General features: G+C 43.5%; 2 protein-coding genes across 8 annotated transcripts, besides 11 other annotated features; both read right to left on the bottom strand.

The window, feature by feature from the left end:
- Window positions 1-9,117: 9,117 nt before the first annotated feature.
- GRK7 (G protein-coupled receptor kinase 7) lies at window positions 9,118-78,486 on the bottom strand. Of its 2 annotated transcripts, XM_047447449.1 has the most exons (7): window positions 78,130-78,486; window positions 62,732-63,041; window positions 53,790-53,890; window positions 49,574-50,298; window positions 47,659-48,096; window positions 20,551-20,825; window positions 9,119-11,756 (listed from the first exon to the last, which is right to left on the bottom strand). In XM_047447449.1, exons 4-7 carry the CDS (start codon window positions 50,183-50,185, stop codon window positions 11,420-11,422), a joined length of 1,662 nt encoding a protein of 553 aa, XP_047303405.1. In that variant the 5' UTR covers window positions 50,186-50,298; window positions 53,790-53,890; window positions 62,732-63,041; window positions 78,130-78,486; the 3' UTR covers window positions 9,119-11,419. The 2 variants fall into 2 exon arrangements, with proteins under 2 accessions (NP_631948.1, XP_047303405.1); NM_139209.3 differs by lacking the exon at window positions 78,130-78,486 and having other exon boundaries at window positions 9,118-11,756; window positions 62,732-65,062.
- Window positions 30,791-30,910: an enhancer, noted in NCBI's record as "active region_20638". NCBI's record gives its function as "activates an Ori minimal core promoter by ATAC-STARR-seq in GM12878 lymphoblastoid cells {active_cell/tissue: GM12878}" and the evidence as "EXISTENCE:reporter gene assay evidence [ECO:0000049][PMID:35858748]".
- Window positions 31,581-31,640: an enhancer, noted in NCBI's record as "active region_20637". NCBI's record gives its function as "activates an Ori minimal core promoter by ATAC-STARR-seq in GM12878 lymphoblastoid cells {active_cell/tissue: GM12878}" and the evidence as "EXISTENCE:reporter gene assay evidence [ECO:0000049][PMID:35858748]".
- Window positions 65,643-65,817: a silencer, noted in NCBI's record as "fragment chr3:141481495-141481669 (GRCh37/hg19 assembly coordinates)". NCBI's record gives its function as "represses an EF-1alpha promoter that drives an FKBP-Casp9 reporter gene in an ReSE screen in K562 erythroleukemia cells {active_cell/tissue: K562}" and the evidence as "EXISTENCE:reporter gene assay evidence [ECO:0000049][PMID:32094911]".
- A 2,423-nt stretch (window positions 78,487-80,909) lies between the features above and the next one.
- Window positions 80,910-90,172, bottom strand: RNF7 (ring finger protein 7). Of its 6 annotated transcripts, none has more exons than NR_037702.2 (4): window positions 89,954-90,172; window positions 85,563-85,826; window positions 84,914-84,961; window positions 80,910-83,311 (listed from the first exon to the last, which is right to left on the bottom strand). NR_037702.2 is itself a non-coding variant. In NM_014245.5 (3 exons), the coding sequence occupies exons 1-3, from the start codon at window positions 90,126-90,128 to the stop codon at window positions 83,193-83,195; spliced, it is 342 nt and encodes a 113-aa protein (NP_055060.1). In that variant the 5' UTR covers window positions 90,129-90,172; the 3' UTR covers window positions 80,910-83,192. The 6 variants fall into 6 exon arrangements, 3 of the variants coding, with proteins under 3 accessions (NP_055060.1, NP_899060.1, NP_001188299.1); NR_037703.2 differs by having other exon boundaries at window positions 89,961-90,172; NM_014245.5 differs by lacking the exon at window positions 85,563-85,826.
- Window positions 89,021-89,699: an enhancer, noted in NCBI's record as "NANOG-H3K27ac-H3K4me1 hESC enhancer chr3:141457613-141458291 (GRCh37/hg19 assembly coordinates)". NCBI's record gives its function as "activates a minimal SCP1, AML or CMV promoter by ChIP-STARR-seq in naive H9 embryonic stem cells {active_cell/tissue: H9 hESC(naive)}" and the evidence as "EXISTENCE:reporter gene assay evidence [ECO:0000049][PMID:30033119]".
- Window positions 89,700-89,879: a silencer, noted in NCBI's record as "silent region_14779". NCBI's record gives its function as "represses an Ori minimal core promoter by ATAC-STARR-seq in GM12878 lymphoblastoid cells {active_cell/tissue: GM12878}" and the evidence as "EXISTENCE:reporter gene assay evidence [ECO:0000049][PMID:35858748]".
- Window positions 89,700-90,379: an enhancer, noted in NCBI's record as "NANOG-H3K27ac-H3K4me1 hESC enhancer chr3:141456933-141457612 (GRCh37/hg19 assembly coordinates)". NCBI's record gives its function as "activates a minimal SCP1, AML or CMV promoter by ChIP-STARR-seq in naive H9 embryonic stem cells {active_cell/tissue: H9 hESC(naive)}" and the evidence as "EXISTENCE:reporter gene assay evidence [ECO:0000049][PMID:30033119]".
- Window positions 89,700-90,399: a biological region, named in NCBI's record as "NANOG-H3K27ac-H3K4me1 hESC enhancer GRCh37_chr3:141456933-141457612".
- Window positions 89,900-90,139: an enhancer, noted in NCBI's record as "active region_20636". NCBI's record gives its function as "activates an Ori minimal core promoter by ATAC-STARR-seq in GM12878 lymphoblastoid cells {active_cell/tissue: GM12878}" and the evidence as "EXISTENCE:reporter gene assay evidence [ECO:0000049][PMID:35858748]".
- Window positions 90,140-90,399: a silencer, noted in NCBI's record as "silent region_14778". NCBI's record gives its function as "represses an Ori minimal core promoter by ATAC-STARR-seq in GM12878 lymphoblastoid cells {active_cell/tissue: GM12878}" and the evidence as "EXISTENCE:reporter gene assay evidence [ECO:0000049][PMID:35858748]".
- Window positions 90,490-90,539: an enhancer, noted in NCBI's record as "active region_20635". NCBI's record gives its function as "activates an Ori minimal core promoter by ATAC-STARR-seq in GM12878 lymphoblastoid cells {active_cell/tissue: GM12878}" and the evidence as "EXISTENCE:reporter gene assay evidence [ECO:0000049][PMID:35858748]".
- Window positions 90,580-90,629: an enhancer, noted in NCBI's record as "active region_20634". NCBI's record gives its function as "activates an Ori minimal core promoter by ATAC-STARR-seq in GM12878 lymphoblastoid cells {active_cell/tissue: GM12878}" and the evidence as "EXISTENCE:reporter gene assay evidence [ECO:0000049][PMID:35858748]".

The raw sequence follows: 103,444 nt of genomic DNA, 5'->3' as shown, positions 1-103,444 counted from the left end.
TCCTTTATAAGAAAAGTTTGAGTTTGACACATACAGTGGGAAGACCATGAGAAGACACAGAGAGGACAGCCATCTACAAGCCAAAGAGTGAGGCCTTGGAGGAAATCAACCTAGACAGCACCTTGATCTCAGACTTCAAGCCTCTAGAACAGTGAAAAGATAAATTTCGGGTGTTTAAGCCACTCAGTGTGTGGCACTTTATTATGGTAACCCAAACACACTAAGACAGAGGTGAAGGGGTCATTTGCATGTCTATAGATGAGAATCATTTTAAGTTCCCATTAGTTACCTATAATTTATGGAGTCGTAGAATAGCTCCCTTAGAATCAGATAACCCACCCCCTGGCAGCCAAGTGCCCTGGTGCCCACCCCCGTCAAGCCCGAAAGATGGGGAGGTGGGGTGGCAGGAGTTTCTGTCCCCCATATTCCATACACGTCCCCCTCTCCTCCCTCCTAGTGAGCAGGGGCCTGCAAGGCATCACTCCCAGCCCCTCGCCCTCTTGGGCACCCTCAGCAAAGGGGCGGGTGGGGACACTCCAAGTGGGGCAGCTCTCCCTACACGTGCCCCAACCCCATGAGCCAGTTCAACCCTATCAGGGGCTGAGCAGGGGCATCCCCTCCTTTTTTCATAGTCTCCGTGGATGTCCTCGCCCTGTAGCCACAAGCCCCTTGCTGCTCTCCTTTAATGCCAAAGGGCCCCTGCCTAGGACACAGGCCCAACCTGTGTGGTGGGGTCCCCAGCAGCAAACACTGGAACGTCTTTTTTCTTTTGCTTTCTTCTTCCCCACCCCTTAATTTTAACTTTGTGGTAACTAAGTGTCCCTGAGTGCCAGCTGAATGTGCGGGCGGCAGTGCCGTTCCGGAGGCCTGGTCCATCTGCAGTTTTGAGGGGTGAGGGGACCAGCGTGGGGGTTAGTTAGCTTCCCTTCCCCACCTGCAACCAGGGACTGCCCGGGTAACTAGCTTTGATCCTGTCTGCTCCCTCCCTGATCCCTCCCCTGCTCATGTCCCTTCTCTATGAACTTAAATTGAAAACCGCTTCCCTCCATCTCTCCTCCCGCTCCCATGTGGAGGGGGAATGTGTGCTGGCCAGGGTGGAGGACTGAGCACCTGAGCCTGGGGCTGGCTCCCCCGGGGTCCCCGACTCAGCTGGTGGCTGTGGAGCTGAGTCCCCTCCCCATAACCCCTGGGAGGCCAGCACCCACCATCACTACCTGCACCTGCTGTGGTCCCACCTTCTGGAGGCCTGGGAACCTGGCTGCAGACTGGGAAGGCTGGAGAGGCAGACGGCAGCACCCACCAGCTCTCTTCCCACCCTGCCTCTTCCCCGGGAGCCATGCCCTACCTGTGTGGTGCTGGGTGGGCTGACTGTCAAGACATGTGTCATGTACATTTGTATCAGAAATAAAGAAGTGACCACACACACACACACACACATACACAATCAGCTAACCCAGTCAGTTTAATAATAAGAGTTAATTTATGACTAGAATCAGCAAACTGCTTGTGGTCAAATCTAGCCCTACTGCCTGTTTTTGTAAATAAAGTTTGTTTTCTTTTTTTGAGGCAGGGTTTCACTGTGTCGCCCAGGTTGGAATAGCTGAGACTATAGGCATGTGCCACCGTGCCCACACCTAGCTAAAGTTTGTATTTTTGGTAGAGACAGGGTTTCACCATGTTGCCCAGGCTGGTCTCTGAAACTCCTGGGCTCAAAGCATACACCCGCCTCAGCCTCCAAAAGTGTTGGGATTACAGGTGTGAGCCACTGTGCCCAGCCAATAAAGTTTTATTATAACACTTATATATGGCTGCTTTCACAAGACAAAGACAGAGTTAAGAAGATGCATCCGCAAAGTCTAAAATGTTTACTACCTGGTCTTTTTTTTTTTTTTTTTTTTGAGATGGAGTCTCGCTCTGTCGCCCAGGCTGGAGTGCAGTGGCGCGATCTCGGCTCACGGCAAGCTCCGCCTCCCGGGTTCAGCCCGTTCTCCTGCCTCAGCCTCCTGAGTAGCTGGGACTACAGGCGCCTGCCACCACGCCCGGCTAATTTTTTTTTTTTTTTTTTGGTATTTTTAGTAGAGACGGGGTTTCATTGTGTTAGCCAGGATGGTCTCGATCTCCTGACCTTGTGATCTGCCCGTCTCGGCCTCCCAAAGTGCTGGGATTACAGGCGTGAGCCACCGAGCCCAGCCACTATCTGGTCTTTTACAGAGAAAGTTGTAGAGCCTTCTCTAGACAATGCATGGTTTTCCATTGAAACACAAATGTTTCCCTACAATTGGAAGGTCATTCAAGGTCATCCAGCTCAGGGATTCCTAGATTTTAAGATCTTATGGGTAAAATTTCAAAATAAAATTTTGAGGATAGTTATAGGGTCTCTAGTGTTTACTTTTGTCAAATATAACTACCTCATGAAAGAACACATTTTAACTACTCATATTTTAAAGTGAATAGCATATGAAATAGCATATGAAATCTTGCTGCATTATTCTTTCTTTAATTTCTCTGAGTTTTGGTAAAAACTCCACCCCTGAACAGACAGTTAATGGTCTAGATTGTGGAACCATTGACCTGGCCCAATCTCAGGCACTAGCTGCTGGCTCTGTCCAGAAAGGCTGCTGGCTTGGGCCCAGAGTCACGGCCTTACTCCTGTACTCAAGCTGATGCCCTCTGGGGAGAAGGGGCGTGTTCTCTGGGGGGTGGTTATTGCCAGAGCCAGCTTGTGCATGTGTCACACACCCCCTCCAATGATGATGGGTCTTGCCTGGCTTTAAATAATATGTTTTTTCCTAATTAAAAAAAAAAATAAATGCTCAGTGCAGAAAACATGGGAAAAAAATGGAAAGTACAAAATTCATCTTCACTCAGAGAGATGTAAAGATTTACTGATACACAGGGGGATTAAAAACAGTTTGCAATCTAAAAATCCTAAAGAGACAAAACCTAGCATATGTCTCAGAACTATCATGGAGCCTGGCACATGGCAGACGCCAATATTTATTGACATAACAGGCCAGGCGTGGTGGCTCAGAATGCCTGTAATCCCAGCACTTTGGGAGGCTGAGGTGGGTGGATCACAAGGTCAAAAGTTTGAGACCAGTCTGACCAACATGGTGAAACCACATCTGTACTAAAAATACAAAAATTCCCTGGGCGTGGTGGTGGGCGCCAGTAATCCCAACTACTCAGGAGGCTGAGGCAGGAGAATTGCTTGAACCCGGGAGGTGGAGGTTGCAGCAAGCTGAGATCATGCCACTGCACTCCAGCCTGGGCGACAGAGTGAGACTCCGTCTCAAAAAAAAAAAAAAAAAAAAAAAGACAGAAAGAAAGAACAAATAAGTCTGAATAACTGCAATGATTTTTCCCAGATGACTCAAGAAAATTCAGGGTCTCTTTTATTTTTATTTTTATTTGTTTATTTTTTGAGACAGAGTCTTGCTGTATTGCCCAGGCTGGAGTGCAATGGCATGATCTTGGCTCACTGCAACCTCGCCTCCCAGATTCAAGTGATTCTCCTGCCTCAGTCTCCTGAGTAGTTGGAATTACAGGTGCCCACCACCATGTCTGGCTTTTTTTTTTTTTTTTTTTTTGTATTTTTAGTAGAGACGGGGTTTCACCTTGTTGGCCAGGCTGGTCTCGAACTCCGGAGCTCATGATCTACCTGCCTTGGCTTCCCAAAGTGCTATGGTTACAGGTGCAAACCACCATGCCAGCCAATTTATTTTTTAATAATCTAAATAGCTAATATGGTCAGTCTTCCAGGTAAAAAAATACTTGTGCTTATCTTTTTTCCTTATGTACTTTGTATCATTTTTTCCCTTTTAAGATTTATGGCTGGGCGCAGTGGCTCATGCCTGTAATCCCAGCACTTTGGGAGACCCCGGTGGGCAAATCACTTGAGGTCAGAAGTTTGAGACCAGCCTGGCCAACATGGTGAAACCCCATCTCTACTAAAAATACAAAAATTAGCTAGGCGTGGTGGTGCATGCCTGTAGTCCCAGCTACTCGGGAGCTGAGGCAGGAGAATCACTTGAATCCGGGAGGCAGAGGTTGCAGTGAGCTGAGATGGCACTATCGCACTCCAGCCTGGGTGACAGAGCAAGTCTCCGTCTCAAAAAAAAAAAAAAAATTTATAACTGCCAAGAAAAACAATTTAAGAAGCAAGGATTATTTGTGTTCATTAGTTTTCATCATATTTTACTGTCTGAACAATTTATTTAAATTGTCTTATTAAACTGCCCTAATGATACATGCAGTATAGTGATATTTAGAAATTGATCTAGTAGACTTCAATTAATTTATTTATTTACTTTTGAGACAAGGTCTTGCTCTGTTTACCCACGCTGGAGTGCCAGTGGTGTGATCATGGCTCACTGCAGCCTCCTGGGCTCAATCAATCCTCCTGCCTCAGCCTCCCAAGTAGTTGGGACTATAGGCATACGCCAGCACGCTTGGTTAATTTTTGTATTGTTTTCAGAGACAGGGTTTTGCCCAGGCTGATCTTGAGCTCCTGGGCTCAAGTGATCCTCTTGCCTTGGCCTTCCAAGGTGCTGGGATTACAGGCGTGCACCGCCAAACCTGGTCCGTCTGGTAGACTTTAATGATTTCAAAAGATATGCCTCGCAATTTCTAAGAAGCAAAAATTGTTGAATTATTTCACATTTATGCCTGATTACCTAAATGAGAAACATGTTAAAATTTATATTCAGGCCATGCATGGTGGCTCACGCCTGTAATCCCAGCATTTTGGGAGGCCAAGGCGGGTGGGTCATGGGAGGTCAGAAGTTCTAGACCAGCCTGGCCAACATGGTGAAACCCCATCTCTACTAAAAACACAAAAAATTAGCCAGTGTGGTGGCAGGCTCCTGTAATCTCAGCTACTTGGGAGGTTGAGGCAGGAGAATCACTTGAACTCGGGAGGTGGAGGTTGCAGTGAGCCGAGATTGCACCATTGCACTCCAGCCTGGGCAACAAGAGCAAAGCTCTGTCTCCAAAAAAAAAAAAAAAAAAAAAAAAAAAAAAAAAAAAATTATATTTAAAACAAAAAATTGAGGCTGGGTACAGTGTCTCACACCTGTAATCCCAGCACTTTGGGAGGCTGAGGCGAAAGGATCACTTGAGGCCAGGAGTTCAAAAGACCTGCCTGGGCAACATATCTACCAAAATTAAAAATAAAAATAAAAAATTGAGAACAATTTTCAACCCTTTGTGGCTTGCAAAGGTAAAATTAATAACTTCATACTATTTCCTATAAAAACATCATTCATATCTTCTGCCTTGCACAGCTGTTCTCAGCCCCTTCCCGCAGTTTATTAACTCCATCTCCTCCTTTGAGAAACAAACATTCAAAATAATCCCTGATAAACTGGAAGAATAAAAATGACTTCTCCCTGGTTCTTCTTTGTCTAAATATTTAACTCACATATATCTTTGTTTCCCCTGACATTTCATTATGTTTAATGAGATTTTCTATTAAAACATAAGGTCATTTTAACTTTTAAAAAATAAGCAAGCATCATGTCTTTTCTTTCTTTCTTTCTTTTTTTTTTTTTTTTTTTTTTAGATAGAGTCTCTCTCTTGTCACCCAGGCTGTAGTGCAGTGGTGCCATCTTGGCTCACTGCAACCTCTGCCTCCTGGGTTCAAGCAATTCTCTGCCTCAGCCTACCAAGTAGCTGGGATTACAGGCGCCCACCACCACACCCGGCTAATTTTTTTGTATTTTTAGTAGAGATGGGGTTTCACCATCTTGGCCAGGCTGGTCTTGAACTCCTGACCTTGTGATCCACCCGCCTTGGCCTCCCAAAGTGCTGGGATTACAGGCATGAGCCACCATGCCTGGCCCAGCATCTTGTCTTTTCAAAAATTACATCCTTCCTTTGATGAGGCAACTGGCTGCATCTGATTTAAATCTTTCCTTAACCCCCCAGCCCAACAACACCCTGCACCTATCCCTTGCATTTCTCCACCCCTCGAACATTTAACCTCCTGGGTCAGGCCTGCCCCTCACCTGCCCATGTCATGGTAAGCCTCCTGCACTCTGACTCGATCCAGATGGGAGCCCACATATGACAGAGAGGCCTAGGAGCAGCCTTGGACCCTAACTTCCCCACTCATTCTACTTAGATTTTTCTTTCACTGTGTATGAAAATTTTCCTTCTCAACTACTTCCAGGGACCCAGATCTCTTTCTTCTCTTACTTCCTCTAAAACTTTTCATTACGGCGTCCTGGTTCAGGCCTTAGTGGTTTTGTCCCCTGATCATTCCCTCTCAATCCACTGTTACTGGCCACAGTCTTCAACAGATTATGCCCCTCCTGTGTGCAAGTCATGCACTACTGGCTTCATATACCTGATTTCTGGTCTTCACAACAACCCTGTGAAGCTGTGGGACTTGAGGTACAAAATCTCTATGAGCTTCCATTTCCTGATTTAGAATGTGAATATTAACACTAACAGGAGCCTACATTCTGTATTCCACACCACATTACCTTTCTTACATGGCTGTCTTTTCTCTATGTTGTCCCCAATGCCACACTGTGTATAATTAGATCTCAAGACACACTTGGTTATTTTTATTTACTATTTTTATAATTATTGACTACTGCTATGGTTTGGGTCTGTGTCTCCACCAAATCTCATGTGGAATTGTAATCCCCAATGTTGGAGGAGGGGCCTGGTGGGAGATGATTGGATCATGGGGGTATCTTTCCCCCTTGCTGTTCTCATGACAGTGAGTGAGTTCTCACGAGATCCAGTTGTTTAAAAGTGTGTGGCATTTGTCTCCCTCTTCCTCCTTCAGCAGCCATGTAAGACGTGACTGCTTCCCCTTTGCCTTTAGCCATGATTGTAAGTTTCCTGAGGCCTCAGCCATGCTTCCTGTATAGCTTGTGGAACAGTGAGCCAATTAAACCTCTTTTCTTTATAAATTACCCAGTTTCAGGTTTTTTTTTTTTTTTTGCAGTTGCAAGGTTTAATAGTGAAGACAGAGCTCCCATACAAAGGGAGGGGACCCAAAGAGGGTAGCCATTGCCGGCTCGAATGCCTGGGTTTATATCCCGCTGTGCTCTCAGGCAATAGATGATTGGCTATTTCTTTACCTCCTGTTTTTTGTCTAATTAGCATTTTAGTGAGCTCTCTCTACTATCTGATTGGCCAGGTGTGAGCTAAGTTGCAAGCCCTGTGTTTAAAGGTGGAAGTGGTCACCTTCCCAGCTAGGCTTAGGGATTCTTAGTCGGCCTAGGAAATCCAGCTAGTCCTGTCTGTCAGTCCCCCATCTCAACAGGAAAACCCAAGTGCTGTTGGGGAGGTTGGCCGATGATGGCTCTAACTGCTTCCTGCTGAACTGGGGCATAGTAGGGGTTGTGCAGTTGAGATTTCCTTGGGAGGGGTGCCTTTGATGTCATTAACATCGGAGCATGGGCTAGCAGGCTGGTCCAGGGGTCTGTGGTAGATCTTAGTCACGGACAGCATCTGGGGCTCCATTTGAAGAATGATTTGTAGTTTTACAGCTTCAATTCTGGAAGAGACAAACTTAACAAGGAGGTTAAAGATACAGGCTCCAAAGAGGAGTAACAATATTATTGCTGCTAGAGGTCCTAAGAAGGGGAGAATCCAGGGCATCCATTGACTGAGGAGGCCCCAAGGTCCAGTGTTTTGAAGCTCCTCTGCTCTATGTTGTATTCTATCTCAAATTTCTTTACCTTTCTCGGTGATGATTCCGGATTGATTAACATAATAATAGCATTCTTCCCCTAAAAATAAACAGGTTCCCCCCCCTTTTGGCGGTTAGCAAGTCTAAAGCTCTTTGATTTTGAAGGACTACTGCTGCTAGGGAGTTAAGTTGATCTTGCAAGGTGACCAGGGAGTCGGCAACCCATTCCATGTCACCATTTAGTTCTTGGGATAGTTTGTAGTAGAACTGAGTAGAGGTTGTGATACTGCCAATGCCAGCACCTAGTCCACCTAGCACTCCTGCTCTGATAACAAAAGGAAGAATGGGTACTCTTTTGTTGCAGGGCTTAGGTACAACATAATTGTATAAATCTTGTTCAGTGTAGATGGTCATAGGGGGCACTAAGAATGAGAGGAAGCACATAGATTCTGAAGAGCCATTCAAACAACGATAGGCTGAGGTGCCACAGACAAAAATATTCCTGGGGGTAGGCAGACTATTCCTGTGGGAGGAGTTATTCACCTGATGCATTGGGAGTTGGTTGTGTCTATAGTATTGCTAAATTTTACATAGGTGAGGTTTGAGGTATGGGTTATTTCCAGATTGGAAACAAGAGGTCCTACCAAAACGGAAGTGGTGTTTATTTCTGTGCTGAAGTTGTTCCATTGTTCAGGTACAGGGATTGAAATGTATGACCTGAAGTGCAGGGGGAGGCACATCCAACAGTTAGTAGGGTTTTGGGCTGAGACCTCATGGAGCCCAGTGAGGGCGGTATTAAATAGGCTTACCAGGCGAGTATGGGTACAGAGGGTTTCATGTAGTTTTGAGAGATCTAGTCCTTTGTAGGGGCTAGGGGTGCTATGTACCCAGGTCAGTTGGGAGATTACTTCCTTTACGTGTTTTTCTCTAGCCTGATCTTGAACTCCACCCCTATCAGACATATCAGTATGGGTGAAGTAAGTCCAACAGACAGTGGCTCCAAGTCCTCCAGGACAACTAGGATTAATCTTTTTTTTTTTTTTTTTTCTGAGACAGAGCCTTGCTCTGTCACCCAGGCTGGAGTCCAGTGGCTGAATCTCGGCTCACTGCAACCTCCTCCTCCCAGGTTGAAGCAATCCTCCTGTCTCAGCCTTCCTAGTAGCTGGGATTATAGGCACACACCACCACACCTGGCTAATTTGTATATTTTTAGTGGAGACAGGATTTTACCATGTTGGCCAGGCTGGTCTCAAACTCCTAATCTCAGGTGATCTGCCTGCCTTGGACTCCCAAAGTGCTGGGATTGCAGGCGTGAGCCACCATGCCCAGCCTCAGGTATTTCTTTATAGCAGTGTGAGAATGGATTAATACAACTACTTATTCAGTTATTTTCCTAAGTTAGTTCTAAGATATAAAACAGATTTGCATTTAAAGTTTATTGAAAGCAGAGGCAATTCACACTAAGGAACCAATGCAACAAGACATTTTTATTTTTTTATCTCTCCAAATTTTTTGTCCTTTTAAAAACTGAGATATTTATCTTTAATTATTAGTTTGCATTTGTCCCTCTGCCAGCTTTAAGGCATAATCAACAAATAACCAATGTTGTTTTTAAATGTCTAACGTCTATAAAGCCCAATCCTGAGAACTCTACCATTGGAGTGCTCTGGTTAATTGGATTTCTGTTAATCACCAATCAGTTTTTTTGTTAAAAGGGACTTGTTCAAAACTTAACCAAACTTTAATTTACTTTCTTACTTCAGGAAAAAAAAAAATCTCCTGGGCACACTTCTATCCTGCTTTGGTGACACAGAAATCTAAGCATCCTAGGTTAGGATTTGGAGCATTAGGGAGCATGCTGAGGATGGAGGAGGAGCGGGAAAGTGAGCCGCAGGTGCACCGGCCGAGGCCTCAACTCTCAGAGGGCTTCTTCTTAACTTGTTCCAGGTGTGGTTAATGCTGTCTTGTAGATGAGTATTACTGTTATTCAGATTCCAGTTAACCAACATTTTTTTGACCGGCACTTTTGCAGCTCTTGAATCCTTAACTCAAGGGACAAAACTTTTAAACTGACTTCAGCCAGGTTTTTTTTACCACTGGGATAAATTTAGATTTTATTATGTGCACATACATCCTTTTAAAAAATATCACTCAGCTTTATATTTGTATCCCAAATATTTTTTCGCAGCTGTAGAATTCTCACCTTGGCTGTGCTTTTGAGAAGTGCTAATTCTACCATACAGTGTTGGCTGGGCAGCCACTTGAAATGATGGTTAGTATTTTTTCAATTCAATTTCTTTTCTGTTTTTTTTGTTTTGTTTTGTTTTGTTTTTTTTTGAGATAGAGTCTTGCTCTTGCTGCCCAGCCTGGAGTGCAATGTTGCGATCTTGGCTCACTACAACCTCCGCCTCCTGGGTTCAAGCAATTCTCCTGCCTCAGGCTCCCGGGTAACTGGGATTATAGATGTGCACCACCACACCGGGCTAATTTTTGTATTTTTAGTAGAGACGGGGTTTACAACATGTTGGCCAGGCTAGTCTTGAGCCCCTGACCTCATGATCCATCTGCCTTGGCCTCCCAAAGTGCTGGAATTGCAGGCATGAGCCACCGCACCTGGCCTGTTCAACTCAATTTCTAAGCCCATAGGTCTCCTTCAGGACTTGAAATAGCCAAGAGACCGAGCTCCCAAGATACGTGTGAGAAACTAAAGTGTGCAAGGACAAGAGAAGCCATAAGATGAATAGACTGTCTTGTTTCATTTATACTGCAATTACTAAAATGACATGCTTTGGGGACATTTGAAAAGTTGCCATCAAAATGTATGATTGAAGTTTTGAGCAACCAAAATAAGATTGAATGTAATAACATTCAAATGTGCACAGCAGTGCCTGCCAAACTCTGCTGCACATTAGAATCACCTGGGGAGCTTCTGAAATTCTAAATGGTCAAGCTGTTCTCATACCTGGGAGTGGGGATCAGAATGTCTATGGATGGGAATCAGGCATTAGTTTTTTAAAAGATCCCTAGATGATTCCAAAGTTCAGCAGAGTTTGGGAACCGATGGCATATGGTAGTGCAAGTTGAAGCAATTTGTACCATATTACTTAAAGGACTCAACTAAATTTACAGAATGCTTTAATTCACAGATGTCATGGATGTTTATGTTTAAAATGCTTCAACATTATGATAGTAAATTATTTCCACAAAATTGCAAAAGAAACTGTCACTGAAATTGAAAATTATTCTGTGATTTAAAACATTGCCAAAATATTGTAATCCACTCCTTTTTAGGGGGAGAATGTCAGAAACATTTGTTTCCAGCTTCAAAATCCTTTTTATAAGTATAGAAGCGAAGAAAGATGAAGGGAAAAAAAGATATAAACAAAGAAAAACTAAAATGATTATTTACTAAGAATTGCAAATGCTCATTTTCTGGGCACACCACAAAGTTCCATTCTCTGTTCCTAGGACTTTGCGTAATACACAGGGACATGATGGTAAAAGGCTGATGCTTTCAGTTTATCAAAATAAACCTGAGTGTTCCTTTTCCCTGCCCTCAGTGAAAACTGAGACTTTACTCATCTTTATGAAGAAAGAAAAAGAAAATAAAATGTGTTCTAGTAGTGAGCTTGCCTGTCTTTTGAATTGTTTTGTGGTTGTGATGTCCCTCCTAACTGATTAGCCCTCATTCCACAGATTTCCACGTGTGGAACATTCGAGGATTATGTCAGCCGAGACTCCTGCTGCCTGTCTGGTAAAGAGAGCAATTTACAATAACAAACACACGCCAGACTTGGATGAATTACCCTCCTCACAACCCGTAGGTCTGTTGGGGTCATTCAGTTCCTCAAACAGTCCCGTTTCTATAATTTCTTCCTGCCATGCTATAGGAACAGCACCTGTCGCAAAGTTTTTGAAGAACTGCTTATCTTTGTCATCAAATTCCACCCCCCGAACCTCAGAGAAATCATCAATTTCAGCGATGTCTTTGGCATAAACCACTGAAGGGTCTGGCACAAATGGGGGTTCAATTAGGCCAGCTTCCAGGCGAGGAAAGTTGATCGTTTTAAAGAAATGATGTTTCCTGGGATCATCAGACTTTTCTCTGTGAAGAAAGGAGATGATCAGCCTGAGACAGAGTTAACAAAACAAAATGGGACATGTTCTAACAATACAAAGTGTGTAGCATTCTTTTCTTACATTTTATTTTAATTGCAAAGACAATATAATAACATAAAGAATAACTGAAAAATAATAACTTTTGAAATCACCCCAAATTCCCGTATAAGTAGACAGTAGCATTCTCATTATTTGCAGACAGCTTTCACCTGTAGATGCAATTTTTAAACAGTGAAGCTTTGGACATGACTTTTATTCTTGGTGTTTCATGGAAATACTATGAAAGTTCTGTAGAAACACACCTGCTTGCCTGCAGCTTCCAGTCATTGCCTCTTCAGGGTCACACAGAACAAGTTAAGCATATCTCTGTCCCACACAACCACCACTCCCATTTAAAAAGGCAGCACTCATATCCCTTTATTGGTAATATGATATGATTTCTACAAGCCCCACTTACCTCCCCAACTGCCACAATAATCTTGGTGTTATTTCTTTAAAGACTTAACAAAATCCATTAGTAATTTGCAGTAGTATAAATTTAGTACTCAAGACTATGATTATTATTATCAAACCCTCCATCTCTATGCTAGAAATTATTAGAGTATCTAAAGAAAAAAGTATGTTCCCAACTGTGTAACCTCTACTATTAATTTAGTTTTCTATTGCTGTGTAACAAATTGCCCCAAAATTTAGTGCCTTAAAACAACAAACATTTATTATGTCACAGCTTCTGAGGGTCAAGAATCTGGACATGGCTTAACTGGGTGTCTCTGTCTCAGAGTCTCTTGTGAGGTTGCAGTAAAGCTGCTGGCTGAGACTGTGGTCTCATCTGAAGGCTCAGCTGAGGCTGGGGGATTTGCTTCCAAGCTCACTCATGTGGTTATTGTCAAGCCTCCATCCTGTATCACATGAGCCTCCACAGGGCTGTCTTGAAACATTGCAGCTGGCTTTCCCAAGGCCAGTGATCACACACACACACACACACACACACACACACACAGCTCAAAATAGAAGCCATAGTTTTTTTTAATAACCTAATCTTAGAAGTGACATCTCATCACTTCTGCCATATTCTATTTCTTACTGAAGGAAGACCACACTTAAGGCAAAGGGATTATACATGAGTATGAATGCCAGGATGTGGGGATCATTGGGAGCCATCTTAGGGGCTGCCTACCATACTCCTCTTGGTTACTCTTAAATCTAGGTTGCAACAAAATAAAAAGTGGGCTGTTTTGTGGCATCAGATTCAAAACGATTCTTTTCTTTTAAAAAATGTGAATATATTTCCTGGTCTGATTAAGAAACATCTTCCACATACAAGTGGACAACAAACATATGAAAAAATGCTCATTATCACTAATCATCAGATAAAAGTCAATTAAAACCACAATGAGATACCATCTCATACCAGTCAGAATAGCTATTACTAAGAAAAAACAAACAAACAAACAAACAAACAAACAAAAAAAACCAACCAGACATGGTGGCTCATGCCTGTAATCCTAGCACTTTGAGAGGCCAAGGCAGGCAGATTGCCTGAGCTCAGGAGTTTGAGACCAGCCTGGGCAACATGGTGAAACCCCATCTCTACTAAAATACAAAAAATTAGACAGGTGTGACAGAGTGTGCCTGTAGTCCCAGCTACTCAGGAGGCTGAGGCAAGAGAATTGCTTGAACCCAGGAGGCGGAGATTGCAGTGAGCCAAGATTGTGCCACTGCACTCCAGCCTGGGTGACAGAGAGAGACTCCGTCTCTAAAAAAAAAAAAAAAAAAAAACCAACCAACAAACCAACCAAACAAACAAACAAAAACAGATATTGGAGGGGCTGCAGAGAAAAGAGAATGCTTACACATTGTTGATGGGAAGGTAAATTAGTTCAGCCATTCTGGAAAGCAGTTTGGAGAGTTCTCGAAGAACTAAAAATATAACTACCATTTGACCCAGCAATCCTATTACTTGTACATACCCAAAGGGAAATAAATTGTTCTACCTAAAAGACATACACTCATATGTTCATCACAGCACCATTCACAATAGCAAAGACACGGAATCAACTAAGGAGTCCATAAATGGTGGATTGAATAAAGAAAGTGTGGTACATACACAATATGGAATAATATGCAGCCATAAAAAGGAATGAAATCATGTTCTTTGCAGCAACATAGAAGCAGCTGGAGACCATTTTCTTAAGTGAACTAACATAGAAACAGAAAACCAAGTACCGCATGTTTTCACTTATAAGTGGGAGCTAAACATTGGGTAAACATGGACATAAAGATGGGAACAGCAGACACAGGGGACTACTAGATGTTTTGGGGGTGTGGCAAGGGTTGAAAAACTACCTATTGAGTACTATGCTCACTACTTGGTGATAGATTCAATTGCATCCAAAACCTCAGCATTACACAATATGTCTTTGTAAAAAACCTGCACATATACTCCCTGAATCTAAAATAAAAGATTTTTTTTTAAAGAAATGTCTTCCTTTTAAAAGAAGTCAGTTTCTGCCATAAGTCAACCTCAATTAGAAATTAATCATATTCATGGTCTCTCCTTTACATTTTCCATTCAAGATATCAAAAAGCTTTTTGGGAAAGGATTGAGAGCTTGCCCCATATATTCCTTTCAGAGATTCCCCACTATGTCAGATGATAACTACAACAGACTCTGCCCAGCAAGACGACTAAGGCAACACCCAATAATGGCACAACTAATAACAAGAATGAGGATAACTGACATTTATTCAGGGCCTACTGTCAGTTAACACAACATTCAGCTCTTCACTTATATTATTACATTCAACCAGTACAACAGCCCTGTCTCTAAGTCCTGTATTTTTGACTCCTTTATGTGCTTCTGCATTCATGAATAACTGTGCATCTGAGGAAGCCAGAGTAAATAGGTGACTTTTTCAAAGGAAAATGTATAATTAAATTTTATTATGAAAAGAGAAACTTAATTGGAGGCATCTGATGATCCAGTGATTCCTTGGGTTCTTGTTCTGTGACCCAGCCCTACCCACTTCCAGAAAGGTCTATCCGGAACTTCTTGGACTTTTCCCACTGTGTATGGAGACCTGGATCAAAAGGTGCTACAAGGGGTGTCTTTTCTAAAAGCCACCAAGTCTCCACCAACTGAAAGAAAGAAAATGCAGGCTTGCCATCTACCAGAACCGACTGCCCCAGTGTCTGTGTGGTTTACATCTTGTAGGTTAAGAGCCTTGAGGGAGAGTTACTGAGATAAATGGAAGCTTCAAAAATAGATTTTTAGGCCGGGCACCATGGCTCACACCTGTAATCCCAGCATTTTGGGAGGCCAAAGCGGGTGGATCTCCTGAGGCCAGGAGTTTGAGACCAGCCTGGCCAACATGGTGAAACCCTGTCTCTACTAAAAAATACAAAAATTAGTCAGGCGTGGTGGCACATGCCTATAATCCCAGTTACTTGGGAGGCTGAGAGAGGAGAATTTCTTGAACCTGGGAGGCAAAGGTTGCAGTGAGCCGAGATCGGGCCATTGCAGTCCAGCCTGGGTGACAGAGCAAGACTCTCTCATAAAACAAAACAAACAAACAAACGAACAAACAGATTTTTTAAAAGTCAGATTATTGAGGTATAATTTACACAGAAATATTCACCTTTTAAAGGTATCAGATGGATTTTTAAACATGGCAGAAGGATAGAGCTAGAATGCCATCCAAATAAATCAGGAATGAGCCCCAGACCTGCATGTCTCAAAGAGAATGAAGGCATTGGAATGGGACTAGGTGCCACAGGGAAGATCTTGCATCACTTCCATGATCACTGGCGGGCATGAATTGAACACACTGTGTCAGGTGTCAAAAGGGCCCTTAAAACCCAGTCTAAGCAGCTTTCACATGAGTAAATGGAGACGCCCAGGAGCTTGGTAACTCGGGAGACTTGCCAGACCAGTCTTTACATCAGGATGAACAGTTCTCACATGGCGTCTCAAGCACACCATGCCCAGGGAGCCTTGGTTTGTCCATCAGGGGTGGCTGACTGCAGCCCTTTTGCAACTAATTATAAAAGACAAGGAAACCATGGGTCACTCTGAGGTTTCCTTTATGTTCTTCAACAACCCAACTAGATGCCCCTGGAGGGCAGGATTCATGCCTTGTATACCTTTTCCCAAGAAATGTCTGTGGGTGCTGCTGCTACCAGTGAAGACTGGGCTTTCCAATCTCTATTCCTTGTTCTTGTGGCTGGGCCACCACAAAAATGATGTCTTTGATCTTTTGCATTAGCAACTCCCACCACAGTTCCGTCATTAAAATAGCAGGCTGATTATTTCACTCTTACATCTTTCCCTGGCAGTTCTGTGCAGGGCTCTTTCGGCCCATCATTGTGCGGTACACTTTGAACAAATAGGAGAGGCTGTTGCTGGAGGCAGTATCTTTTGTAACAGCCAAAGAGGCAGCTGCAGGGAGGACTTCTGCTCATTGGAGTGGAATATATTTCAGAGCATTAACAGAGGCTCTCGTACTATGGAACCCCACACAGAGATTACAATGGATTTTCTTATAATAGTCAATGAAGCAAAGATACCACCCGCCTATACATGAGGCCCACAAGGGAATTTGGTCTGCCAAGAACCATGAAATTGTTTGTTGGAGAAGCACTTAAATCAGAGATTTTCACGATTATTTGCTGTTGTTCTGCTGCACTGCCTGATCAGAATAAAACCTGCAAAAACTTAAGTGGTCTTCAGCACTTATTTTATTGGAAGACCCTGTAGTTGATCCCATCTGGAGCCCCTGGAGATGCTCAGAAAAGCTTTTGGCTTCTCTGCAAAATTATCTCCCAGACCCATAAAGGCAAAGAAGGTAATCCTTTTCAGTGATGTCTAAAGGAGAAGGGTCTTTAATTCATTTCAAATGCTTAAGAAGGCAACAGGGAGGGAGCATTTGAACTCTGCTGTGTAACATGCTGTCGAGGCATTTGCCTTGGCTTGGAGGATGCCCACTACATTAATCCAACGTGATCTCGTTTGATTAAATTTTTTAAAAATATAAAGAGTTGAAATAAAAGTGTTGGAAGATTCTGCAATTATAGAGGCCGTAAGAAAAAAAAATGTTGGAAGATTTTCTGTTTCACTGAACAGCTGTTTTTTATATGCCTTTCCTCTAATGTTGTAAAGTCTTATTCAAAACAGTCACAACAACAGATGCTTTACTAAAAAGGCTTTGCTTGAGGAAGCAGCTTCAGGGAGTGACCAGTCTTTAGTGTGCTTTAAAGTGTTTACAGTGCTTTAAGGTAGCATTTTCATGAAATTTGTTAATATTTCATTTTATAAACCCAAAGTCTGCTTATAGAGTATTAAGATATATTTTATTTTATTTTTGTTTTTTTAATTTTTTTTTGAGACAGAGTTTTGCTCTTATTGCCCAGGCTGGAGTGCAGTGGCGCGATCTTGGCTCACTTCAACCTCCGCCTCCCAGGTTCAAGCTATTCCCCTGCCTCAGCCTCCTGAGTAGCTGGGATTACAGGCACCCGCCACTGCACCCGGCTAATATTTTGTATTTTTTTAGTAGAGAGGGGGTTTCATCATGTTGGCCAACCTGGTCTCGAACTCCTGACCTCAGGTGACCCACCCGCCTTGGCCTCCCAAAGTGCTGGGATTACAGGTATGAGACACCGCGCCCGGCCAAGATAGATTTTAAATCAAACGTGGGAATTGAGGCATCCAAGTGGGTGTTGTTCCCTTCAGGGAAGTCATCTAAACAGACTGTCCTCCTGACTCAGCCACTGCTCCCGCACCTTTGGATACTCACTGAACTTGAAGATCATGAGGGTAGAGATTGTTAGTGATTGTCAGTGGTCACCATATCCTATTTGATTCTCACTCCTGGGCACGCAGAAGACACTAGTCAGCACCCTTACCCGTAGGCAGGACCCAAGGACTAGTTCTGGCCAACAGAACCGTGTGTGAAGTGTGTGGGATCGAGACCATCCTGGCCAACATGGTGAAACCCCGTCTCTACTAAAAATACAAAAAGTAGCTGGGTGTGGTGGTGGGTGCCTGTAATCCCAGCTACTCGGGAGGCCAAGGCAGAAGAATTGCTTGAACCTGGGAGGCTGAGAGATTGCAGTGAGCCAAGATTGTGCCATTGCACTCCAGCCTGGGCAGCAGAGCAAGACTCTGTCTCAAAAACTAATAATAATAATAAATAATTTGTAGGTCTCCAATAACTGAATGTGAGAGGGTAAGAGGGTAGAGAATGCGTTTCCTCCCTGACAATGTGTGAGTGTACACATATAAATCTGTCTCTGAGAGGGAGAGAGAGAGGGAGAGAGAGGAAGGGAAGGAGGGATGGGAGAGAGAGAGAGAAAAGAGGCGAGAGAGAGAGAGAGGGAGAGAGGAAGGGAAGGAGGGATGGGGAGAGAGAGAGAGAGAAAAGAGGGGGGAGAGAGAGAAAGAGAGAGATTGATTGATTTAATTTAGGGCTTTGTAAATCCAAAGTCTGCAGGGTAGTTTAGCAGGCTGGAAACCCAGGGAAGGATTGCAGTTTGACTCCAAAGGTGGTTTGCTGGCAGAATTACCGTTTCTTCTGGGGAAGTCAGTCTTTTCTTATTAAGGCTTTCAACTGATTGGATCAGGCCTATCCACATTATGGATGGTAATCTACTTTACTCAAAGTCTACTGATTTAAATGTTAATCTCATCTAAAAATCTGCCCAGAAATATCTCAATAATATTTGACCAAATATCTGAGTATTGTGGCCTAACCAAGTTGACACATAAAATTAACCATCACACCCACAACCCCCGCCTTTTTATATATGAGGATATTGAGACTCAAGGAAAGTAATTCAATTGCTTGAGGTAAAATGACCAGTCTATAGCAGAGCTGGGACATGAATCTATGTCTATGAATCTAAAGCTCTTGATTTTCTCCCTACACAACATAGTCACTCACTGCCAAGGGTCTTTTCACAGGCCAACTTTTACGTCTTTTTTTCTTCTATAGTATCTTTTTTTTAGAGACAGGGTCTTGCTCTGCCACCCATGCTGGAGTACAGTGGCATGATCACAGCTCACTGCAGCCTTGAGCTCCTGGGCTCAAGTGATCCTCCCACCTCAGCCTCTTGAGTAGCTGGGACTACAGGCATGCACTTCTACACCTGGCTAATATTTGTATTTTCCGTAGAGGCACAGTCTCTCTATGTTGCTTAGGCTGGTCTTGAACTCCTGGGCTCAAGCAATCCTCCCACCTTGGCCTTCCAAAGTTTTAAGATTACAGGCATGACCACTGCGCCCGGCCTTCTAAAATAGCTTGATTTTCTTATTCTATCATAAACAATGAAACTTGGCTTCAATTTTAACAGTTGGCAATATCATAAATATTTTTTGAAGGACTGATGATATCCTACGGGAGACATTTGAAAGGAACAGAATTTTCCAGAGCTATGACTATCAGTACTGGTAGTTTTATGTTTTCATTTTAATTATTGTTACTATTATTATTATTATTATTTTGAGACGAAGTCTTGCTCTGTTGCCCAGGCTGGAGTGCAGTGGCGCGATCTCGGCTCACTGCAACCTCCGCCTCCTGGGTTCAAGTGATTCTTGTGCCTTAGCCTCCTGATTATCTGGGATTACAGGTGGCTGCCACCACTTCTGGCTATTTTTTTGTATTTTTAGTGGACATGGGGTTTCACCATATCTTGGCCAGGCTGGTCTTAAACTCCTAACCTCAGGTGATCTGCCACCTCAACCTCCCAAAGTGCTGGCGTGAACCACCATGCCTGGCTCACAGTGTGAGCCACTGTGCCCAGCCTGTTTTAATTATTTTTGAATAGATAATGTAACAGTGTTAAGTACATTCACACTACGTTGTTATGCAACCAATCTCCAGAACTCTTCATCTTGTAAAACAGAAAATTTATACTCATTAGACAACTTCCCATTTCTCCTCCCCTTAACCCCAGGAAACTGCCGTTCTACTTACTTTCTTTCTTTTTTTTTGAGATGGAGTTTCACTCTGTCACCCAGGCTGGAGTGCAGTGGCTTGATCTTGGCTCACTGCAACCTCTGCTCCCTGGGTTCAAGCGATTCTCCTGCCTTAGCCTCCCGAGTAGTTGGGATTACAGGCACCTGCCACCGCCCCCGGCTAATTTTTGTAGTTTTATTACAGATGGGGTTTCACCATCTTGGCCAGGCTGGTCTTGAACTCCTGACCTCGTGATCCACCTGACTCGGCCTCCCAAAGTACTGGCATTACAGGCATGAGCCACCCTGCCCGGCCTTCTACTTTCTGTCTCTATGAATTCGACTACTCTAGGTACCTCATATAAGTGGAATCATGTAATATTTGTTTTGTTTTATGGCTGCATGTGATTTTAATACATTTATTTACTCAACATGGTTCAGATGCAAAAGAAACTAAGGTGATACAGTGAAAATTCTTATTTGCATCCCCATCCCCAGCCCCCAATTTCCCTTCATCTGACATAACCAATCCTATAAATTCCTTGAAATATTCTATACAACCATTTGAATTATGTATTCTTTTTTCTTTTTTTAACGCAAGCTGCTTTGCACCTCACTTTTCCACCTTAAAATACATCTTGGAAATTGTTCCATAGAAAGTGCTAATAGTGTTTGAAAGTATTAGAAATGTTTAACCATATAATATGCAAATAAAAATAAGAAAATCATAATACTTAATTCCAAGACTTTGCCACAAATCAAAAGTATTCTCCTAATCCCTGTGGACAATACTGGTGTCAGCAATCCTCTCTGTTACATGCTAGTTTACCTGCTTCCTAAGCGTTGCTCTGGTTTCTTAGCCAAGAAGAGCCTGCAAATATCTTTTGCTTCCTCTGTGAAGTTATCATGCTGGAATTTGACCTCGTCTTGCAGAGTTCTTTGCTTCAGATCCTCTTTACTGACCTTTTCCTTGTAATCTTTGAATGGTGTTCGTCCAGCAACCATTTCATAAATGCTGCATCCCATGGCAAACCAGTCCACAGGATAGGAATAACTTACCTTTTCCATTAGGATCTCAGGAGCCATGTAACCATTGGTTCCAGCCTGTAACATCCCAAACAAAAAACAAGACAACACAGAACAAAGACACTAAGGTGAGTGTAGCAGACACTGCTGACTGCCTACCTAATACACATTCTCCTTTTCTTCCCTTGTTGAGGGAACCCTAATTTGTTTGGGGTGGCAATGTGTCTAACCTATTCTTTGTGCTGCTTTCCCGGCAGCTTTGGGTGCAGCCAGGGGAGGCCATGCGACCCGTTTTGGCCAATGAGATAAAGAGTTGGTGGCTAAGGTCACATGAAAAGGGAAGCCGTAGCTGCTCCTGATGTGGGAAAATCTGTTACCTCTCTTAGGCTCATCACCTCATCTTTAAGATGAAAAGTTCAAGTGGATGTCTATAAGATCCCCTAAGCTCTGCTTTTTTAAAAATTCACAGATAATAGAAAATTAGATGTATATGATTTTTTAAGGTTGAGCACTTTATTACTAATATTAAATGTTCATATGTTGTCTAGTCTATCATGTTTCTTACTCTGTGTGCTATGTAATAACATTAACATCGCACACCTCTGCCTGTCTCTGCACTGAATAATTAACACTGTCATTTTAATTGAGGAAATTCCATACACACATGAAATTTCATTTCACATGCATGACTATGTATTATAGGCACACTTCTACTGACAATATATGCCAAATGATCATTAGATTAAATATATATACATATTCACTTTATATATATACATACATATTTATTTCTATATATAAGACATATCTATTTATATATACTTGTGTGTATGGTAAATTACCCATAAAATTTACTATCTAAATCATTTTGCAGTGTAAGTTCAGTAGTGTTAAGTACATTCTCACTGTTGTGCAACCAATCTCCAGAACTACTCATCTTGCAAAACCGATAATTTACACTCATTAAACAACTTGCCATTCTTCCTCCCCTCAACGCCAGGCAACCACCATTTTACTTTCTCTCTCTATGAATTTGACTGCTCTAGGTACCTCATATAAGTGGAATCATGCAATAATTGTCTTTTTATGGCTGCATTGATTTTAATACATGTATTTACTCAAATATATATGTGTGTGTGTATATATATATATATATTTTTGAGATGGAGTATCGTTGTGTCACCCAGGCTGGAATGCAGGGTCCTGATCTCAGCTCACTGCAACCTCTACCTCCTAGGTTCAAGCCGTTCTCCTGCCTCAGCCTCCCAGGTAGCTGGCATTACAGGCGCCTGCCACCACGCCTGGCTAATTTTTGTATTTTTCGTGGAGATGGGGTTTCACCATGTTGGCCAGGCTGGTCTTGAACCCCTGACCTCAAGTGATCCTCCCGCCTCGGCCTCCCAAAGTGCTGAGATTACAGATGTGAGCCACCGTGCCTGGCCGACTCGGACTTTTCAGAGAGCGATATGACAGAGAGCAATGGGAAACGAAAGGTAACAAATTGTTCCTGTCTTTCAACCAGATTATTTAACTGTGGAGTATGTACCTCAAAGAAGAGACTCAGAAGAAAGAAAAAGGAATCTATATTGAGATGTTCATAACTTCATTAACTCAGAATGGTCACGAGCTGGAAACACCCAAAGGCCCATCAATAAGATGATAAACCAGAGTCTATTGTTAATACCAAGGAATTTATATATGTAATGATTGTCACCCACTGATTACAACTATGCATTTCAGTACTTCAGGAAAGGTTGGAAAAGTTGGATGCAGTGGTGTGTGCCTGTAGTCCCAGCTACTCAAAAGGCTGAAATGGGAGGATCCCTTCAGCCAAGGAGTTCGAGGCTGTAGTGCGATAGACGAGCCACAGCACTCTAGCCTGGGTAACTTTGTGAGACCCCGTCTCTATGAAGAAAACATTAGAAAGTGTTGAGCTGTGCATTAGGTGTTTTATTTCTAGTTGCTTAAGTATTTTTTAATGTAATGCTTTAGAAATATGAAATTTCATGGATAATTTCTACATGGATCACAACAAGAAAAAACATGAATAATCCAAGTACTAATGAAGAGTGATTGGCCTGAACAAGAAAGTTCTGGAAGTGACTAGGATCTAACGGGCTGTGCATGAGTCAGCATGGCAGTGCTGTTTTCAGAGAAGCTGGTATATAATTTGGGTGACCATATGTTCCGGTTTGCTTGGGACAGTCCCGGTTTACATCTGTTGCCCTGGCGTCTTGTCCAGTTTTGCATTTGTCCAGACAAAAGGGTCCTGTAGGCGCCTCTGAGGCCCAGGATACAGTCTTACTCATCTTTGTCTCCAAATCCAGGCACTTATCACAGGGCCTCACCTGGTGCATGCCATGTTTTTAAATAAATAACGACAAAGACGGTGACTAGATGTTTTCCATTCACTACGCAGAAAACATTTGTTGAGTCATGCCCTGCAATGAGTTCCAGGGATACCGAGACCTGTAAGGCCTGGCCCTTGCCCTTGAGGATTTAGAGACTGGTAGAGACAGACAGGTCAGAAGGTTGATTCAATAGAGTGTGGAGCACGCGCAGGGGGGCCCACGGGGTCAGTGTGTGCATGTGTGTGTATCTGATTGTGTGTGTATGTGATTGTGTGTGTATGTGAGTGTATGTGCGTGTGTGTGTGTGTGTGTGGGCATATGAGTGTGTGTGAGTGGGTGTATGCGTGTGTGGGTGTATGAGTGTGTGTGAGTGTATGTGTGTGTGCGAGTGGGTGTGTGTATGTGAGTGTGGTGTGTATGTGTGTATGTGAGTGTATGTGTGAGTATGCATGTGTGTGTGAGCATGCGTATGTGTTAATGTGCATGTGAGTGTATGTGAGCATGTGTATGAGAGCGTGTATGTGTATGTGTGCATGTGAGTGTATGTGAGCATGTTTGTATGTGCATGTGTGTATGTGTGCGTGTATGTGAGCATGTGTGTATGTGTGCATGTGAGTGTGCATATGTATGTGTATGTGAGGGTGAGTGTATGTGTGAATGTGCATGTGTATATGAGAGCATGTGTGTATGTGTGTATCTGTGCATGTGTATGTGTGTGTATATGTGCATGTGTGTGAGTGTGTGTATGTATGAGCGTGTGTATGCGTGTGTGAGTGCCTGTATGTGTATGTGTGTATGTGTATGTGTGTGTTATGTGAGTGTGTGTATGTGTGTGTGTGTTGAGAATACTTCACTGAAGAGCCACAGCTGGCTGAATATGAGGGAAACACCTAGAAGGCTATCCAGGTAATGAGCATGTGCAAGAGATGGAGTCAGAAAAAGTGTAAGGTATTGAGGGAGCTTTAAGGAATTTGGTGTTTCTAGAATACATGATTTGGGGCATGCCATGGAGGGAGGGGAGATGGGATTGAGAAACTGTATGCTAAGGTAGCAGAATCTATTCCCAGTCTCCCTTTTCCTTTGCCTCCCTCTATCACGAAATCCCAGATGACTAAAGACAACATCTCTCCCAGCCTCCTTTGCACACAGGATAGTGATATGAGCTTTATTTGAGAGGTGTGCAAGCTGAAGGTGCAAGGGCTTGGAAAAAAGAGAAGTGAGTTTACTCGAAAATAAAAGATGTAAGATTGATTACATGGATGGATAGAGAGGATGGATAGATGGACATTTGATAAAGCAAATCTAGTAAAATGTTAATGATATACAAGGAGTATTATTTGGCCATAGAAAGGAATGAAGTACTAGCCGGCAGTGGTGGCTCATGCCTGTAATCCCAGCACTTTGTGAGGCTGAGGCGGGCGGATCATGAGATCAGGAGTTGAGACCAGCCTGGTCAACATGGTGAAAACCCGTCTCTACTAAAAATACAAAAAATAGCTGGGCGTGCCTGTAATCCCAGCTACTTGGGAGGCTGAGACAGGAGAATCGCTTGAACCTGGGAGGCAGAGGTTGCAGTGAGCCGAGATGGTGCCATTGCACCCCAGCCTGAATGACACAGCAAGACTCCGTCTTGGGGGAGGGGAGAGAGGGGAAGAAAGGAATGAAGTACTGATACATGCTTCGTGAACCTTGAAAACATGCTAAATGGAAGAAGCTAGTCACAAATGACCATGTATTACATGATTCCATTTATACAGGGTGTCTAATATAGGCAATTCCATAGAGACAGAAAATAGATGAATGGTTGCTTAGGGGTGGAAGAGCAGTGTAATGGAAGTGACTGCTGAAGGATATGGGATTTCTTTTGGGGGTGAAGAAAATGTTCTAAAATTGATTGTGGTAATGTTTGCACACCTCTGTAAATATACTAAAAACCAGTAATTTTTTTTTTTGAGACATCTGTCGCCGTCTGGAGTGCAGTGGCGTGATCTTGGCTCGCTGTAGCCTCCACCTCCCCGGTTCAAGCGATTCTTCTGCCTCAGCTCCTGAATAGCTGGGACTACAGGCGTGCACCACCACGCCTGGCTTTTTTTTTTTTTTTTTTTTCAGTAGAGACAGGGTTTCACCATGTTGGCCAGGCTGGTCTTAAACTCCTGACCTCAGGTGATCCATCCTCTTTGGCCTTCCAAAGTGCTGGGATTACAGGCGTGAGCCACTGCGCCCAGCCAGTACACTTTAAATGCATGGTTTTTATAGTAGTTAAATTATATCTCAGTAAAGCTGTTAAAAATGTCAGTGATAAACTCTAGGTAATGGGTATTTCAAAGGTGCTCGTGTGAAATTCTTTCTGAATTTTTTCTGAAATTCTTTCTGAAATTCTTTCAACTTTGCTCTATGCTTGGAAGATTTTATAATAGAATATGCAGAAGGGAAAAGGAGAGTGAGGGAAGGGGGATGTGATGCCCAGCTGGCTGCTGGTTCATCAGGCACAAGGGAGTCTTCTGGAAGAGGCACAAGGAGGAAGCACAGGAGAGAGTGGATGAGGGGGATGCAGCTGCCCAGTCCTTCCCATCTCCCGTTTCCATTGCTCAGGGATTATCCGAAGAGCTATATTGCCGACATGTCATCCAGTTGATTAGCAGCTGCCCAGGAAATAAGGCTCCATACCCCACAGGATGATGTTTTATCCAGATGATGTTTTATCCAGCTCTGAAAGTGGAGGGGCAACGCAGCCTGGATATGCTGCTGACAGAGAACTGTCCAAGAGGGAGAGAAAAGGAGGCAGTAGAGGGAATGTAGGAAGGTATGTGAGGTTTGTGGTCCAGTACACCAATATGATGAAATTTCTCAAGGACATACTTTGATGTGGGGCTTTTTTCATCCACGGTGCTGGCTATCATGGCTATCATGGCTATCAGCTGGCCCCTCAATCCAGAAACCAATGGCTGTCTACACTGGGAAATTATCTCACACTATGTGTGTGTGTGTGTGTGTGTGTGTGTGTGACAGAGAAAGAGAGAAAGAGAGTTTCAGTCTGTCACCCAGGTTGGAAGTGCAGTGGTTCAATCGTGGCTAACTGCAGCTTCCACCTCCTAGGCTCAAGCAGTCTTCCCACTTCAGCCTCCTGAGTAGCTGGAACCACAGGTGCATGCCACCATGCCTGGTTAATTTTTTTTTCTTTGGTACAGACGGGGTCTCTCTCTGTTTCCCAGGCTAGTTCTGGGATCCTCCTGCCTTGGCCTCTCAAAGTGCTGGGATTACAGGCATGAGCCACCACAACCAGCCTCTCATAGTATTTCTTTGATCATTTTCTCCCTTGCATTTTGTCTCTTCTCTTTTTTTCAGAAATATTGAACTTATCCTTTATGTTTCTTACCTTTTGCTCCTAATGTCCATTCTTGTCTCTTATTTCTTTTTGAGGGGCATAGGGGGAAACTTCCCCCATTTTTTTCCCCAATTCTTCTATTTTTAAAAAAGTATTTTATTATGGGAAACTTCAAATATATACAAAACAGAGGCAGAATAATAAACCCAAAGTAGTCTTCACCTGGCTTCAACAATTATCCACACATGGCCAATATTGTCTCATCTATGTCCCTTCCCACTTCTCCTGACTATTCTAGTCATGCATCATTTGTATTTCACTATGAATCTCTAAAAGATAAGGTCACTTAGAAAACACACTAAAACAAAGCACTACAATAACATTATCTCATTTAAAAAATAAGAATAATTATTTAATATTATCTGGACATATTTGTATACCAACTGTCCTATAAACTTTTAAAAGTAAAATTTAAACTTAAATCATACAATCATTTAAACAATCATTAAACTTTTGTTTAAATTTGGATCAAATGTGGTTCATACAATGATTGTCTCTTAAATCTCTTTTATAGGCTCCTCCTCTGTCTTTTTTCCCCACCTAGCAAGTTTTTGTTGAAAAAAAGGGGCCAAACTGTAGTTTCCCACAGTCAGATTTTGCTGACTGCATTCCTGTGGTGTCATTTAACATGTTCTTCTGTTCTTTGCATTTCTTTTTTTTTTTTTTTTTTTTTTTTGAGACGGAGTCTCGCTCTGTCGCCCAGGCTGGAGTGCAGTGGCGCAATCTTGGCTCACTGCAAGCTCCGCCTCCCAGGTTCACGCCATTCTCCTGCCTCAGCCTCCCGAGTAGCTGGGACTACAGGCACCTGCCACCACACCCGGCTAATTTTTTGTATTTTTTAGTAGAGACGGGGTTTCACCCTGTTAGCCAGGATGGTCTCGATCTCAGGACCTTGTGATCCGCCCGCCTCGGCCTCCCAAAGTGCTGGGATTACAGGTGTGAGCCACTGCACCCGGCCCATGCATTTCTTGTAAACTGATGGCTAGACATAGAGGCTTAATTCTTCTACTTAACTTTTCAGTTTTGCCAATATGATTTTATTGATACATAATTAATATACAATAACGTGTACAGTTCTTAGACATTCAGCTCAATGAATTTTAATAATTAAATACGCCCTCATAAATACCACCCAAACAAGATATAAAACATTTCTGTCTGTCCAGAAAGTTCCCTTGTGCCCCTTGCCAGTCAGTCCTCGCCACTTCTCAGGCAAACACTTTTTGATTTCTGTTACTATAGATTAGTTTTGTCTGTCCTTGAATGTTGTATAAATGGTACAGTATAGTATGTATTCTTTCATGTCTGACTTATTGTATTTAACATATCTTTAAGATTTGTCCATGTTTTTCTGCAAATGTATTTACATATTTTTTATTTCCAAATGTCCTTGTTGTTCTCTGAATGTTCCTTGATTTACAGCATTTGTTCTTGTTTCATGGAGGCCTTATCTTCTCTTTAATCTCAAAAGATAATAATTACAAGTTTTAAAAAATAGTCTCTTCTATTCCCTGCATCGTTCTTGTTTTCTACAAGTTCTTTTCCTCTGATTGTTTTGGTTCTGTCTTTCATTTTGAAGAGTTTTTTTTTTTTTTTTTTTTTTTTTACAAATGACAATTGATCTTTGTCTAGTCATTCATATTTAAGAGTGAAGCACCAAAAAGCTGACTATAAGCTATGTGGAGTCCAGCTTATCAACTGACAAGAGGGATCAGGTGGGATATCTCCATACCCCACCTGAGAAGTATCAGCCTGCTTGCTCTCATTTGGGGAACTGAGATGGGAAGGAGCTGAGGGTCTCCCTGAATATAGTATTTCACTTCCCACAGCTCTCCTTTGGGCCTCATGTTCTTGGGTCCTGCTTCTGTCTGGTTCTTTATGACTCTGCTGGGGTGGCAGAGGCATAAAGAGACTATAAACAACATCCAAACGAAGTTAAGTCAGTGGCAGTCAGTAAGTTCTATTCAGCAACATTTATTGCGAGCTTGCTCTGTGTGGCACCCGTCCAATGAGCACATTTCAAAGGTGAGTGACATTAAGGATTAAAGTTACTAATGAGGATACTGGATAAACCTAAGTTGCTCGGTAGAAGGTGTAGGGTGAAAGTGGACAACATACCTTGCCATGAACAAAGGATTGTGAAACACATGCTGAGAGAAAAATTGGAAATAATAATGGAAAACATTATTGAGTGCTTATTCCATGCTAAATATTTTCTGTAGTGCTTTATGTGAATTCCTCATTTGATCTCCATAGTAACCCTATGAGATAGCGTCCATTTTGCAGATTAGGAAACTGAACCATAGAGAGGTTAAATCTTGCCTAAGATCACCAACCTAAGAATCACACACAGGCTGCACCTTGTTTTTTTTTTTTAGACCGAGCCTCACTCTATCACCCAGACTGGAGTGCAGTGGCATGATCTTGGCTCACTGCAACCTCCACCTCCCAGGTTCAAGTGATTCTCCTGCCTCAGCCTCCTGAGTAGCTGGGATTACAGGCGCTCACCACCACGCCCGGCTAATTTTGTATTTTTAGTAGAGACAGGGTTTCACCATGTTAGCTAGGCTGGTCTCGAACTCCCGACCTCCTGTGATCCATCCGCCACAGCCTCCCAAAGGGCTGGGATTACAGGCGTGACCCACCATGCCTGCCCTGGCCTGCGCTTTTCACTACTACATTATTCCGCCTCTATAGAAGTAGGTGAAGTGACTTTTTCTTACCCCTCCAAGTTCCCTTCAGGATTTCTTTTCTCCCTTGTAGAGTCCCCTTCTTCCCTCTCCCCATTTGCCCAGTACTAAGTCCTTGATCTTTAGCATTCTTGCTAAAGATGTTTCCCTTCCCCTTATCCCAGTGAATTCTCCATTTTTTGCCTGTTTCAGGCTGGCTCGGCTGCTCCACACAGCAGAGGGTTCTGGGAGATGGGACCAGACCCTGGGCCATGCTCTGCAACCACCTCCCCAAGGAAATAAGTAAAGAATTGGCCTGCCATCTTTACAGCACTGTAGACCCCCTGGTGTAGTGGAAAGAGCATGAGACAGCGTGCAGGAAGGCCTTAGATTCATTCCAAATAATTTTCAGGACTAAATTCACCTCTTGGTCCTAAAGACAGAAAATGTCAGCCATGGAGCTTTGAAGGGCACCACCTCCTTGAAGAGCGGAGGTATTTCACTGAGGAGAATGGAATTAGAGGCGCACGCCAGACTTTAAGCACCCACATTCCATTGCAGCCTCCAGCTGAAAAAATTAATTGCCTGCCCTTTATGCCATTTGTCTTCTGCATGTGAACTGCCTCCTCAGAGTAGGGTGGGAGGAGAGAACGCGCCAAGCAGCGTGGAGCAGGTCCAACCACGCTGACCTCTTACAGCTGGGTTTAACTCCTGCAGTTACACAGGGCCCTGCGCCTCTGTCTCAGCAGCATCAGAACCGTCTCCTTCAGTGCATGTGACCAGAACCGCCATGCCCAGGGCTGTAGGGATTGCCCGAGTATCAGCACCTCTTAGTGGAGGGGTGTGTGGGTGTGTGTGTGTGTATGTGTTTTATCCTTTTCTGGGTTTTACCTTATTTTACTTTGGGTTTTATGGTGCCCTTTCCAGACCCACACAGTCAACACCTGGTCAGGCAAAAACCAAGTATACCCAGCATTGGGCGACATCGAACAACAGACCTCACGGGGTTTAGCACGCCTGGCAGTGCCAGTGCCCCTCCCCCATCCCCTCAGGGGCAGCGGGAAGTCCTTCTAGTACAGTAATCTCAAGCTTAGTCCCATCAGGGCCACCTGTCACCAACAGGTGTCCAGACATTGGGGAAGGTAGACACCTTAAGGTGTGATTAAGATCCCAAGCCCGTCCAGATACCCCCTACATTGTTCTTGCTGTTGGGTGCTGGCCTCTTCCATTGACCCTGTAGCTGTCACTCTGAACCGAACTGGCAGGGCCCAGGCTGGCCCTGGACAGAGTCCCAGTGTGGCTCTGGACAACCAGGAACCAGACTGTGACCTTCGCAGTGCAGAGAACATGGAGGGGCTTCTGGTGGAGCTGAGAGGGCACAGTTCACCTCTTAACAGTTTTACAAGTCCATGAAAAAGTATGAGTGTGCGCAGGTCCTTCAAGGTCAAGGACACGAGCAACCCTCCACCTCCCATTAAATCTGAAAACTTGGCAACCTCCAATTCCACTATCAAAAGAAACGGCCGTGTCTTCCCTTGGGGTGGCCGGGCCAGGCTGGATTAGCGACGCAGACGGGGAGAAAGGAGCCGGAGAGGAAGCTCCGCGATCCCGGCGCGGCCCAGCAAAAGCACACTGGCACGCCGAGCCAGAAATCGCCCGCGGATGCCTCTTCCCCCAGCTCATCACAAACCAGATCCAGTCGACAGCACAATCCAAACAGAAGAGGGAATCAGAATGTACATGTTTTGTTTGCCGTGGCAGGAGAACTGTTGAGCAGAGGAAAAAAACAAGCTGAGCTTAGCGCTATCAGCTGTTTCCTGGGGCTCTCTCCTTCCTTCCTCCGAGGGGGGCCTGGCCGCTTTGTTCTCGTTCCCAGCTGCTCCTCTGCGCCTTTAAGCAGTGGCCTTTGCAGACCTCGGAGGAATGCGGCCCTGGGACCCCAGGGGACTTAGCTCGAGGCTCCGCCCGCCCCGCATGCTCGGCCCCAGGCCGCAGAATCAGGAGCGCCGCAGTGTCGCGCGGAGGCCGCTCCTGCCCCTGGCTTCTCAGGGCTCGCTTTCTGCCGCCACTTCCTGGGCGGGGAGGGCGCATCCCATCAGAGGCGGCTTCCTGCTCTCCCTGACACCCCTGGAAGGACACCCATTTCACAGAGCCCACACAGGGAGCCCAAAAGAGGGGTCGTCACAATAACACTTTTTGCAGGCATAGAGTCTGGGGTGAAATGGCTCCCACACTGGCGTTGGTTTGCTGTAGTTCAGATCCCAGCTCTACCAGTTATAAGCCGGTCACCCACAGCCGCTTACTCAACCCCTCTGAGCCTCAACAGTTCTTGCCTTATGGGACTGTGACGAAGATTAAAACGATAAAACAGATTGGGTGTCGACCCAAAACCTGGCGCACAGCAGGCCTGCTACCACAGTATGTATTAGCGGCTGTTGTTACCATGCCTGGGTTCTGGTTGTCTCAGGCAGGACAGCTACACAAGACTCCATCAGACTGAAAGGCAGGGCCTGGCACATGGTCAGAGATCAATAGTTCCCGTTCTTTCACTTGAGCGTGTTCTTCAGTGGTTTCATGTGCTATGAATCTCTCTGGCAGCAGGCTGAGGCATACTTTCCACGGTGCCTCTAAGATGCTCAGAAGAAAACCACAAATGAAACCCCACACAGCTGTGAGGAAGCAAGACAACTGTGAGTGTCTGCTTGGCTCAACCCAGATGCAAGCTGCTCACCCACTGCCCACTGCTGCAGCCTTGGGGTCCCGCTGGCTCCCTGTGCCTCGCAGAGAACAAAGCACAGCTGCAGAGGTCACCTGAGCAACTACAGTGCCTGTCAGGTGAGGCAGAAACAATTGCAACAGCGGGGATTGTGACTGAAGGTCTGGAGCTTCTTGTACAATCATTTCTTGAGTGCCTACCAAGTGGCTGACCCTCGGCTAGGCATTTATCTACTTTGTTTCTTAATCTTCTCATCAACGCTAAAGGCAGGCAGTATTAAGCAGGCTCAGAGAAGCAGTCTGACTTGTGTAAGATCATGTGCAGGGCTGTGGCCAACCCATGAGTACATTTGTGCCAATTAGAAGGCACTCCAAATGTCTTGGTGCGTGGAGCAAACCAGCCTCCCATGTGACGTCAGCCCCCACTCTCCCATGCAGGGAGTCAGCCTGCACATCTGTACACAGCAGCCAGAGTAAGTGGCAGAACCAGGATTCAAATGCTCAAGCTCCTTTCTCCTTGACCTGCAGGACTATATTTCATCAGCTGCGCATGATCTAAATGAATGCTCTGAGCTTCTAACATGTGTCTATATTAGATTAGATGACACGGCAACCATTAGGTCCCTGAACTGTATCATGTCACATGACAGCCCCCTCCTGCCGCATCCTGCAGACCCCCTGGCCCAGCCTCTCCTTATTCCCGTGACTCCATTAGACAATGTGCAAGCCCACAGTTCCCTGAGTCCTCTGCTTCCCTCCCAGCCTTTCTGTGCTCATTCTAACTCCTTCTCTTTGATGTAATTCCAAGGCTATTTTTTTTTTTTAACATAGAGCAGAGTCTCGCTTTGTTGCCCAGGCTGGTCTCCATCTGCTAGGCTCAAGTAATCCTTGTGCCTTGGCCTCCCAAAATGCTGAGATTACAGGCATTAGCCACCACACCTGGCCCCAAGATTGATTTTGTCACTTCCCTGCTAAAAACCTTTCATCGGTTCCCCAGCACCCTTGCCAATAGGTTCAAACTCCCCTTGTGCAACTCCTCCAGCCCCTAGGGCCTGGTGTCTGCTAAACTCTCTAGTTGTATCGTTAGTCACCCCTCCCACCTCATGACTCCACACTGCAGCCAGCTGCAAAGCCACTCTGTTCTGCGACTGAGCCTCAGGCCTTGTGCTGCGAGGCCTTTATGCCAGGGTTTTCAAGTGTGGCACTGTGGATGTTGTGGGCTGAATATGCTTTGTGTTGGGGGCTGTGCTATTCATTGTAAGATGTTTGGCAGTATCCCTGCCTCTACCCACTAGATGCTGGTAGCAGTTCCCCAGTCATGACAACCAAAACTGTCTCCAGACATTGCCAAGTATCCCCAGGAAGTTTGGCACAATCACCCGCCATTGAGGACTATTGAGCTCTGCTGATCCCTTTACCTAGCGCATGCTCCTTCCTCTTTACCTGTCTGGCTTCATGTCTTTTAAGTCTTAGCTTGGTTGTCCCTTCCCCTTGGAAGCCCTTCCTGACCCTGTGACTCCAGGTCCTCATGTTGGGCTGGGTGCCCTTCCTATGTACCCAGCTCAGACAACCCTGATCACACCGTATTATCACTGCCCATGTCCTTGTCCATCCCTTTCCTCTCCTGGAACTTCATGAAGGCAGGCATTTGTTTGCCTGGTTCCCTGTTTAGTATTCAGGGTCTTTGTTTGCCTGGTTCCCTGTTTAGTACTCAGGGTCTAAGTCTGTGCTTGTGACACAGCCTTATCTAACAAATCATTCTTGACACCCCATCTCCCTTAACCCCGTATCCAAACCATCACTGAGGCCTATTCACTCTGAAATATTATATCGCCCCAATTCATCCACTGCGTTCTGTCTCCACTACTCCCTCTGTGGTCTGAGCCCCATCACCTCTTACCTGGATTACAAAGACCACAAACTACCTGAATCTCCTCCAATCTGTTTCACTTCACCTGGGGTAATCTTTTCAAAACAAAATTTGAAACATGTTGTCCCCTTCATGAAACCCTGCCACAGCTTTTCCAGTGATCAGAGACGATCACCCAAAGTCCTTAACATGGCCCATAATGCCAGGTTCCGTCTGGCCCCTGCCACCTCTCCATCTTCATTTGAACCACATTTCCTCTTACGATGTGCTTTTCATTTCCTGGCTTCCTTTTCATTTCCCCTAAAGCAAGAGATACTTGCCCAGACTATTCCCATGGCCTGAAATGCTCTTCCCCACCTGTGGGGGCTACTTGGCTCCAATCCCCTCTTCAGGTTCTTGGCCCCCACCCTCCAGCTGCTGGTGCCAGGCCAGTTTCCAGTGCCCATGGACAGGGCCCTGTGCTCAGAGGCATACCTTTACTGGGGTTTAATGCTGTTTGTAATCATTTATCTTTGAATTTGTGTCTTTTAAGTGAAGTCCAATAAGCCAATAGAGCCGTACTTGGAGCCTCAGCTCACACAGTCCCCCTCCTGCCACCTGCTTGCCTCCCCGGGATGGGTTCATGGCTGTCTGCTTCCCCACCTCCCACTTCTACCCCCACCCTCACCCAGTGACTATTGCCACTTTCTGCCTGGTAGGGGCCTGGACTCAGGTGCAGGGAGGGCTGGGGTCAGGCACATGCTTCCTCAGGTCCAGTCGTGGGTTGGAGCCCTGGGTGTCTGTGAGGGTCTCTACTCACTCTTTGAGTATCCCAGAGCCTGGGGAAGTATGACATTAAATAGCAAATCCAAACCCTATGGCTGGTTGAAAAATAGAGCATGAAAGGAGGCTTTTTCCCGATATTTGAAGAAGAGGCCCTATATTTTTATTTCACAGTGAGCCCCCAAATTTATGCAGCCATGCCTGGCTGGGGCCACTGCTTGCTGATGGCTCACAGCTGCACCCCTCCCTGGGAACTGCCTTCTGCAGCGGGGATGGCATCCCAGGCTTCCGCCCCCTTCTGGCAGCTACTCACAGTCACTGACTGCATCCTTAGGGATACACAAGTCTGGACCCCACCTCAATTTGGGCCAACTCAGAAGAGTCATCCCAACTCCAGAGCTCCCTGAAGGATGGCTGAGGTCTTAGTCCCCACCGCCTGCCGCACTAGGGGTGAGGTTCTCTCTGCCCAGTCCTGCCTTCCTCATGGCTGCATCTCAGGAGAGCACTCCTGAGTAGAAGAAACAAACTCAGTTTCTCCCACAATACTCTCAAAACACAAACCAGCCAGCAATCCATTCTGCAGCAGATGCGAGCTGGATGTCCTCTAATTCAAATCCATTATGACACTATCTCCTGGAGACAGTGCCAGGTCCTACAGGGTGAGGGCTCAGTCCCCAAGGCTGCCTCTAGGCTTTGAATGCCAGTGGCAAGTCCAGGCCTTCAAAACTTCTGACCCACCAGCTGTAAATTGAGGTCCCCACAAACCTCTCTTTGGGTTCAATTAATTTGCCACAGCAGCTCACAGAATGCAGGGAAACACTTATGTTTTCTGGTTTGTTATAAGGGATATTTTAAATGACACAAATAAGCAGCCAAATGAAGAGTCATACAGGACCAAGTCTGGAAGGGTCCCAAGTTCAGAAGCTTCTGTCCCCATGGAGCTGGGGTGAGCCACACTCCCAGCACGTGGATGTGTTCTTGTTCATCTTCCTGGAAGCCTCCACGTGATTGGCTATCAGGAAGCTCTCTGAACCCTGCCCTTTTGGGTTTTTATGGAGTCTTCATTACACAGGCATGATTGATAAAATCATTGGCCATTGGGGGATAGGCTGAAAGTCCTAACCCTCTAATCCTACCTTGGCTTTTCTGGTGACCAGTCTCCATCCTGCAGCTTCCTAGGGGCTGCCAGCCATCAGTCAACTCATTAATATACAAAAAGATGCTTTTCACTTTGAAGATTTGGAGTTGTATGCCAGAAAATGGGATGAAGACCAAACACATATTTCACAATATCATAGCTCCCCAATATCTTCCATGTGTAAATCTGTCTCAGTCTGTTTCCAGGGAGCCCAATCTGAGACACCACCGGAACCTCTTTGCTGAGTGAATTCCTTTCCTTCTAGTATCATGTAAGTTGAATTTCCCATGTGGTTTACTTTTTGATTTTCACATATTAAGTCAAATCCTCCTTGGAGAGCCCAATGTACCATGTCTTCCCAGCATTTATCATAAGTGATATTTAATACTTATTTGAATGATTATTAAGTTCCCTTTTTTTTTTTTTTTTGAGACAAAATCTTGCTCTGTTGCCCAGGTTGGAGTGCAGTGGCATGATCTCCACTCACTGCAGCCTCCGTCTCTTGGGTTCAAGCAATTCCCCTGCCTCAGCCTCCCGAGTAGCTGGGACTACAGGCATGTGCTACAATGCCCGGCTAATTTTTTGTATTTTTAGTAGAGACAGGGTTTCACCAGGTTGGCCAGGCTGGTCTCGAACTCCTGACCTCAAGTGATCTGTCCGCCTCGGCCTCCCAAAGTGCTGGGATTACAGGCATGAGCCACCACGCCCAGTCTGAATGTTTATTAAGTTCTATCTTCCCCACTAGACTGTAAGCTTCATGAAGGCAGGAATCATGTCCATTTTCTGCTCTTCCTTCTATCCCTCAATTTTTTTTTTTTTTTTTTTTTTTTAGATGGAGTCTCGCTCTGTCTCCCAGGCTGGAGTGCAATGGCATGATTTCGGCTCACTACAACCTCCGCCTCCCGGGTTCAAGCGATTCTCCTACCTCAGCTTCCCAAGTAGCTGGGATTATAGGGGCCCGCCACCACACCCAGCTAATTTTTGTATTTTTAGTAGATACAGGTTTTCACCATGTTGGCCAGGCTGGTCTGAAACTCCTGACCTCAAGTGATCTGCCCACCTTGGCCTCCCAAAGTGCTGGGATTACAGGCATGAGCCACGGCACCTGGCTATCCCTCATATTTAGAACAGTCCTGGCATGTGGGAAACACTTGATACATGTAAGTTGAATAAACAAGTGAGTGAGTGAGTGAATAAAGGCATGCCTTTTGGATGAAGGAATGTTAAAAGTAATTACAGACTGTAATGAATATTTTTGAATGCCCTTGGTAGTGGTAAATAATTTAAGAATAGATTTCAAATTTCTGTAGGGGTCAAAAGTTAGTAGGAATTAAATTTGGTCAATGCTGGTGGTAATCCTTTTGGTCAGGCCAAAGTGTGACCATGACTTCATGCCTCATGTGACCAGAATGCCTCTCCTGTATGTCTTTCTTAAGCTAGATCTCAGAAGTGAGCACTTAAAGAAAAAAAAAACTGGGGGGCATGGTCATGATGGTTGTGACATATGGAGGCATTAACTCCCAAGAAAACATGTTCAGAGGTCTTTTAAAAATCACCTTTCCAGTATGTCTCTAGCATTGTATTTGGTACAATAGATGCTTCGAAATAAATATAATACCAAACCTCTGTCTCCCATTATCCCTCTGAATGTGAGGAGTTGGTCAGAGACTTCAAGGCAGGACCAGGTATCTAAACATGTAACAAGCTTCTGGGTCACTATTCTAACCTCATTCCCATTCCTAACAAAATAGCAAATTTTAAAGACTCATATTGCATAATACCTGAAGGTCACTGCTCACCAAATAGAATTCTGAATTTAAAAAGTACAAGCATGATCCTCACTCCCCAATATTCCTATTATATTTACTTGGAATCTTTTACAATGATACAAACTAGTTTCACTGTGTGCATGTAGATGTCAACTGAGCACAGGCAGAAGTGCTTATCACATTTATTAAAAGTGCATGTTGACCGGGCGCGGTGGCTTACGCCTGTAATCCCAGCACTTTGAGAGGCCGAGGTGGGCAGATCACCTGAGGTCAGGAGTTCCAGACCAGCCTGGCCAACATGGTGAAACCCCGACTCTACTAAAAATACACAAATTAGCCGAGTGTGGTGGTGGGTGCCTATAATGACAGCTACTCAGGAGGCTGAGGCATGAGAATTGCTTGAACCCTGGAGGCAGAGGTCGCAGTGAGCCAAGATTGTGCCATTGCACTCCAGCCTGGGCAACAGAGCAAGACTCCATCTAAAAAAAAAAAAAAAAAAGTGCATGTAGACAGTGGCTGGAACATGTTTAATTGTGCTGCACCTATGGGTAAGAAGCTGGCTCTGAAATATTAATGGCCGTCATTCCCTGTGTAGGTGGGGCTGATCCTTTTCTGAAGTCTTCCTTTCTTAGAAGTTCAGCTAGGCTTGTGGTTGGTGTCCATATCAGACCAGACTGGGAAGATATGCTAATGTCATCACATGCACTTATTCTGTCTGAGTCTTACTAAGTGAAAAGCCTTTTATAGCATTAAAAACCATAATGCTGGCTGGGTGCGGTGGCTCAGGCCTGTAATCCCAGCACTTTGGGAGGCCGAGGCATGCAGATCATGTCAGGAGATCAAGACCACCCTGGTTAACTCGGTGAAACCCTGTCTCTACTAGAAGTATAAAAAATTAGCTGGGCGTGGTAGCATGCGCTTGTAATCCCAGCTACACGGCAGGCTGAGGCGGGAGAATCACTTGAACCTGGGAGACGGAGGTTGCAGTGAGCTGAGATCGTGCCACTGCACTCCTGCCTGGGCTACAGAGTGAGACTCTGTCTCAAACAAACAAACAAAAAAACATAAGGCTATATGTTGCCATGTGCATGAACTCAATAAGATGGAGTCAAAACTGTGAGCGCTTTTAAATCTGATGTGCCTGGAATCATATCACATACTAGTACTGTGACTTTGGGTCTCAATTTCCCTACCTGTACAATGGAGCTCAGAACAGTACCTAACTCAGAATCTTTTTGTAAAGGGTCCCAAGAGGCTCAGCTCATATGTAGAAAAGAGTTACCTACTTGGAACTCTTAGGTCTCATCATCCCGTGATTAAGGGGTCAGAAAGGTTTTAAACTTTTCAAACCATTGAGGTAACAGCAGTTATTAGGGGCCTCCACTGTTTTGTGTTTTTTTTTTTTTTGCCCATTTGGCATCCAGTCCCCATCTTTTGCATTGTGATTTTCCTGTGGGGAACACATTCTTCTGCTCTCGATCCATGAGATTTACGTGGGACAGACCTTCCTCTGGCTCCTGGGACAGGCAGTGATCTAGTCTCGGCCAATGGGATTGGTTGTGGTTGGACATGTGACCTGAGTTGTCCAGTGAGCGCCCTCTCTGGGAACTGTGAAGGAACTATTCATAAAGAAAATGTTTTCCCTCTGTGGGAGTGGTTCAGTTGGTAGGAAGTGTATGGGGCGACTGGTGGCTCCCGTGCAGGGAGTACCTGCCTGAGAGTGAGGGCAACACAGAGAAGAGCGAAGCTGGGAAACAGAGACAGAGACTCCCAGGGACACTGCTCAGACACCTGGATCAGGCCAGGGCTTCCTAGTTATGTAAACCGTTAATTTCATTTTTCTGAAGTAACATAGTTCTGTCCCATAATAACTCTGATTGATAGTCCAGTAAATCACAGTAACCTACTCTATCTGTTCATCTTTTGAGTTTAAAACTTCTTTCCTCCTAGGCCAGGTGCAGTGGCTCACACCTGCAATCCCAGTACTTTAGGAGGCTGAGGCAAGTTGATCACATGAGGCCAGGAGTTCAAGACTAGCTTGGCCAACATGGTGAAATCCCATCTCTACTAAAAATACAAAAATTAGCCAGGCATGGTGGCGCTTGAACCTCAGCCAGGCGTAGTAGTGCTTGAACGTGAGAGGTAGAGGTTTCAGTGAGCTGAGATCACACCACTGCACTCCAGCCTGGGCGACAGAATGAGACTTTGTTTCAAACCAGCAAACTTCTTTCCTCCAGATAATTCAAAGACTATCTCATAGACTCAAAAGTGGTAGCAATTGCAGAGACGTCTTAAGGCCCACTTGAGAGGGCAGACATGGTGAATGAGTGATGAAGCTGGGACAAGAGCTCAGGTTTCAGCCTCCCAGGCCAATGCTCTTCAGCCCCGGCATCTCCTTGCGTGTCTGCCTCAGTCTCTCAAACCTGGGCAGACCTGCTCCTTTCCATCCTTGAAGCACCTCCCGGAGTCACTACCCAGCTACCAGCTGCCAGAAGACCCCACGGGGCAGAAGTCACCGTGTTCTAGGAGCTGTTCTCTGTCCCCTAGCCCTCCACTGAGGACAGCCCCATTTTAAGAGAAGCATGTAAAGGTCTGGATCTTGATGGAGCCCAGGTAAGAGGCCAGGGGGCTGAGCTCTGTTTAGAGCCCAGGACCCAGCCTCAGGCCCGCATTACCTCATATGCAGATTATTACAGTAGCTCTTGGTGGGTTCCCGTTTCTCCCCAGCTCTAGTCTCTTTCTCTTTCATTTTAGATAGTGTCAGAATCATCTTCCTAAGGAATCACTCTGGTCATGGCACTTTCTTGTTCAAAAACCTTCAATGGCTCCCTACTGCCTGTAGAACAACATCCAAAGTACTTTACCCAGTGTCCTTCAGTGGCGAGAAAGGGCCTGTGCCCCCCCAGGGAGGCACAGCTCATACCCAGGGAAGAGTTACCCACTTGGAAGACTCATGTCCAAAGTTCTAAATTCAATTACAGCCTCCAGTTCTATTAAAATAGGCAGTAGGTATTATTTGTTTTTGTTCTCGTTTTTTGTTTGTTTGTTTGTTTAGAGACAAGGTCTTGCTCTGTCACTCAGGCTGGAGTGCAGTGGTGTGATCACGGCTACCTGCAGCCTCAAACTCCCAGGCTCAAGCAATCCTCCTGCCTCAGCCTCCTGAGTAGCTGGGATTACAGGTGCATACCATCATGCCCAGGTAATTTTTTTTTTTTTTTTTAAGAGACAAAGTCTTGCTATGTTGCCTAGACTGGTCTCAAACTTCTGGCCTCAAGGGATTCTCCCACCTTGGCTTCCCAAAGTGTTGGGATTACAGGCGTGAGTCACAGCACCTGACTGGTGGTAGGTATTCTGATTCCTGTGAGAAAGGAAAATATTATCCCTCTAACAGTGTCCAGCACCTTGATATCTTCTCTATTAATTTTTTTTTTTTTTTTTTGAGGCAGAGTCTCACTTTGTTGCCCAGGCTGGAGTGCAGTGGCGCAATCTTGGCTCACTGCAACCTTCTGCCTCCCAGGTTCAAGCAATTCTCCTGCCTCAGCCACTTGAGTAGCTGGGATTACAGGTGCCTGCCATCATATCTGGCTAATTTTTGTATTTTTAGTAGAGATGAGGTTTCACCATGTTGGCCAGGCTGGTCTCAAGCTCCTGACCTCAGGTGATCCACCCGCCTCAGCCTCCCAAACTGCTGGGATTATAGGCATCAGCCATAGCACCCAGCCCTTCTCCACTAATTTTGATGCTACCCTACAATATTTCTCTGGCTACCTTCCTTTATTAACTATTTGTATGAGTTTTCTACTGATGTGTAACAAATTACCACAAACTTAGTAACTTAAAACAGTTCATTTATTAGCTTGCAGTTCCGTAGGTCAGAAGTTCTGGCACAGCATGGCAGGGCTCTTTGGTCATGGACTCACAAGGCTAATAAAATGGAGATGTTGGTCAGGCTACATTCTGATCTGGAGCCCAAGGTCCTCTTCCAAGTGTATGTGGTGATGGCAGAATTCAGTTCACTCTGGCTGTAGAAAGGAGGCCCCTGTTTCCTTGCTGGCTGTCAGGGAGAGGCAGCTCTGAGTGCCTAGAGTCCACCTACACACCTTGCTCCTCCATCTTCAAAGCCAGCAGGGTGCACAGAGGCCCTCTGTGCTTTACATTTCTGACTTCTGCTGTCTCTAGCCTCTATGCCCATATTGAAAGGATAGGTGTGATGAGGTCAGGCCCACCTGGATAATTTCTCTTTTGATGAATTCAAAGTCAACTAACTAGTAACTTTTTTTTTTTTTTTCCGAGAGTCTTACTCTGTCACCCTGGCTGGAGTGCAGTGGCGTGATCTTGGCTTACTGCAACCTCTGCCTCCTGGGTTCAAGCGATTCTCCTGCCTCAGCCTCCCAAGTAGCTGGGACTACAGGCACGTGCCATCATGCCCAGCTAATTTTTTTGTATTTTTAGTAGAGACCAGGTTTCACTGTGTTAGCCAGCGTGGTCTTGATCTCCTGACATCATGATCTGCCTGCCTCAGCCTCCCAAAGTGCTAGGATTACAGGCGTGAGCCACAGCACCCTGCTACTAGTAACTGTAATTAAAACTCTGAAGTCCCTTTTGCCCTGTAACATAACACAACCATGGCAGTGATATCTCATCATACTCACGGGTCTTGTCTACACTCAAGGGGAGGGGATTATACAAGGGCAAGCAAGGGTCATTGATGGGGGGCCATCTTAGAATTTTGTCTACCATACCATTGTCACAATCATTCTTTAGTTCCAATGTCTGTAAAAGTAATGAATCTGAATTTGATTTCCTAATCCTCATCAATATTTTTTTCCTGGGGCCTGGTGTGGCAGATGCTGTCAGCTCACCCAACACCTAATCTCATTCCTCCTCTCCTTTAACATCCCCCAAAACAGAGGCTGGAAAATGAAATACTCTATTTTTCAGCCTCCTTTGCTGCTAGAAGTGAACATATGACATGGTCCTGGCTAATGGGCTATAAGCAGGTATCTGTGGATGTTGTTCTTTTCTCCTCTTTTTTCTTCTCCTGGAATGCAGACTCAATATTTGGAGTTGCAACAGCCACTTGTGACAAGGAGGAAAAGGCCAAAAGATTTTTTTTTTTTTTTTTGAGACAGGGTATTGTTCTGTCACCCAGGCTGGAGTGCAGTGGCATGATCATAGCTCACTGAAGCCTTGAACTCCTGAGCTCAAGCAATCCTCCCACCTCAGCCTCCCAAGTAGCTGGGACCACAGGCATGCATCACCACACCTGGCTAAGTTTAAAACAATTTTTTTTTTTTTTTGAGACAGACTCTTTCTCTTTCATCCAGGCTGGAGTGCAGTGGTATGATCTTGGCTCACTAAAACCTCCACCTCCCGGGTTCAAATGATTCTCCCACAGCAGCCTCCCAAGTAGCTGGGATTACAGGCACCCACCACCATGCCTGGCTAATTTTTGTATTTTTAGTAGAGACAGGGTTTCAACATGTTGGCCAGGCTGGTCTCGAACTCCTGACCTCAGGGGATCCACCTGCCTTGGCCTCCCAAAGTGTGGGATTACAGGTGTGAGCCACCACGGCCAGCCTAAAACAAAACAAAAAAATTTTTTTTAAGAGATGGGGTTCGCACTATTGACTGGTCTTGTCCTCCTGGGCCCAAAGTGCTGGGATTAGGCCTGAGCCACCACACCCAGCGCAAGCCAGGAGATTTTTAACAGAGGTCTTGTCCGTGAAATTGCTGAACAGCCAAATCTATACCAAAATCTGGTATTCTGTTATATTTAGTAGAAAGAAATCCCAACTTATACAAGACTAAATAACTCTCTGAATGAGAAAAAGCTAGCCAAATTTCCAAAGCCATGATGCCTTAACTTTTCTGGAAGAACTGCTCAGACTCAATGCAGAGTTCAACCTCCATCATCAGGGTGATTTTTCCTTGTTACCTCTTCTGTCTTAACTTGTTTTCTGTTGCTTATGACAGAGTATCTAAGACTGAGTATTTTATAAGGAAAGTATTTTATAAGGAAAGGAAGGTTGAGGGAAATGTCTGGTGAGAGGATGAGAGTCTTATTGCTGGTGGGAACTCTCTGAGGAGTACTGAGATGGCTCAGGGCATCGCGTGGGGCTGAGTGTGCTGATGTGCTAGCTCAGGTCTTTCTCTTCTTATAAAGCTACCATTTCCACTCCTGTGATAACCCATTAATCCATTCATCTATTCACAGCGGCAGAGCCCTCATGGTCCACTCACCTCTTAAAGGCCCCACCTCTCCAACACTGCCACATTGGAGATTAAGTTTCCAACACATCAAATTTTGAGGACTCATTCAAACCACAGAATTAATGTTCACAGTAATTCTCTAACACAGTATCTTGACATCACAACTGAACGTTAGTGGTTACAGAAGCCCTGTAACTATGATCTGTCTTTTTTTTCTGTGAAATGTTGTGAATATAATGACCTTACAATCTACTTGTGAGCCCAATTATATGTGTGGGAGCTGCAATGAATAGGAAACTAAGGGGGTTTACTTAGCTGTGTAGAAGGGTAAACAGTGAAGAAAGGAGGCCTTCCTTTCTCTTCTCTTTGTTTTTTATGGCTTTCAATCTTGCTCTCCATCTCTCTCCCCTCACCCTTCCTGATGGTCCCCTGGGCTTCCGTGGCAGGCCCGGAAACTGGGGCATAAAACTTCTTGGATGAGGCAAGTGGCCTAAACCCTGAAGTGTGGTCTCACGGGACGGAGAGGGATGCAGAGGTAAAAGGGCCAAAGGTCTGTAGGCAGTGAGCCTCTCTACTAAGTACGTTCCTGGTAGCGGACAGCACTGGGGAGGCACAGAAACCTTCCTGCACGTTCCAGATGAGCCAGAGAGCTGCACCCGGGAGCCAAGGAAGGAGCTGTCCTTCCAAATGGCCATGGCCCATGAACAGAGCCTGAGGAGACTGAGAAAGGAGACTGGAGTGAGCCAAAGCTCTATGTGTCCCCTAAGCCTCCAGCAAGGTCGAGATATAGCAACAATTAGTGTGATACATGTCCATGGGCGACTCAGAAGGAACGCTCCTGCTCAGCACAATGGACAATACAAATGCCAAACTGTGAAGTGCTGCACTTCAGTTTTCTCCAGCCTAGGCAGACATGGATCCACGATTCACAGCGTTCCTGTGTTCATAGGAATGTCCCAAGGAGGCAAACACTCTGTCACCTCCCTGGCCTGCTCCTCCTTCCCACCCACAGAGGAGACGGTGTTACTTCAGCTCCTCCCCACATTCTCTGCCATCATCTACTGTCTTTCCTTCCCACAGGATCAACACCTACTCTGCTGGCTTTTGCCTCAGCATCTAAACCCGCTCTGCCCTCCCCATCTCAAAACTCCATTTCCCCACTGTATCCCCTTCTAGGGACCAGTCTCCCCCTTCCAGAGTCTCATTCCCTACTTCTAGATCAATCCAGCCTCCAGAGTCTGAATTGAGACCTCACCATTCCCTTACACTGATTTCCTAATTGCCAAATCCCACAGGCGACGTTACCTCTTTGCAACACTTGACACTTTGACCACACTTTCCTCCCTGAAATCCTCTTCTTTGGCTCCTGTGGCAGAGGCTGCTAGTTACCTGCTCAATATCCAGCTGTTCTTCATCCTTACTAACTAGAACCCGCTCCTTCACCCCTGCCTCAAGTTCCACATCTACAACGTGGGCACACATGGCCTGGACATGAGCCGGGTGATCTTCTCCTCAGCCCAGATATAATTCAGTAATTATAATCGCTTAATTATAATTCCCTTTTTAACCAAAGAATTTTCAAGAATGTCATTTGTCAGCTTCCTCTGCAGCTAGGGGGTGGCCAGATCACAGTCTTAGCCAGTGACATCTAAGTGAAAGCTGTTGGATGGAGCTTCAGGGAAAGCTCCTAAAGGGGGCCACACTCAACTGCTGCATGCATGCCTATTTACTCCTGACCCTTCCTCCTTTCTCCTACCTGGAACATGGCCCTGATGGCTGGGGCTACAGCAGCCATCTTGCAGCACATGGAAAAGGCTAGAATTATAAAGATGCAGATCCCATTATTCTGCAGCTGCTGAACTAATGCTGGCAAGTGCTTATTTCCACACCCTGTTACATAAGAAAAATAAACCTCTGTCTTGTTTAATCTATTGTTATTTGGGTTTTCTAGGATATGCCCCTGAAACCCATCTCTAACTGATACAGCTCCTATGACTATATCACTCTTGCCTTTCCTCCTACTTCTTTTTTTTTTTTTCTTTTTTTAAGATGGAGTCTCGCTTTGTAGCCCAGGCTAGAGTGCAGTGGTGTGATCTCAGCTCACTGCAAGCTCCGCCTCCTGGGTTGACGTCATTCTCCTGCCTCAGCCTCCCAAGTAGCCTTCTACTTCTTAAACCTCTTCAGGGCTCCTTTTCTTCTATACCCCCACATGTTGGTGTTTTTCAGCTTCTGTTCCTGGTCTTCTTCCCCTACTCTTTCCCAGTGACTCAGCAGTGCCCTCTGCTTCCCAAACCATGATAACTCCAAATCCCCACGTCTATCCCAGGTCTTCCTCCACAGCACCAGGCCTATAGATCTAAATGCCTAGTGAACATCTCTGCCTGTCCCTTCTACAGGAACCTCATAGACAGCATAATCACAATTAAACTTGCCAGCTTGCCTACAAATCTGCTCTTCCTTCTGGCCACTGGAGCTAGAGACCCTCACTTTCCCCTCACCCCCATACCCAGCTGGTCCTGAAGTCCCATCAGATCTCTTTCCAAAAGCTCCAATTTGCTCCCACTTCTTCAATCCCACTGTCCTGTACAGACCCCCATTATTTCTTGCCTGGGCCACTCACTACCTTAGCCTCCTAACTGATGTCCCCACCTACCATCTAACTTCCAAATTGTTGCCGCATTGGTCTTTTTAAGACAGAAATCTAATCATGTCATTTCCCTTCTTAAAACCCTTCAAGAACCCCTCTTCCCCTACAAGAAGGCATTCCAGCACCTGTGAAAGCCCAGCCCTTCAGTCTTGTCAACATCCCTTCCATTACAGCCACATAAAATCACCACAGCAGTTTCCCAAACTTGCCATGATTTTTCTCATTTCCTTTGGGCCCTGTAGGCTGAAAACTGTACAAAAATGAGGTTTTAAGTAACCATTTAAGAGCCAGGTTTGAGCCCTTGCCTTGCTGTGGAATCTCCCACCTTTGTGCACAGAGACTCAGAGGTAAAGATGTTAGAATTCCAGAGATTTTCCGTCGTTCACCTAACATAATCGCTTAATTATAATTCTCTTTTTAACCAAAGAATTTTAAGCAAGTCACTTTGAACAAAACTGATTAAAATAAACATCAGTTGCCTTTGTTTTCTTCCATATATTTTCATTTAAAATATCATCTTCATCCAATGCAAAACATTCGCCCATTCCACACTAAACAGGAAAGGAGATATTTTACTTTTAATGTTCTAGGTGTGAGAGGATCATTCTTTTTCCTTCTTTCTTTATTTTTTTTCTTTTTTCTTTTTCTTTCTTTCTTTTTTTTTTTTGAGACAGAGTCTTGCTCTGTCGAGCAGGCTGGAGTGCAGTGGCATGATCTCGGCTCACTACAACTTCCGCCTCCTGGGTTCAAGCGATTCTCCTGCCTCAACCTCCCGAGTAGCTGGGATTACAGGCGCCTGTCACCATGCCTGGCTAATTTTTGTATTTTTACTAGAGATGGGGTTTCACCATGTTGGCCAGGCTGGTCTCAAACTCCTGACCTCAGCAGATCCACCCGCCTCGGCCTCCCCAAAGTGCTGGGATTACAGGCGTGAGCCATCACACCCAGCCGGATCATTCTTTTTCTTATCTGATTAAAGTTTACCTCCTAGGATCATGGAATTTTAGGGTCCAGCCCCTTCATTTTCCAGAAAAGGAACCCAAGGCTCTATTGGCTCAGGAACACAGCACCATAGAGGTGGTTATTGACACACCCGGACCATGACTATGGATTCAGCTTTTTCCATCTCATCACAAAAGCACAGGCCATCCCCAACTCACAAAGGAGGCTCCCCCATCCCCTGTGAGAGGAGAGCAAAGTAGCCCTCAAATAGCCAATGAATCTAATCCTCTTACACCACTCATCTTAAGGCAAGATGACAACGTAAGCGCTTTAGGAAAAAAAACCAAAAGAATTAAGTCCAAGGCTCTATTTGCCCTGGGAATAGAAAAGCCCTCTCCCCTCCTTTCCAACTCTGTGCCCCGCACTTGGGGCAGGTGGAGAGTCACTCACCCTCTGGGTGATGGGCTTGCCACCCTTCATCTCCACGGCCAGCCCCAGGTCAGATAACCTGCAGTTGCCGAGGTCATCCAGAAGCACATTCTCAGGCTTCATGTCCCGATAGACGATGCCGAGTTCATGGAGGTGCAGCATCCCACAGGCTATCTGGGCCGAGTAAAAGATCACCCGGCTCATGTCCAGGCCACGCGTGCCCACGTTGTAGATGTGGAACTTGAGGTCTCCCCCATTCATCAGGCTCATGACAAGGCAGAGATGGGTCTTGCTCTCAAAGGCATAGGCCAGAGAGACAATGAAAGGGCTGCTGACCTTCTCCAAGATTTCCTTTTCCAAGAGAGCCATCTTCTCGCCACCTTTCTTCTTCAGCCGCTTCTTGTCCAGTTTCTTACAGGCATACATCTTCCCAGTGTTTTTCACCTGGACGGCACATACCTTAAAGGAGAAAGAAAAGAAGAGAAAGAGGTAGAAGTAGATGGTACTGCAGAGAGGTGGAGATGATAAAGGAGGAGGTGGGTGGAAAGATGTTAGGCATTGGAGAAAGGAGTAGCTGTAAATAAGAAGTGTTCTCAAGAAAAAGTGGGGACTACAGTGCGATACTCCTTCACCTCACTAGGCAGGCCTTCATAAAAAAATACAGGAAAATATCAAGTGTTGGCAAGGATGTGGAGAAATCGAAACCTTTAAGCATTGCTGGTGGGAATAAAAAATGTGGAAAGTTTGGTGGCTCCTTGAAAAGTTAAACATAGTATCACCATATGCCCTAGCAATTCCACTCCTGGGCATAAATCCAAGAGAAATGAAAACAAGGATTCAAACAAATACTTGTGCATGAATAGCAGCACCATACACAATAGCCAAAAGGTGAAAACAGCCCAAGTGTCCATCAACAGATGAATGGCTACATGAAATGTAGTACATCCATACAATGGAATATTATACAGCCATAAAAAGGAATGGAGTATTGACACATGCTACAGTGTGAATGAACCCCAAAAACATTCTAATGAGTGAAAGAAGCCAGACACAAAAGGTCACATATTGTGTGAAACACCCAGAATAGGCAAATCCCTAGAGACAGAAAGCGGACTAGTGGTTGTCAGGGCTGGAGGAGGAGAGGGATGGGGAGGCACTATTAATGGGCACAGGGGTGATGAGAGTGTCTTGGATCCAGATTGAGGTGTTGCTTACCCAACATTGCATTTGTGCGAAGTGCCACTGCATTGTACATTTTAAAACAGTTAATGGTTAGTTTTATATCAAGCAAATTTTACCTGAAATATTTTTTATTACTTAAAAACAGAAAGCTGGGCACAACAGTGGTACAAAACAGGTTCTCAACCTTACTTCAAGATAAGTGTTTTCTTTCTTTTCTTTCTTTCTTTTTTTTTTTTTTTTTGAGTCTTGCTCTGTCACCCAGGCTGGAGTGCAGTGGCACGATCTTGGCTCACTGCAACCTCCACCTCCCAGGCTCAAGTGATTCTCCTGCTTCAGCCTCCCAAGTAGCTGGGATTACAGGCATGTCACCACACCCAGCTAGTTAGAGTATTTTCTTAAATATCCATTTTTCTTGAAGTGCCTTCATTATCACAATTTAGGGGAAACGGAGATCTTCTGTCACACATTGCTATCATTCTCTGAAGTGTCCAGGCATCTCAGCACGTTCCTAATGGAGACCCATGACAGAGTCTTGGCCAAGTATAAATTTTGCTTGTCTCTCTCATGCCATTTGTGTTTTATTTCACACCATGGCACACACAAAGAAGGGGGCTGGGGAGACGGGGCTAGAAATCCTCCACATATGGTGCTGAAATTAGTTCTAAGTAACTGAGATTTAAAAAAAGAAAGGCAACATTACCCCCTTTCATGCTCTATGCTTCACCTTCTAGCCTGGCTACTGGGAGACACTTACCTCCCCAAAACCACCTTTCCCCAGCACTCTGAACTCAGTGAAGTACTTGTCTGACACTGGTTGCATCTCGAAGAGTTTCCACTGCAGAAACTTGTCGTAGAAGGCGCTGGTCACGAAATCCTTAAAGGGCTGCTCTTGCAAGAAAGCCATGGCCTCAGCCTTGGCCAGCGTCACTGCAGCCACTCGCTCTTCCTCAGTGGTGGCTGCTTGGCACTTGGTGGCCACGGCCTGGCTGAGGAAGGGTTGCGGGTTCCCCGGGGCAGGGGCACTCGCACAAGTGGCCACCAGCCCCTGCAGCGCGCTGTCTTTGGTGGGTCCCTCCTCGGCCAGCTCCCAGTTCTGCACGTCCTCTAGGAAGGTTGCCGCCTTGCGGAACGTGGGCACTGTGGCTAGGAAGTCACGGAAGAGGCGGCGACCGATGGGCTGCTGCTCACACAGGCTGTGGAAGTTCAGGGACAGCTTCTGGCGGAGCTCCGCGCAGCCCTGCAGCCCGGGCAGGGCCAGGCTACGCCGCCGCCGCTGCAGCTCTTTGCTGTCGCAGTCCGAGGGCTTCCGGGCCTGCAGGTAGGCGGTGTTGGCGATCAGGTTGTCCAGGGCCCCCATGTCCACCATGGCTGAGCACGGGGCGCACTCCCAGGGAAAGCACAAGAGGGCTGGAGGGCTGCTGGCTGCTTTCCCTTCCCGGGTGAGACAACGTCCAAGGGATTTACAGTGAGTCCTGTGGCCTGTGGGTGGGACCCGTGGAGGGTGTGAAAGAGGTTTCTCTTGTAAGAAGCTTTGACTGGCTATGTATAGCCCGCCAGGAACTGCACACGATAGGTCATGCTCCCACCTGCCAAGGCGAAAGCTGCTGGGACACCTGCCGGGGCCACCTCCCCCACTGGTCCCTTCATCTTAGGGTCTTTCTCCACATAGCCCTGTACCCTGAATATCTAGCTAGAACTGTGTTCCAAGGAAGTGATCATACCGTTGTCATCTAATTTGTTGCTGATGCAGTAGTTTAATCTGTTTCTAATTTTACTTGTTTCCTATCAGCCTCAAGCTATGTAAACTCCTAGGAATAGCAGGTCAGGCAGAGGAACTGTGAGAAGTCAGAGCAGTTTCCTCCCAGGTTCTAGCAGCCTGACACGAAGAGCAGGTTACAGAGGGGATGTTGTGAGCTTTGAGTCCCGAGATGTGTTCCCAGAGGCCCTAAGGACTCCAGTGTTGGCCAGGGCAGATGCACCCTGAATAGCTTGCAGAAATCCTGCAGCTGTCTTAGCTCTGAGGAGTCTGTGACCTGGAGTACCTTGGGTTAAAAGAGGGGCCATCTCCGGGCGGATCACGAGGTCAGGAGATCGAGACCATCCTGGCTAACACGGTGAAACCCCGTCTCTACTAAAAAAAATACAAAAAAAAAAAAAAATTAGCCGGGCTTGATGGCGGGCGCCTGTAGTCCCAGCTACTCGGGAGGCTGAGGCAGGAGAATGGCGTGAACCCGGGAGGCGGAGCTTGCAGTGAGCCGAGATTGCGCCACTGCACTCCCGTCTGGGCCACAGAGCGAGACTCCGTCTCAAAAAAAAAAAAAAAAAAAAGAGGGGCCATCTCCACCCAAAACATACCATGAAGCAGTATAAGCAGAAAAAGCCATATTCCTGAAATGAAGGGACTTGGCCTGGAGTGTCTGGGCTCTGAATGAGACAAGAATTTTCCATGATCCCAAAGACAGAAAGCACGCCACTCACGGCATGCGGTCGCGACTGTTCCAAGGGCACAATCTAACGAGCAGACTCTGAATGCCAAGGAGCCTTCGCGTGGAGCCAAGAGCAGTGAAGTTTCAGACGTGGCCCCTCAACATCTTTGCCCATGCGCCCCACCAAGCGAGGAAGCTTCCTTCCACGGAGGACGCTCGGAGCTGTCACAGACCTCGGCCTCATCAAGACAGAAATTGATCTAGACAGAGATCAGGCTAAGAACTTCTGCTCCAAAAATAACAACCTGTGCCCCACAGGGAAAGGATACTCAGGCTTTTTCTTCACAAAGCAAGGCTAAGGCAGCTTAAAAACAAGTCATTCAGTATTATGCCAAAGTGTTTACAAGCAAAAAAAAGAGAGAGGGAGAAGGAGGGGGAAAAAAGCTGGTCAGTCTTTTTCCAAACAACTGCTAGCATACACTTTGTGAAAACATAGTCATGATCGCCTTGCTCTGCCTGTCAGAGCCTCCGACTGTTCCCCTAGAGCACATACACACTTGGCCTCATGCTACCAGGAATTATGTAATGAACTCGTGGGTGCCCTTTGGCTTTGCACCGCTGCGCTGGAAACGATCACCTCTGCCGTGGAGATGGGCGATCTGCACCGGTGCCCGCTGCTCTGAACCATGCTGTCTGCTTTGAAACCAACACGGGAAATGTTGGATACTTTTCTGTTCTTTATATGTTACCCCGGTCCACATTGTTCAGTAGTGAGAAATTGGTCTGATAATTTCTTCGGAGGAGCAAATGCCTTTTCCCGTGGTTCTTAGGAATGTAGTGGCAGCCTAGCAAGGTAGAACCTTGAGAAAACGGTAGCATTGATATCACAGATATATACATATTTATATATATTTTTTATTTTTTTTAATTTTTATTTTGAGACGGAGTCTCGCTCTATCACCCAGGCTGGAGTGCAGTGGCGTGATCTCGGCTCACTGCAAACTCCGCCTCCTGGGTTCACGCCATTCTCCTGCCTCAGCCTCCCAAGTAGCTAGGACTACAGGTGCCCGCCACCGCGCCCGGCTAATTTTTTGTATTTTGTTTAGTAGAGATGGGGTTTCACTGTGATAGCCATGATGGTCTCGATCTCCTGACCTCATGATCTGCCCGTCTCGGCCTCCCAAAGTGCTGGGATTACAGATGTGAGCCACCGTGCCTGGCCGATATCACAGAGATATTTAAGCTTATCACTGGGGAAAAAAAATGCTTTCACTGGTAAACACGTATGCTATGAACTGCTTGATTCCACTCATGCTAATACTTTCTTTTATCCCTAAGTAATCACTTAACCCAATACTGCCCAGTAGAAAATATGAAGCCACATATGTAATTAAAAATTTTCTAGCAACTACATTAATATGATAAAAAAAAAACAGGCGAAATTAACTTTAATAGTTATATTTTAGTTAGCTCAGTATATCCAAAATATTATCATTTCAACATGTAATTGATGTAAAAGTTGCCAATGGGATATTTTACATTCTTTTTTGTGTATGTGTCCTGAGTTCGCAGAATCTGGTTTGTACATTACACTTACAACACATTTCAATTCAAACCAGGCAAATTTCAAATGCTAAGTAGCCACATGTTCTACTTAGTATTTGAAATAAGTAGCCACATGTGGCTACTTATTGGAGAGCACAGACTTACCTTTATTTATGTAACTTTGTCATTCTTAAAAAGAGGGAGTTTTTCTTATCATCTGTTTTCTAATCAATAAAAATAGATCTGAATAAATAACTCACTTTCTTTTCTTTTCTTTTTTTTTAGACAGGGTCTCACTCTGTCACTCTGTCGTCGCCCAGGCTAGGGTGCAGTGGCGTGATCTTAGCTCACTGCAACCTCTGCCTCCTGGGCTCAAGCGAGTCTCCCAAGTAGCTGAGACTACAGGCACCTGCCACCAGGCCCAGCTAATCTTCATATTTTTAGTAGACATGGGGTTTCACCATGTTGCCCAGGCTGGTTCTGAACTCCTGACCTCAAGTGATCCGCCCTCCTTGGCCTCCCAAAGTGCTAAATTACAGGCGTGAGCCACTGTGCCTGGTTCACTTTCTTATTAATTAAAAATAATCTGGCTGGGTGCAGTGGCTCCTGCCTGTAATCCCAGCACTGTGGGAGGCTGAGGCGGGTGGATCACTGGAAGCCAGGAGTTTGAGATCAGCCTGGCAACATGGCGAAACCCCGTCTCTGCTAAAAACACAAAAATAAGCTGGGCATGGTGGCGGACTCCTGTAGCCCCAGCTACTTGAGAGGCTGAGGCAGGAGAATCGCCTGAACCCAGGAGGCGGAAGCTGCAGTGAACCGAGATCGACAGAGTGAGACTCTGTCTCAAAACATATAATAATAATTAATAATAATAATAATAATAATAATAATAATAATAATCTGACTGGTGACAACAAGTTTAAATAATATTTGACACAAAATATAGAAGTTATAAAATGATAATATGGTACCTACCATTATTTTTAAAGTTTTGCTCACCTGACAATACAGTGAAAAATCAGTCTGAGAATTTCTTCGGAGGAGCAAATGCCTTTTCCCGTGGTTCTTAGGAATGTGGTGGCAGCCTAGCAGGGTAGAACCTTGAGAAAATGGTAGCATTGATATCACAGAGATATTTAAGCTTATCACTGGGGAAAAACATGCTTTCACTGGTGAACATGTATGCTATGAACTTCTTGAAGGTCTATTTAAAATGAAACATTTTCTTTTTCTTTCTTTTTTCTTTTTTTTCTTTTTTGAGACAGGGTCTCACTCTGTTGCCCAGGCTAATGTGCAGTGGCTCAATCTCAGTTCACTGCAGCCTCAACCTCCTGGGCTCAAGGGATCCTCCTACCTCAGCCTCCCGATTTGCTGGGACTACAGTTGTGCACCATCACACCTGGCTAATTTTTGTATTTTTAGTGGAGACATGTTGCCCAGGCTGGTCTCGAACTCCTGGCCTCATGTAATCCATCTGCTTCGGCTTCTGAAAGTGCTGAGATTACAGGTATGAGCTACCATGCCCGGCTGGAACACTTTCTGTGATTGCTAACAATAGGATCCAGAGATTTTCCCAACTTAATGAAACAGTAATTATAGGTTCAATTAAAGAACAGCATTGAATTCTTATATTAGAAGCAGAGCACACACTTTGCCAAAAGTGCTGGGCACAGTCAGCATCCCTTGCGCCAAGTGGGGAAACGTACCAGAAACCTGGGGTTGGGGATGTGGCCCAACAGTTAAGAGCACTAAGTCCAGCACTGCTTGGGAAATCTGAATCCTGGCTTTAGCAAGTCCTAGCTGTGTGACTTTCAGCAAGTTACTTAACTTCTCTGAGCCTTAGTTTCATCATTTATAAAACAGGTAATAAATGTTGATTCTTGGGTAAGCTTTGAGAGAATTAAATGCCAAATGCCTGGCACAAAGAAGTGATCAAAAAGTATTAGCTTTTAAATCACGACCATCAGGCCGGGCGCGGTGGCTCATGCCTGTAATCCCAGCACTTTGGGAGGCCAAGGTGGGCAGATCACAAGGTCAGGAGATCGAGACCATCCTGGCTAACACGGTGAAACCCCGGGAGGTGGAGCTTGCAGTGAGCCGAGATAGTGCCACTGCACTCCAGCCTGGGCGACAGAGCAAGACTCCGTCTCAAAAAAATAATAACAATAAATAATAATCATCATAATAAATCATGACCATCAATCATCAAAATTTAGTCCAAAATTCTGCTTTTCTAATATGCAGATTCGAGGGGAGAAAGGCCTAAGCGATGTAGAAGAAGATGGGTTCCTGTGTCCCATGCACATCTAGTATAGAGCAGCCAATTCAGCATTTGCACATGACCTCGGAAAACTGTGATGCCCCATGCAGCTAGAAGACAGGGAGGTCAGATTTATTAAATATCATGCAAGATTTCTAACACACTATTGTAACTCAACAATTTACTATATTCCACCACAAAAAGAAGACTAACCTCTGTCATATGAAAAGAGGATATATTTCTTTATTTTTATTTTATTTTTTCAACTTTTTTTTTTTTTTTTTGAGACAAAGTCTCGCTCTGTTGGCCAGGCTGGAGTGCAGTGGCATGATCTCAGTTCACTGCAACCTCCGCCTCCCAGGTTCAAGCAATTCTCGTACATCAGCCTCCCAAGTAGCTGGGATTACAGGCATATGCCAATGCACCCAGCTAATTTTTGTATTTTTAGTAGAGATGGGGTCTCACCTTGTTGGCTAGGCTGGTCTTGAACTCCTCCTAACCTCAAGTGATCTGCCCGCCTCAGCCTCCCAAAGTGCTGGGATTACAGGCATGAGCCACTGCGCCCGGCCTCAACTTTTATTTTAGATTAAGGGATGTTTCATTTTGAATGAAAAATCATAACTTTTATGATAGTAGAAAGCAATTTAAATATTTTAGTATTTTTAGGACCCATTTTGTAACCTAGAGAAAAGAAAAAAATGCTCTTGCCCAGGTCTTTCATTACCCTTTGCATCATTTAAAGCATTATTAATGGTGTACATGTTCTCAATTTTAAAGTTTTCTCTCTGAAAATACATCCTAAGATTAACTGTTTAAGGAAAATAGTAAAGCTAAGTTTCTAGTAAGAAACTCACCATCCTTTAAAATGCCCAATTCTCTGCATGGTCCAATAGCATATCTATTTGAAGATCAAGAATTAGGAAGTAATATAGTGCAGTGCTATATGGTCTTAGAAACACAGAGAAGCTATTTTGAGCAGTGTAAGTTCTGAAGCAGACTAATACATTAGCATTAAAATACCCAAAAAGGCCGGACACAGTGGCTCACGCCTGTAATCCCAGCACTTTGGGAGGCTAAGGTGGGCGGATCATGAGGTCAGGAGTTTGAGACCAGCCTGGCCAATATGGTGAAACCTCATCTCTACTAAAAATACAAAAATTAGCCGCGCATGGTGGCGCATGCCTGTAATCCCAGATACTTGGGAGGCTGAGGCAGGAGAATTGCTTGAACCTGGGAGGTGGAGGTTGCAGTGAGCTGAGATAGTCCCACTGCACTCTACCCTGGGTGACAGCAAGATTCTGTCTCAGGAAAAATAAATTAATTAATTAAATAAAATAAAACAAAATACCCAAAGAACCCAGGTTGTTCTTTAGCTTCAAGTTGTTGATTGTTCAACAACTTTTGTTGTTGTTGTTGTTTAAAAATAGATTTACGGGTTGGGTGCAGTGGCTCACACCTGTAATCCCAGCACTTTTGGGAGGCTGAGACGGGTGGATCACCTGAGGTCAGGAGTTTGAGACCAGCCTGACCAATATGGTGAAACCCTGTGTCTACTAAAAATACAAAAATTAGCCGGGCATGGTGGTGGGTGCCTGTAATCCCAGCTACTTGGGAGGCTGAGACAGAAGAATTGCTTGAACCCAGGAGGCAGAGGTTACAGTGAGCCTAGATTGCGCCACTGCTCTCCAGCCTGGGTGACAAAGCAACACTCAGTCTCAAAAAAAAAATAGATTTGGGAGGTACAAGCACAGTTTTGTTATATGGCTATATTACATAATGATGAAGTCTAGGCGTTTAGTGTAGCCATCACTTGAATAATGTACATTGTACACATTAAGTAATTTGTTATCCCTTACCCCTGCTCCCACCTTCTTACCCTCCCATCCTTCCCAGACTTTAGTGTTTATTATTCTACTCTCTAAGTAATTTCTTATCCCTTACCCCTGCTCCCACCTTCTTACCCTCCCATCCTTCCTAGACTTTAGTGTTTATTATTCTACTCTCTAAGTACATATGTACACATTATTTAGTTACTGATTATTGAGAGAGTACATGCTGTATTTGACTTTCTCTTTCTGAGATGTTTCACTTAGATAATAATGGCCTCCAGTTCCATCCACATTGATGAAAAAGACATGATTCCATTCTTTTTTATGGCTGAGTAGTATTCCATGTATGGATATGTGTACACACACACACACACACGTGCACACACACATACATTTTCTTTACCCAGTCACCCATTGGTGAATACTTAGGTTGATTCCATATCTTTGCTATTGTGAATAGTGCTGTGATAAACATATGTGTGCAGTTATCTTTTTAATATAATGATTTCCTTTGAGGAGATACCCAATAGTGGGATTGCTGGACCAAATGGCAGTTCTCCATACTGGTTTTGACTTTTTTTTTTTTTTTTTTTTTTGAGACTGGGTATCACTCAGTCACCCAGGCCGGAGTGCAGTGGTGTGATCACGGCTTAGTGCAGCCAGCCTTGACCCCTTTGGTTTCAAGTGATCCTCCCACCTCAGCCTCCCAAAGTGCTGAGATTACAGGTGTGAGCACCATGCCTGGTCTCCATACTGTTTTCCATATAGTTTGTACTAATTTACATTCTCCTCAAAAGTGTATAAGCATTCCCTTTCTCAACATCCTCACCAACGTTTGTTGTTTTTTGACTTTTTAACAGTAGCTGTTCTGACTGGTGTGAGGTGGTATCTCATTCTGTAATCTGCATTTCTCTGATCATTAGTGGTGATGAGTATTTTTTATATGCTTGTTGGCCATTTATATGTCTTCTTTTGGCAACGTCTGATTTGAATCCTTCCACAGCAAAGGTGTCTTTTTTTTTTTTCTTTTTTCTTTCAGTAAAAGCCCTCTACTGGAAAGTATAGCAAAAGGGTCTTTACCCTCCCAGCAACAGCTGGCCCCACTTTTAATAATTTGAAGTAATCAAAAATACCTTGTTGGCCAGGTGTAGTGGCTCACTAGGTGGCTCCTAGTTGAAATCTAGCACTTACTTTTTTTCTGGTCTGTTTCCTTCATGTACAGTCATAGTTTAGATTAGGTAAACACTAAGGTAACACACATTTTATAAACTCTGTGATTATTGGATAATTGGAGTTAATAGGAAAGTGAGTGGTTTTCAACTGATATTTCCTGAAAGCTGGAAAATGAATTGTTCCCTCCTCTATGTGCCCCTTGGATTTGATACCTACCTCTAGAACAGCCTTTAACCACGCTGTAATTCCAGCACTTTGGGAGGCCAAGGCAGGCAGATCACTTGAGATCAGCCTGGCCAACGTGGTGAAACCCCGTCTTTACTAAAAATACAAAAATTAGCTGGGCATGGTAGCGGGCGGTTGTAATCCCAGCTACTTGGGAGGCTGAGGCAGGAGAATGGCTTGAACCCAGGAGGCAGAGGTTGCAGTGGGCCGAGATTGCGCCACTGCACTCCAGCCTGGGCGACAGGGCAAGGCTCTGTCTCAAAACAAACAAACAAACAAACAAAACCTTGTTGGTTTTTCAAAAATACTTTGTGATAATTCATTATGGCAGCCACAGGAGAGTAATACAGGGGCTGTCTGGTAGGAGCTGGGACTGCAGGAGAGGCTGTCACGTGGGAGCTGAAAGATCGGAGATGCAGCCACTCCCAGAGGTCACACACGAGGCCGAGTGAGATGGGGAGAGATGCCCTGGTGTCTTTCCTCATTAGCAGAGCCTGGCCAGAAGCCAGAGGGCAAGGGAGGCTGGGAAATGTCACTTGCAGAGCTTGCATGGGGTGAGTCCCTGCAGATACAGATCAGAGAAGGCCAAAGTCAGAGAAAGTGTCTGAGAACAAACAGGATGATGACCAACTCCTGTACCATTATCAGTTAAGCCATCCTTTTAAGGATTTGACCTCTCTCTTAGGAACAATGGGAGACCACTAGAGTGTTTAGCCATACGATGTGGATATATTTGTGTTTCAAAGACACCGCTGGCTGCTGCTTTATGAATAGAGTGGGTGCAGAAAGCCCAGATGAGAGGTTACTGCAGCAGCCTAGTGAGTCATGATGCTGGCTGTCAAGATGGAACAAAGCAGAAGGAATCTTAAGCTATTCAGAAGGCAAAATAGTCAGGAGTTGATGATTATGGAGGGTGAGGTAGAAGGAGATGAAGGGGTGAATCCAGGCTTAGGAGAGCTGGAGGATGGTTATGTCATTCACCAAGACAGGGAAAACCTGGAAGAAGGTGTTCAGTTTGGAACATGCAGAATTTGGGGTGCCTGGGAGATGTCCCAGTGGTGATGTTAGGTGGGCAGTGGGATAGAAGGGTCTGGAGTTCAGAGGAGAGGTCTGGAGGGAAAGGCATGTTTGGGAGTCATAGGGGAGTAGGTGATAATTGATGTAGGCATTGAAGAACCCACCTGGGGAGAGAGAAGGGAGTGAGACTGGAAGATGGACAAGGACTGAGCCTTGAGGTCATTCAACATTTATCATTCAGAGGATGAGCCTGTAAGGGAGGCTGAGAAGGAATGAGAAGGGAAGCTGGAGAGAAGCAGGAAAGTGTGGTGCCGCAAAAGCCAAGTAGAGAGTGGCCAACTGCATCGAATGCTGCTGAGAGGCTGAGATGATGAGGAGAAAGAAAGGAGGATGGATGGAAACCACTGGCTCCTGGAGTAGGACTCTCAGCCTGACTGGAGAGGATTGAGGAGGGAAGGAAGGTGGAGAAGTGAAGGTTGCAGCCACAGAACTTTGGCCATGAAAAGGGAGAGACATATGATGGGGAGCTGGAGGGGTTGCGAGAGATGGGAGAAAAAATTAATGGTAGTGTCTTGTGCTTGTTAAAAGCTAACAAGGACCAGGGGCGGTGGCTCATGCCTGTAATCCTAGCATTTTGGGAGGCCAAGGCGGGTGGATCACCTGAGGTCAGGAGTTCGAGACCAGCCCGGCCAACATGGTGAAACCCCATCTCTACTAAAAATACAAAAAAATTAGCCAGGTGTGGTGGTGGGTGCCTGTAATCCCAGCTACCTGGGAGGCTGAGGCTGGAGAATCACTGGAACCCGGGAGGCGGAGGCTGAGGCGGAGTCTGCAGTGAGCCAAGATTGCACCACTGCACTCCTGGGGAAGAGAGCGAGACTCCGTCTCAAAAAAAAAAAAAAAAGGCTGACAGGAAGGATCCAGGTTAGAGGGCGAGGTTAAAATATAAGGGGAAGGATTGGCCTTAGGACGAAGGGCAGCTCTCCAGACAGCACAGGAGTGTGGGTCTGTTGCAAGGGGTCTATGTGTGGTGGCCCCATTTACCATGATAACCGTGACACAGTGTGGTTAGAGGCCGCTCCACAGGTAGGCACCAAATCCAAGGGGAACATAGAGGAATGAACAATTCATTTTCTAACTTTCAGGAAATGTCAGTTGAAAACCACTCACTTTCCTATTAACTCCAATTATCCAATAATCACAGAGTTAAATAGAATGCATGTTATCATAGTGTGTACCTAGTCTAAGCTCTTCCTGTACATGAAGAAAACAGACCAGAAAAAACTTAAATGCTGGGTTTAGACTAGGAACTTAGGGTCTCATAGTCCATTCCAGGGTACTTTTCACTTAGCATTGTCCCTGTGGCATAGAGAAGCTTGGGGGTAAAAGAATCTAGTGTGACACACAAAGGAGAAAGCTGAGATATTTACAAATGATTCTTGTCCTCTGTTTCCCTTTAAAATAGCAGACTTTTCTGCTGGGCATGGTGGCTCACGCCTGTAATCCCAGTACTTTGGGAGGCCAAGGTGGATGGATCGCCTGAGGTCAGGAGTTTGAGACTAGTCTGGGCAACACAGCAAAACCCCGTCTCTACTAAAAATACAAAAAAAATCTGGGCATGGTGGCACATGCCTATAGTCCCAGCTAATCAGGAGGCTGAGGTAGGAGGATTGGTTGAGCTGGGGGCTGGAGGCTGGAGTGAGCTGAGATCACGCTACTGCACTCCAGCCTGGGTGACAGTGCGAAGGAGACCCTGTCTCAAAAAAAAAAAACAAAAAACAAAACACAAAACCAACAGATTTTTAGTTATAAGGCTTGCATGGTATCATAGTATAAAACCAAGCATTCAGTTCAGCTCTGTTCCAATTGATAATGAAACAATCATTGTGTATCTGAAAGAGAAATCTTTTTATCAACAGGAAGCCTGACCTTCCTTACATGTCATACCAAGAATAGATGGTGAAAATTTTTGCTTTTGAGGCTACTTAAGATAGGAGAAGTTGCACATGCTTTCATAGGGGTGAAAGAATCTGTATGCTTGCTTAAAACTCCTCATTTCTATAATAAATTAAGTCCATAAATATTGAATCTTAGGCTATAATCTGGCATAACATAAACATCTTCCTCTCTAAACAAGACTCTAATTGTTTTAATAATGACTGCATTCTCATAACAGAGGATATTCTTCTTAAACAAGGAGTCACAGTAGCTAAGAGAGAAAATGAAGTAATTGGTATATCTGAAGGAAATAGAAAATACTTCCTGATAGAGATTCCATTTGGAAATGAATTATGGCAGATATGCAAATGAACTGTATGTGTTCACACAATAAGATTTTAAAAATCTGCTAAGCAACTCTCTGGAAAGTACGAGATTTTATTAGAAGACATAGATTATTAGAGAAGACCAAACAATACAATGTTAGCAAACAAAAAGCAAAAGAAATTCCACAAAACATAGATTTGATATGTGGCGAATATGTGGGAATTATTTGAAAAAAAGTGTTACGGTTATAATAATGAATGAAACAAGGGCATAAAAGTCAAAGTTATTTTTAGTAGGACATAAAAGACTTTGTATTCTGGAATGAAGAAGTAGTAAGTATTTATTAGAAATTTCGGTGAGTCTGCTTTAAAGACTTTTTTTTTTCACATTTGGTGGCGAATAAAAGTAATCGAGAGTGGAGAGAATAAGGAAGTTATAAGAAAAAACTGGCTAGGTGCGTTGGCTCACGCCTGTAATCCCAACACTTTGGGAGGCCGAGGCGGGTGGATCACGAGGTCAGGAGATCGAGACCATCCTGGCTAACACGGTGAAACCCTATCTCTACTAAAAATACAAAAAACTAGCTGGGCGTGGTGGCGGGTGCCTGTAGTCCCAGCTACTCGGGAGGCTGAGGCAGGAGAATGGCGTGAACCCGTGAGGCAGAGCTTGCTGTGAGCTGAGATCGCGCCACTGCACTCCAGCCTGGACGACAGAGTGAGACTCCATCTCAAAAAAAAAAAGAAAAAATTAAGTTAAGCGTGTAAATGTTAAATGTCCACTGGTGGGGTAGAGGGAGTTATGTTAAAGAATACTTTAAAATATTTAAACACCCCAACTTTTATAAACAATAGTAACATTAGAGTCATTTGCAACTGAGATGAAAGCCTTATTTCCATATACAGTGTGGGCCTGACCCTTGATATACGCTATGGTAAAGAAAATGGAACACCAGATTCAGCTGGTGACACTTAAACACCTCTTACCTGATAGCACATTGCAAGTGAAGACTTTGATGTATAAAAGAGAATTCGTAAGTAGTACTGAGTACTAAGTCATATTAACTAAAATCCACACAAAGCTCTGGCCTATGTTTCATTTGTCTATTCATTCTATGCACTTATCCCACAAATATACAGATTTGCTTTGATTGGGCAGCTCTTTGCTGGTCTCACCTGGACTCACTCTTATGGTTGCATTCAGCTGGGGGATCGGTGGGTGGCTGAGCTCAGCTGGGAGAGCTGGGGTGGTTGAGCCTCTCTGCAGTGTTTCCTCCTGGGCTTCCTCAAAGCATGATGGCCTCAGAGCAGTTTTCCAAAAGGGTGAAGGCAGAAGCTGCAAGATCTCTTCAGTTCCAGGCTCTGGAGCTGATACACCGTTAACTTCTGCCACATTCTACTGGTCACAAGCCTAGCCCAGGTTGATAGGAGTAGCTGTAAAATACTGTGGCCATGTTTTCCAACCCACCACAGATGGTGGTAAGTGCTGTGAAGAAAAATCAAGCAGGGAAGGAGAAGGGAAGTGCTGAGATACACCAGGGAGAAGGCTTCACTTTTAAATAGGGTGGTCAGGCAAGACTGAATTGAGAAAATGATGAGAGTCAAGACCTCCTGAAGGTAAGGGCGTGAGCCATGTGACTGCCTGAGGGTAGAGCACTTCAGGGAGAAGGAACAGCTGGCTCAAATCCTGGTGAGCTTGAGAAACAGCAAGAAAGTCAGTGTGGGTGGCCCAGAGTGAGGGGCCCGCAGCAGGAAATGTCCTCAGAGAGGAAACAGAGCAGACCAGTGAGGCAGTACTGATCACTGCAAGAACTTAGGTTTTCCTTCTGAGTGAGATGGAAAGCCACTGGAAGTTTTCAACAATCAGATGGACATTTTAACAGGATCACAGACAGAAGGGGCAAGGGTTAAAACAGAAAAACCAGTCTGGAGGCTGCTGCAGTAACCCTGGTGAGAAATCAGGGGAGGGGGAAGATAGTTTGCTTATGGATGGATTGTGGGTGTGACAGAAAAGGAGCAAGGGTGATTCCAAGGTTTTGGGCCTGAGTAACTGGAAGGATGAATTTCTGGTAAACAGGGTGGGAAATCCTCTGGAGGAGCAGGGTGTGGGGAAGATCAAGAGCTCAGTCTTGTACCTGTTAAATTTGACCTGCCAGGGAGACAGCCAAACTGAGGTCTTGAGTAGTCTACAAGATCTATGGGTCTGGAACCCACAGGAGAGGGCTGGGCTGGAGATACTCACTGGGAGTCACCCCAGATATAAATGGCCTTTAGAGCCACAGGACTGGGTGTGATCACTCTGGGGTGAGGGCAGAGAAATCTAAGGACTGAGCCCTAGAGTTTGAGGAGGTGAGGGCAGTGGGGTATTAGGAGAGACAGAATGTGGATCCTGGATATCAAGGGAAGAAAGAGTGTCAAGGAGAAAACAGTGATTACTACGGCAAATGCTGCTGAGAGGTCAGTGGGATAAGGACTGAGAATTGGTCAGTGAATTTAACAACTTGGAGGTCACGCAGATGCTTGACAAGAGCAGTTTCTATGAAGTAGTGGGATGAAAACCTTATGAGAGTCAGTTCAACAGAGAATCAATGAATTGGAGGCAGCTAGTGTAAGCTACTCTTGAGGAGTCTTGCTTAAGGGTGTGACCACTGGAGTGAGTGGCAGTCAAGGCAGGGGTGGAGAGCACATCACTGGAAGAGATGAGATCAGGGGATGGAGAGGCCAGGGTATGAGAAGCATCAGCCATGTGGGTATTGAAATCACCAAGAATTATCAAGAGTAGTGATGGAGAGCTGGGAGCTAGCAACTCAGCGAGTGATTTGTGGGGCTGCAAGAAGACACAGTGACTGCTGGAGTCCAGTCACATGAGACTCAAAGCTGGGTGTTTTTAGGGAAGGAAGGAGAGCAGCAATGAAGAGAAATGAAGACGTCTTGCATGTTGCCAGGTCCAGTTGGATGAGGGGAGCAGAAGTGTTGCAGAAGAAACAGTGTCCTTGGGGGAGAACCAGGTTTTAGGGAAAACAAAATGGAGGGAATTTGTAGGGAAGGGAAGAGGACGGAGGAAATTTTGTTGGTGTAAATATTGGAGGGCACAGAGGACAAGTTTCAGAAGTCAGGAAGGGGTGGGAGTTGCAGGAATAAAAGGGAATGTAAAGAACTACTTGGAATTAGAGTTAGGAGAATGTGAGTTGAGCTGGAAAACTGGGTTTCTTGTGTTGAGGTATCTAACTAGGATAAAGGGCAGGATGAGATTGCTGGACTCAAAGCAGATGGTGGTGGACAGTGTTGGGGGCAGGGAGGGGTGCTGGCCTTGCCACGCACACTGGATCTGGATCCGGGATCCTGCAGCTTCCACTGGGCTACTGCTAAGTTGAAGGAGGTCTTAGGCACAGCACTGGGGCCCTGGTTCCTCGTCTGTGAAGGTGGAGCTGGCAGAGGGTTGGGCTGATCTGAGGCCCCCCAGACTTTGCTGGGTTAGTTAGTGGGTTTGAGAGCTAAGGGTGGAAGCTACAGCAAGAACTTTGAAAGTTGCTCCTTTCACTTTGCATTCACCTTAAGGACCTAACAGCAAGGAATGGTGAAGTTGGGAGGACTCCAGAGCTCCTATGCTTTATTAGGTGCCTTATGCCCTCACAAAACTTCAGTTCTGGGCTGTTGTTTGACCGAAACACAGCACTATGGCTTCAGGGTCATCAACGGCTATTTGAAGCATGAGGTATGGGAAGAATCCAAGCCCATATTTTTCATCCTTAAGAAGATCTGGAGGAGGAGCCAAGATGGCCGAATAGGAACAGCTCCGGTCTACAGCTCCCAGCGTGAGCGACACAGAAGACGGGTGATTTCTGCATTTCCATCTGAGGTACTGGGTTCATCTCACTAGGGAGTGCCAGACAGTGGGCGCAGGCCAGTGGGTGCGCGCACCGGGCGCGAGCCGAAGCAGGGCGAGGCATTGCCTCACCTGGGAAGCGCAAGGGGTCAGGGAGTTCCCTTTCCAAGTCAAAGAAAGGAGTGACGGACGCACCTGGAAAATCGGGTCACTCCCACCCGAATATTGCGCTTTTCAGACCGGCTTAAAGAACGGCACACCACGAGATTATATCCCTCACCTGGCTCGGAGGGTCCTACCCCACGGAATCTCCCCACGGAATCTCGCTGATTGCTAGCACAGCAGTCTGAGATCAAACTGCAAGGCGGCAGCGAGGCTGGGGGAGGGGCGCCCGCCATTGCCCAGGCTTGCTTAGGTAAACAAAGCAGCCGGGAAGCTCCAACTGGGTGGAGCCCACCACAGCTCAAGGAGGCCTGCCTGCCTCCGTAGGCTCCAGCTCTGGGGGCAGGGCACAGACAAACAAAAAGACAGCAGTAACCTCTGCAGACTTAAATGTCCCTGTCTGACAGCTTTGAAGAGAGCAGTGGTTCTCCCAGCAGGCAGCTGGAGATCTGAGAACGGGCAGACTGCCTCCTCAAGTGGGTCCCTGACCCCTGACCCCCGAGCAGCCTAACTGGGAGGCACCCCCCAGCAGGGGCACACTGACACCTCACACGGCAGGGTATTCCAACAGACCTGCAGCTGAGGGTCCTGTCTGTTAGAAGGAAAACTAACAAACAGAAAGGACATCCACACCGAAAACCCATCTGTACATCACCATCATCAAGACCAAAAGTAGATAAAACCACAAAGATGGGGATAAAACAGAACAGAAAAACTGGAAACTCTAAAACGCAGAGCGCCTCTCCTCCTCCAAAGGAACGCAGTTCCTCACCAGCAATGGAACAAAGCTGGATGGAGAATGACTTTGACGAGTTGAGAGAAGAAGGCTTCAGACAATCAAATTACTCTGAGCTACGGGAGGACATTCAAACCAAAGGCAAAGAAGTTGAAAACTTTGAAAAAAATTTAGAAGAATGTATAACTAGAATAACCAATACAGAGAAGTGCTTAAAGGAGCTGATGGAGCTGAAAACCAAGGCTCGAGAACTACGTGAAGAATGCAGAAGCCTCAGGAGCCAATGCGATCAACTGGAAGAAAGGGTATCAGCAATGGAAGATGAAATGAATGAAATGAAGCGAGAAGGGAAGGTTAGAGAAAAAAGAATAAAAAGAAATGAGCAAAGCCTCCAAGAAATATGGGACTATGTGAAAAGACCAAATCTACGTCTGATTGGTGTACCTGAAAGTGATGCGGAGAATGGAACCAAGTTGGAAAACACTCTACAGGATATTATCCAGGAGAACTTCCCCAGTCTAGCAAGGCAGGCCAACGTTCAGATTCAGGAAATACAGAGAACACCACAAAGATACTCCTCGAGAAGAGCAACTCCAAGACACATAATTGTCAGATTCACCAAAGTTGAAATGAAGGAAAAAATGTTAAGGGCAGCCAGAGAGAAAGGTCGGGTTACCCTCAAAGGGAAGCCCATCAGACTAACAGTGGATCTCTCGGCAGAAACCCTACAAGCCAGAAGAGAGTGGGGGCCAATATTCAACATTCTTAAAGAAAAGAATTTTCAACCCAGAATTTCATATCCAGCCAAACTAAGCTTCATAAGTGAAGGAGAAATAAAATACTTTACAGACAAGCAAATGCTGAGAGATTTTGTCACCACCAGGCCTGCCCTAAAAGAGCTCCTGAAGGAAGCGCTAAACATGGAAAGGAACAACCGGTACCAGCCGCTGCAAAATCATGCCAAAATGTAAAGACCATCGAGACTAGGAAGAAACTGCATCAACTAACGAGCAAAATCACCAGCTAACATCATAATGACAGGATCAAATTCACACATAACAATATTAACTTTAAATGTAAATGGACTAAATGCTCCAATTAAAAGACACAGACTGGCAAGTTGGATAAAGAGTCAAGACCCATCAGTGTGCTGTATTCAGGAAACCCATCTCACATGCAGAGACACACATAGGCTCAAAATAAAAGGATGGAGGAAGATCTACCAAGCAAATGGAAAACAAAAAAAGGCAGGGGTTGCAATCCTAGTCTCTGATAAAACAGACTTTAAACCAACAAAGATCAAAAGAGACAAAGAAGGCCATTACATAATGGTAAAGGGATCAATTCAACAAGAGGAGCTAACTATCCTAAATATATATGCACCCAATACAGGAGCACCCAGATTCATAAAGCAAGTCCTGAGTGACCTACAAAGAGACTTAGACTGCCACACATTAATAATGGGAGACTTTAACACCCCACTGTCAACATTAGACAGATCAACGAGACAGAAAGTCAACAAGGATACCCAGGAATTGAACTCAGCTCTGTACCAAGCAGACCTGATAGACATCTACAGAACTCTCCACCCCAAATCAACAGAATATACATTTTTTTCAGCACCACACCACACCTATTCCAAAATTGACCACATAGTTGGAAGTAAAGCTCTCCTCAGCAAATGTAAAAGAACAGAAATTATAACAAACTATCTCTCAGACCACAGTGCAATCAAACTAGAACTCAGGATTAAGAATCTCACTCAAAGCCGCTCAACTACATGGAAACTGAACAACCGGCTCCTGAATGACTACTGGGTACATAACGAAATGAAGGCAGAAATAAAGATGTTCTTTGAAACCAACGAGAACAAAGACACAACATACCAGAATCTCTGGGACGCATTCAAAGCAGTGTGTAGAGGGAAATTTATAGCACTAAATGCCCACAAGAGAAAGCAGGAAAGATCCAAAATTGACACCCTAACATCACAATTAAAAGAACTAGAAAAGCAAGAGCAAACACATTCAAAAGCTAGCAGAAGGCAAGAAATAACCCTTCAAAAAATCAATGAATCCAGGAGCTGGTTTTTTGAAAGGATCAACAAAATTGATAGACCGCTAGCAAGACTAATAAAGAAAAAAAGAGAGAAGAATCAAATAGACACAATAAAAAATGATAAAGGGGATATCACCACTGATCCCACAGAAATACAAACTACCATCAGAGAATACTACAAACACCTCTACGCAAATAAACTAGAAAATCTAGAAGAAATGGATACATTCCTCGACACATACACTCTCCCAAGACTAAACCAGGAAGAAGTTGAATCTCTGAATAGACCAATAACAGGAGCTGAAATTGGGGCAATAATCAATAGTTTACCAACCAAAAAGAGTCCAGGACCAGATGGATTCACAGCCGAATTCTACCAGAGGTACAAGGAGGAACTGGTACCATTCCTTCTGAAACTATTCCAATCAATAGAAAAAGAGGGAACCCTCCCTAACTCATTTTATGAGGCCAGCATCATTCTGATACCAAAGCCGGGCAGAGACACAACCAAAAAAGAGAATTTTAGACCAATATCCTTGATGAACATTGATGCAAAAATCCTCAATAAAATACTGGCAAACCAAATCCAGCAGCACATCAAAAAGCTTATCCACCATGATCAAGTGGGCTTCATCCCTGGGATGCAAGGATGGTTCAATATACGCAAATCAATAAATGTAATCCAGCATATAAACAGAGCCAAAGACAAAAACCACATGATTATCTCAATAGATGCAGAAAAAGCCTTTGACAAAATTCAACAACCCTTCATGCTAAAAACTCTCAATAAATTAGGTATTGATGGGACGTATTTCAAAATAATAAGAGCTGTCTATGACAGACCCACAGCCAATATCATACTGAATGGGCAAAAACTGGAAGCATTCCCTTTGAAAACTGGCACAAGACAGGGATGCCCTCTCTCACCGCTCCTATTCAACATAGTGTTGGAAGTTCTGGCCAGGGCAATCAGGCAGGAGAAGGAAATAAAGGGTATTCAGTTAGGAAAAGAGGAAGTCAAATTGTCCCTGTTTGCAGACGACATGATTGTTTATCTAGAAAACCCCATTGTCTCAGCCCAAAATCTCCTTAAGCTGATAAGCAACTTCAGCAAAGTCTCAGGATACAAAATCAATGTACAAAAATCACAAGCATTCTTATACACCAACAACAGACAAACAGAGAGCCAAATCATGAGTGAACTCCCATTCACAATTGCTTCAAAGAGAATAAAATACTTAGGAATCCAACTTACAAGGGATGTGAAGGACCTCTTCAAGGAGAATTACAAACCACTGCTCAAGGAAATAAAAGAGGATACAAACAAATGGAAGAACATTCCATGCTCATGGGTTGGAAGAATCAATATCGTGAAAATGGCCATACTGCCCAAGGTAATTTACAGATTCAATGCCATCCCCATCAAGCTACCAATGACTTTCTTCACAGAATTGGAAAAAACTACTTTAAAGTTCATATGGAACCAAAAAAGAGCCCGCATCGCCAAGTCAATCCTAAGCCAAAAGAACAAAGCTGGAGGCATCACACTACCTGACTTCAAACTATACTACAAGGCTACAGTAACCAAAACAGCATGGTACTGGTACCAAAACAGAGATATAGATCAATGGAACAGAACAGAGCCCTCAGAAATAACGCCGCATACCTACAACTATCTGAACTTTGACAAACCTGAGAAAAACAAGCAATGGGGAAAGGATTCCCTATTTAATAAATGGTGCTGGGAAAACTGGCTAGCCATATGTAGAAAGCTGAAACTGGATCCCTTCCTTACACCTTATACAAAAATCAATTCAAGATGGATTAAAGATTTAAACGTTAGACCTAAAACCATAAAAACCCTAGAAGAAAACCTAGGCATTACCATTCAGGACATAGGCATGGGCAAGGACTTCATGTCCAAAACACCAAAAGCAATGGCAACAAAAGCCAAAATTGACAAATGGGATCTAATTAAACTAAAGAGCTTCTGCACAGCAAAAGAAACTACTATCAGAGTGAACAGGCAACCTACAACATGGGAGAAAATTTTCGCAACCTACTCATCTGACAAAGGGCTAATATCCAGAATCTACAATGAACTCAAACAAATTTACAAGAAAAAAACAAACAACCCCATCAAAAAGTGGGCGAAGGATATGAACAGACACTTCTCAAAAGAAGACATTTATGCAGCCAAAAAACACATGAAAAAATGCTCATCATCACTGGCCATCAGAGAAATGCAAATCAAAACCACTATGAGATATCATCTCACACCAGTTAGAATGGCAATCATTAAAAAGTCAGGAAACAACAGGTGCTGGAGAGGATGTGGAGAAATAGGAACACTTTTACACTGTTGGTGGGACTGTAAACTAGTTCAACCATTGTGGAAGTCAGTGTGGCGATTCCTCAGGGATCTAGAACTAGAAATACCATTTGACCCAGCCATCCCATTACTGGGTATACACCCAAATGACTATAAATCATGCTGCTATAAAGACACATGCACACGTATGTTTATTGCGGCATTATTCACAATAGCAAAGACTTGGAACCAACCCAAATGTCCAACAATGATAGACTGGATTAAGAAAATGTGGCACATATACACCATGGAATACTATGCAGCCATAAAAAATGATGAGTTCATGTCCTTTGTAGGGACATGGATGAAATTGGAAATCATCATTCTCAGTAAACTATCGCAAGAACAAAAAACCAAACACCGCATATTCTCACTCATAGGTGGGAATTGAACAATGAGATCACATGGACACATGAAGGGGAATATCACACTCTGGGGACTGTGGTGGGGTGGGGGGAGCGGGGAGGGATAGCATTGGGAGATAGATATACCTAAGGCTACATGACGAGTTAGTGGGTGCAGCGCACCAGCATGGCACATGTATACATATGTAACTAACCTGCGCAATGTGCACATGTACCCTAAAACTTAAAGTATAATAAAAAAAAAAAAAAGAAAAAAAAAAAAAAAAAGAAGAAGATCTAAGCGTATTGTCAGAAAAGTGGGAGTTCAGAGTTCAGTGAGGAATTTCAGGCTACACTAAAATTTTCGTCTTATAATTGGGGGTAGCTCCAAGATTTTGCACATTTAAAACCCTGAAAAATATTCTAGAAGAGAGATGGAATTAATAAAACATTTTCCCTTAAAAAAATCACTTCTTCCATTACTTTTTTCTTCTGAGTTTTGAGAAACTTCTTGAAAGTGTGGCCCTTCTAATGAACTCCAAGGAGCTTTCTCAGGTTACCTCCACAGGGGACCAGAACAAGATGAGAAAAACAATTATTTTGATTTGAATGATTTCTTGAAGAGTTGAACAATAAGACAAATGGAACACCATTAATGCATTTTCTTTTATTTTCCATTTAGTAGCAAATGTAAAAGGGTGTTGGTTATGGTCTTCAATAATAATAGCCATCTCTTTCTTTTTTAAAAAAAATTCAGGTTTTACATAGAGTAAAATGTATACATCCTACATGTGCAGTTAATGAGTTTTATAAAATGTATACTTTCAGGTAATCATCACTCAGATCAAGAGAGGGAACATTTCCCTCACTGCTGAAAGTTTCCCATGCCCTTTTCCAGTCAATACCCCTCGCTGAGAGACAATCATTCTGATTTTGATCCCTATAGATTTTACCTGTTCTCAAACTTCATGACAGCAGAATCATACAGTTAAGTAGTCTTTTGTGCCTGAATTCTTTTGCTCAACATAATCTAAAGATTATAAAGATTCAGCCAGGCTGTCGCCTGCATCAGTTGTTTTCACCCCCCCACCTTTTTTTTTCTTTTTGAGATGGAGTCTTACTCTGTCGCCCAGGCTGGAGTGCAGTAGCACGATCTCAGCTCACTGCAACCTCCACCTCCTGGGTTCAAGCGATTCTCTTGCCTTAGCCTCCTGAGTAGCTAGGATCACAGGCATGCACCACCACACCTGGCTAATTTTTGTATTTTTAGTACAGACGAGGTTTTACCACGTTAGCTGGGCTGGTCTTGAACCCCTGACCTCAAGTGATCTGCTCACCTCGGCCTCGCAAAGTGCTTGGGATTACAGGTGTGAGCCACTGTGCTTGCCATCTTTTTTTTTTTTTTTTTTAAACTGCTGAGTAGTGTTCCATTCTATGAATATATCATTATTCTGTTGATGAACATTTGGGTTGTTTCCAGGTTGGGGATATTATTATAAATATGAACATTTTAAAAAGCAGCTTTGAATATTGTTTTGTAAGTCTTTGTGTGGATGCATATTTTCATTTTTCTTGAGCAAATACCTTAGATGATAGGGTAGAAGAGATCATAGGGTAAGTATATATTTAACTTTTAAAAATAACTGCCTGTTTTCCAAAGTGGTTATTCCATATTTCATTCCTGCTAGCAATGAATGAAAGAGTTCCAATTCCTCTACATGTTCATCAAGACTTAGTGTTATCAGTCTATTTAATTTGAGCTATTCTAGGGTGGTATATAGTGGTGTTTCATTGTGATTTTAATTTGATTTTCTGATGAGGCATAATGGGCACATTTTCAGGTGCCAACTGACTATTTAGACTTCTTCTTTTGTGAAACATCTTTTCAATTCTTTTGCCCAATATCCACCTCTTTAATAAATCTTGTTGAGGATATGGCCCTCTCAGGCAGTATTCTGTTGACCGACCACATTCTTAAGAGAAGCTAAATGTTGTAGAGACATTGAGGCAGCAGTCATAGAAATAAAATTGCTGGGTAAGAGCATTAGATTCATTCATTCATTCATTCATTTTTAGAGGTGGGGACAGGGTCTCCCTATGTTGCCCAGGCTTGTCTCAAACTCCTGGCCTCAAGTGATCCTTCCACCAGAGCCTCCTGAGTAGCTAGGATTATAGGTGTAAGCCACCACACCTGGCTAAGAACATTGGATTTAGAGCTTTCCAAACAGTTTAAATTTGTCAGGACAAGTATAGAAGCAACCATTTTATTTGTAAAAGCCACCACATGCTATTTCTATTCAGAGTTTCAAAATACAGAGAACAGGTACTCTCTAGAACCTTGGCATAAAATTCGAGTTTAGAAAATACCTGAAAGTGGTGTTACAGCTTATGTAACATCATATTTTTTCCATACGTAGTTATATTTTGAGATGTATACTTTTATTTAAGGACTATCCAAATTTGTGTCATAAAGGATATGTCCATTTAAAAGCCTATTTAAAAAAACTTTGCTTTATAAGTTGGCATATTAAAAAATATAAACATGAAGATGTCATATCAGAGATAAAATAATCTCTAAGATTCCAATTCTAAGAGGCTCTGAAAAGAAAGTATATGTAGCAGCAACTACCCAAGTATCAGCAATTGTTAATTGTTAATATCAATTGTGGCTGATAATCTATGTTGAGTCATTCAACATCCATTCCCAATTGTTCTTTTCCTTTTCTTCCTTTACTGTGAAAGCTGGAAAACCAAAAGCTTCATCTCTGATTTTTCCCAGGTGACATAATTCTGGCCAGTGAACTACAGACTAAAGACACCGGGGAGGCATGCACCTGTAATCCCAGTTATTCAGGAGGCTGAGGCACAAGAATCGCTCGAACCCAGGAGGTAGAGGTGGAGGTTGCAGTGAGCAGAGATTGCACCACTGCACTCCTGCCTGGGTGACAGAGTGAGACCCTGTCTCAAAAAAAAAAAAAAAAAAAAGACAGTGGTGAGGGGAGCCCTTCACCGAGTACAAGTCAATGTCTTGCTAAAGAAAAAAAAAATCCTTTTTCCCAAGAACATAAATATGAGGCCTGTCTGAAAATACAGCATTCATCTTGGGAACATGAGAGAGAGGGCAGGAGAATGAGCCATCACTCTGACATGGTCAAGAGCAGACAGCAGAAAGCCTAGTTTCTGATGGCACCACTGACCTGCTGTACCAGCCCTGGACTTCCTACCCCTGGACTTCTTATTGTGCAGGACAGTGACACCCTTATCTGTTTAAGCAGCAGCAGTTTTCTGATATTTGTTGCCAAGTGTATTGCCAGCTGATTCACTAGTGTTTGAAAGAAGATACCATACTAAACACAAAATTAACTGCTTATATTATGCACCATTATCTCTTTATTAAACCTGGCTTTATCAAAGACATAATTGATTTTTCAAGGAACCCCAGTATTGAGACATCATTATACTTCTGCATGAGCAGAAGGGCTTAACACTTTCACCACATTATCTGTTCTTGGAACCAAATTTGAAACTATTGATAAATGTTAGTAATAATCTGCTCCAATATTGTTTTAGCATTTATGAAAACTGTACCAATTATGTTAATATAGTATTTTTTACCAATGATATCTTCATATGCTCTTAGTGTTTTAAAACAAACATAAATTCCCTTTTTAGCATATGAACATTTGCATTTAGATCAGATATGACAGCAGTATAATAAAACAGGGGTCCCCAGTGCCTGGGCCATGGACTAGTACCAGTCCCTGGCCTGTTAGGAACTGGGCTGCACAGCAGGAGGGGAGCAGCGAGCAAGCAGTACTGCCTGAGCTCTGCCTCCTGTCAGGTCAGCAGCAGCATGAGATTCTCATGGGAGCGCCAACCCTATTGTGAACTGTGCATGTGAGGGATCTAGGTTGGGCGCTCCTTATGAGAATCTAACTAATGCCTGAGGATCTGAGGTGGAACAGTTTCATCCCAAAACCATCTTCCACCCCACTGTGGAAAAATTGTCTTCCATGAAATCTGTCCCTGGTGCCAAAAAAATTGGGGAACCACTGTACTAAAACACCATAAAATTGTATAGAACACCACGAAATGGTTTGGCCAAGAGTTGAAAACAGAATATACAGCTCTAAAATATCTCTATAAATGAAGTTTGTTTGTAGCTTTACAGAACTAAAAACCAAAATATGTGAACAAACTTTAAAAAAGCAATTTTGGAGGAAAATAGGTTCAGAGAAGGTATTTTACTGAGACAGTGTTAAGCAAGTAGTGAAGAATGTGGATTCCAGAGCCAGACTGCCTGCATTCGGACCATTTTCCTTCCACCAGTGTCATCTTAGGCAGGTATTAGTCAGCTTGGGCTGCCAAACAAAATGCCATAGACTGGGTTTTGTGGCTGAAACAACAGAAATGTATTTTCTCACAATTTGGGAGGCTGGCAAGTCTAACATCAAGGTGCCAGCAGGGTTGATGGCTGGGGAGTGCTCTCTCCTGGGATGGCAGATAGCTGCCTTCTCACTGTGTCCCTACATAGTTTTCTTGGGTACATTCATGAAAAGAGAGATATCCCTCTCATCCTCTTCCTATAAAGCCACCAACTGCCTCAAAATATAATCACATTGGGGGTTAGGACTTTGACATCTGAGTTTTGGGAAGACACAATTTGGTCCATGGCAGCAGGTTATGTAACCTCTTGGTGCCTACATTGCTTTACCTGTAGAAAGAGTTGATAATAATAGGAAGGGTTTTTGCAAAGATTAAGTGAGTTAATATACATAAAGCTCTTAGAAAAGAGTTTGATGCATAATAAGGGCTATACAAGTTTGATTATTATCAATGGCCATATTTTAGCAAATTTCTAGTAGGGAATTCTAACTTCCCCAAAATATTATCAAAATGTATATAAGTTATTATTAATCAGGACTTCTCAACCTCACTGCTGATGACATTTTGGGGCCTGACAGTTCTTTGTTGTGGGGCTGTCCTATGCCTTGTGGACGTTTAGCAGCATCCCTGGCCTCTACCCACTAGATCCTGGTAGCACCTCCACTACGTTGTGGACATCCACAAATGTCTCCAGACATCGCCAAATGTCCTCTGTGAGGTAAAATCACCCCTGGTTGAGAACCAATGCTATACATCTATTAAAGACACAAAAGCAGCTACATGAATTTATAGCTTAAAATATTGTCATTTTGCAAACTTAAGAAATTCTTACAAAACCTAAAGAATGGGAAACTATGTCAACAATCCCTTTTTATAGTAAACACTGAGGTTTTTCATATAATTTGGAATCTTTGTATTTTTTTTCTCCAGGTCCAGTGAATTTGGCAGCTAAAGATTTAAAAACATATACTACTTTCCTTTTTGTTAAGGATAAGATGTAGTTAGTAAAGTAAGGCACATGTTCAACATCCTAGTTTTAAGATAATCTTTTGAAGGTATGCAGAAGGTCACTTAAAACAGATTTTGATATATCACTGAGGTGTCCATGATTCTGAAATTCTGAGAAAATAGAATGGATCATCGACATTGTGCTGTCCAATAGAATTTTCTTCACTGAAGGGAATATTCTGTTCTGTAATATCCAATATGGAAGCCACTATCCATATGTGACTACTGAGCCTTTGAAATGTGGCTAGTATAACCATGGGACTGAATTTTAAATTTCATTGTAATTAATTAAATTTTACATAGCTACATGTGGCTAGTAGCTATACTATTAGACAACACAGATCTATACACATAAATAAATGATTATGTTATTTTCTTCCTTAATAGGGTCTTTTTGTCAGTGGGCAGACCCCCCATACCCCACACATACCACTTACCACATGTTGTTACATACAATAGAAACAGATTTTTATAATCCACATGAGAAATGGTTCTTGTAGTCACATATGGTGTAATGCTGTAGTAGAATATGGTTTCTCTCTTCTACTTCTCTTAGAAGGTTCAACACTTTAAACTTTACAATTCTGTTGTAAAGCTAATATTCCCTAACAGACCCTGTAGTCTCTGAAGAGAGAAGACTTTTTATTAAAATTCTTTGTCATAATGGTGAAGCCCCATATATAGCAGGCATGCAATAAACTTTTATTATAAATATATAATATTAAAAATGTATAGTTTCTGTAAAAGTAGAAAAAGCAGAGCTAGAGTTAGTATGGCAGAGGTTAATTTACAATGAAGGTATAAGAATGACTACTATAGAGTTTAAGTCCCAATAAATTTACATAGTTGGTAGGCATCTCCTTAGAGGCTCAGATAAAATGCAAATGGCATAGAACATTTCACCTGTGCTGAAATAGTTTAAAGAGTTTTTGAGCAAGATTTTCATCTGGGCAGTTTTTTCTTTTTGTTTTGTTTTGAGATGGAGTCTCGCTGTGTTGCCCAGCCTGGAGTGCAGTAGCTATTCACAGGCATGGCCATCACACACTACAGCCTTAAACTCCTGGCCTCAAGCAATCCTCCTGCCTCAGCCTCCCAAATAGCTGAGACTGCAGGTGTGTGCCACTGCACTCCCTTGAGCAGTTTTCTCTAACTCTATTCCCTGCCCTGCTTGGTACACACACACTTCTTTGGGAACCACTGTGGGAGAACCTATTGTTGCTGATGGGAATGTGTTAGGGTAGTTAAAAAAAAAAAAAAAAGGTTATAAACCACTCTCCTGAAGACTCATGCTGGCAATTTTTTTACAGGTTGTAGCTGCACACACACATCATAAGTCTTACAAGAAGTATCTCTGCAAACAATATTCCTTTCTTAAAAGCAATTCTATAATTAAGGCAAAGAGATTACCAGCATCAGTAGTGATCAATAATAATGGCTGACATTTGTTGAGTGCTTACTGTGTCAAGCACTGTTCTTGCAGTTAAAATGCATTTATTTAATCTTCATAACAACTCCATGAGGTAGATAACAATGTTATACCATTTTAGTTGAGGAAACAGGCACAGAGAAGTTAAGGATTTTGTGCAAGATCACACAGCTAGTAAATGATAGAGCCAACATTTCAAGCTGCGCTGACTATGAAACTGTAGTCTTAATTCTATGCTATACTGCAGCTACACTCACCCAGGCAAAGTGCTTGCTTGTAACCAATACAGGAAAAGCAGATTCCGTTCCAACCACTGAATCAGATTTATCAAGTGTACAGATAAGATGAAGGAGCAGGTTGATTGCAAAGCTTACTCCCATTCTGAAAGGCTATGAAAATGAAAATTGAGGGTTTTATTAATAGAAGTAATGGTTTATGCCATTACTTTTAATGGCAAAAAAACCGCAATTACTTTTGCACCAGCCTAATAGAAAAAGGTTAATTTTCTAAGCATATGAAGATTCCCAAAATCAACTAGGCAAAAAATTTATTTTTATATTCATATTTCTTTTTTTTTTTTTGAGACGGAGTCTCGCTCTGTCGCCCAGGCTGGAGTGCAGTGGCGCGATCTCGGCTCACTGCAAGATATTTCTACCAAGATGGAAAACCTAAAATTAAAATGAGACCTCACCAAAACCTTTTCTTAATATAAAATCTTGGCTGGGTATGGTGGCTCATGCCTGTAATCCCAGCACTTCAGGAGGCCGAGGCGGGAAAATCGCTTGAGGACTCAGGAGTTCAACTCCAGCCTGGGCAACACAGGGAAACCCCATCTCTACAAAAAAAATAAAAAATTAGCTGGGTGTAGTAGTGTGCAACTGTGGTCCCAGCTACTCGGGAGGCTGAGGTGGGAGGATTGCTTGAGCCTGGGAAGTTGAGGCTGCAGTGAGCTGTGATCATGCCATTGCACCCCAACTTTGGAGACAGAGAGAGACCCTGTCATAAAAAATATAAAATAAAAATTTAAAAATAAAATCTGAAAATAATGTTGAGTGATTAGAAAAACATAACAGGCAAGTTATTGAGGCCTTACTACCATTATTCACAAAAACTCACAGTGCTACAAGTAATCTAATCACGTTCACAATTAACTTTTTCTTGTACAATTTTTATTGAGAATAGGAGTGTTTTATTTCATAACTGAAAACATTATTTTTAAAGTAACACTTCTATTAAAAATGCTTCTAAAAATGACTACAATGAAACAATAACAGTTGCACTTAACCATGTGCTAGATACTGTTCTAAATTTATATAGTTAGTCCTCAATCCCCCCAAAAAACTAAAGAAGTAAGTATTATTATTTGAGACAGGGTCTTGCTCTGTCACCCAGGATGGAGTACAGTGGTGTGATCACGGCTCACTGCAGCCTTGACCTCCTGGGCTTAAGCGATCCTCCCACCTCAGCCTTCTGAGTAGCTAGAATTACAGGTGCACACCACCATTCCACTAATTTTGTTTTTATTTTCTGTAGAGACGAGGTCTCACTATGTTGCCCAGGCTGGTCTCAAACTCCTGGGCTCAAGCAATCCTCCTGCCTTGGCCTCCCAAAGTGCTGGGATTACAGGCATGAGCCACCACGCCTGGCCAAGAATTATTATATTGTTATTATTATCTACCTTGCACATGAAGAAATTGAGGTATGGAGAGGTGAAGTAACTTGCCTAAAATCACACAAATAAATGGTGGAGCTAGGATTCAAATCCAGGTATCCTGGCTGTACTGCCACTAAGTGAGAGTATTAAAATGCAAAGAAAATACTTTCCCTGTAAGATATATTTTGCTGAACAAAACCTAATGATGGCAGAAATGGAATGACTTAAAGATGGAAAACAGGAACTTCCATGCAAACATTTTTCAGTATTTTGTTGTACTATTCAAATGTTCAATACAAAATAGATTAAAATTTAAAATATATTTGTACTTTAATTCTAATTTTCCTTATAGCCAAATCAGTAATATTTTATTCTTTAAATGCTTTTTTAAAAAACAAGGGCTGGCCCAGTGTGATGGCTCACGCCTGTAATTCTAGCACTTTGGGAGGCTGAGGCAGGTGGATTACCTGAGGTCAGGAGTTCAAAACCAGCCTAACCAATAGGGTGAAACCCTGTCTCTACTAAATACAAAAAATTAGCTGGGCATGGTGGTGCATGCCTGTAATCCCAGCTACTCAGGAGGCTGAGGCAGGAGAATCTCTTGAACCCGGGAGGTGGAGGTTGCAGTGAGCCAAGATTGCGCCACTGCATTCCAGCCTGGGCAACAAGAGTGAAACTCTGTCTCGAAAAAACAATAAATACAAACAAGGGCTTACTAAACACTGAAATTTTCTCCTTTTCATTGCAGAGCATAAAACGTTCATTACTCCAAACTACCCGTGGCAATAACTTTTACTTATTTATTTATTTTGGAGACAGGGTCTTGCCATGTTGCCCAGGTTGAAGTGTGGTGGCTATTTACAGGCATGATCTGTATACTGCAGCCTCAAACTTCTAGGCTCAAGCAATCCTCCCGCCTCAGCCTTCAGAGTAGCTGAGACTAGTGTGTGCACCACCATGCCTGGCTCCATGGCAATAACTTAAAAAGCAGCAAAGTGCTGCTTTTTCGTATTTCTTTTTTTTTTTTTGAGACAGAGTTTCGCTCATTGCCCAGGCTGGAGTGCAGTGGTGCGATCTCGGCTCACTGCAATCTCTGCCTCGTGGGTTCAAGCGATTCTACTGCCTCAGCCTCCCGAGTAGCTGGGATTACAGGCACCTGCTACCACACCCGGCCAATTTTTGTTAGAGACAGGACTTCACCGTGTTGGCTAGGCTGGTCTCGAACACCTGACCTCAGGCAATCCACCCACCTTGGCCTCCCAAAGTGCTTGGATTACAGCGTGAGCCAACGTGCCCATCCATGTCCAAGCATTTCTATATTGAAATACAACTGAATTACAAGTTCTTTTTAGTTCTGTCATATAACAATTACATACATTTAAATTATATGTGTAGGAAATATATTTATGAATTTCACTTCATGACAGTAAAGGGGGACACAGTATTTTTATAAAAAAGGAAGCAATGGGACTGACAGAATTAAGATTTACTGATAGCGGTCAGCTGTAATAACACAATTTGCATAGAGGGAAAATTAAATAGCGAAAGATAACTTGTTTGTTTCTAATGCAACAGTAAAATAAAATCAGCACATTTAATCAAATGGAAAGAAAAACCTGTTTGATGCTTAACTTTTGTATTGGAACCCAAAATTGTCCCGGCATGTTCCCTCTGATGAGTATGTATTAAACTTTCAGATGGCTGTGCAGATGAGCTGTAATCATCGCAGGCTGAGCAGCATCAGCGCTGCTTTGTCACAGTGCCTCCTCTTCCCTCAGATGCTGGTGTGTGGCATAAACAGGGCTTTGTTAGGTGGCGGGACTGTGGTTTTGCTGTGTGGAAAATCAAATTGTTACCACCATCCTCCACATTTCATTTATATACTGTCACACTGCCTAAAGTAACCTGACATTCTACTGCTTTCCTCTTCAATGCAAAGCCATGTATCTGGTTCACATTTTAAGGATGCAACCTTCTAAAAAGGTCAAACAGAAAGTTACTAAAACAGTTCACTGCACAATGATAAACATTTAAATGGCCAAAGATATTTGTATAATTTTTTCAGTAGCTAGAAAGACAACTGTGAAAAAATATAAAGAAAAATTTCCAGAGAAATGTGATCAATAAAAAGTAACCCATATAAAAGCATACATAATTTTAATTTTTCATTCTAATTGTTATCTTTTTAAACATTCTATGTATCCACATCCCTTAGATTGAAAAATTCAGAATGGCACACTGCATCTGCAGATGTGAAAAGTTAAGATTCTAAGGTTTTTTCTTAAATTCATATCAGTAGCCTCTACTACAGAAGAATACAAAATGAACTTGTGGTCCATTATTTGTTACAAAATAACCTCCCCTCAGTGTGAATCAGTTTGATAAAGTTGTTTAGTATTTTCTTGCACTCTTTCCAGGTAATAAACCTTAAATTTTATTATTGTCAAATGAAAGAGCAAATGAATATGAATTCTTTCAAATTAAATGAAAGTATTTACTTGACAAATTAAGGTTGCATATAAAATTATAATGACAATTCAAATAAGGTAAGCAGAATAAACCATTTATTAAAACACTGTGTGATAAACTTTTTGATCCAATGCTACACTGGTAAACATTTTCCCTCATTAACATGTTACCTAAAACACAGTTAAATTATATCATCTGGGCCAGGTGCAGTGGCCCACACCTGTAATCCCAGCACTTTGGGAGGCTGAGGTGGGCGAATCACCTGAGGTCAGGAGTTTGAGACCAGCCTGGCCAACATGGGGAAATCCCGTCTCTACTAAAAATACAAAAATTAGCCGGGTGTGGTGGCACACACCTGTAATCCCAGCTACTCGGGAGGCTGAGGCAGGAGAATCACTTGAACCCGGGAGGCGGAGGTTGCAGTGAGTTGACATCATGCCACTGCACTCCAGCCTGGGTGGCAGAGCAAGACTTCACCCCCACAAAAAAAAAAAAAAAAAATTATATCATCTGACCAGAACTAGAAAATACTTCTGTCCTTTACCACTCAATGATTGAACAGTGAGGTGAGTGCAGATCTAGGTTTTCTTGATGAATCAATGATACAGAATAGTAACTTTAAAGGCAATCAAAATTCCATATGCTCAAAAGTTAAATTTTATTTACCCTGTTCACTGGCCCAAACTTAAAATCCTTATATCACATAAAGATTTCATGGACCGTTCCCTCTCCCTGCCAAAAATACGTATTAGGAACAAATTAAGAGTAAGAGTTGGGTTTTAAACTGCACTTTATTTGTTACTGTAACATTCTTTTTTAACTGATCAACCATAAGCATGCAAAAAGTTCTCTGAAACTGCTTCCACTGCCTGTTGTATAGAAATGGGTAAATTATAAAGGTGATTCAATTTGGAGCTCTTTCCTTTTTTATAGCACTTCTAAGCTGTGTGCGCGACACACACCACAGAGGTAGGAAGGACCACCTTTAATAAATTATCTTCTTAATCGCAGAGAATTTCTGAAGATAAAACTGACAAAATGCTAAACCAAGGCTTTGATGAGTCCCAAAGGACCACAGATCCATCGGCTCCTATTTGAAGAATTCATCCCCTGTAGTGTTCTAGCCTTTGTAGGGCACTGGATTACAAGATCCACCAGGGCTCTGAACAACTGCGCTAAGAAGCCTTCTAACCACTCTCATTTGCCGATTCTTTGGACCACCCAGTCCTGCTGGCAGAGAGGGCAGCGATTGTTCTGTTTCACCCACAGGGACATGCAGCAGTTGTGGAAGGAATGATTACATTCTCCCCAGACCACTGAAAGAAAGAAAAAGAAGAGTTGACATTACATATTTCAATTTAAACACTGAACTCAAAATTATAGCTTATTTTATATTACAAATAATAATCTTGAAAAAAGATAGTTAATTGGCCAAAATAATGTTTTTCTATCTATAAAGAAACAGAAACTTAAATGTGTAAGTTACACAGAGACATAAGTCACTGTTTGAGAGCCTTTCCATCACTGTTCTAGAATCTATGGGTGATGTGATGACCCCTAGTTCCTACACAGCTCCACATGCTGTCTTCTTGAAGTTAGATGAATGTTCTTGAACCTTCCTTAGATCTGACCTTCTCAGTCATGCACTGACCTTAGAGATCTTCTGGGCTTTATTTTATGGGAAAATGTCCTTCCAATTTTTATTTACCAAGACAGAATGAGTTGTAAATGTTTTTAGTATGCAGTAGGCTATTATAAATAACATGCTTCTAAACATTCAGTTGTGCATCTGAGCTGAGCTGTTTTCTAGAAGTGATGAATTGTGTTAAGTCACCCATAAGCAGTGCAATTCCTCATGTGACGATGAAATTTTCAAAGTGGCTGGCTGGAGAGAGAGGTCTCTCTGTGATCAAAGAAAGTGGCCTGCCCCTCACAATTCCCAAATTAATACTTTTTAAACAAGCAGCATGAAAGAAAAACTTTAAAACAAGGGAAATCATCCACAATCTAGAATGCAATCTCGAATTTGGGATTCATCTGTCCCTTGCTTGATCAACTGAGCTATATGACAAGAGAAAAAGATTAAATGAAAGAAATAAGGCAGAGAAAAAGATTAAATGAAAGAAATAAGGCAGAAAAAAAGAAAAAAATGCCTATGAAAATTGGCTACAGGGGGTAGGAAGCAAGGGTGAAACATTCTAAGCGTTTCAGGAGGAAGAACTGGATCAAAACTGCAAGAATCAATATTAAGAAGTTCTATGTACACCATGTATTTGTGTTCTACGTACACCATGCAAACACAAAATACAAAGCCAATCTTTTATTCTAAGAAAATCTATAAACATGTTTATATAGCAATCTAGACTTGATCACCTCAAGAACTAGGGCATAAAAATCTTTGAACTGCCTAAAATATTTAGCCTACGACAACTTTTGTAGTCTAAGACTCTAAAGAAAATTTGATACACAAACCACATTCCAAAAATATACTTGAGACTTAGAATTTTTCTACTCTGGTTTTAAAGTTAAATACTGTATTATAAGAGTATTGAAAAGTGAAATGCCTTATTAGAACCAAAAGTGACCTATAACATAGCCAAAATTCAAATAATGTTTTGACAAATTTCTGATTTTATAATTTTCTTAATAGAAAATATTTAATTTTTGATTACCAAAATGTTTATTATGACCATGTCTGGAATATATAACCAATTCTTCTTAATTATGGCAATAAAAGGACTTGCAGGTTCATTCCATTAAACTCTTTTGAGAACCAACATATTTTATATTAACAATGGATCACTGCTTTACAGTTTATTTTTGTGTATTGATAAAGTCAATCTTAATTTCAAATTCAAACATCCCTACTGAGAGAAAACCTTCAGTTGAAAAAGCAAGAGAACAAAATTACAACATACCAACACAGTCCTCTTGTTTGTTTTCAGCTTGACATCTAAGACAGGCATCTAAAAGTAAACAAATAGCGATTCTCATTCTGATGCTCAGAATGCAATTTTTAAAAACCAGACACTTCAAAGTCAAAAGCCCTAAGGGTTAGGGATGGCAATAAAGACTCATACTATTAATTTCTCATCTGAACATAACTACTTAAAGAGGAATAAAGTACAAGGCATTCTACTAATTATAACCAGGAGCAATTTCACAAGGGTTAACAAATCCTCTATTTTTATAAGCTCTGATGAAAAGATGTCCTGACGGTGCCAAGAGAGAAAACTACTAGAGAAAAATATGCCATACTCCACTATATTCAAAGTTACCATACGCTTACTGGGCATGCTCATGGACAGTTTATTTTCAAGACACCCTTTAAATAAACCATATATATATGTTAGCATTTGTTTATACATACATCAAGAAACACTAGGATACCCAAGGAACCAATAATAAAGTTTACTGGGAGGGTTTGGAATGGGAAGGAGAGTTTTCACTCTTCCAGGTAATATACATAACTTCCTCAATTTCTGAACTATATGAATATATAACTTATAAAAAATTAAATTAAAAAATTGCTTCATAAACAAGTTTTTTAAAGTCATCCATACTTACTGACACAGAAGCCTTCCTTTAGCAACTCATAAGAAGCAACTTTTTACTTTCTACCCTAAGACACTTGAGAGTTCCTCTAAAATAAACTGCTTTGTATGCTTCCAATAGGTTGCTACCGATGGTCATCCAGACAAGGCTGGTGAGAAGCCAGTGAGACAGAGGGGACAGCGAGGGCTGTGGAGCCAGATCTACAGTCAAATCCCATTTCACTGGCATTTATTAGGTTCAGGGCCTCGGACCAATTACGAACTCCAATTCCCTCATCTGTAAAAAAGGGACAATACTGTGAGGTATTTATATATTAAGTGGGGATGATACAAACTGGTGAGAATTTTACAGATAAAATAAGTAAATACTAGATATCCCTAAACACTAAGGTTTTTTCTTTGTAAGAAAATGCTCGCCTGTAATCCCAGCACTTTGGGAGGCTGAGGCGGGCGGATCACGAGGTCAGGAGATGGAGACCATCCTGGCTAACATGGTGAAACCCCGTCTCTACTAAAAATACAAAAAATTAGCCGGGCGTGGTGGTGGGCGCCTGTAGTCCCAGCTACTCGGGAGGCTGAGGCAGGAGAATGGCGTGAACCCAGGAGGCAGAGCTTGCAGTGAGCCGAGATAGCGCCACTGCACTCCAGCCTGGGCGAAAGAGCGAGACTCCGTCTCAAAAAAAAAAAAAAAAAAAAAGAAAATGCTTGAGAGCTAAATGATGAGAACACATGGCCACATAGCAGGGAACAACACACACTGGGGCCTTTTGGAGGGTGGAAGGTGGAGAGGATCAGGAAAAATAACTAATGGGTACTAGGCTCAATACCTGGGTGATGAAATAATCTGTGCAACAAACCCTTGTGACACAAGTTTATCTATGTAACAACCCTGTACTTGTAGCCCTGAACCTAAAAGTTTTTTTAAAAAAAAAAAGAAAGAAAGAAAATACAGATAAGTCTGAGCCCAAAGTATTTACCCAACAATGGTAAAGTCTTTTAATAAATTACTTTATTACTGGTTTCTTGGGTATCCTTCTAGAATTTCTTGATGTATATATAAACAAATACTAACATTATATGTATGGGTTATTTAAAAGGGTGCCTTGAAAATAAACTGCCCATGAGCATGCCCAGTGAGCTTATAGTAACTTCTAATATAGTGGAGTAGGTGTAAATACTAAAAATGAGATCCTAAAGGCTGTACTAGAAGTTTTCAAAATTCAATCTGGAATACTATCAGCTTAATGAAAAAAGTAATATAGAATATTTTAGGGAGCAAAAATGGACTCATTCACTAGCTGGAAGAGGAGTCAGAGTTGGGTAAAAGGAAGTTTGAACCAACAGAAAATAGTTTTTAACATAAATAGGAGAAAAATAATTCTGTAAAAATAGAAACACGGTTAAGTTGAAGCCTGCTTCTCTTCTTACACTGGATTCTGCTCAGGCATTTGTTTGCTCCTTTCCACATGCTCTTACCCTTAAAAAAACACCACTGCCCTAGTCTCTTCAGTGTGGATTAAAAACAACCACTGCCTCCTGAGGTTTTCTTCAATCCCACAATTACTATCTCCTCTGTGCAAGGAGTTATGCACTGGGGACACCAAAATGACCAAGGCTGGGTCTCAAGGGGCTCAGGAGCAAATGGGGACGTAGACAAACACCTAAATATCATGAGGGTTGTGATATAACAGTGAAGACATCCTACCTGAATCTGGCGCTAGTTCTGTGCAATCACAGAATTTTAATATTAAGGTTGGTGATCCCAACTGCCTCTTTACAAATTAGGAAAATAAGGCTCCAAAAAGTTATGTGAAATATCCAAGGTGATACAGTCATGAAGGGTTACTCTGGCTATTATAACTGGCTGTACTAGCAAACCTATTCCCCTTTTCATCAGCACTTGCTCACTGTGTAATCATCACTCCTTTCTGAATGAAGGGAGGAGAGTGGAAACGAAGAGAGTGTTATCCATATCAGAATGGGCTGACAGGCAAGTCTTGGGAGCAGAAAGTATAATAAATCACAAGTGTGTGAGACAAATTCCAAATACTAAGGAAAGGGAACTAAGTGGGTTCTTGTTGCTGAATTTAGGAATCTCTAAATTACACTTATAGCTCTGATGTAGATTATCAAAACTGACCCAAATCTACACAAATTCCTAAAGTTTCAGATAAAAGATAAAAAATTGCTTTAATGATCTTCCTAGAATCTAAAACAGCACATTTCTAAGGAGTACAATAACACCTTTTAGAATGATGCTAGGGTAAGGACTAGGAAGTCTGGAAAAAAAATTTCCTTCTGCTGTCACCTGACCTCTAAGTGGGTTTTAACACCTCATAAACAAAATACAAAGGTCTAGCCTAGAATAATTTCCTGAACCCAAAGTACAGCTGTTGTAAATATGCAAGACTGATCCTGTAGTAGCAGAATACTTGCTATAATTAGAAAGTTTATGATGAAATGTGTCATTTATAGTCTATACTTTGACCTACATTAAAATCTCTCAGTAAAGTTTATTTGTTGCAAAGTTTCAATCATTATTTCAGGTTATACATTTCCACTTACTCTTTAAATGTTTTTCCTTTGGGGAGGAAATAGCTTTTTGGGAGACAAATCTTTTGAAAATACCCTTTGGGAACATTATTTTTAAACTGGAAAGGAACTAAGTGAAAGCTTAGTTTCCTTTAAACTAAAGGAAATTTATTTAGGAGATAAAATGTTTAGCGAAACTTGTCTTAAAAAAAAAAAAAAAGAGTCTCCTGGATCAGTTAAAAATGCTTCCCAAACTAGAAATTATGATTCCTAAGTGGGGGTAGGGGCAGCTGTATTGCTGGCAAATAAACTAGATACTTTTAAAGCCTCATATGTTTTGTTTGTTTGTTGCTGAGACAGGGTCTCATTCTGTCACCCAAGCTGGAGTATAGTGGCAGTGGCAGTGGCAGGAACAAGGCTCACTGTAGCCTCGACCTCCTGGGCTCAAGGGATCCTCCCACCTCAGCCTCCAGAGTAGCTGGAGGCCACCATGCCTGGTCAGCTTTTTATTTTAATTTTTAATTGTACAGACAGGGTCCTGCGATGTTGCCTAGGCTGGTCTCAAACTCCTGGGCTCAAGTGATCCATGTAAAATAAGTGGGTCATGTCTAATATCAAGGTCTTTCAAAAGAGAAAGATAAAAATATCTGAATCCAATTGTTGTAAATCCTCTTTGAAACAAGCCCTTAGGAATAAAAGACAAAAGAGCATAAACTGCGAAATCTCTTGATTCTGGTATGTTTACAGTCTCACCCCCCTTAAGGTGAGCAATTCTCTGTATGTTCTCCAATTCTCTCATTTTTCAAGACAAGTCACAGTTTTCAAACGATAGAAATGTCCGTTTTCTTTAACTACCCTCAATAAAGAATTCCACTGAAGAGGGTCTCATAGTAATTTTAAATGCCCTATCTGAAAATACAACTTGCATTTAAATAGCACCTGCTTTTCAAAGTGGTCTGAGTTCTTAGAACCATATAAAATATAACAAGATTAAGCTGTTCTGAAAAGTTTCACTTGGTCTAATATTTTAACTCAAAATATCACAGAAAGAAGACATATTTGTAAGAGGGTTCTCCACAAAGGCATGACTCAGAGCAGCACAGTATCTTCTCCAGGAAATGGCATCCAATATGGAGAGGGGGGTGTGATGGAGGTGAAGTTTTACGTTTCTGAAAAAAGGGCTTACAATTCTTCAGCTTCCATGAAACTTAGATATTCTTGAACCACACTGTTCCCTTCAAGCCACGCTAGTGCTATCTGACCCGTCTTAAATCAATCCAGATTTAAAAGCCATTCGAAGAGCGGCGGTAAGCTAATCCGGAAATGCAATGGCTATGAACACTTTCCTGCGTCCCTCGAGGAGAACTAAGGGTGTCGTTTTGTGGAAGATGACTCTGGAGCATCACTTTGGTGGTGACCAAGACTATTAAAGTTCACTGCTGAATCACGGCCTTTACCCTGACCACCTTGTGTTGAGCTTTTAGAGGTGGGGCTGGGGCTGGACACACAAACCGAAGTGTTTCCTGCTAGTTCCCAACAATCACCCGGTTTTACTTTCTTGGTCACACCCATCACTACCTGAAATTACCTTGTTTAACTCCGTTTATTGCCCGTCTCTCTCCCTAGAACACCAACCACCCGGCGCAGGGCGCCTGTTGCACAACCCCGCAGCCCCAGGCGGCGGCCGCAGCCCTCAGGAGCCGCAGCAGGAGCGTGGCTCCGCGTTCCTCCGGCGCCGGGGCAGGGCGACCTCCACCCACTCTCCCAGGCAGGGCACTTTCCGAGGCTTCTGACGGACGCCCGTCCCTTCCCAACCCCGAGGTCGGCTCCCGGAGGCCGCAGGGCGGCCCTGGACTCGCGTGCAGCGCTTACCCATCACCTGGACCCTGCAGATGGCGCACGTATCGCACTCCACGTCCCAGCTCCACATGGCCACCGCGTTCCACTTCTTGAGGGAGAACATCTTGTCGCCTCCCGACTTGGAGCCTGAGCTCCCGGAGTGAGAGGCCAGGGCGCAGGTTTCCTCTCCGTCTTCCACGTCGGCCATGGCGGCGCCGCGGAGCCGACGGCGGAGACGTTGGCTTGGGGAAGGCGGAAGGCTAGGGCGGCTCTGTGGAGCCGCCCGACGGGCCACAGCGCCGCCCGCAGGCCGCCAGCCACCGTGGTGCCTAGACCCCGGCTGCCCACGATTGGCTGGCGCGGCACAGTGACGTCACCTGACGCCAGCGCCAGGGGGGCGGGCAGGCCCCGCCCTCGCCGTCCTAGGCCAACTGAGAGGGCTCGGGCCCTTATGGGGCGACGCCGCTGAATCTGCCTGCTGCGCTGCGGGGTGTTACGTCTGAGCAGGCGCACAGATTGTGCAGGGATATGTGTCCTGCTTTACGGCTTCATTAAACCTACTGCTCTCAGAAATTATCTTGTTAATTTATTCGTTTGTCTCTTCCCTCCCAAATGTAAAACTCTATCAGAGCAGGAAACATGTTGCTATCACCACATTATCCTCCGTATCTGCAAAATGCCTGGCCACAGGAGGCACAATTATTTGTTGAGTGAATAAATGATCTTAAAGATCTAGAAATCTGGTTCAGTGATTCTCAAAACTTTTTGGTCCCAGGACTCCTTTTCACTTAAAAATTATTAGGACCTTAAAGAACTTTTATTTATGTAGGAAATGTGTAAATATATATATATATACACACACACATATTATGTATGAATATATATACACATATACAATGAATATATGTATATTCATATATACATACATTTCCTGTATATGTATACACACATATGTAGAGATTAATGTTTGCTTTTGAAGAAATTAAAACATTTTAAAATGTATTCATTAAAAATCACAGTAGTAACCTCATTACAGGTTATCATTAGAGGGATGACTTCACATACCATGTAGTTGCTAGAAACTCCGGTGTACACTCGTAGAATGAGAGTGAAAAGAGAGAAATAGCTCTAAATATTGTTAGGCAACTAGTTTGCCCTCTTTTGACCGCTAAAAGAGGTCGGGATCCCAGGAGTCCCGGTGTGTGGCGACACAACCCACACTTATTTTTCAGGCCCCGCTCCCTCAGCTGCACAGTCTCCATTCCTTCTGCTCAGTACATTTGAGCTAGTTTAACTTCCTCTTTTTATATGTAGGACTAATGAGGTCTGAAGAAGTGAAATGACAAAGATCACATCGTTATTATAGTAGTGCTTCTACGGCTAGCCCACCATCACATGTGTTTCCAAGAAAGCCGGTATCTCCATTGAAAAGAAAACAGAAGCACAGCCAGCCTAAGGAGATGCCTGACCCCACCATCACCTAGTGGTGGACAGCTACTCTGTCAAGTTTGGATTCTGAGCCTCTCCCCATCCCCTCATTTCCTGATACCTGGGCAAAAGCTAACCAGACTAATGGAGCCTGGCAGGGGAAACAAGAATGCATTAATATACAGAAACATAAATATGGACACAGGGTCACATTTGGTTAGATGCAAATGCGTATTTGTTGAGTGGTGTGTTAAGGGCTGTGAGGGTACAGGATGCAGTGAGGGAAAGCCTCATGAGAGAGGTAGAGGATGCAGTGAGGGAAAGCCTCATGAGAGAGTAGAGGATGCAGTGAGGGAAAGCCTCATGAGAGAGGTAGAGGATGCAGTGAGGGAAAGCCTCATGAGAGAGGTGAAGTTTGAACTGGGGGAACATGGGAGGTCTTCAGGGCCAGTGGAGAGAGCAAACCTCTCTGAGCTGTTGGCCAGAGCAGGGCACAATGGTGGCAGCAGACAGGAATTGGACCACACCTACTTTATAAGCCAGACACCCATTGGAGTGAGCACACAAAACATGTGTTCTCTTCTTACTGAACGACCACACATCTGCCTAGAGATGGCTGTAAATGCTAGGTATCTAACAAAGAAGGAAGGCTGGCACCAGAGGAGGATAAAACGCACCCAGTTGGTGAGAAGTTTGAAAGTCAAAAGGATGAAATGGTGAAAAGGAAAAGAATGGTTTCGCTGGAGGAATGGTATGTGCCCTTGCTGAGGCATGAAATCTGGAGAGAGGTGTCTGCTGCAATGAAATTTAAAATAGAAGCCAGGAGGGAGCATAGGGGCGGGAAGTGGGAAGGCAGGTGGAGGAGATGAGTACAGTTTTGACACACTGCATGTCAGGAGAACTTTTTCTCCTGACAAAAAGAACAGGAATGAGTGATGCGCCAGAGTTCAGTGCAACAAGCAAGCATGCATGGGGAGAAAGGAAAGCAGGAGTGAGGCAGAAAGTTCAGGCTGCAGCAGCTGTTCAGGCGTGGTGGGGCCAACGGGTCCCCTGTGATTACCTTCCTTTGGTTCACCTTCATGAGGGCTTGTCTGCCATCATGAGCACCCAAAGGGCAGGAACTATAGGTGGCCTTGAATGCAGCAAAACAAATATCTGTCCTTCTCATGGCCTGCTCAGTTCCCACTCCACCACTGTGCATTGTTCCTCTCACCAGTCCTTGGTGTGTGGTGACACAACCCACACTTATTTTTCAGGCCTGGCTTCCTCAGCTGCACAGTCTCCTTTCCTTCTGCTCAGTACATTGAAGACGTAGTTTCTTTCATTTTGAGGACTTCTCTTAAGCAAAATATTTGAGGACTAACTAATAAATATTTAGGAAAAACTTGTCTCAGTACAAGTGGACATTTTTGTTATTTCTTTGGTCCTCACTCCAACCATCATTTCCCCCTTCTATGCCATTCATCTTTAACAAAATAAGTTTTCCTGTTGCCAGGGAGGTAAAACTTTCACTCTACCCTCTTAGGTTCAGTATTCGGGGGATTGCAAATTAAACCAACAAAACACAGCTTAGCAGGAGAAAAGATAGATTTTTATTCACTGAAGCAGTCAGAGTTCACAGAAAATTATGACTCAAGGAGCAATTAGAATTTGGGGCTTATATACTGTCTAAATAAAGGAAAGGGAGAAGGAGAAAGGGCACTTCTGGGAAAAAACTTTCAGAAAAGATAAACAGGCCTTTGGGAGAATAGATGGGAGATATGATAGTTTTGTGACAAAGTCTATTAGGTGATTTATTATCCCAGTACCAACTTCCTGTTTCTAAAGATAGGGTCAATCTTCCCTGGTTTTGAAATTGCTGGGAAGGAATTTAAGACAGTTGAATTCTTTTGAGAGGCAAGTAAGTTCAGGGAAAAAATTAAAATAAAATAAAACAACTCTTCCTGCATCCACTGATTCTCAAATGCCTTTAGCTCAAAATAATCCTTATGCTATAGTGGCATATTCTGGACTTCTTTCCTGTACTAGGGAAAGAAATAAAAACAAAAACAAACCTGATGACATTTGCTTGTTGAGCTGGAGTAGTTTCCCCAAAAGGACCAATGTTTGGAACCATAATGACAAAGCAAGAAAATTGTTCCTAGAGGCTAGAGATCAAAGCTAGCCCGAAATGTATAAGCTGCCTCCTCCTGGGAATGTCCTTCTAAGCAAGTCTGCTCTCCATCACACTTGTCAGACAAGAGTTATGGCTCATCTTTTTTCTTGGAAATAATTGTGTTTATGTCCATAGGTCCCTGAGCATTTTCTGGTCTTCTTTGGTCACATGGAACCCTCCAGTTCATTTGCCTCTCTTGGTCTTAGGTGAAGGTGCTATGGCCGGAAATCATTAGTCCTGCCACCCCACTCCCCCAACACACACACACACACACACACACCCCATACTGAAAGCGTACATGTGACCAAGGCAATCAGCCTTTGTTGGAGAATTCCTTAAATCCTCCCAACATTATATTTCATTAATTGTAGACATCAATCATCAATTGTGTGACGTAAATCAATTTCGGATGTAAAAAAAGAAGTGATGTAGAATATTTCAGAATAGATGAAAAATGAAATAGAAAAACCCATGCCTAAATCTCATGATGCCTTCTTTAGAAACCTGGTGACTTTCCTGAGAAAGTAGAGTTTTGGGGATTGATTTTAATCCATTTGTCTAAAATTGCTCCACATTGAATCTTCTTGAGCTGCAGGTGCGGATGAGTATAGCACTGTGTGTATGCTTTTGTCTCTTTTTTGAAATTTGCTGAGTTTTTTCTATTAGATATTGGTGACATCGGCTTGAATGGCTCATTGTTGCTTCAAACTTGACAGGTGAAAGGGAGTTCATTTCCTTTCTTGCAAAATTTAGCTTTCTTTCAACAATTCCCTTTCTCTGCCTGAGATGTAATTCTCTCGTAGGTATAACTGTCCTGGTCTGAAACCACGGTCACTGTTGACTCTTTCCCTTCCTCGCCCTTCATACGTAATTATCTGTTCATTCTTTCTTTAGAAATTTCTAGAATCAACCAAACTTTCCATTTCCTATTGTGGAGCTTAACCTCATCACCCTGCTTCTGGATTACAGTGTATTGACTTCTTCCCTGCCTTTCCTCCCCAGTCTAACTGCCATTCAATCTAACATGCCTGGTTAATTTTCCTACCTCCTGACACTCTCCTGCTCAAAATGTTCCAAAGCTCCACATTATCATCAGAACAAAATCTAAATGTCCTGATTGTTCATTTAAGTCCCACCACAATATGGCCCCAACCTACCTGTCAAGGCCATCCCCGGCACCCCTCTGCAGGATCCTCGTGAGACTGGTCTGCACAGTCATCCAAGTGTACCATGGATGGTCTTTTCCTCACATGTTAACATCTCTGAAATTGGATAGAACTTCCCCTACCTTCTTCAGCTGGATTGCCCTCTGTGCTTAGAAAAAATGTACTCATCTTTCTGTTCTCACTGGCCACTCTTTGCCACCACATATTCATGTCCTCCCAGGAAATCACAGCATTTACTGTGCTTCTTCTACACTTTTGGCACCAGGTCACACAGCAAGCAAAGGGCGCTGTTACAGATGTTTAACAAGCTCATCATAATTTATTGAACAATTTTAAGTTTTTAAAAATTGACAGCTCACAAATGATAAAAACAGTGAAACAGGAATACAATAAAAACCCAAGTACCATTAATAGACTCTCCAGAAATTCCTGTATATGCACAAGCAGACACACAATGCATCAATTTAAAATTTTTTTAAATTGTGGTAAAATTTGCGTAACACTTACCATCTTAACCATTTTAAGTGTACAGTTCAGGAGTGTTTAGTATGTTCACAGTGTTGTGCAAACAATCTCCAGAACTTTTTCATCTTGCAAAACTGAAACTCTGTACCTATTAAACAATAACTCCCTCCTCACACGTACTCCCAACCACCATTCTACTTTCTGTCTCTGATTTTGACTACTGTAAGTATCTAAGTGGAGGCATGCAGTATTTGTCTTTTTGTGACTGACTTATTCACTTAGCATAATATCCTTAAAGGTTTATCCATGTCGTAGCATGTGTCAGAATTTCCTTCGTTTTTAAGGCCGAGTAATATTCCATTTTATGTATATATCACATTTAATTTATCCAGTCATCTCTCCATGGACATTTGGGTTACTTCCACCTTTGATTTATTGTAAATGATGCTGCTTTGAACATGGTGTTCAAATATCTCTTAATGACGCTACATTCAATTCTTTTAGATGTATACACACAAGTGAAATTGCTGGATTATACTATGTCAATTCATTTTTGTATGAATTTTTCACATATACTATTCTCTCACCTGTTTTTAAAAATGGTGTTACTTGGATACTTTTCCATATAAGCACTTATGTATCCACATTATTCTTTCAATGACTGCATAGTATTCTACCACACACATTTACTGTGATTTATTCCCCTGAAACTCTTTGAGAAAAATTTAGTTATTTCCCACGTAAAATAAAGAGTGCTGCAGTGAACATCCTCATACATATTTCCTTGCACACATGTGACAGTAAACAAATTTCTAAAAGTAGAATGGCCGAGTCAAAAGCTATGTATTTTTCATTTTAATAAACACTGCCAAAAGACCCGCTAAAGGGGTATTCTGATTTTACACTCCTACCCAGTGGATACGTGTGGCAAATTTCAAAAAAGGTCTTTTTGACTTTTATTTTCATTTTTTTTTTTTTTTTTGACGGAGTCTCACTCTTTTGCCAGGCTGGAGTGCAGTGGCATGATCTCAGCTCACTGCAACTTCCAACTCCCTGGTTCAAGCTGTTCTCCTGCCTCAGCCTCCTGAGTAGCTGAGATTACAGGCATGGGCCACCACGACCAGCTAGTTTTTGTATTTTTAGTAGAGATGGGGTTTCACCATGTTGGCCAAGATGGTCTCGATCTCCTGACCTCGTGATCGGCCCACCTCGGCCTCCCAAAGTGCTGGGATTACAGGCGTGAGCCACGGTGCCCACCCAGTCTATTTTCATTTCTTTTAAGCAGGAACAGTTCTCAGGAGCTCTCACATATTGGATACATCAGTTCTGGTAAATTTGTTACATTGATCTTGTTACTCTATGGCCTTTCTTATCCTGCTTAATGACACATATTTTTCCAAGTCATATACTTTATTGTTGTTCACTTTTAATGCAAGAAAATCTTGTCTTTTTTTTTTTTTTTTTTGGAGACGGAGTTTTGCTATAGTCACCCAGGCTGGAGTGCAATGGCGTGATCTCAGCTCACTGCAACTTCCGCCTCCCGGGTTCAAGTGATTCTCCTGCCTAAGCCTCCCGAGTAGCTGGTATTACAGGCATGTGCCACCACGCCTGGCTAATTTTTGTATTATTAGTAGGGACAGGGATTCACCATGTTGGCCAGGATGGTGTTGAACTCTTGACCTCAGGTGATCCACCCGCCTCGGCCTCCCAAAATGCTGGGATTACAGGCGTGAGCCACCGTGCCTGGCCGAAGATCTTGTCTTCTTAGCTAGATCCTAAGACCCTGGAGAGTGGAGCTAATTTACTATACCATTCTTACCCTACAGTTAGTTTGATTCCAGAAACTTGCTAGCACTTGTTAAATTTGTAGATAGAATGAATGAAGTTTTCGTTTTTTATTTTTACTTCAAAGTGAAGAGGTCTTCAGTCTTCTTTTTTTCATTTCTTTCCTATGTTTCTTGTGTGGTTGTCATAGATGAAATAACTGGCACCACTCAATTCTAACATCCACAATAACAGCAGCAATAATAAGAGCCACTCATATTTATTTTTGAGTGTATAATATGAACAAGGCATTGTTCTCATTGTTCTAAAATGCTTGACATGTGTGGTCTCATTCAATGCTCACCAATTGAGATAGGCGCTACTCTTTTTTTTTTTTTTTTTGAGATAGGGTCTCACTTCCTCACCCAGACTGGAGTGCAGTGGTGCAATTATAGCTCACTGAAGTGTTATCCTCCTGGGCTTAAGCAATCCTCCTGCCTCAGCCTCTCAAATAGCGAGGCCTACGGGCACATGCCACCACAGCTGGCTAATTTTTAAATTTTTTGTAGAGATAGGGGGTCTCACTATGTTGCTCAGGCTGGTCTTGAAGTCCTGGCTTCAAGCGATCCTTTTGTCTCAGCCTCCCAAATTGCTGGGATTACAGGCATGAGCCATTGCACCCAGCCCTGCTACTCTTAACTATGTCTTACATAAGAGGAAACTGAGGAGCATGAGGTGAACTGACTTGCCCAGGCTCAGTACCTGGAAAGCGGCAGTTCCTCCATAGAGACTTCTGGTTCATCTAACTGCCTAGGCCATGCTCTTCATCCTGCACCATAATTGTTGTGGCATATAAAACTCAACTCACCCACTGTCATCTGTATATCAATCAACCACACCTCTTCCATTTCTCACGGGGCTATGTGGCATCTTCAGGGTGGGGCAGAGGAATTAAAAGTTTCCTCATTTGGCTGGGAGCTGTGGCTCACGCCTGTAATCCCAGCACTTTGGGAGGCCAAGGCAGGTGGATCACCTGAGGTCAGGAGTTCGACACCAGCCTGGCCAACATGGTGAAACCCTGTCTCTACTAATAATACAAAAAATCAGCTGGGCATGGTGGTGCGCGCCTATAATCCCAGCTACTCAGAAGGCTGAGGCAGGAGAATCACTTGAACCTAGGAGGCAGAGGTTGCAGTGAGCCAAGACTGCGCCACTGCACTCCAGCCTGGGCAACAGAGCAAGACCCTGTCTTAAAAAAAAAAAAGTTTCCTCATTTAGGGAGGATCCTCATTTTTAGGGATGGTGTCTTTTAGGAAGTGGTTATTATTTCCAAGCATTCTTATTGTTCCCAACTATAGGTATATTTATGAAAGAGGATTCTTTCTTTTTTAGATAAAAGTATGATTTCCTTCAACTTATAAATTTCATATGCAGGAGAGATGAAGCCTCAGAGAATTGCGTCTTTTTTTACTAAGGCCTACTTGTGAAACCCACATTTTAGAAAATGACAAGTGTGATGGGATCATCACAAGACAGGATTATCACATGACTTTAAACTTTCATACAATAATCATCAAATTTGAGAACTTCAAAGGGACTTGGTTACAGTGAAAAATATTACTATAGAATAAGCAATATCTATCCGGGTGTATCTGCTTGGCCATGGAAATAGATGACATCCATATGGAAATATAGCACCTATATTCAGTTTTTAGTCTGTGAAATAATAAACAGGCAATCATAAATTATAGAAAAAAGGGAGTTCAACTTCTTACAGTAGAGAATAAACATATATAAAGCATTACCTCCTAAGAGGTAGCACAGCCTTCATAAAGAGTTTAGGTAAATTTAAAAGTAAATTTATCTTTTCAGATCCACAATAGGCTAGCAGCAACTAGGATTTGGGTAGGGGTGGGAATTAAAGAGGGGAGGCCCAGTCTGTGCCAATCTTTGAGGAAACTGTTGTTCTCTTACTTACTTGTCTCTTGGTTCAATCATCATCCATCAGATTGGAATGATGGTTTAGGGGAGCGTGACCTAGAACCTAAATTCTCATATAATCAAATGCAAAACCTGCAGCTGATGGTGCTGTCTGCCCCAAGGGCCCAGGCTCCACACAGCACTCCCTGGTGGCTGCTCCTCACTGACACAGACGTCCAAGAACTTACCTTTTTCTTCTTTTTATGCATAGTGTTAGACTTCTTGCTATTTTTCCAAATTGATCTGAAGGTATCTGAAGAGATCTGGGGAGTGACTGTAATTTTTAAGACCGGTAGTTTACCTGCACGGGGAAAGAACATAATCATAAATAGGTAGGATATCTCACAACTACATTAGAGGGAGTGGGTCTTAGGCTTCTGAGAGAGGCATTCTCCCACATTCTTATTAGCCGAGTGACTTTCCTCTGACCTCATACCTCTTCCTTATACCTTCTTGGTGCGAGTGATGCTGACAATTAATTTACCTCTGAAGTAACTTCTTACACTTGTCCTGTCTTTCCCATTCTCACTGTCATGTCTTTTACCTGGATGATAGAGTAGCCTCCTAACCAGTTTTCCTAATCCCAAACTTCCCCAACCCCAAGCCCATCCTGGACCCTGCTTCCAGATTAATCATCTGAAAGCAACATTCTGATCTTCTCATTACCAGCTCTAATACCATTACTGGCCCTCTTTCTTTAGTAGACATCTCTTGTTTCCGCCTACCCAGCTTCCATTTCAGCTTCTTTCTGCAACAGCACTTTGAGTTTGTTTTAGGGTTCCACTCCCCTGCCCTCCAGGGTATGCACGTAGCCCAGGGATGTCTAGTGTATTTCATCTCCCTGGCACAGTGATTGGTTAACAGGTGTGCATGTGACTCATGGTCCTCCAGTGAAAGTCCAAAGAAGAGCTCCTTCTTGAGATTATTAACCAGGCAGAATGTAACCCTCTGGCTAATGCTGCTCAACTTGCCCCCATGTGGGAAAGAGCCTGCCTGAGAGTAAAGTCAACACAGCAGCAGAACTCCCAGGAGATGGAGGTGGGCGGCGTTATGTGAACCCTTGATTTCAGCTGGACTTTAAGCTAGAACCACCCTGGACTTACAGGAGTCAACAGATTTGCTTTTGTACTTAAGTCAGTTTGAATCGGTTTTGTATCACTTGAAACCCAGAGTTCTCACTGATTTTCCTATAAAATAAAGACTCAAATCCCTAATGTGTTATTACAGAGCCTGTGTCAACCCCTCCTCCATATTCTTTCCCATGGAACTCTCCCTTCTCCTCCTTCCTGCTTCTCATTTAGCCATACAGCTAGGTCCTGCTTATAAGGCCGGAGGTGCCTAACACTACAGTTTCTGGAGGCCAGGCTTCTCCAGGGAGAGGCCAAAAGCAGAAGGGAAAACAAGAAATACAGTTGAGAGGAAAAACAAGAACTTTAGAAAATAGTACTGAATTTCAGCTCCAGAGGGTAAATTGAGGTTGAAGTATGAAAATGCTTGTACAAGTATGAGGTCAAATCAGGCTGGGCACAGGAAAGAGCAGTGGAAGGCAAGGTGGATGAATATGGAAAGGAACCTGGAGGTGTAAGACAATGTGGTTTAGAATGTCACAACTTGAGGCCGGGCGCAGTAATCCCAGCACTTTGGGAGGCCGAGGTGGGCGGATCACCTGTGGTTGGGAGTTTGAGACCAGCCTCACCAATGTGGAGAAACCCCGTCTCTACTAAAAATACAAAATTAGCCAGGCATGGTGGTGCATGCCTGTGATCCCAGCTATTTGGGAGGCAGGAGAATTGCTTGAACCCAGGAGGCGGAGGTTGCAGTGAGCCAAGATCACACCATTGCACTCCAGCTTGGGCAACAAGAACGAAACTGTCTCAAAAAAAAAAAAAAAAAAAAAAAAGAATGAGCCAGAAATCAGATACTAGCACTTCCTCCTTGTCCTTTCTTCTCCTTCTTCTGGTCTGGAATGGAGAGGAGAGGTCACAGGTGTGGGAGCCACCTTGCAGCCATGAGGATAAGGGCCACTTGCTGAGGTGATGGTGGAGAAGGAGAGAAGGAATCTGGGACGTTGATGATGTGGTGCAGTAGCTGTACCTGCCCAGTCGTCTTCCACCTGTGTAGGGCACTGTAGCTGGTTCTGTTACCTGTAGCCAAACACTATCTCTATATGATGCAGTATTTAATCGGAAACAGGTATAAATCCTGGCCAAGGAGAAAAACAAAGCTCGGAGTTAGAAATATAGAGGACAGGTCCAAAGCAGGGGAAGGCAAAGTCTTCAGTAGGAAAACAAAGGTCAAAGTCTTGACCACTGAGGCAAGGAGGGAGTGTGGGATGCACGGCGCAGGCTGTGAGGTGTTTCATATGCTACAGACCATTTGAAATGGGGCCAGGAGTGTGGAATGGAGACCAGCTGAGACCTCAGAGGATTCATGTGTCGCCTAAGCTCACAAAAGACTGTTATGTTTCCTGGATGCCACACTTTCGGTCATCCTTTCTACTTATTTTCCACTTATAAAATTCTACTCATTCTTCAATGAAGCATATCCCAAGTGTTTGAGACTTCCTCTTCTTTTGAGGAAACTAAGATGATTTAAGCCAGCATTAGGTATTGACCTGGAGTTATATAACAACAAATTACATGGTGAGAAAGCTAGGCACTTTTCAATTCTCTCTTTAAAAATATTTTTGGCTGGGTGCAGTGGCTAGTGGCTTATGCCTGCAATCCTAGCACTTTGGGTTTCAGGAGTTCAAGACCAGCCTGGGAAAAATGGCAAGACCTAACCTCTACAAAAAATTTAAAATTAGCCAGGCATGGTGGCACATGCCTGTAGTCCTAACTACTTGGGAGGCTGAGGTAGGACGATCACTTGAGCCCAGAAGTTCAAGGATACAGTGAGCTAAGATCATGCCACTGGACTCCAGCCTGGGCAACAGACCAATTTATTTTCTTTCTTTTCTTTTCTTTTCTTCTTTTCTTTTCTTTCTTTTTTTTCTTTCTTTCTTCTTCTTTCCTTCCTTCCCTCCTTCCTTCCTTCCCTCCCTCCTTCCTTTCTTTCTTTCTCTCTCTCATTCTCTCTTCTCTTTCCTTCCTTCCTTCTTTCCCCCTCCCCCTCCCCTCCCCTCCCCCTCCCTCTCTTCTTCTTCTTCTTCTTCTTCTTCCTCTTCCTCTTGTTCTTCTTCTTGTAGAGATGGGGTCTCCCTAGGTTGCCCAGGCTGGTATCGAACTCCTGGGCTCAAGTGATCCTCCCACCTTGGCCTCCCAAAGTGCTGGGATTACAGGTGTAGGCCACTGCACGTGGCCCCAAGTTCTCTTCTGCAGAGGCAGCCACTTTCAACTTATTCAGCAGTTTTTCATGATATTTACTGCCTGATTTTAAACAAAGTGCTTATTATATTATTTCTTGATATTTCCATTTAAAATTTTACATATTGACTTTTGTAACTTCCTCTCACCAAGCCTCCCAATAAAGATATATCACAATTTTTAGTTAAATCAACACTTGGTGTATTCATTGGTATATTTTTGTACATATTTCATTGTATATCTGTCTTTTGTCTAAGTTAATAATTGCCTGTTTTGTCATTTGCAGAGTTTTCTGTGTACTTATTCTAAATATTTTCCCACAGGTTTCTGTCATTTCAAATATACTTATCAATATTTCTTTCAAAACACCTAAGTATCTATTTTTTATTTTTGTATTTTTAGTAGAGATGCGGGTTTCATCATGTTGGCCAGGCTGGTCTTGAACTCCTGACCTCAGTTGACAAAATACTTAAGTATTTCACATGCTCTATAAGTTCAGTTTTTAACCAAGTCTTTCTCCTTTACAAAGTCTTCTACTTTTCTGCTCCAATTTGGATTTACCTCAACCATCATCTGGGACTCCCTTTTTTACTGTCCTATATTGGGCCTTCCGATTTCTGAACTTGGCGTTCTTTGTTTTTGTGGTTTATTTTATTTTATTTTTATTTATTTATTTTTTTGAGACAGTCTCATTCTATTGCCCAGGCTGGAGTGCAGTGGTGCGATCTCGGCCCATTGCAACCTCCGCCTCCTCGGTTCAAGTGATTCTCCTGCCTCAGCCTCCTGAGTAGCTGGGCTTACAGGTGTTTACCACCATGCCTGGCTAATTTTGTATTTTTAATAGAGAGGGGGGTTTCGCCAAGTTGGCCAGGCTGGTCTCGAACTCCTGACCTCAAGTGATCTGCCTGCCTCAGCCTCCCAAAGTGCAGGGATTACAGGCATGAGCCACTGCGCCTGGCTTGTCTTCCTGGTTTATTTTCTCATTTTGCTCAAGCATGTTCTTTGGAAGTTTCTTAAGAATAGACTCAGAGGAGGCAAATGTTTGGAATGTTTGCATGTTGAAAACATCTTTATTTTGGCCTCATACATGGTTAGAAGTTGGGAAGGTATAGACTTCTCATAGAATTGTCACAGTAGCACTTTGTTGCCCCTAGCTTCTAGTTACGAAGTCTGATGTCATTCTAATTCCCAGTCCTTTGGATGCAAATTGTTTTCTTTTAGTTAGCTGTTAGGATCCCCTTTTTATTCCTAGTGCTCTGAA

The sequence above is a fragment of the Homo sapiens genome, chromosome 3, assembly GCF_000001405.40.
Source record: "Homo sapiens chromosome 3, GRCh38.p14 Primary Assembly".
Taxonomy (NCBI): domain Eukaryota; kingdom Metazoa; phylum Chordata; class Mammalia; order Primates; family Hominidae; genus Homo; species Homo sapiens.
Note: the sequence above shows the minus strand (reverse complement) of the source record. Positions and strands in the feature narration are given on the sequence as shown.

What these genes read in the sequence shown, in the direction of transcription:
- GRK7 (XM_047447449.1), bottom strand. Translation starts at nt 50,185, where the DNA reads ATGGTGGACATGGGGGCCCTGGACAACCTGATCGCCAACACCGCCTAC. An exon ending in GGAAAGGTGGTTTTGGGGAG is followed by an intron (nt 48,097 to 49,573) that starts GTAAGTGTCTCC and finishes TTCTCCTTTAAG; the next exon opens with GTATGTGCCGTCCAGGTGAA. An exon ending in GCAAGCCCATCACCCAGAGG is followed by an intron (nt 20,826 to 47,658) that starts GTGAGTGACTCT and finishes GGGATGTTACAG; the next exon opens with GCTGGAACCAATGGTTACAT.
- RNF7 (NM_014245.5), bottom strand. Translation starts at nt 90,128, where the DNA reads ATGGCCGACGTGGAAGACGGAGAGGAAACCTGCGCCCTGGCCTCTCAC. An exon ending in CTGCAGGGTCCAGGTGATGG is followed by an intron (nt 84,962 to 89,953) that starts GTAAGCGCTGCA and finishes GTTTACTTTTAG; the next exon opens with ATGCCTGTCTTAGATGTCAA. An exon ending in CAAACAAGAGGACTGTGTTG is followed by an intron (nt 83,312 to 84,913) that starts GTATGTTGTAAT and finishes TCTTTCTTTCAG; the next exon opens with TGGTCTGGGGAGAATGTAAT.